Source organism: Melopsittacus undulatus, chromosome 1 (genome assembly GCF_012275295.1).
Source record: "Melopsittacus undulatus isolate bMelUnd1 chromosome 1, bMelUnd1.mat.Z, whole genome shotgun sequence".
NCBI lineage: Eukaryota > Metazoa > Chordata > Aves > Psittaciformes > Psittaculidae > Melopsittacus > Melopsittacus undulatus.
Window position 1 is genome coordinate 99,579,055 of NC_047527.1, and position 144,179 is coordinate 99,723,233.

The 144,179-nt window shown below is 43.5% G+C and overlaps 1 protein-coding gene across 1 annotated transcript; it reads left to right on the top strand.

The window, feature by feature from the left end:
• Positions 1-32,203: 32,203 nt before the first annotated feature.
• On the top strand, positions 32,204-118,987 carry WNT3A (Wnt family member 3A). Its single transcript, XM_005143967.3, has 4 exons — positions 32,204-32,384; positions 82,057-82,298; positions 115,537-115,802; positions 118,374-118,987. The coding sequence occupies exons 1-4, from the start codon at positions 32,314-32,316 to the stop codon at positions 118,851-118,853; spliced, it is 1,059 nt and encodes a 352-aa protein (XP_005144024.1). The 5' UTR covers positions 32,204-32,313; the 3' UTR covers positions 118,854-118,987.
• Positions 118,988-144,179: the final 25,192 nt, after the last annotated feature.

The following is a 144,179-nucleotide window of genomic DNA, read 5'->3' on the forward strand; positions in this document are numbered from 1 at the left end:
GGAGAGAACTTTGACCAGCTCACCAAGGTCTTGCTGCATGAACCAAACCTCTCCAGGGCAGCAGCTCCAGCTCACCGGGGTGATTGAGTCATAGGAGTGTGAGAGGGAAGGAAAATACCTGTGAGGTCATCTTGTTCATCCCACTCGTGCATGGGTTCCCCACCAGATACTTGGCACTGGCTCCCAGATCAGAGGAACTCAAGCAAGGCAGCAAGAGGTGGGGACCTCACCAGGCTGGGTCTGGGCTGGGTATCCAAGGCTGTGCCTGGGATAGCTGAGAAGCCTTCAGCTGCATTTCCTCCCGACAGATTGCCCCTAAGACGAGCCACTCACATTTCCCTTCCTCAGTTTCCTTAATTAGAAGTGGGCCTGGCATTTATCTGCTCTCCGGATACAGTCTGAAATAACAGACAAGACCCGGGAACACCACTTGCCCACAGGACGTCGTTTATTCCACCATCTCAGGGATCATGCTGTACAAGTCCCCCCTGCGCCACCGCCTTAATTTCCAGTTACTCTTTTTTCACCGTCACATGGACTTCCAGGGTGTTTCCTCCCTTTGAGTGATCACACACCGGCTGGAAGCCAGATTCTCACTTCTTTTCCATCAGGCTTGGATGCAGTTAGAGTCAACCTGGGATAGCTCTAAGCTTCCAGGCAACATGGTGGTGTATTGTACCTCCATCCCTTCCCTCCATCCTGCCAGCACCCTGGCAGGGTCAGGATCAATGACTTTGAGGGGTAGAGATGTGGTTAAAATACAGCAGCTGCTTTCAGCTGGGCTGCTGAGAGCTGAGTTGAGAGCAGCCCTGCTTCCTCAGGGCTCTGGATAGTGCACTCACTGCAAATCAGGAGCAGCATGGCTCTCATCCCCACCCCTGCCCTGTGTCTCACACCTTTCCAAATAACATAAAAGCACTGAAGCCAGTCACAGGTCATTACTTCAGCATTATTGAAAGAGAAAAACAAAGAGGAGCCTGCCACGTCATGATGGTCTGCAAGCAGTTCTCCATCATGGAGCCCTCTTTCCAAATCAGGCAGAGATGGATGCAGGGACATGGGGCTACTGTAAAGCTGTGTGTGTCTCCAGCTGCAGAAGGCAGGGGGTGCCTCGCTTTGTTCTCTGAGATCCATCTGATGTGGGGACCATTCTGTAGTCAGAGCCATAGCTCACTGGGCTACCTATGTTGAATTTTTGCTTGTACATCTGTAAGTCCCCAGTGAGGCAATCTGATAACAAAAGCATCAGCCCAGGCCACTAAGTGGCAAAGGGACTCACACCTGGCAGGGTCCCTCACACCAAATCTCAACAAGCCATAGTTTTTCTTCAACTTTGCTTCCATCAGAGACCCCCTCTTAACTGATTACAGGACCCATATTAAAACACTTTGAAAGTATTTCTTGCAAGAAGAGCAAGGGACAAACTTTAAGTGCACTCATCCCTTTCCCCCTGATTAAACAGGCTATTTCTTGCAAGTTAAGCTGAAGGAAGGATCAAGTTCATCACCTATTTGTATCAAGTAAGCTCAAGGTGTCTCCAAGGCATGTATAAGTATTGCACATAGGTGGAGATGCTCATAGCAGCAGTCTTCCCTTGTGCATCCTTTAAAAGGACTCCTACATCCCAAGGCATACCATACAAACATTTACCTGCAGGAGCTGCAGATGCCCTGTTACATTTGCTCTTGGTCTTTGGAGCAATTTATAATAGCAGTGATAACCCAGCACATGCATAGACTTGCAGTAGACCCAGATCAGGGCAGTCCCACCAAAAGAAGCTCAACAGACTGCACCAGCGCACATAAGGTAGAGAGAGGAGAATGACCCAGTGGTACTCCTCCAAACAGCTTTGATGTGTCTGAACCGCAAGAAAGCACCATCGGGGGTCCTCCAAGTCTCAAGGCTTGCTGATATTATATGCATGTGTCTGAAACAAAATGGTTTTGAGCTTTTTACTTTTTAGTTTCACTTCATCCTTAAAAAATTTAAACTGTGAAATATTTCCTACTCACGGAAAGCCCAGGGCATGCTTCTCTTCAGCTTTCTCTCTGGCAGCAAAGGACATCTCTTTTCACTAATATTCCCAAGAGCTGGCAGAATTGTTTAAAACTCACCTAAAAATGAGTTTTTTCCTGAGTTGTGCTCAGGTTTTGCAAAGGTTTTTCTTCTGAAGCAATAGATGAGGACTACCAAAATAGCCCTTCTTTGTAAACCCAAACAGGTTGTTCTTTACATTCTCCTGGCAATTTCATGGAGAATCATGGGCTTTATAATCTAGACCAGAATGATTTCTAATGCAATTAGTCCCAGTACAAAATAAAGTCCTTATTGTCTTTATGACAATCAGGCATGCTAGGAATGAATGTGTTTTTGTCAAACAGAGCTGCAGGAGGTATTTTTTAGGTCTGAACAAATAGTGCCAAGGAAGCAGAGACTCTTTTTCACATTCTGCATAAGCCCATACTGTAAACCACAATGATTTGCCAGTCATTATTTGGGGAATTTAGTTACAATTTGCTTCCTTAGGAAAGTCAGGTAGAGGGGAGAGACATGAATTCACGCACACTGGATGGGGGAAGCTTCTGTGTGAGCTCAGCAGCCTCTGAGGTGACTAATACTGCTAATGTGGTGTCAGGCCTGAAGCAGCCCCTGGCTATACTGCTCGTGGGCTTATTGTGGAGCTGGCAAGGGAGCAACTGGAGGAGGGAAATTGGGAATTGGAGGTTATGCATATGTGGGGATAGGCATTAGGGGGGCTGAAGGTGATGCAAGGATTACTGTGAGGGGGGATGTCAGGATGCTGTCTGCAGATCTATAGGAGACCTCATTAGCTCTGTTCTTGTGGGACCTCTTGTTTACCTCATCCTTAAGGTGACAGTTGACCTGGGGTAACCTAGTCCTCTATCTTTAAGGTCACCCACCTTGCCTCTGTATCTTAGGGACTGATAGCAATGACCAGGGATGCCCAAGTCAAGGGTCTTTGACCTTGAGCATATATTAAGCCAGCTAACCGAAGGACACGCACAGTCCCTGAGAGGGAAAAGGTGAGAGATGATTATCTGTGAAAAAAAGAGAAAGGAGAAAAAAGAAAGAAGAAGAAAGAGAAAATTAAAACAGAGATGAGAGTTGATGCTGTGTTTCTGGAGTCATGTTGGCCATTGTTTCTGTGTCTGTAGCTCCAGCTGCCCCCTTCGAGAGAAGTACACAGAAACCTCTTTAAATCGCTGCAAAATCATTTTTGGTTGATGTTTCATAAGTTTTTGACATTCCAGTTTGCAGATATTGTCATCCGCTGGGGGTTATTTGAGGCTCCCCTAATTAATTACTGCTCTGATAACAATAATACTGTATCTTCTTATTGATTCCTAGTTTCTTGTCACCAATTCATTTTGGGTCTCTCTTTGATGATAAGTAACAGGTCACAGCATCTGCTTTTTCTGGACATCACTTATTCATATGGGTACAGTAACACAGGGCTGAGATGGATTAGTGTTTCTTGCTTTTCAGTGTCTGGGTGGGGGTTGGCGGACAGGGCTGGGGATGCTTCAGTTGATCCAGTTACATCCACTGGCTCCACTAAGAAGGGTCCAGCATTTTGGATCAGATTTTAACATCATAAAGAACAAGAAATCATAATAGTGGATGAACAGCAGTTCTGGATAGTGTCCTTTCTCTTCTTTTTTAATAGTGAATTTTCTAGAAATGGAGATTGAGGACAGAAGATATTTATAAATTCATGTTGAAATTTTGTAGGCTGGAGGAAAGGTAAGAGAAAATTTCTGGGGAAAAAAAATTAAACATTTCACTGCAACATTCTCAAGGCAGGTCCAAAATGCCAAGTGATTTCTTTGGATATTTCAAAATATGACCTTTTTGTTTGAAAATTACATGCTTTCTTAATAAAAAGAAAAAAATTAATCTGTGGGTGCAAAGGAAAGGCAATTAAGGGAGGAGTGAAATGGCCTCAGAAGGAAACAAAACCAGCAACTGAGCTACAATGGACTGTTAAGAGCTGAGCCAAAAGGACATTTGCTGTTCTCCGATTTCATTTTTTGCTGGAAAGCCTGGAAAAAAACCTTAAACAAAACCCAAAACAAACAACTTTGGTCTTTCCAAACTACCTGAACTTCTGTTACCACTTTCTAGTCCCTGTTTTTTTGGGTTCAACCTCCCTTTGGCTGCCCCTCAGGAGATTCACCTCTCTTTCCCCTATTCTGAGGCCATGTGGGTTGGTGGAGAGGAGCCAAGAGCACTGTCCAAAACCACTCACTGCCAGTTCTTGGATGGCAGGCGTCACCCCAGGGACCTGTCCTCCCATACTCCTCCGTCCTGCAAGCAACCATGTGTACTTAAACAAAAGGGGAAAACTGTTTCTCACTCCCACTACTCCGTTTGAAATGTCAAAGCAAGGAGAAGCCATTGGTTGTTTTCTAAGCAGCTCTGGGCAGTTTCTCTGAAAGTGTTGACAGCTGCAGTGGCTCAAAACACGGTGGTATTTCTAAGAGATTTACCAGGGGGGCCATTTTCCAAGTCCAGCAGCACCACCGCCTCTTCAAGCTGTACGAGTAAGGTAGCAAACCCATCTTACTGAATCCTGAAGCAGAAGGGATCTGGCCAAGAGATCTGGCAATCCATCAGCTGCAAAACAGCCAAAAACAAACTGAGCAAAAATATTTTTGTAGTCACAATATCAAGCCCACCCATTGAATGTGTGTCGGGTATTTTCCAGCACTTTGCTTTTATTTTTAGATGAAGGGTGATTTTGGTCAAGTTATTTCACTTTTGGATGTTTCATGGTAATAGAAGAGTTTTATTTCACAGTGTTCAGCCTTCTTTTAAAGTTGGGTTTATGGTTTATTGCTGTAACTGAAATGTCATTGTTTTGAATGCTATCATCTGTCTGATTGATCTTCAGCCAGAGTGTGTAGGAGCTAGGTCTTTTTACCTGTGCTAGTGCGTGAGTAGACTGCCATATTTTGGCTGATGAGCCCCAAGCTGAAAGGAGCTTGTCATGAATGAGTCCCCATTCCTGTGAGCAAAAAAGAGCCTTTTGAAAGAAAACTCAAGCTGAGAAGTTAAGATTGCAGTCACTGGGCTGGTCAGCCATGACACATCTGGTTGTGTATACAGCAATACACAGAAACCCTTGGAGGTATCCAGCCCTTTCCGCTCAGAGATCTCCAGCAAAGGTTTCCTGTGCCTGCTTAGCACCTGAGCCCTCATCCCAGGTTCTGAGAACCCTGAGGTACACAAGGAATATGTTATATAACAAGTGTAGAGTATACAGAACACCTACCCAGTCTACATACATGCACGAACCTGTAAAAAAAAAAACAGAAAAAAGGGTATACTCCCATTCCAGCATCGGGTTTTGTGTCATATCATGATTCCAATAGCATCCAGATAGAAGACATTCCCCCTTCATGTCATCATATGACCAGGTTTCATTTTATTCTGAAATTAGAAAAAACGGGAGGATCAGTTTGCTGAATTTCCAGTAGTGCTCACCAAGGAGAAGGACAGGTAACAAGTACTGGACAGCTGAGCATTCATACAGCAAAAACACAAGAATGATGGTTTGACTGAAAATGTATCTGACAGTCAAGGCAAGGATGGCATGAAGTGCAGGGATTAATTAGCAATGATGAGTGACAAAGGAACGATTAGTTCTTCCTCATGCAAGAACTGATGAGTGTTTGGCCAGTTCCTCCAGATGGTAAATATGCATGCTTTAGTGGATCCTGAATTCAAGCATACCATTTCTCCAATGCATAGACACATAGCATACAAAAACAAAGTTGAAAAATTAGTGGCAGCTATTAAGTCTCCCGCAGTTTGATACAAAGCATGGATTTGGGCAAGATTAGATTCCAAGGTCAACCAGTGCAGATGAGAATGTGGGGAGCACTGGCCTCTGGCACGCAATTGGTTGCGTGAGAGCCCAGACTGAGTCATTACATCGCAATATCTGCACAGGTCTGTCAGCAACAACACTGACAAGATGGACAAATCGGGGTGCTTTCTGTATGAGACCCATTGTTTAGTCAACCAGAGGGCCTTCCTATTTGGTTAATGGGTCAGCAAACTCTGTTGCTTTAATGGTTAATCATCTACTTACATTGTTCAACAAGTAAACCCATGCAGATAATGCTCCTTGCCTACAGTTCATGTGACAGGCTGACTTCCCAGCTGTGAGCAGAGAAAGTTATTGACATGGGGAGAATAAGAGAGAAGAAATGCCAGGGTGTGAGGCTCTGACTTCAGATTGGTGGAAACAACAGGAGCAACAACATATATAAGTGCACAGATGTGTGCATACACACAACTATATGTGCATGCACATGCAAGAATGTCTGTATGAACAGACACACACACAGATCCACATAAAATGAATATTTCAAACCCCAGACCGTTTTTCAACAGTTAAATTATCTGACTAACAGGTATCACAAAAATGGCTGCAAGCTAGCAAGCAAAACTCACTCCAAACTATTATAAGCAGCAAATCAGACTGAAGGCCATCACCATTCAGGATTTCAGAGTCCCAGTAATATCTTTTATTCTGATTGCTTGAACACCATACAACTGTAGCCTTCTGGATACCAGACTTGCACATGTCACCCTGTACTCTGTGCTGAGTAGACCCAGCAGAGATGTTGTGGATCTCGGAGTCACTTGGCCAAATTTTACTCACTGAGGACATTTTGGAGGTGTCTTTTGGAGGTGTCTCTTGTTTGGACATGTTTAATACAGGGAATGCATCACTACTTTTAGTCCTGGAAGCATTTGGAATCATCCAGATGAGAAGTCAGAGTTTTTCAGGGTCAAAGCAGAAATCACTGAGTCAAATTTTCTGGTTTACTGTGTTCAGACTACCAAAATGCATAATTACATATTGACCTAAAAATCCCTGTCTTTATCTGACAGTGACAAATATGCCCTTTAGCTGGTTGAGGGTAATGGTGATTTCACTCCAAGCTTTCCTAATTTGTCAGGAGTTTAATTCTACGTGTAATCTAAACTGATCATCCAACCCCACTCTCTTGAGATGGTCACTTCCAGAATCCAGATCTGTCCCTTCCCAAGACAGGTGTCTATGAGTTGATAGAAGAAAACATCAACCACCAATATGCTGGTGAGATGCCCTTTATAACTACCCTTGACACATTCCAACACCCTGCGTAGAACTTCCATAGAATCATAGAATGGTTAGGGTTGGAAATAAGCTTAAAGATCATCTAATTTGGGCAGCTATGCCTTACACTAGACCACGTCACCCAAAGGCTCTATCCAACCTTGAATTTTGCTTTGTTGAACTTCATAAGGTTGGCATTGGCCACCTCTCAAATGTGTCAAGGTCTCTCTGGATGGCATCTCTTCCCTCCAGCGTGTCAATCGAAATACACAGCTTAGTGTCATCAGCAAACTTGCTGAGGGCACACTCAGTCCCACTGTCCATATTGCTGACAAAGATGTTGAACAGAATCGGTCCCAACACCAACCCCTGGGGGACATCACTTGTTACCGGTTTCTTACTTTCCTATCTGCTAACACACACAGCTAAGCAACCCAACACTAGGAAAGCCACTAGGTGAAAAAAAGACATCTCTCAGACAACAAGGGCTAACAAACCAGACATAGGACTCCCCACAGCACTCTTGAAATGCTTGTGACTCAATACAGTCAATACACTTCAAGTCCACTTAGGAACAATGGCCTTGACTTCATGTCATCATCTAGGGTGGTAAAAGGTAATAGAAGAATGGTCTACAAACACTTGGAGTGTTTGTTCCTCCCTGGCGGATACTTGTCATTTGGGAAGTACTTCCAGCCTTCCAGGGCATGGATGGATAACCTTTGAAGTAAAGGTTCCCTTCCGATCTGGAGAGGCATGCCAACACCGGAGCCTCATTAGATTTTTTTGTTGTTAAGCAGTGAACATTGCACCAGATTATGGGGAGAGGTCATGGCTGCCGCATTAGAGAAGAGGATCAGCAGCAGGAATTAGTCTTTGTCTCTAGGAGCAAAATGTGCTTACTTGCATCCTAAGAAAAGGGGGAATGGGACAGTCCAAAGTTTCCCCACAAAGAAGTAGGCTGATAGATACACAGATGGCCTGAGCTGGCATGGATCTTTTTGTCCTGATTTCAGGCTTAAGTTCCCCACTTACCCTTGTGCCAGTGGTTTCTGCACTCCTGGAGGAGCCTGTGGAGCAGTGCCCACAGCCCAGCTACTCCAGATGATCCCATCACCTTGGCCAAAATAGCTGATCCCACTGTGGCCAAATGCAGCAAAGAGATAGACTTCCTTTTGCTCAGGGACAATGAGTCCTGAATTTTACCTTCATCTTTATCTTCATCTCATACAGTAATCCACATGTTCTTGCTAATAAGGGGACCTGCCTCAGGCTTTCTGCTGCCTCAGGGAAGGATGTATCCCCTCTAGAAAGGGTCACAAAACAGCAACTGAGATGAAAAGAGGTCTCGGAAAAGGACCAGCGAAGGGTAATGGAGGAATAGACCAGTTAGGTGTGGGGAAGACTGAGTGGTATTGGGGTCAGCATAACCACTTGAACTGCTGGGAAAGGGAGGGAATAAACCACTCATCTAGAGGGAAGGCAATGACAGGCTCTGAATGCAGTGACACAGGCTGGAGTTAAACATTAGTGTGACCTGTCTGCAGGCCTGGCTGGCAGCAACATGGACTGGGCTCAAGTGTGAAGGGGTCACTCAGAAAACACCAGCCTGGGCCTCCAACCCCAGGAACATGAGGACATCCAGAAAAATGCACTGGTGCCCAGTGAGCTAAAACTCCCCAGCTCACCAAGGCGAACCATTTAGTACAACAAGCAGTATTTTACCCAAGAGAGAAAAGACAATCAAAAAACAAACACACAAAATACCTCCCTGGCACACACACACAGAAATAACCTATGCGAGATAAAGATGGTTCACACCTGCTTGTTTGTCTCCCCTATTTAGTTCTGCTCTTCTCCATCCATTGCCAACTCCATCCAATACACTCCTGCCTTTGGGATCTTGTCCTCCTGAAGGACACATGGGTGGGTTGCTTTGTCTTTCAAGCCTTGACTCTTAGGCTTATGTTTTTTAACTGGGAATCCAGGAAAGGCCTAGAAACAACCTGCCTGAGGAGGTTCTTAAGGACATATTCCTGCCCCAGTTTGGTCTGGGCAGATGTGGTACTGGCTTGGGGCTGGGTGACAAGGTGGATGAAATGCCCAGGACCTTTTTTCCATCCGGCCTGTCACAGTTTTGTGAGAGCCACCCCTCCCTTTTCCAAGGGTTCTAACTCATGAAATGCAATTCAAGTTCAAATCCCACCTCATTTTCTTCTATGGATGTCTACAAGGTCCAGAAAAAAAATACGCAATTGAGACATATATAATTTCTAGTAGTACCCCTGCATGCAGATCACTGCTGCTTTTTGTAGCCAGTCTCCAGTTCCCCCATATCACTCTTTCAATGCTTTCTTTACCCTTTGCACTGTCTGAAGGAGTAGAAACTGAAATGCACAGCTATGCTGTGGAAGAAAGAGTCTGATAGTCCCCCAAGAAAGGTCCAACACAGATCATGGCAATATAGTACAAGAAACCCATAGGTCTCTCCCCATTCAAGTTTCTGTTTCCAACAGATCCAAGGTGTTTGCCATGCTAATTGACAGCCAAATAAAATGCTTCAGAGTTTAAACTTCCATTCCCTTTCAATGTGATTACTATAAAAATAGCTTGGGAAAAGCTATTGACATTGATTCTCGGTGTTTCCCCTTCTGAGTGTTCCTGTAGCAAATGGTTTTATTTTATCACTTCCTCAGTGCTCTACATGAGCTTTGGGGCTATTAGGTCTATCACCAAAGGCAAGACTGGCAGCAGCCCAGGGCAGCTCACTCACAGCTAGCTAGGAGACTGCTGGTGACAGAGTTCATGCCCAAGAAAACAGAGGATGGAGACCCACCTCCAGGTCCCAGATAGTCACTGGTTTGGCTGTTTTCTCCTCTGCTTTTAAGCTCTACTGACCGTAAGAAAACTTTGGGTTAAGCTCCACCTTGAAAAAGCTGTAGAAGTGGGATTTGACTGCACATTGAAGCACCTAAATCTTGGTGTCTACATCTCGAGGCACATCTCAGTTGCTTAACCACAGCTACCTACTGCTATATAAAGTGCTCTGGGATGCACCATCAGGCTTCAGCTGCCACCCCATCTGAATGCAGTCCTCCAAAAGGTCCAATGTCCTGCAGATCAGTCTCATGTGGATGTCTTAGATACCTCAGAGTGTCTCAAATAGCACTAGATAACTATATTGGTGCAGCTTATTCAGGCTTCGGGGTCTCTATTTGGATGGATGTCTAAGCTCTCATAATCAGTGGAGATATGATCAACAGGGACTGTAGAGGGGTTTAAGCAGCCATGTGCTGATATCTCTGAGTCGCTTGCTCATACCAGCATGGGGGACAGCAGCCTGGAATGATGTCATTGAAAGGGGCTCAGCTGCCACGGCACTTGCCACCAAAACAAAACACGTGGGCAATCACTCAGCTGGTTGTGGCAGACACACAGCAACTGCTTATCTCCTGTCATGTGCCTGGACCCTGTCAGGCCACATGGAATGACCCAAGCATAAGGAAATGCTATCTGAATTTGCTGGATTCAGCAAAGCCTTTTCCTAGGAGGTTTCTGGGGCCCAGAGGTCCATAGGCAGGAGCTTGCACATCCTTGACCTGGAATGGGAAGCAAAATTTGACTTTGGAAGGAGCCACAAAACAGACTGACTGTGGTTCTGTGTTTGCATCCTTCCCTGCCTGCCAGGGAGGTTATGGGAGCCCTGATCACTAATTTCCAGTTTATTTTATGTTACTTTTACTGTCCCTCATCTTCTGGTGTTTCTGAATCAGTGCTGGGTTTCCATGGACGAGATAGTAGGAAAATGTTCTGCTGTGTGCACTGCAGATGCTGGACACTCAGGCCTGTTTCTTTATGTTGCTCCAAAACAGTCCTACCACAACACATGTACTAGTTCCAAGTATCACATGTACCAGTTTCATGCAATAACAAAAAATCTTGGATAAGTGTTCCCAAGCAAACAACCCGTGACATGTGGAGGAAAGAAACAGAGCATTTATGTACGTGTATATGAGTATGTAGGTTTCTGATGGGCACTGTTATCTTCCAGTGGATTTCTAGGGAAAATGTAATTTTCTCAGGATCTGATCTGAAGCAGCCATTCTATTTGGAGGGGAGACATTATGCACGTCTGGATGTGTTTTGTGCCATGCTCCTTGCCTTCAGATTGAGAGTACATGCTCCAGCTTGTTTTATCTAGTGGCACAGATATTGCCACAGGGTCCTGGCTCAAACCTCAGGTTTTTCATAGAATCATAGAATAACAGAACGGTTTGGGTTGGAAGGGACCTTAAACACCATCTTGTTCCAACCCTCTGCCACAGGCAGGGACACCTTCCACTAGAGCTGGTTGCTCCAACCCCATCCAACCTGGCCTTGAACACTGCCAGGGATGGGGCAGCCACAGCTTCTCTGAGCAATCTGTGCCAGGGCCTCACCACCCTCACAGGGAATAACTTCTTCCTCAGATCCCATCTCAATCTCCCCTCTATCAGTTTAAATCCATTCCCCCTTGTCCTGTTCTTGGCTGCCCTTGTCAAAATCCCCTCTCCAGCTTTCTTGTAGTCCCTCTAGGCAGTGGAAGCTGCTCTAAGGCCTCCCTGGAGCCTTCTCTTCTCCAGGCTGAACAACACCAGTGCTCTCAGCCTGTCATCATAGGAGAGGTGCTCCAGCCTTCAGATCATCTTCATAGCCCTTATATAGGCAGCATTGTGGCCAGCCTGGCATACCTGAGCTCAAAACACAGTATGGCATTCTAAGATTGCTGCAGGCATTCACATGTGATGTGCAGGGTTCACCTCAGGTTCCTCTTGCAGCCAGTTCCACATTATCCATCTGCCCATCTCTGTTGTCTTTGTTGCTTAGCCCCAACTCAGAGCAAAAGGGAAGCAATCTGCTCTTCGCCCTCACCTAGCAAAGCTGATGGCCCTGGACCAGAGACACAGAACCTGCCCCATGCCAGGGCAGCCCAAGGGATGGAGGGGATTGCATAGTTGCCAGTGTGCAAGGTCATTTCGGCACCACTGAGAGTGTGTGTGTATGGGCATGCAAACCACTTCTGGCCTGTAAATCATTGTCAGCATTCACACATATTAGGCCATAGTTCAGGGACTAACCAATGAAGCATCCACTCTCAAACAAGCCATCATACTGCTGATTTATGAGCAGTTGAAGCACAGCACTCCCGAGATGGTTCCTCATGCAAGTTCAGAGGGGTATCAGGCTTTGGGGAGTACAAGACATTTTCAGATGGTCCTGTGGGTGAGAGAAGATGCAGCTTTGTCACATTCAGATGCCTCACACATGGAAAATGCTGGTTTCACTAGCAAAGAACTAATAGAGCACACCTACATTATCTGTCTAGAGTAAGCCCACTTGACCAGCCGACCACTTCATGACCATGCTCCCACACTAGTGATTTGTGTGGGTTAGGCATGGTACAACACAGTCCATCAGCGTATGCTAAGGGTCTCCTTCAGGTTATCCCCTGAAAGATTTTGTGCTTCTAAAGTACAATGTTGACTGTTAATGTGAGCTGGAGCCAGGTAAACAGCAGTGTGGAAGGAAAACATAAAGATCATCAGGTCAGCTTATACAAGCCTCTCTTAAACCCCTCCTTAGCCTTTTTGTCAGCCCAGGTCTTCTCTTTCTTCCATTCCCACATTCTTTCTGTATCTCACCTCCAGGCCAAGCAAGTGTTTCACATCTGTCTCCCCACAATGACTGTCCTCCCCTCTCACACAAACAAATACCTCCTGAGATCCCTACCTACCTGAATCATTCTATCTCTCTGCAATTAACATTAATGGCAGTCCTAATCCCATAGCAGTTAGAACAGGGTTGTGACAAGGTTTCCATGCACCATGGTGGTGGCAGGAAGGGGCTGACGCAGGTGTCTCCATAGGTCCATGCGATCCCACATTCAGGGAAGGATGCAGCAGTTAGGTTTCCTGCAGAAAGGAGTCTGTGTGCCCTTTGTTCCCTCCACTGTGGCATGTTAAAAAAACAAAAGGCATGTGCAACTTCCAAGTGCATGTTTCTGCTGGCCTTTGTTGTTGGGCAGATAAAAGTAATTCTCATCTGTATTAACCACTCACTTTAAATCCTTAAAAGTATGTGTGAGTTGGCAGGTTTGTTGGCACTTTTCATGCAGACTGGACCTAGTCCATCCTTTCTTCAGGTCCTGTCTTGAAGCAAAACTATTCTGAAATTTGTAAGGGCTCATGCAATTGCAAGTTGAAGCAAAGCTTGGGTCTGGCAGGCCATGCTGGAAAGCACTGGAATAGTCTACAGCAGCAGATTCTTTTATAATGAATGAAGGTTCAGCTGCTGAAGGTGTCCCTGATGCTGAAAGTAGGTGCCCCTCTAGTCTTGGCCAGAAGTTACAGTAGGACCTTAGAGCATGGGAAGAGGCTTTTAGGTGAGCTATTTGGAGATGATGAAGGACATGGGGACTGATAGAAGAGAAGAACTGGGATAATACGGTTTTTATCATGGTGCAAATTTTAGGTATTTTCCCCCTGACAAGCCTAAAAATTTTCAGAGAGGGAGTGGGAATAGGTTTCTTCTAATTTTTTGGCAGCCAGGAAGATTCTTATGCCCAAAATTGGAAGGGTTTATTTGAAACTTCACCTTTTCCTATTCTGGAGGAGTGAATGTAGGTCATTCCTCTAGGAAGGAAGGGTTTCCCTAGATGGACACTTATGCAAATTTGTGGTGTTCACAGAAACTTATGGCATTGATACACCTGCTCTAATAGGTGCTTACGGTGTGTATGTAAGTGGTGTATGTCCTAGGCCATCTTCTCTTGCTGAAGTTTCTTTTCTGATAGAAGCCAGTGCCCTGCTCCTCTGTCTTGCTGTGGTTTCTGAGAAACAAGAGTGATGCTGTAAGGGGCACAAGGCTGGAAACAAGCATACTACCACAAGTGTAACTGTCAGTAGAGTTGTAAAAATAGACAACTAGCATTCATCTGTGCTGCTGGGTCATGGTCGGGTGACTCAGATATCCCTGGGTTAAAACTGAAGTTTGCTGACCTATTCTTTGATGCTGGGGGGAGATTGTTTTGGGGCCTTTATAACTCTACAGGACATAAGTAATACTTCAAAGGTACAGACAATTAAATCCACACACAGAATGGTAGCTAGCAGGCCAAAGCAAGTCAGAGCACTACTCTCTTCCACTTGGCTGTTGCATCATGCTGAAGGGCAATGAATGAGCAGGAAAAGTCTGCTGTGGGCACATTTATTTCTGCTTTTTGCATGTTGAGGTCTTAATGCACAAGGCAACAAAAAATGACCGCTGAAACTGGAATAAAGAGGATCTCCTATCTTACTCTCTAACTAGTGTTTTTCCTTTTTCCCTCCTTTTCTGGATGTGGGGAAACTGATGTTTTCTACCATTCTGATGGATCTCAGTCTGGGAATCCTGTGCTTCATGGTGAGCATCTGACATCTTCAAAGGGCCATGAGTCATTAAATTATTAATAGCTTTATTTTCTCTAGGCTCACAGAAGTTGCATATCACCACATGTGAAAAGTCTGGGGACAGAGTGGGTGTGGAAAGTACTGGGAAAAGCTCAGTGCTGTTCTCTTCTGGGGTCCCCTGTTTCAGCCACCTGGGAAATGCTCACTTCTCCTCTGAGAAGCCAACACTGCCCATGGTAGTTTCTCCAGCCCTTACTGGGCCAACCAGCAGATTTTTATCATAGGGAAGAAGTGGAGCAACAGGAGACTTGTTCTTGCCTGTCTGCTGGTCTTCGGCAAAAAGGAGAGACAGAGCATTGACCTTCCTCCTGACTGCATTTCCTAACCACATACATCGAAAGCCTTCATCCCATGGACACCTGCCTGTTAGCACGGGAAGAACCTGCTCTGGTGGACCTGAAGATAAGTGTGGAAATGGCCCCCTCTGTTGGCCACTGTGACCTTCAAACCATACTGAAACCGTACACAACTGTTCATCTGTCACTGGATAAGAACACTCTTCCCCACTTCACCCATGATCTCTGTGGGCTTCTCAATGCATGGGCCCATCATCTGCTGGAATGAGCAGATGTACACCTCCAGCAGCTGCCACTTAGCTGCAAGTGTAGAGGTTAATGGCAGCTCACCTAAAATAGCCCTTGCCCTTGCCAGGCTGAATACATTTATTTCAGGTACTTTTTCTCCTTAAAAAAGCAAGGCTTTGGGATGAGAGAGTGAAATGCTACAGGAAGAAAAGGAAGAGGTGGCTTTTCTATGCATTTACAATGATGAATCCACTCTGTATGATCTGCACTAGTTATATAGGAAGAGATGTAAATACCTGGGACCCGGGCTTGGCCAGATGGGGATAAAGGTGTCCTTGTGTTCTTGAAAAGTCAGCAACCTAGAGGATGCTCCGGAAGGAGCTTCCTGGGTGAAAGGATTTAACCCAAACTGAGGAGCATTAAGTAGTTGGGATGGGTAAGGATGCACCTGTTCCCATATGCGATTCCATGGAGGACCAGTGCCATCTACTGGTAAACGAGACCTTTCGCAACCAGCAGGCAGGCAGCACACGTCCTGGGGACAGCGCGCCGGCCAATGCATTAGGTTCTCCTCGGACAGGAAGGTCTCCAGAAGGTGCACCAGCCTTGTTTGTATTACTACCACAGTTAGCCCTTAGCTGCAGCTGCGTTTTGCCAGGCTGTGTGCAGATGTAGAATAAAAGATTGTCTCTGCCTGCAAGAGCTGGAAATTCACATCTTTTCCATGTCCATGCAGTATTATGTGATTGCACAATTATATGCCAGCTCAGTTTTGGGCTTCTCAGTGCAATGCAGACCAATAACACAGACTCACTTCAACTTTCACCAGGAATGATACAGGGACTAATTGAAATTTCAGTCCCATTTTGCTAATCCATAGGAAGTGAGGCTGAATCTGGGGTCTGAGATGAGGCTTGGGACCATCCAGAAGTAAGTAATCTCATGGGAAGCTGTGGATGAATAGATGGAAAACAGATGCCTTCAATCACAGTCCTAACAGTGGGTTCCTCTTACACTTCAGAAGACAAAACTATTAATTAATTCAATCAACTGATTTTTAACATTCTGCTGAGTGAAACTGCTGGAGGCATCTATGTGGCTTAGCTCTAGCTTGAGCCAAAGGGACAACTGTAGTAGCTGAAGAAGCAATAAGTGCATAACCCCCCAAATAACCCTCTCCATGGATGGGATAGCTTTTGCTGAGGCTGTGAGCACCTAGTTGAAGACCCCAGAGACAGTATCTACCAAGACAGTATCCCATCTGCTCAAGAAATGGCCTACCAATTGAGGATTAAATGCCATCTCTAGATGCAACCCCAAATTACCTTCTTGAGTGCCTACACATAGGCTTAAGGTCTTTGTCTGAGGCCAGCTGGACATTTTTCTCACATCCCTTTGCAATTGCTCCTCAGAAAGCCAGTTTCTGGAGATGTGAGCTGTTTCATGGTCACTAGATGGCAGTGGCTGTTTACATTTGGCAGCAATTGACAGCTGGGAGCCAGGTGAGGGTGAAAAGAAATCAAGGTCACTTGGAACACAGATACTTAGCAATGATACTGAGTGGTAGCCCACCAGGATAAAATACCGAATGAAGCAGAGAAGCTCCTTCCTCAGCTGTTAAAAGCAATTTTGGATCATTGTATTGCAGCAGGTCAGAACTGGGGGGTCTGCACTCCTTCCCCACCTCTGGTCATGGGTACCACCAGTAGCAGCAACAGCTACTTAGTATTGTAATGTGGATGGATGCATCAATGCAAGACACAGAGATCCTGCCAGGTATCTAGATAAGTAGCTCCAGGGGCTCTGAAAATGAATGAAATGGAATAGTGTGTGTTTGTTTGGCCTCACTGAAACACAGAAAACACACAGCTCAACCACATCCCTGAACAATTATTTCTTTGGAACGCATGGGTTCACATCCCCTTCCCACAGAGCTAACTTCTTGGCTGGCCTCTCACCAGTGCAGGAATCGCATGCAAAGCCATGGAGTTCAGCTTGGCTAGTGCTACCCAAAATGTATGGGAATCCCCCAAGAGTTGTCTTACACTTACAGCAAGGGATGTAGTAGAGTATTTTCCTGGTGAACCCTATTTTTGCTCTCTATATCCAACATTTGTAGGATATTCAGGAGATGTTTCTGGCTAATAGTTTGGAAACCACTAGGTTTCAATGTTGTTCTGGACACTATATGAGATGATCCCACACCTCTGAAGCCTACCAAAGTAAGAATAAGTTCTGCCATACATTGTTCATCAGTGGAACTCACTGCTGCAAGATATCAAGACAAGACAACTGCCAATAATTTATTTCAATATAAACATTTATCCTTGTTTATCCTCATTACAAAAACATTTGAGATATAACAGTAAATTAAGGGGGTGGTGGGAAAAACTTTTCAACAAACTGAGAAACATTCTCAAACCTGGGCAGAAAGCAAGCCATTACAGCTATATGTGAGTGGTCCCCCACAAGATCATTCCCTAGGAGAGCAATTCATTGGGTAATTTGTGGACAGCTATTAGATGAGGTAGACAACTATCCTGATCAATTACGATTGGCTCAATGGTTACATTCTCACCACATGTATTTATCTCCTGAGGTAGAAAAGCCTCAGGTGATGTAAGGAAACCTTTGAGAATCTGGGCCTCAGGACATGGAGGAGCCTATCTCTCCTTGGTTAACCACTATTCTGACATCTTTGAAGAGCTGGGTCTGAGATGCTGAAGTCACATCCAAACGCAATGCTTTGTTTTTCTGATTGAACACAGGTGGATCTGGGCATGTCCTCTCCTGAGTTTGTCCTCATCTTGGTGTCTAGCACAGGTCTTTTAAGCTCTACAAAAGGTCAAGTTCCTCTGTGACCTCAAGTGGGCATCCCAGTGCCTTTGACAGTGCAAGGGGCTGGGAAAAGAGAAGATGGTGTCCACTGTGTTTCTTAAGCACCCTGGGGAAGGGAAAGGAGGTGAAGAAAGGAAGGTCACTGCCCTCTCCTCTGTAAGAGCAACATAGAAGCACCCATGGTGGTGTCCAATGCCATACAGATAACCTTGAGAAAGGAAAATATTTCCTGAAAAAAGGCTTTTTGTGACAGTTATAGAACATACATCCCATTTTTCATATTATCTTGAAAAACTTGAGATGGAGGCCTCATTGATGGTACATGCTGGATGGACATAGGACAGTGGGTGTTCATCTGGGATGGGGATTTTTTATTTTGGATTTTATTTTGACTTTTTTATTTAATTTATTCATTAATAATCTACAAATTTCCCTTGCACTCAATGAATGCTCATGTGCCAGTGTAGTGAGTGGGGAGAGAAAGAAAATTTCTTGCAATCTCACCTCCAATTACTCTGTATCTGTGATCAAATGCCATCACTTTGTGGACCATAAAACAGGCTCACAAATGCTAGAAACCAGATCCAGTGCAAGCCAAGGCTGAACATCCTCAAGGGACCCCTAGAGAGGCCCAAAGGAGAGACTCTAAGCCACATTGGAGGTGTTATTCCTACACTTTTCCAAAACATAATCTGTAAATATTTGATTTTTCAGAACATAAAATAGTTTTTTCATTTCTTCTGAGATATATTGTATTTATTTGAATCCTGCTAAATGCTTGTACTGTCTTGCAGCAGTGAGCTCGTCAGTTTAATCATTAGCTACGTATATAAAAGCATTTGTTTTTACCGGTTTTAATTTTGTTGCTTCTAATCCCATTGGGCTGGTATCATGAGTCAGAACAAATTATAGCTTCTTGACTTATTTCTATCCTCTTCATTATGTTGTACATCTCTTACTCACTGCCTCTCAGCAATGAAAGCCTCATATTTTTAATCTGCTCCAATTCTCTCTTTCTCTCTCTCTTTTTTCTTTTTTTTTCAATTTTCTTTTCTGTTTTGACAGAGGGCAACTCATTTTTATTTATAATTTTCATATTTAGGCAATCTCATGAAATATTCCCAGCATTATTCCCACTGCTTCCTAAATACATTCTAATTCCCTGTTTTTCCCCCCTTTTTTTTTAGATCATTCCTGGACAGGGAGCTGTCCATCGAGGACAAGAGCTCTTTTTGGAGTGGTGGCAGTGTGTGGAGAAGCCCTGCTTAGTAACCACTAAATTGTGTTCTTCAAAGGCAACATCACCTGCCACCTCTACTGGATGTTAGCTAGTCTCGTCCAATGCTTAGAACACCCCAACTAGCCTAAACCATCACTAGATTTTTAACACTTTGTTGCCATGTTCGTAAGCTACCTTTTAATCAGTATGTTTGATTTGATGGTTTCTTCTTCCTCCACCTCTTTAACTAACATTTTCCCTCTTGTCCACAGGCATTTACTTTTCCTTTTCCCTGTACTTCCCATCTCTTCATCTTTCCATCCTCCTCAGCAGGATTCAACATTTTTTTCTGGGTTTGTTATTTTTTTGTTCTGGATAACTTCTTTTTTTTCCATGAGCCATGCTCCCCTTGGACACGCACAAATCTGTCCCCTATTTCATAGCCCCTGTGGTCTCAGTAACCTTTAGTCTAAAAGAGGTGACAGGCCCTCCCTGTTTTACATCCAAGATGATACATAAAGTTTGAAAATGCTTGAGAAGCCTTTTTTACCCTTTGCTGGATGTTGTCCATTATCCCATGGGGTTGTACCTATTTAGAGATGTCATCAGTGTTTAGCTGCAGCGACTGGATCTGTTTCATCATGATGTCCAAGGTGGACAACAGCATTGAGAAGGGTTACCAGATAAACCCTAAAAGGCTGAGTTTAGAGTAGGATCAAATAATGTGCTGTACTCTTTGATTGTGCAAAGCTCATGAGAGTATATTTCCCCCAACCATCCAAGGCAGCACTACTCTCATTTTCTGCAAATCCTATACTGGAATAGGAGAAAGGTTTTAACCTTCCCTTGTCATATACCTCTCCCTTTAAAAAGCTCCAATGCCCTTTCTTCATCTGTAACCTTAAAATGGGAAATACCCTTGGCAGCTTTAAGCAAGGTCACTGGGGCCTTTGCTTTACGGCATTTTTCAACTGCTTAATTGGGATGACAACTTCCTACTGTGGACTGTCCTAAAACTCACTGTTCCTTTTAACTGAGGGTGCTCCAGAGTTTGCTGTGTTCAAACCTGTGCAGGAAGTTTCAGGCAGACTTTAGATGGGGATGTGTGGCAAAAAGGCAGTTTGGACAACATTGCTTTCTGTCTTCTCCCATCATAAGTTCCTCCACACCTTCCCTTAACTGGCCACACTGAGCTGTTGGGGACTTGCTCCAATTGCCCCTAGTGCCCAGCTGTTCAAAAGAGCTTCAACAGAGGTTGACCTGCTGACTGCAAATACCGGCTGTAAGTAAGGTACGACATGCTGAAACTCCAAGATCAAGAGCAACAACTTCGAGAACCAATAAATCAGCATTGTGACAATTGACTATTAATCCAAAACAACCTATGACCACCAGGTCCAGAACTGCCTTCTTCCAGCTTATGGGGTTGCTGAGGCTGCAGGAGTAGGAGCTGCGGTCCAGCTTCTCTAAAGGACAATGTGAAAGGCATCTGCTTCACAGGGGTTCACCATCAGCATCCGCATCCTCAGCATTGGGACCATCACCCAGAAAGATGCTCTCCCTCTGCACCCACTGCTGCAGCCATCTGGACTTTCATTTGGGGACATGTTCCAATTACCCCTAGTGCCCAGCTCTTCAAAAGAGCTTAAAGCAGAGGTTAGAATTGCAAAGAAATTAATGGAACTGCATGAAAATATAATTTTCTTCAAAAATGAAAACATTTCCAAAAAATTTTATTCCTTATGACCAGTTTTGCCTACCTGTCTGAATATACCTGCCACTTTCTCCATTTCATGCACTACTTCCCCAAATGTCAGTATTGTCAGATTAAGTTACCAAATATCTCAATGTTTGATTGGTATTTTTTTCTTTTCAACACAACTTCTGAGTCACGTTGTTTTGAGCAAACATCCATCAAGTTTCATAGTGTGCAAAACATTTCAAAAAACATCTTCCCCACCTATTTAAAAAGTTCACAAACTAGAAAGTAACTCATGACTCCAAATGTATTTCATTCCTTAAAACCTTACAAGTTTTGAGAGAAGGAAACAGAAGCAGAAAGAGCTGACTCTTGATGTCTGGAGTGCCAATAGTTTATTGCTCGATATCTTCTGAATTTGCAGGTTCAGACTTGTGCAGCTTTAGCTCCGAGGAGTCCACTGAAGGACAGAGAAAGTGAGGAGAGGATGAGGAAGTATCTCAAGAGAGGACTCAGCAGCCATGAACTACCTGCAGGGCTTTCCTAGCAAGTGGCTGAAGTGTCACTCTAGTGCAGGCAATATTGACGTCATGGCCAGGGATGGGAGTAGATGAGGAAACTCAGGGTTGGGAAATGATGCACCACATCCTTCCAGGAGAGCTAGGACTTCTGAGCTGGCCCAAATATCCCTAATGTTATGCATTCCCTATCTCCCTTGAGGCTGGGGCCCTAAGGTACCTCTCCTGTCCAGTTCACTAGTTCATGGGAAGTCCTGCCTGAAGCCAATAAGTCAGCATCATGAGGAACTGACCAGAGCTCAACAAATGCCTAAAAAGATAAACAATCTGTGTAGTAGGTCCCATTCCAGGCTTCAGGGTTTAAGACTTTACCTTGGGAGGCAAAGACATTTTCCAGACACTGAACCAGCTCATTCCTGGTGTGACACCAACAGGGCATTGGCATACATGTGGCCCAGTGCTCTGTGAAGACCTAAGTACTTCTTCTACCTGATAGTTGAAGATGGTTGAAGAGAAAGAGTATAAACCTTTTTTGGGGGGAGGAGGAAAGATATATTAAAACAATACTGCACCACCGCCAATGGGGCCAAGCCCTGCAGATTTTACTCCCTTCTTACTCCACAGAGCCAACGGGATTTCTCAGTAGGATCGAAGCCAAGTAAGGCTGTTAGGAGGCAAGGTTCTTCAAGCCCTGTGATTTCCTTGCCATTCCCATGAAAATAACAGCTCCAGCAGAGTGCAGCTCTGCTCTCTTGCAGAATCCAGCCAAATACAACCCACATTAAGGGAGTTGCTCTGCATTCATATTGAAAAGCGGGTGCTTGCCAACCTTACATGCCTTAAACTTCTTGTTTCAAACTCCTGAGCACTGGCCTGAGGAAAGGATTGTGTTGAGGAATATGTTCATACAGTGCCTGGCACTGGGGGTTTCTGGCTCATGACTGGGATTTGTAAGCAGCTCCTGCAAGACTTGTAAAGCTCTGTAATGCATTTGAAGTCTGGTTTCCTTGGGAAACTTGGTTTAGCTGATTACAGTGTGTGTCTCTATCCACTCGTTTCCTCCCCTCCAACTTCTGAACCCCTCAGCCAATCCCAGCCCAATTTGGCAGAAAGATAAAGGTTTCAGAGAGATTAAGTTGTATGAAAATAAGTGTACAGGTAGGGAAGAAAAACCTTATTACTGCAGTCTCCTCCTTTCCCCCAGGAGAAAAGGGCTGCTATGTGAGCTCAATCTTTATTAAGCACCAGGGAGCCCACATAGGAAGGGGGAAGGTACACCAAGCATCATTAACACCATTTCCCACTGAACTACTTGCTGCTTAAGCCACTTTGCCTCATGCCCAGGGCTTGGATACAACAATTTAAAGCAGTGTGAAGAATGGGAAGATCTGAACTTTATTTTGCTCCTGCAAACACAAGGTTGTGAGCAAACCAAAGTGATGAAACCCTTGCTTTTGCTCCCATGCATTACCATGCTCCAGATCCCCTGGCAGAAATTCCTCCCTTGGGTGTCTTTTGAGTCCATACAGCTGCCAACATACATGAATCAGCTCCTCCGGGAGCACAGCCCTTCCTCAAAGCATCCCGTGGACTTTGCAGGCCCATGAGCCAATCTTCACCATTGCTTACACTGAAGCAAAAGAGACTCACGGGCCTGACTCGTGGTATTTTATCCTATTTTAACACGTAGAATTGGGTGCTGGGCAAGAAACCATCTGCAGGTGTCACTCCTGCACATGAAGTAAAAGCACAAGAAGAAAGTCCAGGACAGGTGGCCACCCAGCAACTACATTAAGACATCATAACTTTGACCAATTTGTAAGCAGGCTGAAAGAACATGCACCCTTCCTGGAAGGGGGAGAAGTGTCTCTTTAAACCCTGGGGATATGACCTCTTGTCCTCCCTGTTTATAAGAGGGAGGGGAAGGAGGAAAAAAAAAGCCAAGAACAAAAAAAGAGAGGAGAAAAGGAGAGAAAGTCAGACTTGTCAAAACCTCCCCCTCACCATCAGCTTTTGTGATGAAAATGAAAATGGTAAGGGACACTCTTCAGTGCCTGGTTTTCTCTCTTTGTCATTCAGGCTTTGCAAGGGACAGCTTCTTTCTGTTTATTTATCAACTTGGATCCCTTGTCAACACCTCATTTGACTGAGGTTTTAGCACCTTAGTGGGATTTGGGATAGGGGGTTTTGGAGGGTAATGCTTTTTTGTTTTTTAACTCTCTCAGCCAAATCTCTATTCTTTTTCCTTCCCCACATTCAGTTTAAGAGTCTCCTATGGCAAAACATCAGACAATTCCCCATCCATCCCTGTCCAGCCCTTGACAGTGAGAATGGTTTTAGGTGCACATGAGAGATATTGTTGCTTATTTCATTATTTTCCACCACACATGTCCCAGTTCATCAGTTTCCCCATGTTTCCCTCTTCCCATATCACAAGGGGCTGATACCCAGTGCAACACATCATAACTTTGCCATTGTGGTATTTCATATTAAGCTGTTTTAAAACAAGTCCAATACCAAATAACCAAGTAATCTAAAAAAAAAAAAAAAAAAAACACATTTTAGAAAGTTTTGGAGACCTTGGCCAGGATACTATTGCAATACTGGACAGGAGCAAGAGTGCCAGTCGAGATGCTTCTATGCTTTCAAATTGTAATCTAGGTTCCTAGTCACTGGTTTTAATGTATCTTAATTAGCTTGCTCTGTGACTGAAGAGAAGACACTCCAGTCTGGGTAATTTTTCAGACTGGTTCTTGTGTGCAGCACAGAGTAATCCCTGTTTAAAATGCATATTGATTTGTAAGCACAAGAATGAAGCCCAACATTCAACTCCAGCGATAGTACCACTGAGGTTTCAAAGAGGAGTATTATGGGCGAATTCACAAAGAGATGAAATTGTGGTTTCAATTTCAATTTTTTCCTTTTGTTTGCACCTGCAGCAGGAGTATGGCTAGCCCTTTGAAAAGGGGTTAATTGAATTATGTGTTAGAATGGGATTAGAAAATGTCAACATCAGTGCATCAATGATTTTATAAATAACTGTTTCTGTTATCGATCTTGCTGTCTCACAAACAGTTGGTTTTCCTCTCTATTTTTTTCCCTTACTTCAATGTATATCCCCCCAAAAAATACTCCCACTTTTATGAAGAGAGATTGGATGAAGCGGAGTAAATAAATTACATTTTTTAAAGCCAGTCCTTATTATGAGTGTGAATTTGGAGGGAATCTTCCCCAAAAGCCTTGTTCTGTTCCTGTGGCTTCCTTCTAAGACCAGCAATATTACATTTGTAGTGCTCTCACTGCAGTACTGTCTATTAATGCTGCAAATCACCTTTCTTGAATTAAGCTTCTTGATTGGGGCATATAGGTGAAGGTAACTGTCTAGGCAGCAATTAGTGAAAGGCAGGCAGAAAACAAGAACACCCAAAGGACATTTCATTCCACTCACCAAAGGCACTTCACTTCCATAAGCTCCCTTTGGATGTATACCATTAACAAATTGTCATCACCCTTTTAGATGCTGAGACTTGACTCAGAAAGGGATACAGGATTTGCCCCCAGGAGCCAAAATACCATACCCTAAAATGTTTCTCTTAAAGAAAGTAGGTGATTTTATTACTTTCTTGGAAAGATTTCATTGTGCTCAGTTACTAGCACCTAAGCCTGCACCATCCTACTTGTGATAACAGGGTTGGACCACTAGCCATTATCAGCTTCCACTGCTGATTAATAGGTTTTTAGCTGATTCTGGCCTAGAGAAATTTCACAAAAGCAAACAGACATGCAAGGCTCAGGTTATCTATACATTTACTGAATTAGAGTCAGTCCTTAGGGGAAAACTAACACTGATTAGATTCTTCAGTTCCTATTTTGGGTTATTTCCTCTATGAATCTGGAATTCTCAATGTGTCAGAAAAGCATAAGTTCCTTAGGTACTCAGGGAGTTACATTTGCCTTCAGATGGTCAGTTTGTCTTCAAAATAAATTGAGTTTCCCCCAAATCCTAACCCATGAGGAAGATCCCAACTTATCCCTCACAGCACTCATTTGTGAGAGGTTGTCTCCACAAAGTGACTTTGCCACAGCCCTGAGTGGCTGTGATAGGCTCCGGAGAAGAGAGCTGAAGGTGACCAACTCAGTGGGTTTAGGAGGAAGGAACAACAAAAGGAAATGTTTATCTGAACATAGACATGGAACTGTCTCCTTGGCTGCTACTGCTGCCTAATAAAACTGAATATGCACTTCTTGTTCCCTTCTTTTGTCTTTCATTAGGGGAGGTTTGGGTGATGACCATGGTATTTCTCATTCCCAACATCACTCTCAGAAGATATTTTGCCTGTCTGTGTACTCATTCTACACCAGGCCAGGAGGCCAGGGCTAGGGATGCTGGTGTCCCCACCTACCCTGTGCTGTACAGTGTGGAGGTGACAAGGAGACAATTGCATGGTGACACCATCCCGGAGCACTGATCTCTCCTGAGCATACATGGAGAAAGCAAGGAAAGAGGTAGCACCCACAATTCATCCTTCTAACTTCTAAGGCAAGACCCAACCATCCTTCTGCCCACCAAGCCTCACTGGTAGCCCTGTGTCTCCACCACAGACACAGAGATAAGTGCCTCCTCCATCTTGAGCTCTGCCAACTGTTGTGTGGTGGTGAAAGGAAACCAGAACTCTGGCACTGCAGATCCCTGTGCACTGGCTGCGGTTTTGGTCTTTATTTCTGCCCAGGTTTGTTCTCCTGCTGTACCACTAGGTGGGCCAAAGCTACACCAATGAGAGTCCTTCTGCAGAAGACTAGCAAGGCAGGTGCCTGCTTGATGCCTGATAGCCAGGGCAGAGCTAGCTGAGGGACAGGAGATGGAGGGAAGGGGCAGGGAAGGGTGTCAAAGAGCCCTCAAGTTTCACCCCTAGTCTTGCTGTCATTCAAACCCTACCAAGAAAGGTGTCCTGTCCTAAGGAAGTAATGGTCTCAGGGAGAGCAATCCAGTTGGGATATGACATATGCTAGTGAAGCTGCTTGCACAAAGTCACATCATGGATTGGTGGCAAAGGCAAGAGCAGAGCCAACACCACCAGTTCAAGGTCTGGCCTTACCACCTACTGCCTTTCTAGGGCAGCTTACTGGCAGCCAGGACATACTCTTCAGACCCTGTGATCAAGAAACACAGTCAGCACCAGTGCCTGCAGCTAATAACTGAAGGCACACAAAATATGAGAGAGGAACCCTCCCCAAAATAACTTTTTTTTTTCACCCAAAATAAGGTGACAAAAAATTCTGTATATGAAAGTCCAAAGGAAAGCATCATCACTCACAACAGATCTGCTCCACTCAAGAGGTCTGGGATATTGTAGTGCCTCCATTTAACGAAAGCCATGCCATGCAATCTTTCCTGTCTTCCTGGTGACATACCAGTACTGGATCTTATGCTTTCAGCCATCGTCCATTTCTCTTATGAGCATTGTGATCAGAAGATAACACCTTTATATAAAAATGTTTTGATGGGAATCCAGAAGCAGCTAAAATCCTAGTCTGTCATTGCCTGGAATAGCATAGGCAGAACACAGCCATAGCCAAAGGCAGTTTAAGCAGTGTCAAATGAATGCTGTTCCCTTGCAGTTGAGGACATCTCTTTGGAGTGTAAAGAGCTGAGAAACCCGCCCTAAATGTGCTCCTGATTAGTTTATTGCTATCAGTGCCCTTTTAGAGCCCAGAGAAGAGACAATGGCCTGTAGGCATCTCACCTAACTTCAACTATCTGCAGATTAGGCACCAAGTCGAAACTAGGTCCCAAAGAGAAACACAACTCCCTAAGCAATTTACCCCACTTTCCATAGACCAGTATCGATAGTGGGATGTGTTGCTCCAGTTTCCACTGCACCACTGACCCCAAAGGCAGATAATTAAGTAAGTAGATTTGGACAGCTGTAGTCAGGCAAAGTGAAATATGCCATTGGTATATTTGTCATATTTAAAAGAAAAACCCCTCCATTTTCAACATTGGACCAACTTCCACTTCTAGGCAGCAGTGATCTTTTTATGGTTAAAAAATTTGGTCACAGAGAGACCTGTCTTGAAGGAGGGACATGGATTTAGCAGCAAACCCCATCTTTTCACCAATTCTGCCACTGAATCACATCATTAGCCATCCACTACACATCTTCTGCTTTGTTTTCTGCATCTAATGAGATCAATATTAACCTACCTGGTTGCTATTTGCTGTGACTCCTGGTCAAGATGTATGGATGACATGGATGACATGGATCTCAGTCTTTAGGGACCTTTAAAAGGCACAGAGGCAAAATGAAAGAGGGAAGCAGAATTACATGCCACAAGTCAGAAGGCCAGTGACAAAACCAGGCCTCCAGCAACCCAGTGCCCAGGTATCCAGAACCCCAGCATGTATATTTTGATACAAATAGAAGAGGTTTAGTGCTTGCAGCATATTTTGATATCTGGGCCTCCAGATATCTGTAGCAATGCCTACATGCTCTTGGGGTTCCTCACCAGGGCTGGCTTTAGGGAGGGTGGGCTACAAAGTTGCCTGGTTGGGATTTACTGCTGCTCCCATTACCACAACATGCCACAGTGGGGGCTTCTCAGAGGAAGGAAGGATTCTTTGAAGGAAAAATAGGCTGTGGCTTTCTCAAGCTGCCATGGTGGCTGTACGCAGCCATGATGACCACTGTGTTCAGAGAGAGATGTGTGGGACAAGCAGTGAGCAACTTGCGAATGGGGAAAATTAACCATCTTCTGGCACAAACTAGTCCCAGTCGCAATTTTCAAAAGCAGATAATGAATCAGATGTCAGTAGTGAGAATTCAAATATTAAAAAGAGAAGTACAGAATGCACTCCTGTCCTTCACCAAAAATAAGCAAAACCTTCCGCAAAACCTTCCGCCCAGCAAGGAGCCTTCCCTGGTTCTGTTTGTTCTCAGTGAGGATGATCTTCCCATCCTTCATCAATAATGAATCTTCTCCATGTAGGGCAGAGGGGGAAGGAGAGCAAGAGAAGTGACATGCAGAGTATTTGGGAAGCATGACTGGCTGCATTGCACTGCTCTGTTTCGCTTCCTGTCAGCCTGGATCCCTCCAGACCCCCTCCCCTTGTCCCTGATCTCTTCACATAGACTTCTCTGGGTTGTAGGGATGCTGGACGTGCCTTTTTTGAACATGGGCAAACACAGCTGTTCCCTGTTGTGAATTAACCACATCTCAAAGCAGTCATGTTTCTAAATCCAACTCTGTTTACACACTCAAGTGGGCCCTGAAGATGCCAGCTGGGCCATCCCCATGAGTAAGCAAGACAAGACCAGGCTGCAATGCCTTCATAAGGCATTCCATGGTACTAAGGCGTGCCCCCTGTCCTCCCACCCCCTTTTCCCCATGCCAACTGGATAACTGAGTTAACACACCTACTTCTGCAGCAGGCTTATGGGAGCTGAGGAATTGGTCTTACAACTGTGAGCATAGTCAATAATTTCACCTCCCTTTTGACAAGTCAGGGTGATGGACCTTCACATCCTGGGGAAGCCACGAGCCAAGTCCTGATGCTTACTTTGCTGGTGTGAGGATGGGCACTGTGGAAAATCTGTGCAGAGCAGGTTGCAGCTCCACTAGAACTGAGACTTGGTGTCTACCACTGAGGATTCACAACTCTGTCACCTGGACTTCCCTCAGAATTTCTCCCTGGGCACCGATAAACAACACCAAAAAGCAAAGAAGCCAAAACATCACCCCACTGAAGACCAGATCCTTCTCATTGCAAAGCATGTGTCTGTGAACGCATGTCCAAACATTTGGAGAAGGACAGAAACCAATGGACCAGCATGGATGAGCTTAGGGAGCTTTTGACATCAGGCCCTAAGACCAGTTGTTGGGAGAGAACCCTGCAGATCTGGGCAGCCAAATGCTAGCAGTTCTACATCCATAAGGCCTGTGGCAGCCTTTTTACTGACTCTAATGGACTGCAAAATCTCGCCCTTTAAGAACTGAGTTCAAAGTTAACATTGATAATAGATAACTAATCTACAGCAGTGTTTCTAGTGATGGGAATGACTGTTATACACACAACTACCTTTTTATCAGTATAATTAAAAGCAGTTGGTTTCAGAGTAAGTAGCAGTGCTGCTGCCGAAGGAATCAATACTATCCTGCTTGTGTGTGTGTGCTTATGACAAAGTGGATTATCTCCATCTTCCCCAAATAGCAGCTGCAAAGTAAAGAGGAAAAGCGAGAGTGGCTGAATTTGTACCTTCAGGTAAAGTTGCCTGGTGCTTCCTGATGGGAGGGGCAGAGGCTTTGGGGATGTTTAAATTTCTCCCCAGGAACAAAAGGAGGGGAGATTAGCTGGACCCCTGGAAGGGATGTGTGTCCTGCCCCTTTCTCCTCCTCCATCCCCAGTTTGCCAAGACCCCCATGGCCAGGCAGGCGCTGGTGTCTCTGAGGGTCCCTGTATGTGTGTGTATATGTGTGTGTGTGTTCCCGTCTGCAGTGTGAGCAATTTCACTTGAAAAGACAGAGAAATCCCCTCCTTTGAAAGTCGCAGTGTTTGGTTCTTTCCAGTAATGCTATAATTGGATGGGATTTTCTCTAATACAGAGGGAAAGTCCTTAAGATGATTTTTCACACACCACCACCCTCCTCCTTCTCCTTGTCCTACCTTGTGCAATAAAACTCTCTTCTCCCTCTCCAGCCTCTTTGGCTCCTCTGGGGTGGGGGGAGCAGCTGAAGGAGGTGGGGAGGATGGATTTAATACACTCAGCATAATTGCAGCACTGACACCATGGGGATTTGTTGGGAGAGCCAGAGAGAGCATCCATTCCTCCTCTGGAAACAAGCGAGAAGTCGCTCAGATCAACTCAAGCTTGGCTACACAGAGTGATTAGATCTCGGAGCACTTGCCAGTGCTCCCATTTGCAATCACTTGTCATCCAAACCTAAAGAAAATAATCAGGGCCCGACCCCTGCCAAATTCCCAATGATTTAAATATCCCCGAATGAACTGCATTTCTAGTATAATTTCACTAGAATGAATATATCTCTCCATCTAGCTAAACACAAACATATCTTTGTATATATGCATATAAAGCAGTGTGTGTGTAAATAGAAATATTCCCTACTAAGGGAAAATATATCTGCAATTCTTAATGAGAAAGAAAATGCATTTTTATTTGAGCTCATACAAGGTTGCAAGACTTCCTCAAAAAAGTCATTAAAAATTGTACCTCTCTTTGTTCTGTGTGAGCCACAGATATTTTCTGATTCACAGATAAAACAAAATAAGGGCAAATAAATAAGTAAAATCTCAACCAGTTCTCTCTCTCCCCTAAAAAAAATGAATTTAAAAGTCAACAAAAACCAGCAAAAAACGCCAACAGGCAGCCGCCACAATAACAACAATATAAAGGGAGCCATCGTTGTTATTCCACGGAGAAAATATCTCACAGCTCAACCGGTGCCTCCATCCCCTCATTTCTGCCTCTCAAGCCCCCTTTCAAATGACCCAGGGTAAGGGGAAAGCCTGTCATCTGGGTGACACTTGCCCACAGATCCATCAAGCTTTAAACAATATGTTCTGGAGGAGCAGCAAATTTAACCAAGTACCCAGTCTCGAGGACCTACATCTTTATAATAATACTGACAATGATTTAATTTTTTTATTATTATTATTACTTTTTATTTCCTCCCCACCGAAAACCTGCAAATTTTTGCAACAGCGCAATCCACCCCAGCTCACCCCCCACCACTGCCACTGAAAAGAGCGAAATTGGTTACAATACGTAGAGAAAGAAATTAAGAAAGAGATCAATTACTAGCGCCCGGTGGGGTGGATCTGCTGGATGAAGTCGTTTGCAGCAGCTTCTTCGCAAAGACCGGGACTGGGGCTCCTGCAAATTGTGATGATCTGGACGAGCCTTATTGAGATTTGCACGGAAGAAGTTGATTTCATACCAGATGCCTTCAGTGGAGCTCTTGGATATGTGGCTGGTTGGACTGGTGGGGAAGGGGGGTGGGTGTCGGGGGGGTGGGTGTCTGTGTGCGCGCGTGCATGGCTGGGTGCAAATCTTCTTTTTTTAACGAAAAAAAGGAGGAAAAAAAGCCAAGAGAGAACCAACAGAAAGTTTCTAGAAAGTTAGTTCAAATGCGTCCTGACCGTCACCGTGAGGAAACAGGGCTATGAGAAGAAGACAGAATGGCAAGGAAGAGCAAACCGAGTAAATAATAACTAGAAAAGAAAAAAAAAAAAAGGAAGGAAAAAAAAAACCTAAAAAAATCACACTTTTTTCCTTTTTTTTTTTTTTTTTTTTTTTTTTTTTGCATTTTAGTAGCTTCGACCCAGGGAGTGAAATCCGGGCAGGTTGTTATAGCTACCCAAATCCACAGGGGTCCCCCCTGTCTATTTAAACCCCCTAAATCTTCCTTCCCCTTTTTAAAACTACGTTTTATCCCTTGGCTTGTGGGCCAACGTGCCCCCTAATGAGTATTAAAACACTATCTCCTTGCAATTAGCTCATTCCTGACTTCACGCTCCTGATTGACAGAACAAGCCAAAGCATCAGAATTCTCCCTTTGGCAATAAGTGCTGATTGGGTCCTTTTTAAGAGAGCTACTTCAAACTTTTTTTTTTTTTTTTTTTTTTTAATATTTGCGTTAATTGTCTTGGCTGAGAGAAGAGTTTTTTACCTCTCTGAGATTTTTTTTTCCTTGAGAGTAGTAGAGGAAGCAAGAGAGGATTTACCTGGTCGGGTTGAGTTCACTTCATTTGACTTTTTTTTTTTTGAATTATTGTTATTATTATTATTATTAAAATAATCATCCTGCCTCAGAAGAAAGGAAGGTTTTTGGCAACTCTGGTTAAAAAAAAAAAAAAAGAAAGACAACTTTTCATCAATGGCCTCTTTTGGATATTTCCTGTTTCTTTGTGGGTTGAGTCAGGCTCTGTCAAGTTACCCAATCTGGTGGTAAGTTTTATTCTTCTTCTTTTTTTTTTTTTTCCTCTCATTTTCATTTATTTTTTTCCCCTCCTCTGTTTTCTCTGCAACCCCTGCGCTTAAGATGACTTGAAATTCTCCTTTCGTTGCCACTCAGCTAAAGAGGTGGGATTGTTCCAGCGCCAGCAAGTTCTTAGAACCTGCATTTCACCTCTTTTATTTATGCATTCACTTTGTTTATTTTGACTGGGTTATACCTGATCTCTCCTTCTCCTACTGTAAAAGAGAGAGAGCGAGCGAGAGCGATCGGAAAGTTATTTTTTTTAAGTGCTTTGATCCTCTCCTGTGAAGAACAAAAGGCGCTGCCTGAATTAAAGAGATAATGATACAAGTTGACATGAGCATTTCAAGGTGATTTCGAGCTAGTCAGGTGGAAGGAAGGGGGAGAAAGGATGAATTATTTTTTTTTCCCCTTCGCTTTAAGGAATATTTAGGCAGAAAGAAAAAAATAAATAAATAAAAGGGAAAAGAGTGGGGGGAAATGAAAGAGAAAGGAGATGAGAGGAGGCTGAACAACCTGGGCTGGCTGTGGAAAGGCAGAGCAGGGAGCAGAGATCAGGCTAGGGGTGGTGTGACCGGCGCTGCCCCGCTCGAGATCGGCGGGGACCTGCGCACCCGGGATAACGCGCTTTCTTGTCCCGGTTTGTTGTTTCTGGTTTGGGGTTTTATTTGCGCTTTGCACCCTACGCCTTTAAGAGCTTTTTCTCTCTCTCCCCCACAAAAAGCAAATGGTGCTGGGCAAGGCATGTAACTGCAAGATCTGCTTTAATTACCCCGCAGAGGTAATTGGGCTCAGGGAAGCCCCAGCGCGGGCCGGCTCTTGCTCCTCCGGCACCGACGCGAAGGAAGCGTGGGGCTGCACGGAGCCGAGAGGGGCTGCGCGGGTGCGGAGCGGCCAGCCCCGCTTTCCGCGGAGGGAAGGACGGGGCGGTGCTGTGAATAACTCAGAAGCATCCAAAAGATTTTGCTAACAATAAGAATTAACTGTTTTAAGTGCATTTAATGTGTGTGTGTCCCCCTCCTTTCATCTGGCGAGGGGCGTTAGCGGGGTTCAGGTGCGATCGGAGGCGAACGGGGGCCGCGGGCGCGGTACCTCTGCGCTGCTCGGCGGTGCAGAGGTGAGGGTGTTGAAGGCAGCCTCTCCAAAGTATTTCAGGTATGTCTGAAAGCAGGGAATTCGTTGGGATGGGAGAAAAGCAATAAAATGCAAATGTGTTCTTGGGAAGACAGGCAGAAAGAGCACCTGGACGGGAGTCATTAAAAAGCAATCTTTTATTCCCAGCTACCATCTAACTTATAATTAGAAACTCTGGTTGCATTCCTGATTGGAGAAGGAAACGCATTCCTCTAATACCAACATAAATATTCCCTTGTCACCCACCGAGGGGAGAGGAGGGCAGAGCGGCCCCGGCCCCTCCGGCTCCCGTTCCCGGTCCCGGTCTCGCTCCCGGAGGTGCGGGAGAGGCGGCTCTCGGTAGGGAAAAGCCGGGAAGGAGGCGATGGAGAGAGGGGCAGGCGGTCTCTTTCCAAGCCGGGGCGTCAGGTGTGTGCAGGGGGGAGCTCAGTGGTGACTCTGGGTTTGCGGGGTTGTTTTTCCCCCCTTTCCAACCCTTCCCCTGTGCCAACCAGCGGTTTTAGACGTTTCTTTCGCAGAGACAGCAACCCCCTTAGGGCATGGAAATGCAAAGGAGGTTTTGATTGGGGTGGGGGAGTCGGAGGAGAGGCCGGGTGTCGTTGCATTGGCTGCCTAAATTCCCCCCACACACCCCTTTCCCTCTTTATTTATCCTCAAGCAAGATATAACCCCTTGGCTACCCCATGGCTGGAGCCGGGTAACAGCTCTGGGAACTGGGGATGTCAGGTAGCACAGGGACCCTCGGATACATCTGTGCACATCCCAAAATGCATTCCAAAAGTCTTCTAGTCAAGGAAAGCCTGCTTCCAAGCTGGCTGATATAGCAGATTGATGGTGTTGCTTCATTTTATTTTAATTTAATTTTGGTCTTTCTGCATGATTATTTTTGCTGTTGGTGGTGGTTTTCTTTAAGGAACTGCAGAGAGGGCCAGAGATTTTTTAGTATGGTTGCACAAGCAACAGGCATCCTACCCATCCATCGCTGTTTAAAGTCTCCCCTGTATTAGCTCATAGCGACTTGACTGCTTACAGCAGAAATTCTGCAATATAACCCCCCCCCCCAAGTGTGTGCCTCCCCCCTCCAAATAATAGTTTGTAATTAAAGCGTAAACTCACCACAAAGCACACAGAGCTGTGGATACTTCCACTGTTTTCAGCTTCAAGACAGTCTGAGCAGAAGCAGGGAATGAGAAATTATATTCTCCAGTAGGTTTGGTTAGTTAATCTGCCAAAGGAAAGAAATTAGGGGAAACATCAAGTGTGGATTTGTCAGGGAGAGCAGTGGGCATGAGTTACCATAATTTCTGTCGACCTCTAAACAGAGTTCCTTATGTGGCTGAGCTGTTGAAATTGCCAGTCCTACCATGACATGGGGGCACCTGTTTAAGATCAGGTCATGCAGTGCCATCGGCCTCCTCATAGACCCGAATGAGCAGTACCTTTGGGAAAAGTTCAGTGGTTTAAGAGGGGAAAGATTCCCCAGAGCAGCAATGCTCTCCTGATCTATGTCCTTTCAGTGGTGATTGCGGGAGTAGCTTCCTAAACCCAGAAAATTCTTAAATAATGTATGTACAAAGAGGAATTAAATAGGCTTTAAAAACAATTATTTAAAAATAACAAAATGAGAGGGCACCATTTCCCATCGGGAATAATGTGGCAAGTTTGTAAGGATGTACTGGCGTGATTTATTGTGGCCCAGTAACCCCATGGGACCTTCTCCAATGCTGTTCAACCTAAAGTAGCTACTGGTAGCAGCAACAGGCTCTTCCACACCCAGGGTGGGCAGATTAAGAACAAAAAGACATTGTTTCTTGTTATTTTGTTTTGTTTGGGCTTTTTTTCCCCCAAATGTTAGTGCTGTTAATTTTTTTGTTTGTTTTTAAAGAAAGGAGAAAGAGCGCAGTGACTGCAGGAAGTCTTAGGAAATGCAGAAGCAGAATTCATGGGTGGGGGAGGATTAGATGCAACCTGTCCCCTATCCCGTGGGGGTCTGGGGACCACGCAGAGTCACAGGAACAGCACAGACAAAGCTAAAACTTTTTCCATCTAATTTGGTTGACCAGCTGACTGCACATGCAATAGGAAAAGCGTTTTGATTTGGTTTAGATTAGCTTTTCATCACTGGCATGTGGCCTGAGCTGGTCTGAGGACAGTCAGAGTGCAGAAGTGATTCAAAAGCAAAAAGGGTTTGGTTCAGGAGGGGAAAAAACCCAGCAATAAACACAGAGCTTCAGCACTGGGAATCTTAACCTCCAGTAGCCCAGAAGGCTGATACTAAGGGAGATGATAGCAGAAAGGATAGCTGGGCTGAATTAGAAGTACAGGCAGACCTCTTCACAACAGAGATGCCAGCTGGCATCTCAGATATCGTTATTCCTGGGATCTGAGGCAGCGTGCTGCACACTGAGGGATTTAGAAGGTTAAAGGATGTGCCTGGAATGGGACTGGAAGAGGATGTGTCACAGGAGGAGACAGGCCCTGGCTAGGACCTGTTGTGGTGGCATCAGTTTAGGTTGGCAATGTCTGTCCCTTCCTCTGTTCCCTTTGGCAGTGGTGGAGCTCCTGTTTCCTCTGCTGATCCCTGTAACACCTGTACCACATCCTAAGTGGGGTGGGAGGAGATTGGCTCCATAACAAACTGGTCAAGGAGGTGAGCCATAACTGCTAGTACCAGAGTGAATGCAGAGTTAATGGACATGCCAAGCTGGTATTTGTGGATGTGAAGGATGTGTGTTAGGAATATTTTCCTGGCTGTTACCTATGTTTCCTCTTGGCTTCTTATTGCTTGTTCCCCCGGGCTGGTCATAGAAGCTCTGCTGGTTTATTCACCCACATGGGACGAAGTTGGCCAAAGCCTGTGATGTTCTGCAGTAGCAATTTTATAGCTCATGTGGGCTGGAGAAAGTGATCCAAGAGATCTTTCTATATCTATTGTTTTGCAGTTCAGTAAACATAAATGCAGGGGAGCATGGTGGGAGGGAGTGCTGCCAACAGAAAGGCAAGTAACCCAGTAGCTTTACTGCAACAATATGCAGGTGCAACACCTGAACATGTTCCTGTCAGAGTCTGATGGCATCACCACAGTAAGAGCTGTGATGGATGAAGTCCTGGCTTGTGTTCTGGTTTAGGTCTCTCCTGGATCTGTCCCCCTCAATGTGGGTGGAACAGCCCCCTGTTTATGCCAGCGTGGGTGAAAGCCAGGCTGGATTCTGGATCCCAAGAGAAAGCGGCTTCTCCATTTGTTGCAAATCCTAGGGAAGCAAGTGTAGAGTCTTGGCAGGCTCCACACCTGCGAAAGCAAAGCTTAGGTTTGGCACAGAGCAACTGTGTTAAGTGAGAGATGATCATCCCTCGTTAGCCAGGAGGGAAGCAAAGCAATGGAAGGTCACCCAAGGGACAGCATGAACCATGTGTGTTGGCACCAGAGCTCCTAAAACAATCTCTAGAGCTCGGAAATATGAATTGCATCTACCCACTTCTCCTCCGCTTGATTAGCTGGAGTCAAGGATTTTGACATTTCCGAGGTGATGGCATTCATCTTCATTTCCTCTATACTACAGCGGGTTGTGGAGCAGTATTAAAGAGTTGTCGTGTTCCTCTGCAGAGGTGGCTGCATTTCAGCTTTACGCAGTGCAATCCCTGTGCATGCAGCCCTCTCCCACCCTTGCCCCAAGGCTTGGGAATTGTCTTTATACACGTGTATCTGTGTTACAACAGCATCTTACATGGCCCTGTTTTGCCAGCTAGTGTCTAATCCTGGAAGGATGTTTTAGCCTATTCACAGAGAGGAACTCACCCACCAGTTTAGATTTTCCTGAGCACAGCATGGGTGATTTGCACCAAAGCAGCAATGGGGATAGAGGGTCACTGGGTCTAGGGGATCTTGCTGTGTAGATGCGAGTGGTGAGAAATAGCTCTTGCCTCATCCATGCATAAGATATAGTGTGCAAAGGGTAGGGGAAATATTTTCCCATCTCCATTTTTTTATGGTGGGACTGGAGGAACAGACTCTAATGGTATTTATGTTGCTCCTGGCATAGGCAAGGCATGGAGATGCTGTGCTGGTGAGATTAAATGACTGGACCAAGATCACACGAGAAGCCTTTCTCATGGCAGGCACTAAAAATTTTGCAAGGTCTTAGCAGGAAGTTCCTGTTTCAAAACACAGGGAGAGCTGGGATTCTTCCAGAGAGCACAGTGTGTGCTAAAGAAGAGCCCTCAGATACTCAGATTTTAGTCTTGTTTTACTAAATTGCATTGTCCTCCTACATATTTATGGATTTATCTTTTTTTTCTTTCAATTTCAAGAGGACTTTATTAGATAACCTGAAAACCAGTATATTGATATCCAAAGCGTTGGATGAATGCATTGCATCAAACAACCAAGCCTTTCCTAAGATAAGGAAAAGCGAATAATTTTCCTCTCCAGCCCTTTTCAGGTAGACCCAGAGGCAAAACATGTCCTTTACAGATATTTGAACACCTCTAAGACTTCTCACCTGAAAACTTTTGAGCACTTACTAACATGGTTTAAGCTCTGGTATGTGCTCAGGAAGGGAGAGGATGTTTTTCTATTTCAATTTTTCAGGTAAGCAGAGGCAGAAGAATTTAAAGGTCCTGCCCCAGGCATTGCAATGAGCCTGCAGCAGGGCTGGATGTAGCATTAAGATCTACTGAGAATAGGCTAGTTTTTCTCTCTCTAAAGACATCTCCGCACTGGCCCCATGTCCTTGAGTGCTATTGCAGTGCACAGCACCAGGGCAGGGTAAACACAGGACTGCAGCAGGAGCAGGAAACATTAATAAAATAGGTGAGTCCTGTTCTCCTCTCTGAGATCATGTGCCAGCATGATGAGACATTTCACTTGTGCACATAGCATTTCTTTTTCCAGATTCAGCTCTACAGCTGGATCCTCTGTAAGTAGTTTGTACAGGGGGATGGCCATAGCCCTGCTTTCCATTAGCTAAAAAAGACTTTGACTGTTCCCTCCAAAGGGTCAAGCTGGAAGAACCTTCACTTTTTCTGTGAGGGTCTCTCCTAGGAAAGAAAAGTCGAGGATTGCTGATTGTACCAGGGGAAACAAGGCTCCATCCCAAATCTATGGGAATTCTTTCCTCCAACTGTAATGAGCCAGCTCATCTCCAGCCCTGCAGCACTACTGCTGCTTTTCCAGACAGACTGCCAGTCTCTGCATCTCTTCTCACATCACCAGTGCTTCACACTGGTGCACAGCAGCAGGTGAAGGTGGCTGTTCTGTGCTAGATTCCACAGGAAACAAGTATTTTTGCTTTGTATGTTTGGGAATGCAAGAAAAGCCCAATGGGACAATTATGGGCTGATGTGCCAGCTTCTCCCTTGCTCAGCATTTGTTCTTGCTCTACTCAAGTGCATGATTCAAACAGCCCAGCCACATTTCAGGTGGCTTTATTGGGCATAATGATAGCACTTAGCGAGCATTGCACACAGCGGGAATCCTCCGGGCTCTGAGTCACAGATGCTGTATGTGAACAGCTGAGCTGCACACAGCATGGTGAACACAGCTGGCTGTGCACTGAGCATGCAGTCTCATCCCCAGGGCATCCTGCAAGCAGAGCTGGACTGGTCCTACTCCCATCAACATCCATGCTGAAATTTCCTTCCCAGAGCAGTACTGAGCTTGTGGTCTTGCTCTGGATCTGAAAAGAAATACTGCAGGGCCAAAGAGTGCAGCTGAGAAGAGAAGAGGTAGAGCATGCAGGAGATCTGAAGACTAGACCAGAAAGGCTTTCTAGGCTCAAAATAGGCACTCACTGTCTTCTGGTAACAGAGTTTGGTGATTTCTGCCCAGTGAGGTAGTGGCAGGTACTGGTGTGATGGCAGTAGTTAAAACCACTGAAATATAGTGGAAAGAAAGAGGAAATAGTGGGAGAAGTACTGGTCAGAGCACATATGTCTTGTCCAGGTAAGGCTGGGTAGGCCACAGACTCAAGGCTGCAGCAAGAACTGTTCCCATCCTGTCTCACTAAACCCATCTCTCCTTTGCTGACACCATCAAGAGCCAAATGAAGGCCCAGGGTCCATAAAAACCAAGGCAGTTTACTGGGGCTTAGTACTGCAAGGAGAGGAATACTCAGGAAAGTCTTTGAGGGCAGGAGCCCTTCCAGGATGGGTTTTGTTGAATCAGGCGCAGGACTGGTCTTGCAGAAAAGTCACTCCTGAAACTCTAAACTAACTGCATTCAGCTAGCCCAGGCCATTCATAATGCTTTTCTCTACCCTTCCGGCCCTTTCAAAGTGGCAAAGTTTGCTTTAAATCCTGTTATCATCTTAACACGGCATATACAAATTCATCAGTTCACTCCAAATTCTGCTGATGCTTACAAAACACAAGGCAAGGGAAGAAGAACCAATACATCCCTTGTTCTGAACTCCTAACATAGGACACTGCTTTTAAAAACAGCCTGTAAACCACGGGAGAGCATTATGCATCACAAACGTGTTGTTTGTCTCTTTTCCTTGTTTGTCACCTGCATATTCACAGTCCCCTTCCTACTTGGGTGTTGCTGACACCCAGAGAAAGCTTTGCATTTGTAGAGCCTGGGCCATCAAAGGAGTTCAAGGTGCCTTTGGTCTTCTCATCACAGTTTCTGCTCTGGTATAATAGTCAGCTATGCTTTAAATTGGTGTAGTGATAATTCTTAGCAGGGATGCTGTTGCTCTTTTCCAATATGAATATTTCTCCACACTCTGTTGGTGTGAAATGCTTCTCTCTTATTGCATCTTTGCTCTAAGGCTCCACCAAGAAGGTCATATCATAGCACGTAGGCTGGTTCCTTTTTCACATCACAGGCCTCACAAGGCAACCCGGGTGTCTGGGATGATTGATCCCTTCAGTAGAGGCGCAAAGTGTCTTGGAGCAGGTTTCCCTGGTTCTTCAAGCTCAGATCACGGTAGATCTTCACATTTCTGACCTGGCCTTATGTATATCACAGGTTTGAAAACTGTCCCAGTTGCCAAGAATCAACCCTAGTGTTTAGCTTAAGTGTGTCTTCCGGGAAAGACATCTAGTCTAAAAATGAAGATGCTTAGGTTCCCACTCAGAGCCTATGCATAGGTTCTGTTTCCAGATAAGATGCTTGATGGGATCCTGATTGTCCTGAGGTCTCAGAGTCAGGGATTGCATACAACCCATTGATGACACACTCCTCTCTCAGCAGCAGATGGAGGCCAGTCAAGAAAACCTTACAGCATCTCGGTAGTACTTGGTGTCTCTCTGCAGGAGAAAGCCTTGGAGTGGAATTCATTTTACCCATTATGTGTCTGCAATTTTGATGTCTCCATCCAAGCCAGGTGCTCTTGGCTCCTTTCATTGATGGGAAGTGGGCACTTTCTTATGGTGCAATTTTGGTATCTCAGTCGTTAGACCGAACTTGACTGGTTAAAACCTCTGCAGCTATGAAAAAGTTGAAGCAACCAGCTCCACCACTGTCATCCAGGTTTAAGTCAGATTATACCCAAAACACGGGTATAACTCTTTGAGAGTTTGTTCATTTACTTATATTCTAGCTGTTAAAATATAAAGTCTAATTCCCATTGCCTGGCATAATTTCACATAGCTAAAATAAAGCCATGGACTTTTTCTTCATCATTCTCCTATGTTTAAATAAGCTCTTTAGTGCACAGTGCTCATTGGTGTATTAGAATGGGTGCAGCCATGGTATGCTATTGAAGGAATGTGCATGCCATCCAGGCTGGTACTAAAAACTTCTAGTCCACCCCTTTCCTCAGCAAATTCACAACATCTTATATTTTGTCATGTCTCAGCATAGCCTAAGCAGCTTAAGTGTTTTGCAGCTTTCTCTGTAACATATTTAATCCTGACTCTAATCCAGCACACTCAAACACATCCACTCTCCCATCATCCTCCAACCACATCCACGAGTCACTGGCACAAGCTTGTAATATAACTTTATCTTAAAAGGAGATACAAAATGGCTTTCTTGCTTCCCTATCGTGACAGTTATCCCAGCAGAGGACATAGCAGCTCTTATTAATGCAAGAGTTGTATCTTCTTTCAGACAATTAATCTCATCTTGTTACAGTTCTCTGAAATCAAGACCTTTTATTTTTTCCTAGTCTGTAGTTCTTAATTTCAGGCTCCAGGTTCCTATTTCCTCTGCATGTCTGTTGGAAGATGCAGTTTTATGGCAGAAGTTATGCACATTCAGGTTTCCAAGGAATTTGCTGTTATTCAGCAGAACTTGAATTGTGGCACAGAGCAGCGAGAAAAGGCAGAGCCCATCTCTGCTATAGCCAAGCCTGAGAAATTAAGCCAAAATAGCCAAGAGTAGAGTAGGAATTTCTTCTGCTTCCAAAAGGGTGCACATTGTCTAATAGAGATATTTACTAAGGGGTGGGAAGGCAGGAATGAAACTCCTTGAACAGTTGCCATTCAGTTTGTCCCTCTGCCCCCAGAAGTACAACAATAAACCCTGTTGCTAGACAGTGTTGTGTGGCACGACAGAAAGCAACTCTAAATCCTTTGCAGGCTGAGGGACACACTTAAGGAAACGTTTAAATTTTTTTATGAGCCTGCGGTAGCTGGGAAGAAATGGGACATTCCAAGCTCTTTCTGGACAGGTAGGACCCCATCCACATCCCAGTGAAGACTGGGGAAATACCAATGGGTGTCAGATAAGATTTGTAGAATTTACTGTGAGACCCACAGTTCCTTTATAGGCATAAAAATCTGGTTAAGGCTGGGTTTGGGGAAATCCAGACTTAAATCCTACCCCTTCCTGGAGGGAGAATGATACTGCAGCTCTAGTAGTCTGTAGCCAAGTTTCCTCTAGAGTTATTAGTGACAAGTAAGATGTAACTCATGTGATGTATGTTAGATGTCTACTTCCAGATGAGATGAATCACATCCCAGCTGTACCAGTTTTCTCACCATAGGATCCTGGATGACTAGGTCAAACAAAGATACCTCTTTTTAGACAGATGAATCCATCTGCTTTTTTTTTTTTCCTGTGAGTACATTCCTAAAGGCTAGGAACATGTAGGCATTCCGTGATCTACCTAGTCATGTAGAATATTGGAAAAGGAGACCCCCACTGGAAGACTCTTTTGAAAATCCTGGTGTGTGTTGCTTTACATCTTTAATGACTAAATTGCCTTTAGACAACCATCATTTGAAGTCCTGGCATTACATTCCACATATATATAACAGAGCTGAGCAAAAATCCCATATTTCAGAAGGGTGTTTGACATGAATTCGATTTTTTTGCACATTATTCCATGGGAAGAACAGTTCAGTTGCATTTGTTATGAAATAAATTGCCTTACTGATCCAGAACAGGAGAACTGGGTACCTCATTTGATCCTGCATACCGCCAGGCTAGCCCATTCACCAGCTCACTGATTTTTTTCAAGGCCTGGATACGCTTTCATTTACAAATAGCATAAATGTACAGAGAAAGAAAGTGGCAGCCTGATCTCCAGGGCCTAAAAGCTGTTTTCCTGCAACATTAGCAGAGGTGTGGTTTGGTCACCATCTGGAAAGGCATGATAGTGGAAGTGCTCAGACAAAGCAACAGGAGACTAAGTGGGAAAAGACATAAAAATGAAGTGTAAGACTGTTTAGAAACATAATTCTTGCTAATTCTTGCTTTATGCCTTAGACTTATTGACTGCATTGCCATAATCTGACCAATTAACTAATTTTACTGAGCTGCCCCTTGTCAGTGGATTGCAGTGAGTAACCCATGAATACTCTTAGCTGATTCTGAATGTGAGGAAAAGTGGATTAGCACTGTTGCTTTTATTGAAGTGCTTATTTCTCCTCACATGCCATAGAGAGAACAGAAGTTAAACAGCACAGATTTAGCTACCTAACTGTTAGACACCCTAGGTTACTTGAGATGCATCCCACCATGGGTTTGCAATTATAGGTATAACAGCTTCTAATATAATTAAACCATTCAATCCAGAAATCATCTCATCCATCCTCATACGACCCAGGCTGGATTAAACAGACCTAAATAAGAATTGTGAAAAAGTAATGGATGAAAGAGGTAGTGAGCACTGAGTCATTACTAACAAGAATATCATCTGCGTAAGGAAGTAACTTACTGGATCACAACTTTTTTTTAACAGGACAGGTCATGGATATTAATGGATTGATTACAAAACCTAAAAGTCACTTAATGCAGAAGACTAAGGGCATAGTGGGAGCTAGCTGCCTGAAAAAGTACATGGTTCAGACAGATGGGGCCAGCGACTGAGTTGAAAGAAAATAGATAAGACACATTAGCAGAAGATTGGGAATCAGACAGGGAAATGCTGATTCAGTGGCCACTGAAATCCTTGGTGCAACTTGCCCACAGGCATACGGGAAGTCTGTGATAGAAACCAGCATTGAGTCCGTGAGTCCTGCTGACACAATGTGTAGTCTCAGAGAATGGTGAATGAAGGGTTCAAGCTTAGTCATAATACAGGGCAGTGTGCTGTCAGTACAGCTTTCTAACAGCTCAATTAAAATTAATTACATATAAACTGTCATGTTTACCAGAAGACTCTTCAAACTGTAGTACAGAAACTAATTCAAGGGTTATATAGTCTATCATATGTTTGCAACCACAGATACAGTGGTGGTGTCTGCCACCAACAGTGATGCTGGTGGTAGCCCCTGTTGCCTCTGATAATGGTACTCAGACAAAATAAACTGAGAAATTCTTTCCTGCACACAGGTTCCAGGAACTGGGCAATAAAGGCTTTTGTTTGGATTCTTGCATGCAAAAACCTAATTTATCCATCTCTAGTACAAGCAGGGTAGGGCAACATGCAAGATCTTGGCTATCTAATGAATTACTGTGATAAACTAGGGGGGAAAGGCAACTCAGGGGCTAAAGCATATCATTAGGATATGGGACTTTTAGTCATATCCCTTCTTTGCCTTTCACAAGCCTAAACAAACAGATTGGTGGTCTGGACAGAGAAAAATCAGAAAACTGGTAAACAAGACTGTTTCCTACAGTCTCTGGCAAAAGCAGGCTGCACACATCCCATTTCAATATACAGTGTGGAGTCACTGAGCAGAGCCTGAAGTACAGGAGCAAGAGCTGTGCTGGAGTTACTTTTGACTCATTGCTGCAAAAAAAAATACTCACTAAGGTGAGGGTAACATCCAGGGCAGCTGGACACACATGAGTCAGTATGACAGAGACCATGAGTGAAGTGTTTAAGTTTATTCAGTCTGATGCAGAGATTTACATAGTGCTTACGCACTGCAGCCATGCTGAGCAGGATTTGTCGTCATACTCTGTCTCAGAGCTGGACATCTCATCTGAGGCAGTCATCTAAGCTCCCCTTCTAGTCAATGAATGGAGGCTGACACTTCCTCACTGTGATTCATCAGACCTATCTTTGATGTCAATCTTTGGATGCAATGACTCTCTCTGTAGCAGCCAATCTCTCTGTGCTGGTAATCAAGAGAACAAAGATGACTAGTTGGGTGCCTGACTTCTGGATAAACAAGGTTAGGTCAAATGCTCTAACTCCACCATACCCAAATCCTTACATTCATCCTGTCCACAGCTGTGGGACCCCATGGACAAGGAATTTCTATTTTTGCAATAAACTTATCTGGTTTTACTATGGTGCTAGCCTTCAGTTCTAAGGCTGATTCAAGTGCTCTTGCATAAGCATAATTCGTCAAAGAAACGGTCAATTGGACTGATTTTTGTAACTGGTGATGAGCTGCCAAATGGAGGCAGTGGCAGAGACCACCCTCAAGGCCTGTCATGATTCTGAAATCACTGCTGCAAGAGTCCCCAACTCATCTTCTCCTGAGGTTGAGATTTTTGTGGTTCTGCTGACCTTGCTGATAAGATCTGTACAAATTTATTCACACACTCGTGCTGTCTGGTCCTCAAATTCCCAGACTGTTTCTGTTAACGTGAATAAGGAAGAGTTTTGCTTGTCTTGTATTTCCTTGATCTTAAAGATGTCAGGAAAGATGACTAGGATTTTCTTTGATGCCAGAAGAATATTCCAGCATCAGTATAATGGAAGAGTGAAAGAACTGATGTGAATATCCCCCTACACTGCCTAAATTTCAGGTCTCTACATAGGTTTTGCTATTAAAACTGTTTGGGTGCTAAGTTAGGCTTGAACTTAGCCTTGGGCACTGCAAAGTAAGTTAGACTTTATTATTAATATAAGGAAAGGATAGATGAAGACACCTCAAGTATAATTTGTGTGATTTTCAGGCAGTGTTAGCCCTCTTCTATGGGAAATTCAGGTCCTTCCTAAGAGTGCTTAAAATGCAGACCTGTAATTGTAAGTAGAGAGATTGTGCAAAAGGACCAGTGTCCTTCAGGGCATGTGTTTCATGCTACCTGGTTGGCAGGCTAGCAGCAGGGCAGGGACAGACTCATGGAACGGCTCTTGGACACATTGCTCCTCTACTCCATCTCTTACAACTGGTTTCTGCACAAGCCAAGGCTTAAGTAATCCTGCTGCCTGTCAGATTGTCCCCATGATGACGTTTGAACCTATTGGCCTAATGACTTTCATTTGGCAAAGGTTTTCAAAGACTTTGGTACCCACAAGTCTCACAAAAACTGGCAGTTAAGTAGCAGGAAGATATGACCCTCCGAGAGGGAGAGGCCACAATGTGTGTGTATCTGTGTGCAGTCCATGTGTGTGTGTAAGCATGCACATGTGTGCCTGCATATGTGTGTGTGTGTTGACTGTTCCCTGGACATCATAAATCCAGACAGAAAGAAAGAGAAGTCAGTGCTCACAAGTTTCAGTGCCCACAGAATAATTCCTTGTTCTACCTTTTCTATTTCTTCTTTTTTTTTTTTTAATCCATTCATCTGTTTCTTCCCCCTTCTTTCTCTTTCTGGCTATGTCATTTGTGGGAGGAAGGAGAAGATGAAGGGAGTGAGCCATGCCATGAATCTCTTGATAGACATATTGCATCATATGACTGAAGAAAAGATGAAGCAAATGAACTTTCTCATTAGGTTCAAGAAGGATGAGGGCTCCTTTGCAGCCCCAACTGGTCTCTCCATACCAGGATATATACCATTGTGTTCCTCCTCTGGTATGCATCTGACAGCACAGCTGTGCATTGCAGGCATTTTGGTAGAAGGTCACAATATAGAGTGAATAAGAGTGACGAAGGCTTTGTGAGAACAGCCAACTTGTGTTTCGGGAGCAGGGAAGCATAACACCTGCAGAAATTCCGTGGTGGATTGGTGTTGGCACCTCCCAGTGACAACACCTAGAAAAGGCCAGTTAAAAACTACTGTGAGGATTCTCTGGAAAGAAGGAATACACATTATGAAGGATGATAGTTATATGCATACATAATGCATATGCCTAGGTACATGTACATATGTATATGCATAGCCAGGCACATGCACATATCCCTTTCCTTTGCTTTAGCTTCTATTCCAAAGACAAGTCAAACTCGAGGGAAATCTTCCCTTGACTTTAACAGACTTTGGAGCAATCTCTGTCTCATGTCTTAGACCCTGAGCTCCTTTAGGGCTTGATTCTGCAAGTTGCTTCATACTTTGATTCTGGGCCAGGAAAGTGCTCCTTAGCCTTGTGTTTATCCTTAAATATCTGGGCAGTTCTGTTCATTTTCTATGCACAAGCACCAAGCTGGGTCACACAGGTTGAGATCAAGCCTGAGAGCAGGGAGTCTTTCCTGTGTTGAGCTGATACACAGCACATTATTATACATGCCATCAGGGACATAGTGTAATAATGTATGTAAATTACAGGCATATCTCAGTGCCATCTCCAATCCCATTGCAGGAGAGAGAAGGAGCCCAGTTAAGGCTTGTATATATCTGACAACATGGAGCAAAACTTGGCTAGGAGCTAGCTGGGGTTTTGGGGCATGCAAAGACAGAACTGCAGAACTTTCGTATGTATCCTAATGGGCTTCATCACTTTCAAAATCCGTCCATATACTACCTATCCTGATCTGCACCCAGGTTATGGGTGCGATGGGTGTCGAGAGTTTCTGCTCTGAGCTCCAGAGGATTCTGGCTAATCTCCAGTGTTGGCCAAGACTCAATCAATGTGAATAATCGATTGAATAGTTCTGTGGAACAGAATAATGTTGACTATGTTGTGCTACTGAGATTTGAGAAACTTGGGTTCAAAACCCTGCTTCAAATCAAGCAGAGGAAACTTATGAAGCTCATTTTCCCATACCATGGGTAAGTGCCCTAACCAGTAGGTTGCTGACTATGAGTACAAAGGGGACATTGCGTCCTCTAACTTCACTTTGGGAATGACACCTTAGGGGATGGGCACATGAGCAAATTACCACAAGGTAAGTTAGGGTGTGAACTAATAAGATGCCAGATTTCTGTGGTAACTGCCCGTGTGAATGCTCTTACCTGCAATAAATACAAGATGGTTCATATCTACCAGAGGGTAAGAACGTTCACATGGGTGTTACATGTCTCACACCCTGGTTTGACTCCTAATAACTTGGGTCTGTGCCTCTAGCCTTAGTACCCTTGAGAATGCATCTTGAATAAAAACATTAAGCTCTTCCTTTTTACAAAAATCCTAAGCCTGCCATTTCTATATTTACAATTATAATTATTTTAGTGCATTTTCGGTTTGCCAGGAATTATTTGCTGAGCTTGACTCCGCTGAACTCTTTTGGCAGAGCACAGTTGAACTTGAGATTCATGTGGCCAGCCTTAGCCAACATGCTCAGATAGTCTACTGATGCTTCACAAGCTTTGTAGTCAGACACCTTATGGGCACTGACATAATGTTAATATTCCCATTTCTCACAGCCAGACTCTGAGTCCTGAAGAGGTTTAAACATATGGAGGTATGAAAGTTAGTGGCATTAAACACTATTTAGCCACTCAAGAAGAAGAGGTGGTGTGGCTGGGAGATGAGCAGTGCTTGCAGGTTGCTTTGAGGTCACTGGGCGCTCATCGCTTTTCCAATGCACTTCCCTTAGGCCTCGGAAATGGCCACAAAGGGAGGCAGCAGCTCTGGAGAGAAGACCTTGATTTCATTTCTTGGCACACTGATCTGGGAGCCTTCCAGGGTTGCAGAGATAGGCAACTTTGCCTAAAAGCAGGTTGAGCATAACTGCATGAGCCCAAGTGACTGAACAAGGGAAAATGTCTTTAAAATGTTCCAGGAAATGGACTCAATGTTCCAGTCAAAAAAAAAAAAAATCAAACCAAACCCCAAGCTAAATCAAACCAAAAAACAACCACTTGCTTAAGGGGTGAAACCTTGTCTCGTGATGATCCCAAAAACTGGCTGACTCAAGTTATCTTGAGGCATCTCCATTCAAGTTAGATTGAGAAGTTTCAATTCATCCTTAAGGAAGCATTCCACCAACCTGGGACAACTCTGTTCTGAACACAAGGCTTTCTCAGAAAGTTTAAGGATGCACCCTCTTCCTAAGCCTATAAAGATGTATTTGTACTCTATTGGGTGACAGCACACTCCCCTAACAGATCTCTGTATGGAATTCACTCACTTGATTTTAGCCATGTAATGCTTAACTATCTGAGCCAATCATCTTACCTCCCCATAGAAAGATGGGCATCTTCTGAAGGCGATTCATCCTTCCTGAGATAGGTATCTTTTTAGTGGATGTGATGAGTCACTGTCTGGAGTTGCCTATCTTTCTCTATCCACTCTAGAAACAGCCTAAACACCTACCTTTTAGACAGCTAAAGTTGGGAGGTATGACTGAGTGCCTAAACACCCAACAAATGTCATTGATGTGATGCCAGTTGGTGTCTGGAAGGCTTTTATCTCTAATTTAAGAGTAGCTGATGAGAAGCCTTCAGTGTTTGTCAAGTCCTTGACCTTCCTTGGTGATTTTGCCTGGAGATACGAGGTAAAAGACCCAAATCCTCTCTGATGCAAACAGCTCAACTCTTCCAATTGAGGCACATAAACAAACTGAAGTAGATACTGCTCTGCAGACTTCAGGAGAAAAAAAAGGCTTGCCATTAAAATGCATTTTAAAATGAAAACTGAATGGGAAGGCAGGTCAACTCCAAATAGTAAAAAAGCCTCAGAAAGAAGTTAAAATTACCACCCTTCCCATGGAAAGTAAGTGTTAAGTTCTGTCCTCAGGTCGAAGCAGAGCCTGCCAGTTTTTGGGATGTTAATCAGGCCAAAAAACTTGATAGGGTTCAAGAGGATTTTTCGATAGAGTATTTTTAGGCAGTATTTACAGAGATATTACAGATATGTAGAATTGTCATAGTGACATCAAGTATTGTGGGGCTTTTACTTCTGGGCTTAAGGTGATACTTGGATATTGAAGACCAGAATTGGATTCATGAAAGGAAACCATGTTCCACAAATGTCCTGTGCAAGATACTTACATTTTCTTCCGAAGCAGCTGGTCCTGGCCACTCTAGGAAGGGGTTACTGGCCTCAGGTCAGTTAATTCACATTTTCTTGTAGAACTGGAGCATTGTACAAGCCTGGTGTGCAAAGTGTTAATCCATTTATAGCTGCAGTGGGGACACTATGATCTTTATAGAGAAAATGGAAGCAATTTTTCATCACTGCATCCTTCAAAGGGCGGCTGATGGATTGTGACTGGTCAATGGCTCAGCATAACTTTGACAATGTTTAGGAGAAATATTAGGCTGAGTTGCCAGCCCTGCATGCTAACCATACTGAAAGGTGATTTAAAAACTTCTTCCTCTGAACTTGCTGTTTAATTATTTGTGCAAGTATATGGCTCATGAGAAGGACAGGATTCATCTTAGCATGCTTCTGCCATCAGGAAATTTAACATCTAGTTTATAGCTTACATGTAAACTACTTTTGTAGGCTCTAACTCCCCCAGAAGGCAAATCATCCCACTGAGACACCTATCTTAGGACAGAGCAACTCAATCTTCTGAGGCCCTGATCTCTCTGTTAGGAGGACAAAGGGGGATGAAGTGATATCATTAACCAGATTCCTAACTTTTAGGTTGCTACAGAGAGGTGAGATGAACTCTGTTCCAGATAACCGGCTTTGGCATGAGCACTGGTTTCTGCCATGAGCACATGTGAGATTTCTGTCCTGATGAATCAAGAGAGGTGTTTGCAAATCTTTTGAAGCCCTTCAGCCTTGAGAACCTGTTTAAAGCTGAAATGCTGTGAACTGGCACAGGACTATAGCCTAGAAGATGGGGACTGCAGCTGACAAATATCACACCAACAGTATTACAGTGTAGAGATGAAATATGAGGTCACTGTGGAAGCTATGGAAGCTGCTTGCACAGTGTTATGGCTTGAGAAGTTTACTAGTACCTACACATCTTTTTAAAGCCTAATTGTGCTAACACTATAGCAACCCTGACTCCAGGAAAGTTTTTAACCAAGCTACGAATCTCTGGAAGCTTCCTTCTAGCTTTGTTTCAGACCTCTACAGTGAGAAAATCTCTGTCTCCAGACTGATTTCATAAGCACAAACCTCATAGTTTCGTTAGGCTTTTGTGGAAGTGTGCTCAGATGAGACAACTTGGAAATGGGGAGATTACCTCAGAGCAACCTGAGCAAGTGAGAGATGTCACTGCAAATAGTGTGGCTTTGCAGAGTATAAGTTTGGTATCCACTGACCTTCAAAATTCCATGGCAATTTTTTAAATTATTAATTATTATTTATTAATTATTCCACTCTTAATGTTATAGCAAAAGTGATAATAATTTAATTTCTAGGTAAATCCAAGTTTCAGCTTTGCAGAAAGTTAAACAAATTTGTCTGTATTTTTCTCTAATTGAAAAATTCATTTAGTTTCCTTTAACTCCACAATGTCTGAACTTTTCTGCTCTTTGCCTCATGTTTCACCTAGGTTTTAAGATACTCTTTAATTTGATGCAGTATTTGGAAAGTCAGAGGGAATGGTGGGAGTAGCAAGCTCAGCTCTTTGGCATAACTCTGATCCATGTTTCCTGGGCTTTCTTTTAAATACTGAGAGCTTGGTCCCAGAGGTGACTGGGGATGTCAGCAGTAATTGATTGATATGGTTTAATTGCAAAATACTCTGCATGTGTTGGATTCAGTAAAGCCAGAATTAGTCCTACTGGACTTATTTGTATGCAGACATCTACGTGTGCATGTCTCAGTTTGTGAACTGAGTTCTGTCCTGAGAAACTTCAGCATTAGATGACTGATAATTTGATCCATTTCAAAGTGGGTCTGGAATGTAAAGCTCTATGGGTTCATTTCTTAAGATGACAATGAGGATTTCACCACATTTTTTCCATTTCGTTCAGACAACTTGTATTGAACTGAAATGCATTTTTGGGAAGAGCGTTCAGTCGTGATCTTGAAGGGGAAGGAGAGTCCATCCTTTCTCTTGATGGACTTGGCCAGCTGGGGATTCATTAACTTCACTGTACTTCAGATCTACCCCTCAAATGAATTTGGCTAGTGTCAGTGAACCCTCACTGGTTCCCGTTTCAATGCTAGAAAAAAGCCCTCATATAATCCATGTATCTGGCTGGGATTTTGTCCCCTGCTGGGTATGTAATTTCAAGAGAGCTCTGTGGACCACTGAAGGTCTGGGAAACAAGTATTTCTATATTCTGTCCTGGGCTTCGTGATGTGAGCAGGGCTCCTCTCATGTTGAGATCACTGCTGATCATGTCTATTTTCTACCTGGGCAGCAGAAAACATAGATGTGATGGGGGAAAAAAATCAACTGTCTGTGTCTTTTGTAATGTATCTGTTCTAACAGAAATGAGGTGTGTTTCTTGACTTAGGGTTAGCTGTACTGTCACAGTACCTATTCTAAGGACCTCTGGTGAACTTTATTTGCTGTTTTATGGTTCGGAAGCAAGAGGGCTATTAACTTATTTATAACTTAATTTATTTATAAGAGATAAATTAATTTTATTGTTTTCTATAAGCTCAACTCTCTTACAAGAGATTCTGGCTGCCTTTATTGTAACAGTTTTGTTGCTACTTCATGCAAGCCTTTCTTAATGTTTTAAGCTGAAAAAGATTCTGGAATTTAGAGTATTTTGAAATTGTTACTGCTGTTAGATAATTCATTTGTGCAAAATGGAAGTTTTTGGAGGAACACGGGCTGATGCCCATCTTGTAATGGCATCTCTCAGCAGAGAGGAGTATCAGCGTGACTGCTGCCTCTCTTTAATACAACTTTTAGTCAATTTTGTACTGCTTGAGGCTTTAGAAGGAATTAGGTCCACATCTAAGGGTTTGCCCGTGTGTGTAAGTTATAGCAAATTAAACTCATGATCAAGTTTCTGCAGTGCAACAAGTTACCACACATCAGCTGACCCTTGGTAACTGTCTGTGTGCTCAATGCTAGCCTGCAGCAAGTGAGGTAATTAGACTTTGCTTACCCACAATAAAAAAGGGTTAATTTAAATCACATTCGCCAGCATTTGCTGTAGGCTAGGAATCCACATATGTAGAATTGCTATGGGTCAACTAGCAAGTAGTAATTTGAACTCCACTTGGTTGACCATGAGATTGAGCCTTAAGTGGAGATCTCAATTTATCATGTCTGTGTAGTGATTCCTTCAGTATATACTCTAAGACATCCATGCTCAGATATCTGCAAAAGAGACATCTTCTTCTGTCTCCTTTACAGTTGATAAAGAGGAGAAATGGATGAGGGGCCTTCACATGCCTCTTCAGAGGAGCTCGCGTCTCCCAGAGTTCTTGTATCTGCCAATCCCACAAGCATATCTCAGAAACTATGCCTGAATGTGACTTATCCCCTTTCAAAAAAGGGTTCCTTTTTGAGATACTTCACTGCAGGTTATTCAGATGCATACACTATTGACTACTTGCATTTCAGAGCTTGTGAGGAATAAATTGCACTTAATCTATCTGCAATCCAAGTTGCTGTGAGATTATGTCCCATGTAGGTAAATCATTAGTGATTTATATGCATGTTCTATAGGTATACATGATGACTCAGAGAACAGGAGATTCTCTGCAGCATGCAATTCCCGCCTCCATGTAAGCTAAAATAGCAGAATTGGTCAAGTTCCAAGCCTGAGCCCGTAGGATATTAATGGAGAGTCTGAAAGTTGTAGAAATGACCCAAACAAGCAATTTTTTTAAATTATTTATTTTTAAATCAGCATCTTTCAAGAGCCAGTTTCCTTTCCCTAACACAGATGGCCCTTTCTGTAATCTCACTTCAGTGATTCTTTATCCTGAGCAAAGAAAAGGAGAACTTCAGTCCTATGCTGCACGTAGTGAATTTGCAAACTGAATAGTAATAGACCTACTGAGAGTTTGATACACTTGGCTAAACATAGGTCTTTAAAGTAATTTGAGATTTCAATGGAGTCCATGTACTGCTCCAGGAGGGTACAGGTCTCCCATAGGTCCCATGTCATACTTGCAAACCTTGTGTAAGTATCTTGCATAGGATCTTTCATGTGGCAATATTTAGGCAATTAAATTGATTCCTGAACTTCATATTCAGATATTTTAATTTGTTTTCCTACAATTTAGACATCAATGCCTAACTAGTTACCTGAGTCCTGCTACGGTCCATGGAGATTTAAGGTTTATTATAGTTATGTATCTTCTATATAGTTATGTTATCTGAGGCATAAGCATACTTTAGAAAGACAGAAGGGAGCCAGGTGGATTCTGTAAAGCACCTCAAATACTATTTAACACACCTGTGCTTAAGCAATTGAATTCTACCCTGAGAATACAATATACGATAAGCTAAGGGAAAAAAAGAATCAAGATAATTTCGAGCAGGCATGTACAATTTCTCCCTAAATCAGCTGTTAGCAGGCTTGCTTCTGAATGTCTGTTTCCTGACTAGAAATGATATTATGTAAAATAACATTATCTAAAGTAGCCACAGCAAGGAACATTTATCTTGGTAGTGGGAATGATGGTTGAGAGGTCTATGGCCTGGCCAAGAAGCTCTTGATTGTAACAGGACATATTGGCACTCATCAATCATGAAGTCAGTGAGATGAAATATGAAAGAATTAATCATCCTCCTGTGTTTTGGTTCAGTTAATTTGGACCAGGTTTAGCCTATGTTCAGGGATGTGGAAGCTCACTTTGCCGGTGGGTGGGTGGAGGTTAAGGAAGACCACAGTTTCCAGAACTAGTAGTCTAGCACCAGTTGCCAATTTTAAATTGACTTAAAATACTTGTAACTTCCAAGAGTAATCCAGTATTACTGATTTAGAACTGTGTCGATTTCCTGCTGAAGAAGAAAATTAAGATGTCAGTCTTACCTGGAAAAGTAAGTTGTGGTGTTGCATAGGATAATCTTAAATTTACTGGCACAGCAGCTGAAGTAAAGCTAAAGACAGGTGGGTTACCAGAGTTTAACTTCCTTTGTGATAAAATAATGCACCATCTTCAGATGACTCATTGCAATGTAGTTTCTGTGGCTTGACGTGTTACCAGCCATCAACAGCACTGCAACACCTGTATATGACCTCAACTTAATCTAACGTCAAAGCAAAAGGAAGAGACTTAAGCCTGTATGTCTCCCAGTTAGTGCAAGCTAAGAGCACTTGTGTGGACAGTTGCAGCAGCTCTGCTGGCAGGCAGGAACTTGTCAATTACTTTATCTCATTCATTGTGTGCCAATACCTTGCTTCTCATCACCTTGGTGAGTAAACAGAGGGAGGTAAAGCCCCTACCTCTACATTTATGAAAAGTGTTGCCATGTCAACAAGCACAACTTCACACAGACACACGTGAGCTATGCACGGGCATGCATCCTTCAGTTTAAATGCAAGGTGACGGGAAAGAAGAACCCACATGATCCATTGCACTGAGCCCTTCAATTGAGTTGATATGATGATACAGCTCCAGAGTGAGTGCACCTGGACTACTGTATTCCATCCCATGCTCATGCCAGGAAGTTATTGACAATCTGGAGGGTATTCAAAGAGCTAGAGGGCTGAAAGGACTGATGCTTATGAGAAAAGATTAACAAGTACTAACCTGGGCCAAGTAATGATATGATAATAGCTCTCAAACTTTCATCAGGTGTATATAGTAAAGGAAAGCAAGGAGGAATCATTCCACAGGATACCAGTGGGCATGACTAGGATAACAAAAGAAAGCGGGATACATTAGATAGCAGGGAAAGTAACTCGTCTGATACCCTAGAATGTCAGAGTGTAGAGGAGTGTTTTACAATAATGAAAATATCATCATTTAAGTTATTTGGCATGATCCCAGGCAAACCATAGGAAATTTGTGATGAGGTTTCTATTCTATGGCTGGATGGAACCAAGGTAAATCAGTAATTTTTTGATGAAATTCATTGAGGGCTGATCTTCAGCTGCTATGAATCACCATAGCTCCCTCAACTTTGGTGAAGCTGTTAGATATCCAAAGAGAATAGGCAACTGAAGAGCTGGAATTCAGCTCTTCATTTATGTATGGACTCCCTAGGCATTAATCTGTGTACTCAGCCTGAGGACTTGGACATTCACTTATTCAGATATAAAACTGTGAAATTACTGATTTGTGATTTTGTGTACCAGATATAACAAAGTGTACAAACCCGTAATTTTGTATTAACTTCGATAATTTTCTGTGGCCACGTTTGTGTGCCTTCACAGTGTTAATTATGAAACATATTTTCTATCCCAGTAAGTAACTGTGTTTGGCTCCCCAAAACAGTTTTCTCTCTAAATTGGAGAGATACAGATTTGATGGGTGGACTGCTCAGTGAACAAGGAATTCTTTGGTTGGTCACATCCAGAGAGTAGTGGGCAATGGCTCAATATTCAGATGGAGATCAATGACAAGTGATGTCCCTCAGGGGTCCATACTGGGACAAGAGCTGTTTAATGTCTTTAACAATGACACAGACAGTGGGATTAAGTGCACCTTGAGCAAATTTACCAATGACACCAAGCTGAATAGTGCAGTTGACACATCCAAGGTACAAGATGCCACCCAGAGGGACCTGGACAAGCCCAAGGAGTGACACCATGTGAACTTCATGAGGTTCAACAGGGCCAGGTGCAAGGTTCTGCACTAGGTCGGAGCAACCACTGGTATCAATACAGGCTGGAGATTAGGGGGGTTGAGAGCAGCCCTGTGAAGTACCTGTGGGTAATCATGGAAGAAAAGCTGAACATGACCTGTCAGTGTGCACTTGCAACCCAGAAACCAACCATGTACTGGACTGCATCACCAGCAGCATGACCAGTAGGGCAAGGGAGGGGATTCTCCCCCTCTGCTCCTTTCCTGTGAGACCCCAGCTGGAGTCCTGCATCCAGCTCTGGAGTCCCCAGCACAGTAAAGGCATGGACCTGCTGGAGAGGATCTAGGAGAGGAACATGAAAATGATCCGAGGTATGAAACACCTCTCTTATGAGAAAAGGTTGAGGGATCTGGGATTGTTCAGCCTGGAGTAGAGAAGGCTCTAGGGAGACCATAATGCAGCCTTTCAGGAGGTCTATAAGAAAGATGGGGACAGACTTTTTAGCAGGACCTTTTGCAATAGGACAAGGAGTAATGGTTTTAAACTAAAATAGGGTTGATTTAGACTAAATAGAAGGAAGACATTTTTTTCATTGTGGGTGGTGAAACATTAGAACAGGTTTCAGAGAGATGGTAGATGACCCCATGTCTGGAAACATTCAAGGCCAGGTTGGATGGGCCTCTCAGCAACCTTGTCTAGTTGAATATGTCCCTGCTCATTGCAAGGAGGTTGAACTATATGATCTTTGATAGTCTTTCCAACCCAAACTATTCTATGATCCCACAAATGGGATTTTTCTCCCTTAGGTTATCATAACTCAGATGTGGTAGGTTGAACTGTCCCCTGAAGCTGCCTTTCCTTCTGTTAAATCTAGTAGGAACTGGATGAGTAGATGAGACTGGAAACCTATATTTATATGGCTTATGTTAGGTGAGGTGGGTCCTACCTGAATTGCAAATAAGCTCTGGAGAACGGTTAATAAATTGTCAAGGACCCTAAGCTAAGGTCAATGCTTTACTTTAGATTTCCATAAGTGAAAATGAAGCGGGGTGATGTCCTGCCACTTATTAGAGTAGAACCTGGATATTTCCCTCTTTTGGACATACACTCAGCATGAGATGATCTTTTTCTCAAATTCCCAGACTTACAGAGTGTGAAAGAGCTGTACTTATAGCATCTGTAAAAAGATTTTCAGGATCAACACTATATAAGCACTGTGGTACTCTTAGCACCCTGCTGAAAAGTTGAGCAATCAGCATGCCCATGCAATCAGAGAGTTGGTGTTAAAGAGGAGGCTCTTCACAGGACATGTAAAATAGCCAAAATAATGCTTATATATGGGGCAAAGAGTCAGAGTTTATTGATTGACTTGCAAAGATACAGATAAAAGAAGGGAATATGTAATTTACAAACTCATCTTTGGGGTTCTCAAGACTGTTCTGTTGAGTATGTGGAGTTGCCATCAGTGCTTAGATCACTGTGTAAATGCACAGGTATGCAGCTGATAGGAAGGAAGAATGGTTTTGTCACCACAGTCAAAGTGGTGTAAGTATCTTTAGAGACAGACTGGCTGCTAAATGCCTTTAAGGACCTGTGTCCTGATTTTCTGAGCCCAAGAGTGCTGCTGTTTGACACAACCTGCAGGCTGGGGATCTGTCTTCCCTCAGCCGATAGAGATCACTGGATTTCAGCAGTGTTGTCATGTTACATTATGTACTGCTCCAAAATGCCTTGGGATGAGATTTATACAGAAAGCTGCAGAGGACAGAGTCTGGGTGAATTATGTCTGTGGTGAGTTCCTTCCAGCTGAGACAAGCTCGGGAGCAGAATCTCACACTTCCTATCCAGCTGGAGGCCAAATACATGAGCAGATCCTCCCCACCCCTTCTCTCAGCATTGGCTGGACTTCATGGCTCATGTGCTCACAGCACAGAGGGTCTCAGGCAGTAACCCTATTAGGTGAGTCAAAAATGGAGCCTCCACCCCTTTGGCCAAGCTGTGCTGAACTTGTCTCAGCTGGAAGTCACTGTTTGCATATTTTACCATAGTTACTGAAATATGATTGATTCCAGGCTGAGGCGTGACATGCAGGTTCCTAGCTCATATAACCAAATTTGCCTAGTGAATTTGGATTGCCTCCCAGCTGCTGAATTATCTAAGAGAGATATATTTTTTTTCCTTTACCTCTGTGATGCTGTGTTTCAGGATCTGGGGTGCACTAGGAGCCAAGATCTCAGACATCCAAAATTTGGGCCTGAAGTAATCCTTTTGCTCAGTATTGCCGTATCAATCCAATCTAACTGACCTAATGCCTCCTCTCACAGCCGGAGGTAGAGAGATTGTGTTAGGCACATGGCAGGCATTCTGCCATGAAAACAGCATTCCCCAGATTCCTGGGTCATTAAACAGCTCCAAGAAGCTCCAAGGTTATTATCAATTATGCTAGTATCTAGATTAGTCCCTGCTCTGTCACCTTATCAGTAACAGAGTCATAAAGTTGGCCTTTGTGATTCTTATCTCATCACTTTGATCAAATCCCCGAATCTCAATTGTGTGCTAAATTGATCTGGTCTGAACTGTGTGGGTACCCCCAAGAGCAGTTAGCTGGTAGAAGTTATGATTGGGTTTTAGGTGTAAAAAGGATCTTGCTTTATTTTATCCAAAGCCCTGGTTAGCTCTGAAGGCAGCTCTTGCCAAGCAGTTCTTCTTTCACTCAAAGCAGACTGAAGTGATGCATATACAATGAAGGGAACATGCAAAATGCCTTTTGATTTCCATTTCTCCAGAGCTCCTGTGTTAGATGAGAACAGCCTGTTCTGGACTTTTTTCTGCTGGGACAGTGTATGTGACAGTTGTGGCCACCTGAAGCTAGGCTTTCTCCCATGGGAGAGCCTGACCACATGATTCTTTACCTGTCTCTGTGAAAAAGAAAATAAAGAGCAGAAAAGACAACCTGAAGGATGACATTCTGAAAAATAAGGGTGCTTGATTTGACTGTCCCAGTGATTTCTTTTCATGTATGAAGACAGGCTGAGAAAGTTGGGGCTATTCAGCCTGGAGAAGAGAAGGCTGCATGGAGACCTCATAGCAGCCTTCCAGTATCTGAAGGGGGCTTACAGGGATGCTGGTGAGGGACTATTCATTAGGGACTGTAGTGGTAGGACAAGGGGTAATGGGTTGAAACTTAAACAGGGTAAGTTTAGATTGGATATAAGGAAGAAATTCTTTTATTGTTAGGGTGGTGAGGCACTGGAATGGGTTGCCCAGGGAGGTAGTGAATGCTCCATCCCTGGCAGTGTTCAAGACCAGGTTGGATGAAGCCTTGGGTGATATGGTTTAGTGTGAGGTGACCCTGCCCATGGCAGGGGGGTTGGAAGTAGGTGATCTTGAGGTCCTTTCCAATCCTAAGTATTCTATGATTCTATCCTTTAAAATAAATTCAAAGAGAAGCTCCCAACTGGTTTTAAAGGGAAGATGATACAAGAAGACACTAAAAGCATATAGACTAAATGCGACAGTGTGTGAAGAGAGGTGAAGTGAATATGAGAGCTCAGGACTCTTATCTGAGTCATATTTGTGTGATTGTCTTGAAGGTCCATGTCTGCTCAGGACTTCTGCCTTCAGCTCTATGAGTATCAGATCTTAGACAACCACGGTCTGTTGCCTTTCTGGGTTCATCTGAGCTTTCTGTCTACTTGTGCTTTGCAAACTGAATTTAGTCTGTGGGGCATCATTTAGGAACATGCTGCAATAGAAAGAATAGGTGAAATAGGTTAAAATACACATTCTGCAAAGACACAAGCATGGCACTTTGGTACTGTCACTTCCTGAATTATCAGGATATTGTATTCTGCTTCTGATTGGGCTCCCCTTCAAGGCAGCTTCCTTCAGCTGCAGAGGCAGAGGATTCCTAGAGGTCTTTTTATTGGAAATTTCTACTCAGGAGTAATCTTTGGACTACATGGATCAGGCCATGGATCAAGCCTTCCACCTAAGGTGTAAGTGCATTATGTGCTCACTTTAGTCTTAAGACTGCTAAAGAATCCCTAAAGGTATTTGACAATTTAGTAACTGGTATGAAGAAATAGTACCTTCAGTAAACAAATTTTGAATGAAATCTCTATAGGTAGATCATTACAGTTGGTAAAGTAGAGCTGACCACAGATTTATTGGAAGTTTTACCTGAAAGAGGTTTTGCTATTTGTTTGTTTGTTTGGGGTTTTGTTGTTGTTTTTTAACCCTTGGAGATTTTAATGGTTTTAAATTATGGAAGTCTTAAAATATTTAAAATGGAAAAAGAATTTCTTCAGAGTAGGATCCAATGTAAAACCATCTAACACAGGAAAACCTGGGTCATGCGTGGGATTACTCACTTTCATTGAATTAAATCTAAACCTAATGAAAACTTTAGTTCAGCCAAACTCTTAACCACATGTTTAGGCACCTAGGACATCCTGCCCTTAAATATTTTCTTATGTCTCATTAATCCATAGCTTACTGGGCACTGGGTAAATTGGGAACAAATGTAATCTAAGAGCAAGAAAAAGAAATTTCCAGCTTCCCACCATCTGCCCTATCTAGTACAGTGGGTTGAAGGGTTGAAAACAAAAATCCACCAGTTATCAGGCAAAGCTTTATTAGAACCACAGAAAGCAACTGCATTTGGTATTACTCCAAAGACTGCAAGGAGAAAATGTTACGGATGAGGTGGAGGATGATATTTGCAGCCCTTCTGGAAGAAAATACATTCAGTGATCCATCAGCTACCTTTTGTTCTTGTGTTTCTGTGGTTGGCATGAGCCTCTGTTTACCACTGTAATTATGTCTCATTCATTAATAATCCATCCTCTAACTGTTAATGGCCTTTGTCTTTAATTCCTTAAATAAATAGTTATTTTAATGAATGTGTATGGTAATATTATTCCCATTTCACAGATGGGAAGTTGAGACAAACCAAAATGCCTGATTTGCCTTCAAGTCCACAGGGGATCTTTTGTACACTGAGGTATTGAACACACAGTCCTATACTCATGCCTTACTAACTACGCCATGTTCTCTCCTACTTAAAGTTAGTCACTGATATAATTGATCCATGTGCACTCTGGAAGGATTATTATCTCAAATCTAATGTCAGCTCCATTAAGAACAGTTTCATAAATAACCTAATCTTTAGAAGTTGAAGGTTCTCTATCTCAAAAAAGAGGGCTGTGAGACTTCAATATTCAGTGCTTGTGAAGCTCCTAACTATGCTTAATCCAGATTTGTGTGTCTGAAATTATCATTCTTATGGTTAAAAAAAAAAAAAAATTGGGAAAAATCTGCTGCAGTTCTGATTGGCAGTGTTTGATGATTAAAAACATGATTCATCCAAAAACAGCCCACGCCTTTCAGTCTGTTCCCAGAGCACTGGCGCCAGCCAGATTCTGGGTACCGAAGAGACATTTCTGTCCTGTCACAGCAAGCAGCATAGGAATTGCAGCAAGGCAATTCCTTTTCTTCTGGTAGCATAGGGTGTCTTTCACAATGATGACCCAAACTGAGTTGAGTATCACTTATAGGAAGAGTCTGTGGTGCAAAAGCCTTTCTTGAGCAGGATGCTGCAGGACAATGGAATTAAAGGCCACAAGTGAGATGTTTCCAAACAGTTTTTAGTTTAAGACTTTTGCTGATAAGTGATTAGATGCTCTAAACAAAAAGGTGGTGCTAAAAGGATCAGCAAGGAAAGTCAGTGCTGAGTGGGAGTAATTTGCTGGTGACAATCAACATCCTTATTCCTGTAAGGCTAAAGAAGGCTGGTAATTTCAAGGCATAAATCTCTTTGAGGCTTGCCACATCCTGGTTTCAGCCAATGTTGGGATGGGTTAAAAGCAGGAGGGGTAGCATTGTAAAGCCAAGATCTTATCAAACTCTCATCCAACTTGCAATTTATATGGTTGTAGATATATTACATCCCATTGTCCAAGGCAGATCTTGGTACTCAGCCCTTTGAGGGCTTGTAGTGAATGTTCCTCTGATCAGAGAATTTTATAGTACTTGGTGGTAGGGGACTTTATGGCCTGAAGACATGGACCATCTTGGGCCTGATTGTGTCAGATTCCTTACCTAAAACAATAAGGAGTCTGAGTCACTATTTGGGTGGGATGACTTCAAGGAAATCTTAGTATGATTCTGTCTTTTCAGGACCATTATAACCATGATCTCTGAGAGCTACTCCTGGTTACTCCTTTGTGGGTCTAGTAACTTGTGTTTTAGCTAAAACATCTAGAAAGCTGTTCAAGGTGACATTACCTAAAATTCCTCTAGTTCTCATTTGAACTGCTCTAATGTTCTTAGACCTTAGAGGATCTTATCAGTGCATAGAAAGTAATGAATAACTAGGGTCTAAACTCTAGCTCTCTCTCAGTCACCAGAAAGAAGCTTTGGTAATATTAGAACATCTCCGATATGTGACTGCCTTCAATATTGTGTCTGATTTCATTGTTATCTGTAAAAGGAGGAATGATGTAGCAGCTATGCACTGCCAATGGTATAAAACAGCCTTTCCTCTCAAACTTAGATGTCTTCCTGCTTCTCTGGGCCTTCTCCAGCTTTTCAGTCCATTTGGGCACAGTATTTTGGTAGTGTCCTTGCCATTGCTGTGTGCAGAAGTTATGCTCTCCCCCTCTGTCTCTACCCTCCTAGCCAGCCCTTCTGTGCTCAGCATTCTCATCATGGATGTCAGTCCTCAAATCCCTGCATCCTTTTGGAGCCTTGACATGACTTACATCAATCCTACCAGCCTGACACGGCATCTGGTGCATGAAGGTGGCTTTAGGTGGAAACATCCTGATCCCTCACTTTGCGCTGGTGCCCTGTCCATATCCTTCACTCTCACTCCTCTGGAGCTTTGATATACTACAGACTTTTTCAATAATGATGTTATGGAGGTCATTTTGACTGTTGGTAAGAAAGTTAGCTAGTACTGAGATGATGTTGGAGAGTTTCAGTTAGAAACAGCTCCATCTGATGATGACTGCTTAGCAGAATGATACTGGAGAGCTGACAGCTGTACATCTATTTACTGTGTACTGTATTGATCCTACATATTACCACTTTGAATTCTTTATTCACTTTTTCCTTTATATTCTGACAAGAATGCTATATCAACAGAATTAATTTTATCACCTTGTTAAAATAACAATCTAATTTTAAAATTGCATAAAACTGATTTTCCATATAACTGTGGTTACTAGCACTATTTATATTACAGCTCTTTCATTCTCTATGGGTTCAGCCTTGTGTCATCCATTTCCCTTTTGGGCCAGATAACAGATTTACAGTTATCCATTTGCTCTTTAACAATACAGTAGATTCCTAACCTATTTGGCACCTTCTTGTTTTCCATCATCACTTTGAGATTTATTACAAATGTTAACAGCAGTTATCCAGAAACATCCTAGATTCCCTTCATTCTTTACTTCCTTGTTTATTATGGTTAATATATTAGGGACTATAGATGTATGTTTGTGTACGAATGTGTGTGAATATCTCTGTATATCCTCCAAAACCACATTAAACAATTATTTATTGTTCATTCTCATGTTCTTAGCATTCATAGAATCATAGAATGGTTTGGATTGGAAGGGACCTTAAAGACTGCCTCATTCCAGCTATATGTTCCAACTAGTAATGGACTATTCACTGATGTTTTGAACTTCCCTTATCATTATCTGCCTTATTTAGTCCCATTTTATATTCACTATGTCCACAATTTCCCACTCTTTTCCATTGTTTCTGAGTAGAAATGGAGCGAGTCTGAGATTTGTAGGCAGTGCTTTGAGCGGATGGATTATTTTAAAACTATCCCACAGGATTTTACCTAGGTTGCCAGTTTTTTGTAAGAGCAAACATTCACTTTATCTAAACTTTTCATGTCACTACCTGGATAGTCATTTCTTTTACCCTTTCTTGCCTAGACTGTAGTTCGGTGCTCATGTGTCAGAGTCCAAGTAGAGGCATTAATCTATTCCTATATACAGCCAGGAAATGTGTGCATTTTTATACCATTTGTCAAAACCAAAAGCTTTAAAAAAAATTTTAGAACCATCCCAGCTCCTTTCAGTCTGTTATAATTTCACATCCCACCTTTCAAGATCTTTCCAGTTATTTATTAATTGCAATATATTAGCAGTTGTCAGTTGCAAGGAAGTCGAAAGGCTCCTTGTTCTAAGCACTATATGCGCACATAGCAAGAGACAGTCCCTGCCCTAAAGCACTTCAAACCTAATCTAAAGAGACAGAAAAGAAGGTAGGTGAAATGAAGAATTAGTATGGCACAATCTTAGCATTTACCCCAGATCTCTGGCAGCTTTCCAGCTCCCAAGAGGGACATGACTGCAGAGATCTCTTCTTAAGGTAAGAGTAATGTAGGGGTTTTGTGGTGGAAAGCTCTCCACCCTGATTTTGGCAGAGGAAGGTTTTTTTTTCTAGGCATTAGATATAGTTTGATCAGAGCTCTATCAGTGAAGAGTAAATGGGAGCCATCTGATTCATGTGCGGCTGCTAAAGGCTGTCCCACTCAAAAAAAATTCCACATTTCTGCAACTGGGAAATTCAAAGGAGCATTCCCCTTTTCCCTGCAGAGACTTGACATGTGTGGACACAGACAAGGAGCGGGGTTTGCTTAGGCAAGGCACCAGTGCTGACTCCTGCTATTCTGCTAACTGCTCTTCATTTTCTACTTATTGCTGCTTCTCATCCTACCTCATTCCTGGCCCCTTTTCTCTGTCTCATTCACCTCTTCATGCTTCATGTCCTGCCTGAATGTAGACAATGAGCTTTCTACAGCAGGAATTGTCTCCTTGACATTTCTCCATGAAGCTCTTAACACAATGGGAGCCCTAATCTTAGACTCAAGTTCAAGGTATAATAGTAATAATTATTGTTATTATCATTATAATAACAATGATAGAAAGATTTAGAGAAAGCTGAAAAGAAAAAAAAAAGTTGCTAACAGCAAGGGAAGATTATCCTGATCCTGGAAAGAGGTGTGTATCAGCAAGTTTTAATCACTTGATAGTCTTCCTCTTCCAGTGTGGGATGATACTAGACTCTGGGAGCTCTGATTGTGCTCTGTGATAGAGCAAGTTCTAGGAGCTGTATGAATGGGTCAGTGAAGTTACAAAAAGCTGCAAGAAGCTGTTTTCCTAAATGCAGGTTCACAAAAAGATGGGGAATGGACTGTAGGCATCCATCCAGGTTCATCAGCAGACAGTGGCCAAGACCTCATGCAGAGAGAGGTCAACATTTGGCTACTTATGGGGTATTTACTATGGGGTTAACAGCCAACATGGGCATGTAGGGCTTTCTCCCTCTCTTATTTCTTCGGAGCGCACCAGATAAATAGCTCGAGGTGAAGGCCTGCACATTCTTTATGAAGCAAAACGTGCTGTTGGTGTAAGGAGGCGAATCTGTGGCCCGGGGCACCATGTGCAATGTAATGTGTCTCGAGTCCCTTGCACGGGCTTGTTTGAAATATGCGTCAATAACACCAGCAGCAGCAGCAGCTTGCTGCTCAGAAAGTAAAAGGAGGTTAGCGTGGTGGGGAGCTGAGGGGAAAGCAGCATGAAGTGGAGGGGAGGTAGGTCCCTATCCTCCCTCATAAGCCTCCTTAAACACTGCAAGCCCTCCCCTCCTCCCCACCACCACCTCCCTCTGGTGAGGAAGCTGGTGGTGAGATCACCCTCATTAAAGTGAATACCCAGCAGAAGCACTTGCAGAAGAGGTCAAACTTATTTGCTTACAAACTCATCTTGCAGCAAAAGGAGTACATTATCTCTTGCAGGGAGTGGGTAAAGCCTCTAATTATTTCTTTAGATTAAAAAATTATGGAGGACTGACTGTCTTCCTCTTCTTGCTTCCTATTCTAGACAGGATTCAGGTCTCACTGATCTCAGTGTAGCCAAAATTAGCACCTGCAATGTCCTCATCTGGAAAGTCATATTGCTTTTGCACAAGTCTCTGCACTGGGGGCTGTCATTGCCACTTCAAGTGGCTGGTTTCAGGGCTAGCAGTTTTTATCAGGATAAGTGGTCAGCACATCCCCAGGGGAACTGGTAGATTCCTCATGTCTGGTTATCTTTGGATCAAGACTGGGTAACGTTCTGAAGGAGCTGATGCAGCAATGGCCAGTGGTATAGAGGAGATGAGCTAATGGGTAGCCTAGCTCAGAAAGTGTATGTATTGATGAATCAATAAGATTACAGTGATCTTGAAGAGAAGCTATCAGAATTCCTAGACTTTTGTGATTACCTCTCACCAGGTCTCCTGCCCCAGTTGAGGAAAGCTATCTCACAAGGAGGCAAGTGAAGGGAATAGTGCTGGACCTTCAGTTCAGAATTTTGTGTCCCAGTGAGAGTCCCCATGTTCTGGCTTGGGCTATAGTGGAAATTGATGGATTTCGGTCTCTGTTCCTGTATTCATTATACTTCCCATGGAGGGGGTTCCTACCCCACCACAACTTTCTTTCTCCTCTCAGCAAGTCTCCTGGAGTGCCTTCAGAATGGTGTCTCTGATTGGCTGAAAGATTTGGTACAGGTGAATACAAACCTGTTTCTCACCTGACCACATGATTCTCAGTTCGAGGTGGGATTCACCTCCCTAAACACCCAGAGTGTCAGTAGTGCAGAACTCAGGTATGACTCTAATAACCAGTGGAGTCCAGCACATGACGTAACTTTATCTTAACGCTCATCCAGTTCCACCCCCCTGCCACAGGCAGGGACACCTTCCACCAGACCAGGTTGCTCCAAGCCCCGTCCAACCTGGCCTTGAACACTGATGGGGATGGGGCAGCCACAGCTTCTGCGGGCAACCTGTGCCAGGGCCTCACCACCCTCACAGGGAAGAACTTCTTCCTCAGATCCCATCTCAATCTCCCCTCTGTCAGTTTAAAGCCATTCCCCCTTGTCCTGTCCCTACCTGTGCTTGTCAAAAGCCCCTCTCCAGCTTTTTTGTTGTTTCCTTTAGGCAATGGAAGCTGCTTTAAGGTGTCCCCAGAGCCTTCTCTTCTCCAGGCTGAAAAACTCCAGCTCTCTCAACCAGTCTTCGTAGGAGATATGCTCCATCCCTAGGTCCCTTCCAAATAACTCTTTTATGATTCCATGATTCATGTTGAAACAGACACCTACACTAGACTAAATTACTTGTGTCTTAATTGAGCCCTTCTCTTTCCATTGGGCACATGGGAAATGTAGCTCAGGTCTATTCTGTAACCTTCTGCAGTGAACTGAATCCTACCCAGCTGACCGGGCCACATCAAGGCACTCAGTTCTGACACAGATTCCCAGTGGTACTCAAGACACTCATATGGGGCTGGCAGGTACTACACAGGTCCTATTCACCTAGAAGACCTGTGCCTTTGTGGTGTGGCAGCTGGGAGCTAGGTAGGATTTCCAAGTGTGGCTAGGAGGCTGTGAGATGCCCATGTTCAGTCAACCAAACTGACCCTCCGATGTCTTGAAATACCTCCCCAGGTTCTGGAAATTTGACCCACGTAGTTCTGAGCTTCTGACTTCCAAATATTTTTAGTCAGTATTAGTAGGATAAAAAAGACATAAGAAAGAGTTCTTTGAGGGCACTTGATGTTTCTGCTTGATGCTTGGGTGCACTGGACTGCAGAAATTTTAAATCATGCCTCCACTGACAGGCATGTGTCTATAGGTGTGTCTGCTTGGGCACACGCAGGAAGGGAAGACAACAGAAGGCAGAAAACATCTGGCGGTGGCATCTAGGGTAAATATATTGTTGTGTTTGTGGGTTTGCTTTGCCATTTTCATCTTTGCAGTAAAGGGATAGACAGCTCCTTCAAAGGAAAGCTTCCTCTTTGTCCTCCTAGTGGGCTATAAACAGGCTAATGTCCTGTAGATGAAGTGCTTAGAAATCCTAAAAACCTTAGCATCTTTGTGCTGTCAAATCTAGAGGTGTCCCTGCTTTGTGTAAAATAGCTGATCCCTTCTTATACATCTGTGTACCACTTAATACGTCATTTCTGTAGAAATCCTTGAAAATTGAACTTTCTCTTTTCCAAGCAATATGGTTGGAAATGTCTTCATTTCTTACTCAAAAGAAGTTGCTAGGATGTTGAGTGATTTGTTCAGATAAATATTTCTGGCAAAGTGAAAGTATCACTTTTAGTTTTATACTTTTCAATGTTCTAATGCATGCAGGACTAGAGTGAAAAATTATAATGCTAGAAGTTGTTTCAATGTGGAAAATAAGCTATTTGTGCTGCAACAAAACTTGTTTTGTTACAATAAAAATGAAACCTTAGCTGGTTAAATCCAACAATGGTGCAGGTTTAATGTTCTGTATACAACCTGTGCACCATGGAAGAAAATAGCAAAAACACACAAAGAGCTTTAGGGAGGCTTAGGCTTTTGAGGATTTCTGCATAATCATATCCAAAGCTTAAGGTTTTGATTAGAAAATAAATGGAGGGGAATATTCCTGCAGCTTTGTAGATTTCCGTCTCTGACCCTGCTATGACAGGCACCACTAGGTATTTAGGATCTACAAGCATAGGAAAGCTGAAAACTAGAGCGAGCAGTCTGGTTGATTGCTCCTGCAGCTTTTTGGTGAGACAGAGATGCTTCTGTCACATGAATGAAAGCAGCTTGCTGCAGAGGGCTGTGTGGCCCCTGTGGCTACTCAGGCCTCTTAGACCCAAGCAAAGTCAGAACCTAGAATGGTTCAGGTTGGAAAGGACCTTAAAGCTCATCCAGTTCCAACCCCCTGCCATGGGCAGGGACACCTTCCACTAGACCAGGTTGCTCCAAGCCCCATCCAGCCTGGCCTTGAACACTGCCAGGGATGAGGCAGCAACAGTTTCTCTGGAAAAGCTGTTCCTCATCCTGCCTCATCACTACACAACCTTGTAAAAAGACCCTCTCCAGCTTTCTTGTTGGCCCCTTTAGGTACTGGAAGGCATCTCTAATGCATCCCCTGTATTTTACATGAGATCCATGTGTCAATTTGGTCTTCTCCCATGAAGCTTCCTTCCCACAGCTTCTCATTGTCATTGCTCAGATCTCCTGTGAAACCCAATTATTAATATTGCATAATCCCCCAGATACGTAACAAAGAGAAATCCAAGCTGGAAGGAATCCATCTGCTAAACTGAGTGACCCTGCAGCTTTATTATTATTATTATGAAGAGGAGGGCTCATCTTTGGTTTCTAAAGTAAACACAGGCGGTATCTTGGCAGAGGAACGTGCAGCAGAAAGCTGGGATTGCTTTCCCAAATTCTTGGCCACTTCCCTTGCTGCATGTCAAAGCTGGTATCTTTGCCTAACAGTGATCACCCCTCCACGAGCTGATCACTATCTGGCAGCCCGTCTGCATTTCCCCAGCCGCTTTCAGAAAGAAATCATTAAGGCTCTGATGCTGCGCAGAGAGGACTGCAGATGTGGATCCCGACCGCTGCCACCTTCTGAGAGTCCTTCTGCAGGAGGCTCCTTGTCCCCAGCTCTGAAGGGTAGTTTACCCTCACCAACCAGGGAAAATGAGCCCATTGCTATGGTTATTTGCCCTTCACCAGCCATATTATTTCATCCTCCAAGTCACAGATTTGTGTTAGTTTCCCCTGCTGCATGGACAACTCCCTCTCCACCTTCTTTCCTCTAAATCCCACCCTCCTATACGCTTCCTCTTTCATCCAGGTTTCTTCCCCATTTACCAGCCTGACCACTGCCAGACTTTTTTCAACCAGGCACTGAGTCACCAATTGCATGGAGAAGTGACTAGGTTGGAAAACAGTTATGTTTTTCTGAGGGAACGTCAAGTCATCATATCTCCTGAATCACTGCAAGACCTTCAAGCCGCAGCTCCTGGTGTGTGAACACCAAACTCCAGCAAGTTTAGAGAGAGGAGCCTGGAGAAGAAAGCCTGGTCCTTTTCTGTGTTGTCTGGTGATGCACACATGATGCCATAATTCTCCAGCTGTGTTGCAGGATATCAGACCAGGTCTGCCACTTTACCACTCAGAAGACTGGAAGAGCTTTTCACCCAGATCATCTTTTTTTGACCAAGAGGTGTGGAGATCCTTGGAGTGGGTGGCCTGTTACTTAGAAGTCCACCAAAGATGGCTAGTGAAAATACAGTGGTTGTGAATAGATTCACATTACATATATATAGGGCTTCCTACCTCAAAACAAGATTATAAGACCTTGACTTGATGTTATGTCATTGCCATAGATGTAGGAAGTTGAGGGATTTTGCTTAGCAGTCCAAGAAAATTAAGCTGCCTTATGGCTGAAACATCCCTGCCTGTTCTATTCACACCAGGATAAATTTTGGACTGAAAGACACACAGTACATTCATTCCAGTAGACAGAATGTATTCACAAACAACAGTAAAAGTCAGTGCTGTAAAACCAACTAAATCTTTCTCTTTTTTCTCTGTAGTAGGTTTTATTACTGTTATTTTTGTTGTGAGAGATGATCTTTGAGAGAGAATTTTCCCCTCTCTCAAACTGTATACATAATGCCAGGACATACACTGGCATTTTTCCTGTACCTTTGAGCGACTCATCAGTCTGTACCTCCTTAATTTTACTGAGATCTAGCTGAAACATGTCAAGGAGCCATGAGGATTTTTTCCCATGCAAAGTAGTTTCTTTGCAAAAGAAAAAAAATTCAGTTGTTCTGTTGCAGCAGAAATTGCTGCTTCATTTTAAAAAATAGTTCTGTAGATTTTCCACAGCAGCAAAAAAAAAGCCGAACTTTCGTCTCATGGCAGTATTGCAAGGCTTCAGCTCTAAATAAGAGTCAACTTCCCTTAGAGTTAGGGCATTCCTGAGAGCCTTCCATCATGTGGATCATCTGTTGTCTAATAAAGAGTCATCTTTTGTTGCAGCTTTTCCAAAACAGAGGGAAGGAGAAATTCAGCAGCCTTCTGCTGCTTTCCTTTTATTTTTTTCCTAAAAATTAAGATGTAGACCTGAAAAGTTTCAGTGTATTTTTGGAGGAAAGTTTTTCTTCTCTGGCCAGCTCTTATGCTCCTTTTCCATACATGTTTGGACTATGATCCACAAAAATATTCTCTTTAGTCCTAACACCATCTTGTGTCCAGAAATGGTCCTAAAATAGGGTGTAAGGGGCATTCATGTCTGTGTATAATTTTGGAACTGATGATTCAGTCCTTTAGCCTTTCAGAGGGATTGAATGAGATGAGTCTAGTGACATTTTAGACCAAAGGAGCAGATTCTGTGATAAATGGGTAATATGCAATGAAGCACAACCATAATTTATTGCAAAGTACTTAACTGGTATTTTGATTGATAATGTAACTAGATGAAAAGCTCTTTCAGGTTTGGGATCTTTTTTTTTCCAGTTCAGTAGTTCAAAATGGAAATATCTTTTTCATGTCTGGAAAATCAAGCAGAGATTTTTTTTTCACATAAATCAAAATATTTCACTCAAGTTTTGAGGTTCTAAGTATTTTAAGATAAACAGATCCTTACACAAAGTAAAACTGTATGCAAAACCACTCTCCACAAAACTGTATTTTTACAATGGTCAGAAGAATTAACTTATTCCGAGTGCTTGGCAATGTTGCAAAGTACATAGATATGTGAAAAAAACCCAGAAGATTTCAGGCTGTGGTTTGTATATATATATATATATGTATATATATATATAAAATTTTTAATGGGAAATAGATTCTTGTAAAAAAAGAATATGCCCAGTCCTAGTGGGCAGTTTCAGTTGAGTAGATAAAGTAGTGTAGGAGTTTGATCTTCCTCAGATGATCAGGGTTTGTACACAGTGACTGAGAAATGGGAAAATTCCTGATGCAACTGGAGTTGTGCTCTTGGTCTGAAAAGGAAGCAGTCCCTGAGACTGCTCAATTAAACCTTCTAACTTGGTATCAATACCTACAAAATCACACACAAGTGTAACAGAGAGTTCCTCACTGACTGCTTGGTTCAATAAAAGTCCTTAAATGCATGCTCAGTTTTAGTATGTGCTTAGGTTCTATTGATTACAGTGTTAACTTGAAGTACAGACTGATGTACTTTCCTAAGTTGAGGCTACCTGCATTTTCCTTAACAGTACCTTATGACCAGAACACAAAGTAGCTGTAGGATTCATTAGAAGGAGAAGGAAAAAGAAAAAAAAAGAAAGAGAGCAAGCAGAAGGAAGGAAAAACAAAGAGGAGGAAACTTTATGGCTCCGTAAACAGCTGTAAGCAATGTCTCTGGTCGGGTCAGACCGGTCTGAGTTGACAAGGCAGTGTCTCCAATTATATAGCATGCTGTAGCCTGTAAAAATGAAATCAATTTGTTATTTTTCTGGGAGAACATTATAGCGTGAGTTCACACATTTGGTGAGCCTGATGACTCAGTGAAAGCCAAAGAAGGAACTCACAGACGTGTGTGTGTGTGTGTGTGTGTGAGCACAACTGAGAGAGGGTACGTATGTGCATTTAGCATGACCAAATGCATGCATTCAAAATACATTCTTGGAGGACAGGGCAACACATGTAAGTAACTTGCTGTATTAAAATAGTGGTCAGTGGAAATCATGGTCTTACAGCACTTCCTAAACACCACAATGACGGAGCTTTCCATCCAGGGTTCTCATTTCAGAACTGTCTTCATCACTAAGGAGTTTCAGGACAAAATTCCCCCAAGCACTTAAGCACTTAAGCAATTTAAAAGTCCAACTCCAATCTTTGCAAGGATCTGAGGTCTTTGAGCCCAGTCCTCCAAGGTATTTAGCACTGACATAGCCCAGGACAGACCTCAATTCAGGGGGATGAGCATTAATGAGAGGTTTGAAACCACATTATGTAATTTATATTGCTGATCATTTAAAAAAGGTTCAAGTTGGAATGCTTCAGGAGAGAGGGTGAACTAGGAGGGTTAAGACTAGCCACACTTCTAATTATTATTGAAATTCATAGTAGGAGTCTAAATATCTTTAAATACTGTATTCTTCATTACCTAATATGCCACCTTCTCTCTTCCCTCAATTCCCCTAATTTAGCACACCTGACCTGGAAACTCTGATCCATTTTAATCTGAAACTTGATTTCAATGCCCAAGGTACATAGGGATTACACTGGGTAGAAAGAGGCAGGTTCTCTCACAGGCCTGCCAGTCATTGTGTCGTGAGCGCACATACATGCATATTTTCCATTTGTCATGAAATCCTGATAGGGGTTAGGCTGGGAGAAGTCAGAAGCAAGACAGCAAAGGTGTTTACATGAAACTTTAAATTACTCTTCTTTCATTTGCAAGTAACTGTTGTTCCTCATCCCAGGTAAATTTATCCATCAGCAATATCATTAGATGAGTTCATTATAACCACGAGATTTACAGCTCTCATAAACTGCAGTGTAGGTGGCAGATTAAAATGTTAAGGCTTATACATCTCTAATACCCTGCACTGCAATCCTGGAAAATCTTGTAAGATATATGGAGCTGGATGGAGGCAGACTTCAGCAGAGGGACCTCCAGGAAGAAGCTCCAGATGTAGGATGTGGTATAGAAACAATATCAGAGGTCACTGTGTCCTGGATCCAGGCTTGAAAACATGGTTTGAGGGGCAATTATTCTGCTGGATGTGTTGTTTTTCAGATGAGTTGTATAACAGAGGAGTTAATTGCCTAGGTAATTAAAGAGTTCCTGAGACTTTTTGCAAGGCACTGGGTTGTTAATACTCATATTCTCTCCTCATCTGTTCGGTAGATCCTAAGGGAAGACAAAGCCAAAGAAACATCTCTTGCACTGAGTGGAAGGTGCTGAGTGTTGTGGTGTGCCTTAGTTCCTGTGGGAATTCACTGTCCTGGCCAAACCTCAACTCAGATAATTATATTTTGCTTTCTTAGCATCCACTTGAAGATGCCATTGAGTATATTGTTTTCCAAATCCAGACCCAAATTGGTATTGAGTGTTATAAATAAGCTGCATGGTCCATATTAGCGATATCTGCTATCTCTCAGTGAAGACTACTTGGTGTCCTCTTACACCCAGGGATTTCTGAAATTCAACAAAAAAGGGTGTGATTCCTACTCCCTACCTTTGGCTTGCTAAAAACAAGGTGTCTAGTTTATGCTCATCACTTTTCCACAGCCAGTGCTGCCTCCTAGGCATCTCCAGTGATTCAGCCCACCTATCTGAGGCACCTATCTTAGGATGGGCTGAATTGCCCTCTGGAGATGCTGATCTTGCTCCATGGACTATAGCAGACAGCTAACTTGGCTGAAATGCCTAATTTTCAAATGGTCAAAGTCAGGTGAGATGAGTCCCACGCTTAGAGATCCTCTGATGAAAGGTGCTAGAGAAATACAAAGCTGCATCATCATCACCATCATTATTATTAATGCAGGGTAAGGGTGGAATTACTCATGGGAGAAAAGTTACCTCCATGCCTGCATGTTTGTAGGATAGGACCCAGCCACAAAATCATATACATATTCTCTGGGGTAAAAGAAAAAAAAATAATTAAATATAGCTTTTGTGCTCTACTTCAGGGTGAAAGAAGAGATATCTAACAAGAGAAGCGGAAACAACAGTTAATCCAGTAGGTTTCTGTCTTCTTTTTTTCCATACTGGAAGAAAAAAAATCTAGAAGGACAAACACCTGCCCAATGAATTTGATCTAACAAGTTTAGATTTCTTAGTTCTCAGTTAGTGAACAACTTAGGAATAGGCTGTCAATAGCCACATGATCAGACACCAGAAGTTGAAGACCTCACTGCAATCAATGTTACAGACACTCATCATTTCTAAATTAATGTGTCATTTCTGTATTGTTACATTGCTTAGGCAGTTTATTACTGAGCAATATACAACCAACAATACTCTCTCAAGCTGAAAACATATTTTTCAAGATAATCAGTTACTTGATTCATGTCTTCTAGAGCTAAATTTATCACTTCGCTGATCTATGTTGAGGCGGTTTTCAAACTTTCAACAAGAATATTTATTAAAAATTTAGTTATTGTCCACATTTTGTAATTTCGTAGGTTTGGGATAGTTTTAATGTCATAGAAGAAAATAAATCCCATCCGGAGGGACATTAGTTAGCATAATTATTTCCTTTTCCATTTAAAATTATGGGGTTTAGCAAATACAATTACTTTTCTTTCCATTCTAAACTTTCTCCAGGTTTCATTTTCATTTTCTTAGGAAAACAGAAAAATAATCACAATGCATGCTAGAATACTGATGTTTTCCTGTGAAAAAGAATATCATTAAATGAAAGCGGATTTATTATTTTTTCTGCCTGTCTACCCATCTGTCCTCCAGACTGGTGGTTCAAGCCTCTACAGAAGAGTTTTGCAGAGATTGGGAACTGGTGTATGCTGTCAGACTGTAAAAGGCTTAGCTACATCTTTTGTGTCTGGTCTCTTAGCCCTTCCCAACTTCCAGTTGTCCATGTTACGTGGGCATCATAGTTCTTCTCTCACGTATACCATCCCTGTGTGGTGAGGGTTTGTGGGAACTGAATCAAGGCTGACTTACAGATCCTATCCCATGAGACTCTTGAACATTCAGGTGCTATTGGCTGTTCATCGCAACCTCCAGTGTTTTGAAATTTCAACAACCTCCTAGTTACTCATTTATCTCCAAATAGGTTTTTAGGCAGCCTCAGAGACGTGAAGTTCATGATGGTTGACCTTAGCAATGCATGGGGATTATGGTTAAGGCACCTTATAGGGCTTAACTGGTATTCTGTAGGATGGAGCAAGGGCAAGGGCTGCTAGCAGCTTCCCTGTGAGCCTTTCTGGACTGATACCAAGAGATATGGGACAACCCTTGATGGGTTTTCCTTATAGCTTGACAGAACTTAAGAAGACTTCTCCAGCCACCTTCTTCGTTTCAAAATTGTAGTGTCATAATACCAAGGACATCTTGTGAGCAGGCATCTTTTTAGATAGACCACTCTGCATATCTTGCCCCTCCATATGGTGTGTCTGAGATTCATCTTCAAAGTTAGATGTGGCACCACAGAGAGGCAGCCAAAATGAATGTGAAAGGAAACAAGTGAGGTGAACCTCTGGAAATCTGAGCGGGTTAAAAGAAAAGATTTGGAAGAAGTATGACATCTTGTTAGGGGACTCCATTCAAAAGAAGTGTGGAAGAAGAGCACCTGCAAATGAACAAAAATCCCCTCTGTTATAAGCAGACATCCTTTGACTTAACTTCTTCAGCAGGACTGGCTGCCATCTTGCAGGAGCTGATTCACTGCTATTCCTGAGTTTTCCATGTTCACTGGGGACTTAAGTGCTCTCTGGGTCTTATCCTGGGTCATTAGACAAGTTAAACTCTTGCTGTACAACATTAGTAAATGCAGTTATTTTACTTGTGTTGGGAACCCCAAGAGGACCTCCACTGAGGAACCTCTCAGCAGCACCTGGAGCCAGCTAAAGCCCTCTCCAAAATGAATAGCAAATTAGAGCTCCTGCAGAGTTCAAGAATAACAGAATTCAGGAAGAAGCAAGTAGGCATATGTGTCTCTACATGCTGCTACTGATGTGTCAAGGACTTTTGACAGCCATAATGAGAAGGTAGTGACCTTGAAAAGTCAGTAGAGTGCTATAGGGTCATCCAGAACTAAAGCCTTCTCTGTTTCTGAAAAAGCTATGAGCATACATTTTCTTCATTTTTCTTCCTCATAAACTGGCTGGGTTGTCCATTCCAAGAGGGAGGGTACATGTAATTTATTAAGAAGGTGGCCAGGTACTTATTTACAATAGCTCTGCTGAAGGAGCAGATAGATTGAGATAAGTGAAATGAAGAGCTCTCTAGGTGTGTTGGCAAAGAAAAATGCTCACTGAAGGCTGAATTAAACACTTCAGGGCATGCAAGGCTTAAAGATAAGCCAAGAACTTTGGCTGTGGACATACAGAATGTTTTCATGGCTCCTGAGCTAATGGGAAGAAAAGGCTAATTGGCTTAAGAAGAGCAATTCTTTGACCTTTTCCCTTGGATCAAACTTGAGCAGTACCTGTTCCGGGGAGAAGAGCAATTCTTTGACCTTTTCCCTTGGATCAGACTCGAGCAGTACCTGTTCTGGGGGTGTGTTTGTAAACTTGAGTGTTTCATGAATTCTCCAGTAGAAAAGAAGAGGTTGGTGTAATGCATCCAGGAAATATTGGTGCTTAAAAAATTTGAAGATGATGTCTGGTCGGACCACAATATGTGATGCTTCGGCCATTTCTCAACACCACATTTTCAATATTGCCCCCATACAAAAGAAAGTTTAGAAGCAGATCGCAGGAGAGTGGAAAAATGCAAAAGACTGATTTAACTATTTGGAATCAGTGAAAAAAAATGCATGATGGGAGCTACTAGGGAGCTGAGTAACACTGAAATGAGATTCTGATCTTTATAGATTTTTCACAATCTTTCCTAAAGGTTTTGTTTGTTGAGTTGTTGCCTTTTTGAGGGGAGGTATAGTTGGAAGGTTCATAAAGCTCATATTGCATGATCAATAAAAATGGCAGGAAGCTGAAAGAACTTGGCTCTCCTAAAGACAAATTTGCTTTAGAGAAGGGGAGAAAGTGTTTATACTTGGAAGCTGGAAGCAAAGTAGAGACCAAAAGAGGGTGCTCTGATAGATATTATCACACTTCAGGGTCTTCAAGTGAGCTAGGAAAAGGACTGTGCTTAGCTATGTTTAACAGCAGAGGCACTGTTCATAGAGAGATGTTTTGAGATTCCACCCGGTATTGTCAGCTGAAAGTCAAGTGACTACACACTCCTCCATGAAATGCCAAATTTGCATTACACTAACTCAGTGCCTGATGACACCTTGAGAACAGACTCTTGCAGGAGATTGTCTTTTGCAGATTAAAAACTTTCCAGACTGTAACATAGATCAAAGCAAGGTGTGACTGTTTCCCTACTGTATTGAGAACAGTGTGAAATGCAATTAAAAGTATTTCTACATGTTTTTATTTTTTTTATCTTCGATGATCTTCCCAGCAACGGAAACGAATGGTTGAGGGCACCAACCTATAAATTCTTCTTCCTATGACTGGTATTTTCACTCTACCACTGCAGTAACCACCAAAAAATATAGAGACAGGCATGACTTTGGCTGATTACATAATTAAGTTTATGAGACAGGAATCCTAAAACTTCATCCAGGTCCTATTGAAATCGATTAAGAAAGTCCTCCTGCCTTCACAGCATGGTGGATGGAGCCTACAGTGGGTTGTTTCTATCTCAGTGGATACTTTATCTTTGACGGGAACTGGATAGGGCATTTTGAAAGTTTTGGAAAGAATGCTGGTGATTCTAGTTGATGTGGGAACAAACTATATAGATATTTCCAACAAAGTTAGCTTTAGAGACTGGGAAGTGTCCACATCCTGGACTCCCTGATAGTGGCTGAACTACTCTCTGAAGGATGAGTCAGAGCAACTAACTTAGTGCTTTTCTCTGGAGGCTTCAATGAAGGCATATACCTCTCTTCATTGTTTAAAGAGATAGAGTCATCTACCTCCTGAGCCTAAAGTTGGCATTTGTGAATACCTACTAATTCCGAGTGCTCAAAGGTTTGAATGGGTTGAGATTTGGAGACGTGGCACCCTGAGACTCTACATTCCCAACAGGGCCACAGAGGCAACACTCTCAACAAACTCTCTGAAGCCTGAAGCAGTGTTCTAGAAGGTGTCTTTAGTCCAGAAACTGCGATCTAGTGTTCTCTGTGTAACAGCAATGAAACAAAAACGCACACAGTGCAGTCAAAATGAAAACACCCTTTGGCTTGGCATGGGCTTCATTTCACAGGTGCTTTTCTGCCACTAGTTGCTCCCTAAATTAATCTAAAGCTCAAGAAAAACCCACATCAAGCTATTTAGGTAGATAGGAAAAATAATTTAACTGGGTCCTTCCCTTGGTCTTCTACTGTGGGTTCCTGCAGGTTCCTGCAGGAACTTGCCTCCTTCTTCCAGCTGAGCTATTTGCATGGGCTTCCACACAGCACTTAGCTTTCCTGAGTGGGACTTTTCCAAGGAACTTAGCCATCCCAATTGCTAGGTATCATGGCATGATTCATCTGGAGACTTTTACAATGCAGACATATCCCACTCATCCAGGCATCCAAGCTGTCATGATAGTCTAGCCAATACAGTCAATGGAGGCAAGGTCATGATTCACTTCATTCCAAAACAGACATCTAAAATGGGTAGATGAATCGTGCCCTGCAAGTGCCTGTTTCTCTCCACTGACTGATTGCAAAAGCAGACTGGGGTGAGTAGATCAGCTGGAGATGTCCATGTTGCAGACATCAGAAGACAACTGGCATGAACACAGTTGCCAGTCAGTGTGAGCTGCCTTCCTCCCTGTTTTAATGGAGTTGAAGGAGAGGTACTTCTAGAGGCTGAGGTGGTTATTTGTCCCATCTTCCCTCCCTGGGGTAAGATAAATTGCCCTCTCGTGTTAACTGAAGTTATTCATCTCCCATGAAGAACAGAAAGGTGAAAAGAGGTGTCCAAGTTTCAGAAATCAACTGAATATCCTTTGCTTTCCCAGGCACCTCCTATCTTGTCCACCTAAAGTAAATTTACTGGAGGGCACATTCTTGGCTGAGCTGATTATATTGTTTCTAGACTTCTGCCTAGATTTATTTGGGATACAGAAATGGATGCCCATGTGTCTTACTCACCTGGAAAGGCCTCACATGTAAAACCTATTCTATGCACAGTTAGCAAAACTGCTGAGATGTGGTACCAGACCATCTGAATGTTCATTTCCTTTTCACTTCTGTAGCCTCTTGACCACGTACCCATCAGGAAGGGAGCTAACTGGTTGCAAGGACCCTTCTCCCATAAAGAGTACAGACATCTTAAACCATTTTTTATCATAGCCTACAGAAGTGCTAAAGTCAAGCTAATTTCTTCTTAACTCCAGCAATAATAGAACTTTTATACTTCTTTTTGGTTAGAGAAAAAGAGAATGGAGCATATTCCTTGACTGCCCTGTTGATAATTCAAACACACCAGGCTGGTCCCAGATGAAAACCACACAGCAAAAATTAATATAAACAGAAATACACACTGCCCAGGCAGGTTTCTCTTTGTCATTAGCTCTGAGTAGAAAAGTCAATAAAGAGATTTAATTTGAAGAAAAGGAAATTATACTTTAAAAATCTCTTTAGTTTTAGTAATCAAGATTATTATTAGAAGCACCAGTAAAAACACTTTAAAAAAAATCTATCTAATTAGCCACATATCTTCTGATCTCTGCAGAGCTGACTTGTTTGTCTCTAAGGCTTCAACCAACGTAATAGTTCATGGACACTTCTTTCAGCAAACTTCCATTTGTCTGAGCACAGAATTTGCACTCAAGTTTTGTTAGGGTTTTTTTTTGGTGTTTGTTTGTATTATATTTTGGGGTTTTGTTTGTTTGTTTGTTTTTATTTAACTTTTCTTATTTTAACCAAAGCAATTCACAGATTGATGGTGAAAGCAGGATCTCCATGTCCTTTTGATAGTGCAGCAAAGTTGGCATTATTTTGTGAAAATAAAGCCCTACAGTTCAACCTGATTAGAAAGCCCCAGTATTAAGCTTTGCAAAGCACATGCTTGGATTAAGCAGGTGTGGAAATGCTTTTCTAAACAGCAGAAAACCTTTTCTAGACTATACTTTCAGGATGTTACCAAAATGCCCGGCATGGCTCCCAACTTGCGTGCATTTATACTTGAATGTTTCTAGTAACATGAGTACCATTCCTTACACATGAGAATAGCACTGATATTGGGTCCATAGGAGAAGTTTTCCCCAAATAGTTTCTATTCTATCAGGGCTACATTTCCATCCTCTTTCTTCTATAGCACAGGAAATTTTACTGCTTATGGTAGTGAGTTTACGTGGCACTCCTACAGCATCTAGCTCAGAGTTGGGATTTTTAAATTCTCAAGGTCCAAATTGCTTGAGTCTTTAGGGCCATTTTCTGTGTATGTAAGTTACCTGGTAAGGTTCAAATATATAAAGCACACTGCTGAATTGTATGATGGTTGGTCGATTTGTGGTGTTCCCCTTTCAAAGACTTGAAGCATGGTGTCTTCTACTGTTAAGTGTTACCACTTTGTGTAGCTCTGAAAGCACTTTTGACTGTCTAATCCCCAGGCTTCCTCAGCTGCCAAATTTTCCGTAAAGCCTACCTGTTCTTGCAAAGGTGTGCTTGGCTCAAAAAAAGAAATATGGATTTGACCCTCTGGTTGCAAAGGAATGAGCTGAGCTGTATGAACTGAGCATTTTTGGGCAGAAGAAGCACGATGATGAATTAAGGTATTAAGAGGATGAAGAAAAGGGAAGGAAGATATTAAAGGTAGAGTTTCTCACTTTGTTGGGCCTGTAGGGAACTTTAGGAGAGAGATGAGGTATTTTTGGGGAGGGATGATAGTGGAATGGATGTTTTCTGGAGCAGAGAATGCAGAGAAACTGAAGATGCTGATTTTCTGTACCCATTCTTGTGAACCAAGTACAAAGGTGAAAGCCAGCCTGACAGCATCTCTTCTTCCTTGGTTTTTCTTTCAGGTCCTTGGCAATTGGTCACCAGTATTCCTCCCTAGGGACTCAGCCCATTCTCTGCGGGAGCATCCCAGGACTCGTACCCAAGCAGCTGCGCTTCTGTCGGAACTATGTGGAGATCATGCCCAGTGTAGCAGAAGGGGTAAAGATTGGAATCCAGGAATGCCAACATCAATTTCGAGGGAGGAGGTGGAACTGCACAACTGTCAATGACAGCTTAGCCATCTTTGGTCCTGTGCTAGATAAAGGTGAGTGTAGTGCTACTGGTTTGGTGTTAGCAACATCCATGATGGACTAGCATCAGAGATCTTGAGAAACCTACTGTGAACACAATTGCTTCTCTTAGTGTCATGTAAAATGGGCTGCAGGAGACAGGACTTTCTAACTTTCCAACAGGGACAGAAAGTACATGTGTGCCTCCCAAATGCAACAAGGGTGTTACCCACCAAATCCATTGTACAGGAAATATCCAGTCACAAGTAACCACTATTTCTACCTCAGTCCCTACTGGTATTGTATAGTTAACACAGAACTGGGAAGTGCCCATTTGGCACTGCACAGAGAGTGGCGTCATCTCTGACCCTGTTTGGAGCAGGAAGTTGGACTAGAGACCTCCCAGGGTCCCTTTCAACATGAATTATGCTATGATCTTATGCCCCTTGGAAGGAACACAAAGGTTTATTGTGTTTTCAGTGGTCAAGCTAGATGTCTGGTTCCTTTTCTGACCCCATGGCATTTCATGCTGCATTTTCAGCTCTCTCGATGATTACAGAGGGGAAATGATCAGCTGTTGGTGATGGTTCCTAGAAGCTGGACTTATCAGATAACATCAGTTTTGATACCATAATGGGATACAGTGAAGATCAAAGGCCTGAGGAAATCACCATCAATTAATGGTTCTTCTTTCATTAGTTATGAACATGGCAAATTAAGACAGAGTGCTGATTCAGACAAATAATTCTGACATAGCACCCATTGATATACCCTGGCTAAGTCTGAGTATCTTGTCTTTCCCTCTGTAAGTTGGCAGGAACCTATTTTAGCCCATAAAAACTGTTTTATTTTTCTTTGCCCTTGTAGTATGCCTTTTGAAGTCCAGCCTGTCTGCCTGCCTTTCTCTCTCTCTTTCTTTCTCTTCCTTTTCCTTTCTGTCTCTCTATCTGAAGGTTCCTCCTAGATGATCTTCAAGGTCACTTCCAACCCAAACCATTTTATGATTCTATTACATGATTCCACGATCTGGGATAGCTTTAGGGAATCTCCTGAGTTGGTGTATGTAGCTGATCTCATCTACCTTAGGGCATGTTCTTCCAGTACTTGCCATCTGGAGATAAGGGTTTTCTTTGTTGTTCCCCTGCTGCATTACTCAGAAGAGATTTGGGCACTTTGTCTTGCTTGAATTTTGAAAACCAGGGCAACCAAGAGAGAGCAGAGCCTTGATTTGTATCATGGCAGGGCTTCCACCAACAATAAGAGATGTTTCACATGCACACAGCAGGAGAAGAGGTGGTTTCGGCTCATTTTCAGCCCTGTTAGAGCTGTGGAGCTGAGGCACTATATAAATGCTGGTGTCACTATTCAGGTTTAGTGGTGAGAGGTCATCCCAAAATAATTACACCTGTAAGATCTTCTATTGTGGTGCACTTATGCCCATCTCAAAGTATCATACCACAGTGTTTTGCATACAATTAAAACACCCATTCTGGGTGCATCACTACTGGGGGACTAGAGCAGCTGAATTAGCCAGCAAAGACAAACTGGTATTTTTCCCAAACACATAAGCCCAGCATGATTTGCACAAGATCACTGACTGGGCACAGGCAGTAAGTGTAACAGATAACTCAATGTCTTTGCCTTGTCACAAGCCTGGATGTCCTCAAGGACACCTTATGCTTCCAGATGGTCTTGGTTTACACACTTGACATCTTCTGTGCATGAGGAAAGCAATCCTCACCTCCTTGCCCACTGAAGGAACCCCAGTCCCACAAGCTGCCCAATGCTCTTATCTCACAATGGTGTTGACATGAAGGGTCTATCCATGCTTGAGACTGCAGTTTTTGGTAGCCAGGCTCAGGGAGGGAAAGAAGGCTGGGACGATTTCATAACTGAAGAATGTTGTTCCTTGAGGGAGAATCAAACCACCCTTCAGTTTTGCTTCACCTACAGCAGGAGGGGGGTGAAAAAAAAACAGTTCAGTCACATTCTTGTGCAGCAGATCCCCCAGGGTAGGAGCATATTTGAGCTCCTACCCAGAACAACAGAAGGAGAAAAGGAAGGAAAGGAAGCAAGAAAGTAAAACTCTGTTTTGCAGCTTCGTTTTTAACTCACCCAAGTGCCTTAACTGCAGCTTCTCATGTGAGTCAATAGGGACTCACATGAGTAGGTAGTAGGTACATATCTTCCCCCAGCATAAACCAGTGTAGTCACTAAAGCAACTCCCCTGTGCTTTACACAACTATCTGCAAATCTTTCATTGAAAAGGACTGATTTTAATGCCTTCAGGAAATACTTTCTAGGCCCAAATCTCACTGAGGCTGCCTCACTGTCTGGGCTACCCTTGCTGCCTTGGTATCTCATTGTTAATTCAGGGCTAGGCTTGAGCTGTGATTCAGCAGTGCCAAACTGTCACCAGACTCTGGTCCTGTTAAGAGCCATGTTCTGAAATCTTGTTTTAAAATTGGACTCTTTTTTCCCATCAGCCTATTCATGCAGAGAAATCCCACATGGTTTTCCTACAAGTGTTTTTATATATGTATTTTTTTGCATTTCCATAGCCAGACCTAATTAATCATATTAACAGTAATGATATTCATGAGCTTGACAACAAGGGAATGGTGATCCAGTTCTGCTGCTACTTGGAGGCAATACTTGACAGGCTTGGCCCTATGTCCCTCTAGTTCTTCATATATCACTGAGGACATAGGAAGAAGAAAAATCCCCCATCCCATCCAGCTATTTGATCACCCTGTTTTGCAGGTCCTTGGCTGAGGAATAAACATTCCCCATTCAAAGGGAACATAGCCACTTTCTTTACTATGACGGGGAATGATTCAGGCATTAGCAGGAGGTGAAATTGCTACGGGGCTGTTGGAAAAGGGGGTTTCTCCTCCTCTGTGGTCTCAGGGACCATGTGAGCAGCTGTGCAGCTCCATGGAGAAACATTCAGATAGGTGACACTGTTGGGTCTTTCTTGCAAAGCACTGGGAAATAGGTGTCTCAGTACTTTAGACTGTTGGGAAAGCAAAGAAGAGTGCCTATACGGAAAAGAAGTGAGCCTGCTCTCTTTCCCTCTGCCTAAACCCACCTATCTGGTTATCAGTCATATACTGATATACGTAGAATCATAGAATAGTTAGGGTTGGAAAGGACCTTAAGATCATCTACTTCCAACCCCCCTGCCATGGGCAGGGGCACCTCACACTAAACCATGTCACTCAAGGCTCTGTCCAACCTGGCCTTGAACACTGCCAGGGATGGAGCATTCACAACTTCCTTGGGCAACCCGTTCTAGTACCTCACCACCCTCACAGTAAAGAATTTCTTCCTTATATCCAATCTAAACTTCCCCTGGTTAAGTTTTAACCTCTTACCTCTTTTCCTATCACTACAGTCCCTGATGAGGAGTCCCTCCCCAGCAACTTTATAGGCCGCCTTCAGATACTGGAAGGCTGCTATGAGGTTTGCAGACAGCCTTCTTTTCTCCAGAGAAGAGGCTACAGTTCATACAATTTCTAGTGTCCCAGAAGTTGAAATCTCAACTACCGGACAGCTGAAAGGACCAATCACTTGAACTTTTCAGAGTCATTTCTAGAGGAAAAAGAAATGTTCTCATTTGTTTCTTCACCTGTCTTGTGTGAAGCAGTGGATCATAGTGGTGTGAAGTAGTGGATCATAGTGGTGTGAAGCAGTGCCATAGACACAGAACATCAAGTGTTCATCACAGCCCATGCCTACCCACTTACGTGAGAGGTTTGGCAGTTTTTAAGGCAGTTGTTATATCTTTCAGTTTCCCAAGAACAAGGGATAATTCTTAGTTGCCTTTAAAAATACAGAAAACAAAACCATGGAGGATACAGCAAGAGGGATATGCCACCACTGACAACAGGAAATCAATGGTGCAACCCAACAGGTGTTTGCCATCCCAAACTTTAGTTAAATATATTGGGAATTGTGTCTTTTGCCCTGCTTTCAGCTATAGTGGATGAAGACGCTGTTCATATTTAAGTTGTGGTGCATCTTATAATCTCTCAATGCTGTGAGAGTTCTCTTTGAAACTCCTCTGGGCAGAAATATGAACCAATCTCAAGAGAAGTAATACAATAAAAGCTGATCATGGCCCTGTCTCTTTAAAGGACCTCAGCACATAATTAAGTCAAAATAAAAGTTTCCTCCCTCTCCTCCCCCCATTCAATAAAAGTAAATTACCTCCAACTATTTAAGCCCCCAGTTCCTTTAAATTTAAAAAGGGAGCCCTTGTCTATCTATTTCTTTCACTCACTCCCACCTCCTTCTGCTAAAGACTGGCTGGGGCTTTAAACCTGCCAGCTGGACTGAGAAATGGTTAATAGTTATTGTGGAGGAGCAGCTTTTAATGAACTATTGAAGAATGATACATTGATGGAGTAATGGGAGTTTAAGTCGCTCTGTAATGAAACAGGTTCTCAGCACAGACCCATTGTGGTGTAAATACAGCACGTCTCTCCCACTGTTTGGTCAGGACTAAATAGCAGAGGCCAGAGGGGGGTCAGCTTATGGGGTCTCCGCTTTAGTTAATCAATCTGATTGGATTAGGGTCACTGCGATCCCTAATAATGTCAAAGGTTACGCCAAACTGGATTAAATGCTTTGTTGGGGAGGGCTCAGATTCTTTCAGCTTTCTCTGACGCGGCTTGTTTATTAGAGTTTAACACTCGTGCAACCTTGGGAAGCCACACCGTCCCTCTTTGTACATTGGGGTGTTTGCTGGCATGTGAGGGGTTTGAACCAGCCCGGGTGGGTGAGCGCGCATCCTGTGGCTTTGTCAAGTGTCTGCACCCATCGGATGTGCCCTCTGAGGACATATATCAAACTCCCCACTGGACAAATGAGAGCCTAATGGGTGATGCAGAGGCTTGGAGGCATAAATTCATTCCAGAAATAATTACTGGCCGTCGACCCTGTTAGAAAGCAAATGATGAGAGCCACAAAAGTAGTGTAGTGTCGTGCTCCCCTGGATTAACCCTGTTCCTATCCAGCAAAGAGATGTCCTTTTTGATACAGCTTCTGTTTGTGAAGTTAACAGGATGAGCATGGAAGAAATACGGAGTATTCAAGACCACTTGATTTCTTCATTATTCAATTTGGTAGATGTCTTATCTTCCAGGGGGTATCTCCCTGTTATCCCCTCCAGGGAGACCATGAAATGTAAGGAATTGCTATTGTCTTCACTCATGATGTTTCTACAGATGACACTGTCTTACAGACACAGCAGAAAGCCCTTCAGAAAATGATAATAATCTTCTTGAAGGTCACTCGACAATGGAAAGAGGCAGCAATAATAGTGCTATACTGGTAGAGATATGAGATCTCTGGGTTTCAAATGCCTGTTTCCTTCCCACAGTAGAGCATACACTGAATGTTTACAGCCTGCCAGGACTGTCAGATTATCCAAGCAGACTTCTTGCATGATGCAGCCTGGAGAATTTCCCCTCAGGACTTCTGGAATGAAACCAAAATCTGGATTTGACTATGATATCTCTTCCCAAAGGACATCTTGCCTTGACATACCACCAAGAGATAGACAATATACCTATCCTCCCTTTTACAAGCCTCTTCATATCTAATGCAACACTACTCCAGTGTTGACGATCAGCCACTATATTTTCCTTTGCTAGATTCAGAATAGCTCTTCCAGAACTGAGCTTTTTCTTTGCTACTTACAGTTTTTAAAAAGTAAAAATTGAGGCCTGCAGAAAAGTAGCAAAAGTTTGGGTCCTTTATATCAGACAGCAAGACAGTTCAAGGGAGTTCCATTTGATGCTGGGGTCCTCTGGGGCATGATTCATCTGATGCGTTCTAGACAGGATTACATTATTCATACCCTGAAGTTTCTGCATCTCCCCATCAATCACTGAGGGAATCCAGGGAGACCGGCTCTTGATGTGAAGACTCCTGCTCCCAGGGACTACATGAAGGGCAGAGGAGGCATTTGTCTGGCTCATGACAGATGTGGGATTCAGGTCACATCCAGTTTCATCTGGGATACTGGGCACTGTTATATTTGCAGCTAGGCTTATTTTGCATTCTAGATCTTTTGTGGATAAGTTCCATGTCTTATCTCTCTCAAGAAAGCCCAAATGTTACTGTGTTCATGGGTTGACTCTTTTTCCCCTGTTACTACTGTGGGTAAGAAAGCTCATCTTGTGCCTAGCTAAATCCATGTAGTTTTTCTCCAGGTTTAGCAAGAACAGAACAAGACCCTTATATTAATTTATAATATCTCGGAGATGCAAGTCTCTACCATATATTTTCCTGCTTTGTCATAACAATATTGCTCCACAGGCTCTCTGATAGGCCTGATCTCATCTACCAAAGTTAGATGTTAAAGTGTGAGCTAGTCACCCCAGGCTCCCTTTGCAGTCAGTGGAGAACAATCGGCATCTCCAGAGAGCAATTCACCTGACCTATCTTAGACACCTATCTCAGGATAGCATGAATCATAACAAGATGTTTATTTCTCTCCATTGACTATGGAGAGCCTAGGGCTACAGGCTCAGACTTCCATGTGTACTTCTTAGAGGCCCATTTTGAGGACAAATAGTTCCCACTTCCCATCTTTCTCCTGTTAGAAAGCAGTCCTTACATCTGGCCTCTGTTAGAGAGGCCATTTTACTAATGCAAGAACATGGCTCTGGAAAGGATCTCCCGGACCACTGAACACAGGCGGTCCTTTGCTGTTTCAGGCATAATACCATCCCGTACTGTTTTGCATGATTTAAAATTAATAAGTTTAGCACACCTCATCATATTTTCCTGATGGCATTCTGGCATCTCAGTTGTCTCTGTGCCAAATGCTTCCCCCTTTTTCCCTGCTCTAGATCAGACTTCTCCACTTCTGCAATAAAGTAAGGCATGAGCAGAAAGCCACAAGATACCGATCCATCCAGGAGGTTAGTTACATGTAGGAGGTACTCTCTGCTCTCTCATGAAACTCTTCCCAAGAGGATCTGATTTCCAACCACACCCCGTCTACCTCTCCGCTAATGGCAATTTGGGCAGCTGCCCTGGTATCAACAACGGAGATCTACAAACTCTACCCTGTAACTATGGGGAAGGAAACTGGAAGGATCAGGATTGAAAATGTGACTATGCAAGCTCCACTCAGCCATCAAGATGCATAAATACTGTAGGCCAGAGATTTGCCAGTGGTGCTGAGAAATAGACTGGCAGGTCCTGGCTCAAGACAGAAACCTCAGTTGTGTTCTATATCAGTATAAACCGAGTTCGGAGCTGGGGATTCCTGCAGGGGATAGGACAGTTGTAAGTGCCTATCACTGCACTGCATAAGTCCAAGTTCCAGGCCACAGCTACAGAACATATTGACAGTTGCAGCATTTCTGAACTGGCTTTTATGTAGCTAATTCTAGAGGCAGCAGCATTGGAGGAGTGGGGGCAAATGCAGTTTGAGGATGTGTAGATGAACTGTAGCCACATCTCTGGTTTGTCGCCCACATCAGTACCGGGCGATTAGCAGCTACCCCTGAGCCTTGGCAGGAGGTATAAATTGCAGCGGCAGCAAACAGAGATGCTGAGGAAACTTGCCAACATGTTTGCCCCTCAGCCTTTGGGAGCAGGATGCCAATGAGGTGGTGCAGGAGCACCTCTTACTGTTGGAGCTGCTGGTGGGCCAGGTCACCATCAGAAGGGGTCTCTTCATCCTCTTGTGGCTTTAGAGGTGCTTAAGGACAAGAGCTAGGCAGCCCTCTGATACATTAGAATAGCACCCAGAAGATTACAAGTAACATCATATTTTCCCCTTCATCCCCATTGAAGCTGGAGGCTGCACATGGCCTGGGTTTGGTGGGCTCAAGCATTTTCTGGGTTTCTTATTCAAAGGCCCTGACCTCATCACCTCTCCACCTGCAAAGTGATTGCAGGATAAAGATCTGGTTCTTGTGCATCTGTACAGTTCTCTGCAGATGAGACAGCCCGTGTAAACAGCTGTAAACAGCCAACACCCAGGCGCGGGCTGCAAACCTGGGTGAGCAGTGATGGTGAAAAGGAAATGGTAGCAATGCCAGGAGCTGATCCTGTTTGCTTTCTGTGCTCCCTCTACCTCCCACTGCACAAACCCTCATCTGTCAACCCTGACATGGAGATTTTTTCTGGCGACTAAAACATTAGACGAGGGATCAGGGAGGGGAGAAGGAACAAGACAGCCCGTGGCTACAAAACCGGTGGCGTCTCTCCTGGCGGTGGGAGGCACTGGAAACTTCTGCCTCAGGCAGAGTGCACAATGTGACGGGCTGGCTGGGAGCGGGATGTGCGGAGTTACAGATTTATTTCCTTCCCCCTCCCCGTTCTCCCCCTTCCCTGCTGGGTACATTGCATTCCCCAGCTGGGTCCAGGTTGGTTGCAACAGGGAGCTCCCTCTGCCGCATCCCGGAGTGCCAAGTCCAAGCGTGGGAGCTAGTCCTAGACAAAAGGGAACAGTAGAGGGAGCTGATTAGCATCCCTTTGTCCCGAGAGAATCCCAACCCTAAATGGGCCCTTGGCGCACAAACACACACACGCATGGACGGAAGCCAGGGAGGGAAACGGAGACGGCACAGGCTTGGTCGCCTCATCCGGGCGCTGGGGGAGAAAGGGGACACGGTGGGTTTCACCGCTAAGCACCACTATGGGGTGGGTTGGTCCCAAGCCAAGGCGCCCTGTCCTCAAGTCCACAAAGGTGGGTTTTGCTAGCTGAGGAGCTGGACATATGTCTGCTCACACTCCCATGTACCAAAGAGCCAAAACAAGCAAAGTCTTCTGACAAAGAGGGATCCAAGCCTGTGAATGTGGCTTTTCTTTCCTGTGAGATGTGTTGTGAGCTGCCAATGCTGAATAGATGTGGGAATTTTAAGGCCAGAAGGGGCTGTGGGGTCATCTGGTTGGATTCCTGTATAACAAGCAGAGAATTTCCTCCCTGAGCAGATATAACAGAGCAGCAAGAATAAAAACAGAGCATATAAAGATGCCCTGCATGCTTCTTTCTGCACTATGGGCTTGCACAGCAGGGGATCAGGGCTGTCTCCTGCCAAGCAGGCAGAGCAGACAGTCAAGGCACTTTTTGACAGGAGACAGGTTATCATGCTCTCTAAGGTCTGCTGCAGGACAAAGTGTGTGCCTTGATGGGCCACCTTCACCCGTTCTTTGCTTCCTCATCCCCATCTTTCAGGGAGAACCTCCTTTAAAGGAAGGACTCGTCATCCAGGAAGAGCCATAGGATTAACAAACAGGCAGGGATCAGCCTGCAGGAGACGGAATGGTTCAAAAGGATTGTTATGACTGTGTGAGTCTCTCTGTTGTGCATGTGAATGATGTGCTCATAGGAATGATGAGGACACATCTGACTTAAGACTGAGCAGTGAGGGTAAAGCCGGAATAGGAGGAAAGTAGGATTTTGGGAACTGAGAAGTCTCAGGAGATGCAAAGTCACAGAATCAGAGAGCTTCATGTCAATCAGCACCCAGCTGAAGTGGGTAGGGACTTCCACCACTCCAGGGTAGGTAAAGGTGCTGCACAGAAGGGGCATGTTATGGAAAAGCAGCATGAGATATGCAGAGCTGAGGAATCTGAGGACTGTGTGAAGTAGATCCCAAGACATTAAGCAGGAGAGTGCATGGTGAGCTGTCTCCTGTTCACCTTCAATGTGCTTCCATGGGGCACTGAAATGCTTCTGGAGAGTACAGCAGATCACTGTAAAATGGGCCCATAAAAGAAGGCAATAGATACGTCACAGTATGGATATGCACTGAAGGAAACTGTTGTCATTTTCACTTGGTTTGGGTGGGCTTTTTTAGGAAATATAAGCATGGTGATCCTCAGGGAGGCTTAGGGAGCTTTGGCTTTAGGTGACCCTAAAATCTAATGGCAAAGCACAGACAGAAGGGCAAAGAGCCCACCAGATCCTGGGAAGCACACAACCATCCACATTGCTGGAGGTGGAACTCAAGAGTGGGTAGAGCTTGTGGGTGAAGAAATAAAGAGTGGCTTTCACTTTTTATTTCATCTTGACTCATCTCACCACTCCAGCAGGGGGAAACAGTTTACAAAGCATACATGTTATTTGTCTGGCTTTTCTTCCTGGACCAGTGATGGGGACCAAGGCTTAAAAGAGAGGTTTTCTTTCTGGCTCTGCTTTTGGCTGTCATGCAGACAGTGGAGTAGGTCCTCCTTCTTCTGCATCTCTGTTTCCCACAGAATTCACCACAGAAACAGCTGGATATTTCAAAGAGAGTGATACCAAAGTAGGTCATATGTAGGGCCCTGCAGCTCTTGCAACATAATTTAGGTAGTTTTATTGGCCTACTTATGACTGTTGCTCTCAAGTTTGATAGACAGGGCACTAATGCTTCATGGAACACTTCCTGGTAGGCTGCAGTTTGTTGACTAAGCATCTGGCACAATTTCCTCTCCATTATTTCCAGGTGCTAAATCACATTAAATGATAGCTAATAATTATGGTTTATCCTTTCCTAATCATGCTACTTTCCCAGGGAAGCTGTTGCCACAGGGAGGTTGTGGGAGTGTGAATGGGTGGGGAGGGCATAAAGAGATACTTCTGTTCACCCGGAGCCATAAAAAAGTTGGAGACCCCTTAGGCTAGGCACACAAAATCCAGCCTGGGAGATATTATACCTTGTCAAAAATGTATTTATTTATTTTCTAGGCCAGTTTTCCACCAGAAAAGGCAGCTGAAGCAGCTGTATCAAAAATTAGATATATTGCAGGCAAAATTACAAGACAAAAATGCACAGCTATGGATTTCTGGTTGTGTTTTGCAAATTTCCAGTAGTTTAATTTGAGTAATTGAAGCCATTTTACTTCTTTTTATTTTGAATATGGTCTTATTTCAAGGTAGAAAATCATTAAAGTATCAAAAAAGCACACTGCTGTACCTTTAATATTTTATAAAATATCTATATTATTGAAGAATATTTTCTATTATTGAAGCTGAATGGTTTTATCTTGTCAAACAAAACATTCTGATATTAGTAAGATAGCATACTTCAACAGTCAAAAGTATCTTTTTTTTTCTCAGTCTTTTATCACATGGAAAAATTCAGACTTTCATGTTTTCCATCTGATTTTCAATTCCTAAAAAGAAAACAAAAAGGAACTTTCCATAATATGGTAATTCAATTTTTTTGGCCCTCATTACTGGCCTTAGGCATGACATGATCTCCAAACTCCTTTTGCTGACAGGCTACCTAAATCCAGATTAACTGAGAGGAGAGTGTCAGCAGTGGTCTCCTACGGACCCCTCTAAATTCACAAAGCAGCCCTATAACTCTATAAAACGGGAGTTGTAACACAGGCCCCAAATCTGTGACTTATTCTCCCCCATTATAAACACATCATGAAGATGCTCCAACAGGAAATTGCACAGGTTCTTCTCAGAGAAGAAACAAAATGTGGGAAAGTGTTTTAGTGCTGTTGCATTTTCTGTTCATAAAACATTTTCAGTCTGCTTTCCTAACTGAATTTCAGATAGATTCCTTGACAGACAAATTAGAAAACATACACGTGTCTTGAGAAAAGTAGATGGAGCTCTGTGGGGCTCAACCAGTCTGTGTTAGATGTTCAGTCTGTGACCAGCTCAGCAGTACTCTGGTGAGATTTATAATTGAGTTATCATTTGTGCCCAGCATCTGAAATGAAGGATATTCTCTGTATTTAGGTCCCCTTAGCACAGTGTCTTCTCAATCAAAAGTTAATGTTGCACTTGAACACAAGGCATGACTTCGTGATTCTGAAGGCAAAACCCTGGCAAATAATAGGTTTTGTAAAATTCTGTTTATGGCGTTATAAATTATAACTCTGGTCCAAACACATCCCTATATGATGTCATTGATCCCTATGGACTAGAAAAGACTTGAAGATGTAAATGCTTTACCATAAAATACTCTATACTTCCACTGAGAAAAACAATGGAGTCTTGCCTTCTTGTATTGGTTCTCAAGAGGACAGATGGATGCTGAAGCTTTTGAACTTCTCAGCCAGCAGAAAAGCATCATTTCAGTTTTCAGTTCAATGTCTCCATTGTTTGTCCCAAGCCTTCAGTAACTATATCAAACAATCAATGATCAATATGTAAGAATAATCAAACATAAGAGTTAAAACCTCTAAAACCTCTTCACTTCAACCAAAGACAACCACTAACCTCCAGAATATTCCTGTCCCATCAGTATTATTCATATTCATAGCCTTATTCATGTTAAGGCTACTGTGACTTTCCTGAAATCTTTAAATCAACCTGACTTAAAGCCAGCGTTTTTTCAAAAAGAACAGACAAGGGAAAATGAAAAAAGTGTTTGCTTTGTGGGTCTGGTTGTTGGTTTAGGGTTTTTTTTTAAGGATTCCAAGTATATCTCCATGTTTAACCTGACTTTTCATATAGATACTTTAGAAATGGACAATAGTCCTCTCTAACAGCCATATTCACGATTACAATTCTGGCACAAGCATCATACAGCAGTGCTACAAATAATAGTTATTCAAAGTCTGCAGAGTAGGATAGGTGCAATTAAAAAAAATATGTATCAGCATTACAGTTTTACTGGAAAAGAGGCTGTAATCACCAGTGTTGCAACTCAGTGAGGTCACTGCGTCAAGCACTCTGAACTATTAACTACACGTATTTGCCTATTTTATGGGGTTGACCACTAATGTGGTTGACCAAAAGCTGGAAGTATATTGGGCTTTTCTTGCTAGGGCTGGCTCTGACATTTCAGAGGCTTGAGGTTAACTGCTAGTTTGGTAATACAAGGCTGCACCTTCTTTTGTGAGGTTTGTGTCTCCTGATGGTTTAGACTTTTCTTTGGTTCCATCAACCCTGCCAGAAGAAGAGTGGGGTTCTTATTTTAGACTGTGCAACCGAGCACTTAGCCTGGCTTAAAAGAACTGAAGACATAAGCTGGATACTGATTGGGATCAGACAGGTTGGGATGAACATCAGTGTGGTGGATCTTCTTCACTTAATAAGCCACATGTTGACGTACAGCAGAAAGTGTGGGGTAGCGGTGTACCAGAATGACCTCAGATGATGATGGTGGCTCCTTTGGAGCTGGCCCGGGCAAGCAAGCCACATCCCAGAGTAATTCAAGCCAGTGATATTGGGATTATAGTCCCCACACAGCATAGCCCTACTGCTAACCAACCACAAGCCAAAGAACCATATGCAAAACACTGGAGAGCCACATGTGATTCAGGGGCTGCTAGGGAGCCACTCAGATACTCACCCAAGTTAATATCCAAACCTACCTTGAACTTAAGCTACCCACCTGAACTAATACACAGACTAACCTGCCTTAAAAACTGTTCTATCTCAACTTGGCCAACTGAGGTTAACCAGGCTAGGTAAAGTACTCATCTCTGTGTGGGGCTTATCAGCTGGGAGCTCTTCATTTTTGTGCTTGATCTCTAAGCAGCTCTGTGAGACTGTGGGAATCTGCAGATCATGGGCATTTTGCTTCTTAAGTCAAATGTATTTACTCAACAGGACTTTGAGCTTCGGAGACTGTTGCATTTAGCATTAAAATAAGGGTAAACGCAGGCCCTGAAATTTGAAGAATTCCTTCAGTTCCTCACCAAAATCTCTCTTCTAAATGAGATGACATCTCCACTGTGAAGTGAAAACCCATTCTTAGCTTTGCTTTGTTCATCTGTGCTCTCAGGTAGTTCCTGAACTATCGGTAGGCTTCCACCACTCCCTAAAATTAGCACCAAAGTTGATGGTGATGCCCACAGTGCTCATGTTTATCCAGAATGAAGACCAAACACAAAGATTAGAACAAAAGCACACCAAAATCTTCAACATAGCCAAGAAACATAGCAGAAAAATTGCACGTATTCAAGAAAGCCCAGGGGATGGTGGGACCTGGGAGTGATATATGGGCAGGATATAACATTTCTTCCCAGTACTGGCATTGCTCCACTTTGGGAGTAGGATTGGGCAGTGTATGGGTGAGCCAACTTCAGCAGCTCCAGGTGGCTGACTGCCTTCCACAGCAGGAGGTCCAACAATGTCCACAATACCTGAACCCTGCCATTGGTCACCAGTGACTTACCCAGCATGGGAGCCACAGATGAATTTCTGAAGAGTAATGCTCAGCTCAAGAGCAACAGTGTGGTCTCCAGGAATAAGCCAGGAACCAAACCTGATTTCCTGTAGCCCACTGACAGTTTTACACCCTCCCCAGCTTATATCCATTGTCAACACAAGCAAAGGCTCCATATCTCATTGCCAGTTGCTTAATCCATTCCTTCCCACCCCACTGTCAATACAATAATACCCCACTGAGGAGACCCACCCACCAGGAAATCCCCCTTTAACACCCTGCAAAGGAGCAGCCAGATTTATCTCTGCTGCTGTGCTGCAAAACAAAATGAGGACTCATCTGCTCTAATCCCCTCTTAAGATTTCAAGATGAGGCCTGTGTTCACATATTAGCATATCTAACAGCTCCTGTGTGTGCAGTGCAAGGCTACTGCTCCATGGAGGTAAATCATGCACTAACACACATTTCAGGTACCTACTATCTCCCTCTGAAGACATAGATGGCTGAGCCTTTGCAAAGAACTCATTAAAATGCCTGAAATTAAGGCTTAGGTTAAATGGGCTTTAAGATCTTCCTGAAGAATGAATCTCATGACTCGTACACAGCCTTCTGCTAGAGAGTTTGGGGGTGACTCCTTACATGTGACGCACAGAATTTCCATTGGACTCAGTTTTGGCATGGCAGCTGTGACTTCCATGCTGTAGGTAGGTTATCGGCACTCTAGTCTGAGGAAAAATCTGGGATTTCTGCAGCTCCTTTGCACTGGCATGACAGTAAGGCCTTTCAAGGCTCTCACAAGTCTTGAAAAGCCTTGGAAAGGTCTCAAAAACCTGTAGGCAGATGTCATTCACGGAATGGCTTTAGTTTTGGGGTGAAGGTGTCCACTTGGGATGTGGGTGACAGAACATTTTTATCATTGCTGCTCTTGAGGCTTTGGTGTTTCATGCTGAAAGTCTCAAGCTTGATAGGAAGCACCGGGATTGTTAGGGAGCACAAGTTTTCATGGCTTGTGGTGGATGCCAGGAGGCTGGGAGGAGTAAGGAGGCCAAGGGCCACCATCAGCACTGACTGGTGTGACACCATGTTCTCAGTCATGCAAGACTTTTGTGTCCTCACTGTTATACCACCCACTGTGCACTGCATGTAACACATCCAGCCTTGTTGTAGGGAGTTGTCCTAGGTAGACTTTTGTACTGAACAACTATTACAGGTACCTGAAATTGCTGGAGACCAGACTTTTTGACCACGGTTGTGAATCAGGTCTGGACAATGGTGAACTGAAGACTGGGTGATTTAATCCCAGCCTTTTCCCAAGACCTAACCAAGTTGGTCCTCTTAGGATAAACAAACTCCGATGGTTGTTGTGGTTTTTTGGGCTATGATTTCCATCTAACTCCTTAATTTTGTTAGTCCCTGACTATCTGGAAGCAGGAAATACTAATATATCTGCTAAACTCCTGAATGACGTTGTCCACTGGAGACTTGTTGGGCCATGTAATATGCAAGCCCAAGAGTTTTTACTCCTCCCAGCTAACCTGAAAGAAGCATCTATTTGGAGAGATGCATTTTCAGGCCTGTAACCATCAGAACTTTGTTGTGCCAGCACAAATCCCAGTTCCTCTTGCCATACTCCATCCTGCAAGCCTTTTGCTGGCAAGTCTGGAACTGCACTGAAGGCGTGAGCTGTTTGCATGATTAAAGGTTGCAGGACTGAGCTGATTAGAAAGATTCAGCAAATTCTCCAATCACAGCATTAGCACAGATCCACTAGGTAAGGAGCTGGCTCTGGGTACATAGTTTGGCTGAGAGTAACTTCCACTGGTTTCCACCAAGAGCTGGTGGTTCTCAGCTTCTCTCAGGATTGATCCTGCACCTGCAGAGAGAATTCCTGTAAATATTGTTGTGGTTTTGGTGGCTTTCTCTTTACAATATGAAAACCTGCTGCTTTGATTAGAGATGGGGGAGGAGAGGGAATCTGACAATATTTTCTGTCATTTAGCACCTAATTGAAATCTTCCCTTAGGGTATTTAAAAGTACAAAATTGGCACAGATATTTTTTTATGAATAATCCTTTAATTAAATTTTTGCATATTAAATGTACATCAGTCGAAATCGTTATAGACATATAGTATGAGTGTTAGTCACGTATAAGCAAAGGGATGAATCAGTCAAAGACTGTGTATGTTACAACAGCCTCGCTCTCTGAGGGTACATGTGAGATGCTGAAAGGCAAGGGAAATTAAAACAAGAGGTGGAAGTGAGTGAGAAGAGAGAGCATATTAAAAAAGGCCAGGAGAAAGTTAAGGTATCCTGTGGGATTAAGGTGAGAACTCCCTTGCTTACGCAGATGGAGTTAAGGGACGAGAGCTCTATTCCCAGCTCTGCAACTTCACAGCATTACCTTGCTTTCTTCTCTTCCTTGCACATCCTCCTTTGGTTTGCCCAGGTTAATTTGTCAAGTTCTCCTCCACGTCCACTTCAATCACAGCTGGGGAGCTGGGGCTAGACTTTAGGAAGAGCAGTCTAACGGTAAGGGTAGTGAAGCATGAGGATAGATTGCCTGCGGAAGGGGTGGGAGCCCCGACCTGGGAGGTTTTCAAGAACAGGTTAGACAAACATCTGTCAGGGATAGTTTAGGCAGAGTGGATCCTGCCTGTGGGCAGAAGGGTGTGAGGTCCAAGTCTGGTATCTATGATTTTAAGGTTTTCTGGAGCAGGGGCTGAGCCTGTCAGTTCATCTAAATACCAGTTTCATGAAAAATAACAAAAAGGAAGGTGTCTCATTAGAAAAACTAAGCTTTTTGTAACAAAAAAAATACTCCTAGACCAAGATGCACCTCTAATTACGCAGGGTTCACTTTTATGCCACTTCCATTGAATTAGATAACAGTTACTCCGATTTACACCAAACAAAGAGGAGAATCAAGTCCCTTGCTTTTCAGCAGATAGCCAAGTTATATTTCTTAGTTCGCCCAATTTATTCAGTAACTGATTTTCAAAGACATTTCCTAAGGGTTCTTGTTTGTTCTCTTTTTTTTTCTGCACTTCACATATCATCTGTCCCCACTCATCACACAGGGCAGCAGCAGTTTTGCCACCAAGGGAGCTTACATTTAACAGAAAGAGAGGAATCTTCAGCAGCTCCCATCTCAAGAGACTGCAGGATATGTAGCTTTGATTTTGTTGCTGTAAGATAGTCAGGGATGAAAGCAATGTGCGCTGTCAGTAAACCCTTCAGGTACTGGGTTCCTCCAGCAGTTTGGCAAACGCTTTCCACTTCTACGAAAGTCACCAACGACAGTGTAGGCAGAACAGGTCATCACCTTTGCTTCTCTCCAAGTTAATATGCTGGATAAGGAGCCATGAGTTGTTCCCACCAACTCTAGAGTGCATACACACATAGCCATGAGGTGTGGATGCTCTTTAAGAACCTGTAGCAGAGCAACAGATGCAAAATCAGGAATAACATCATGTCCAGTTGCCAAATACAAAGGCAGGACTGACATAAGAGCAAACAGGCATTTGGTGAATTAAACGCAGCAAAATTGAGAAGTATAAAATGGAATTACAAGTTTTCTTGCAATCAGATTGGTCAAGCTCTGGAAAAGCTTCATAATGTAAAAGAGAAGAAGCAAAAATACCCTAATGACATATAGTCTGAGGAAGGGAATGCTTCATCAAAGGGAATGTTATAATCTGACTTAAAATGGGTGAACCCAGAGAGAAAGACTGAAGCCAGTTCAAAACACACAGTACCTGCCTCTTCTTCCCACTCACTCACAGACCCGTCTCTCCTCAGAAAGAATCCAATTCCTGCCTGAAGGTTATTCACATTCTGGGTGCCCCCTGTTTTCCTTGCTTGGGAGGGCAAAACCCATGTGCAGTTCAGACTGGAAGAGATCATCTCCATAGAGAGTGCATCTCTGCACACCTCCAGCTCTGCTCGCCATGAGGGCTGATGAGTTTATGGCATGGGGTTGGGAGAGAACTCCATCATTGTAATTAGGTAGGTGGGCATTATTCAAGCTTAATAAACCTGAGCAAAATAAGGTAAGCATAAGATTAATGAAATTGGCTTAGGAGTACAAACGTTGAATACTTGAAAAAGTTGTCTGGAGGTATTTGGTACCCTTTCCTTCTGCAGGAGGATTTATTCTTTTTCAGGTCAAGTAGCTATCTCATGCTGTAACAACTGTGCTGCTGTTGCGATTACAGGAGGGACCAAATAGCAGCAGGACAACCGAGTCTTGCCAATATCTATCCACAATTTTGAAGTTGTTTTGGGGTCACTGGTTCAAAAATCTCTGGGACTTAGTGAGGAGCAGAAATTATCATGTCTGGGAGCTTCCTGATGGGCACTGGAAACCCCAGACCATTCTCCTAACACAGGTTGGATGTTCCAGTTGAAGACAGCTCATTCCTTGGGCTGGCTTCTGGTCCTTGCAGTAAGAGCATGTGGCACTTGGCCACAGCACAGGATGAGACCTGCTTATCACTCGCTTCACCAGCGTGGGCACAGGCACATGCGTGGACAGTTGTCCATGACAAGTAGCCCATTGACTTTGGTGGGAGCAGGGTAGACACTGTGTGTGTGAGAGTTTCACTGTTTTAAATCACAAGTAGACTAAAATTATGTTGATTTCATTGCTGATACTATTTTTTAATTCTTGTCTATCATTTGACAGTGAAGCTGATGGACAACTACCATTTATCTCATTTCTGCAGTCTTATCAATAGCTCAAGCTCTTTGTCTTATTCCAGGTATGACAGATTGTCAGGTGTCTAGCCAAATATTCACATTCCATGTTTTTGTCCAGCTTTCCAAATCAAATTGATGACATTTTCAGTCCAGCAGGATGACAGGCTAGCTCTTGGTGGTAGCTAAATGAGCCGTTATTAGGACACACATGAAGTAGAAGATGAGATCTACTTTGAAAGAACTGTGGTGCAGATCAATTTCTCCAGCTTTTAAGTACTAGGACTAATTTCTTCATGTCTGGGACCAATATCAGGCTGATAACCAGTTCACAGCCTTGTCTTAGCCATACTGTCAGTGTGCAATTGTGTATGGAGGGATATCTTTATTTTTTTCACTTTTTCTGCTGTGATCAGCCTGATTGTGTCTTTCTAGGACTGAAAGACTGAATGGAAGGCCTCTTGAAACATGACTGTTGGTCTTAAGAACTGCTGGAAATGCTTGGCCAAGAAAGGTCTAGTCATGACAAAGTTTGGGGTCTGAATCCACTTGGGCAGCAGACGTGTTGATAGAGGGTACAGCTATTTCCTCTGAAAAGAGTGGTGTAGTTCAGTCCTTGAGGTCACTATTTTGGTTGGATGAGCCAGTAAATTTATTAGTTTGCCCAACCTTAGGAGGTGTGCTCATTGCTGTAGTGTCCTCACATGCACTCTGTCCTTTTCGGACAAGTACAGAACTGAACATGACTTTAGACAAGTGTTCAATACATATAGCTCCCTTTTCCACTTGCGAATTATACAAGAGCTTCAACTATGCTCAGAATATCTGTCATCCAGAGCTTATCTGCTGACTTATAATTGCTTGTAAATCATTCAGTCTGTGTCCAGGGCTCTGCAGTTTTCTTATTCTTCTCTGTCTAAATAGACCTGCAATCCCCAATGCTTTCACAGATAGCTGCGTCCTTAAGTGCTTGGGATTAGGGTTAGAAAGCAAGACGATAATGATTGCTATCCTTTTCACAGGTGGGCAACTGGGGCAGAGGTAGGGCAGATGAGCTGCTAGAAAGTCATGCTGTTTAGGTCTGAGCCCCTTCTCCCTCAGAAACCACATATCCAGACTTTAAACCATGCTTCCTCTTATGAGCTATTTATAAAAAGTGGCCTTAATGCTTTGGGAATGGCATAAAACTTTTCTGCCTCCTCAACTGGTGAAACTGAAACCCACAGGAAAGAAAAAAGATTGCCAAAACCTGCTGCAGGAGGATGAGCAGTTCCCTGCAGCTCCCCCAGCACCCAAAACCCTCTCCCTTCTCCAAATCAAGCCTGTAAAGCAAAAACTTCTGCAAGCCAAAAAATTGCTTAATTGTCTCAAATTGATTCCATGGTTTTATTAAGATATTTTCCCAGCTCTATTATGGTTAATTATTTGTATTACAGTAGACTCTGAGGCCCCAAGCAGAGATCAGGGCCCCATTGTGCTAAATACTGTACAAGCACATAATAACAAAATCACTCCTTGCCCCAGATGGCTTACAATTACATGGAGAGCTGCAGTGGAAACATACCACAGCTCATACAAACACCTTTTAAGGGAGGCTAACATTGATTTCAAAAGCTCAAAGGGTCCCGAGCGAGACCCCTTGGCTGCTTTCATTATGCATGCCCTCTGCAGCCCTGCTGTTCTTGTTGGATTCTGTTCGGAAAAACTTTAGGGAGAATATTGACATACAACCAACAGAGGAAGACCCAGATTGCCCAAGGGTTCAGAATGGGAAAGGTCTGGGGGAATAAAGAAGAGGGAAGAAAAGTGGGGAAATGAAAACAGGTTCCTGTGCTGCTTTCCCCTTCACCTTTCCTTTGTCCTTGGAAGCTTGGCTGCAGAAGGTTCATGAGGGAGCTTTTTTCCTGGGGATTTCCAGCCTCATTTTTCAGACGTAAAGTATTCCTCTGGGTAAACGTTAAGAGGAGCACCCAGCTTTCAGATAGTCTTTCAGGAGCTCCAGACCCACTGCTGTCTTCCTTTACTTCCCAGCCTGTGTGAGGAAGAGGAGCAAAAATGCAAAAGAGAAGCCCTGCACTTCTGCTTCCTTCCACCCCTTTCCACAGCTGAATCTCTGTGTCTGCATCTCGCTCATGCATGGGGAATCTTGTTTGTCAAGGGGTCAGCACTGGGAGAGCTTTTCCATACCTGCAAGTGAGTGGGGAGAGTTTTGAGACCTCAAAGCCTCGCTGGAGGTGATGCTTGGGGCGGGGATCATGGATGAACAGCCAGCTGCTAATGCAACTAAGTGTATTGCTTCTACCCCAGTGCTGCTGAGCTCTGGGTGACACTCCGGGGATGCACAGGAGGTACCTTGCAGAGACTCTGCACATCTCTGCATTGCCCACCTGTCTTATTCATTTCCCTGAGTCACAACCCAGGGCTGAGAGGATGAAAAAGGCAGAAAACTGTAGCCCAAAACCAGGGGAAAATCCAGTTGTTTCCAAACACTAAACTCAGGACTCAAGCAGAGCAAGAACCTCTGGAGGTAATGCAGTGTCTGTGTCTGTGTGTGTGTGTCTGTGTAAAACGGTCTTGCAGAATCCCCCAGCTTTAGCAGGGCTTTGAAAAAGATCTGGGTGGTGATTCAAAATCCAGGTTATGACCTGTGACCTTTGGATGAGAAATTGTTGCCATTTAGGATGTGTTAGGAGGTCCATCCTTTTCATCAAATGCGTGTTTCTTCTTGCTGCGGGAGGCAATCACACCGGTATATCATTAACTCGCAGAAAAGGAGGCTGTAAAAGAAGTTGATGGGGGACCTTAGCCCACACCCTGCTGGGGTCTGCTCAGAGCACAATATCCCAGCGACCATGAGATTAAGCTAAAGAGAAAAGTGAAAATGCTTTTCAGGATTCACACGCCCTTTAGATTGTTTTATTAAACCATTTGAATAGGGATTTCCCTTTCGGCCGACAACAGGGCCCGGCCAATGCATAGTTCTAGGTTGCTATGACTTAGTTGGTGCTGGCTAATCACAAGTGAGGGCAAATTTCATATAAAATATCTTGGGCCATTGTCAACCTAATGCAGCGTGACAGTGCCAGCACAAAGGGGGATTCATTCACCCCAGCAGGTAATAAGGACGATTTGCCATACCAACCAGGCAGTCTCGAGGGGGGCTGTCAAATACGATCAGAGCAGCGAAATGGAGCCTCACATTCCATTCTCAGGTGGGCGAAGGCGATCCTTTTGTTCGACCATGTTGCTTCTGATAACAGAATACAATTATATTCTTTTTCCCCCCCTTCCCTGTATGCTATTGACCAGCGGGGCTATTTTGCATAGCAGTCTTTGGGGTTTGCCTTTTTTTTTCCCTTGCCTTTTTTTTTTCAAGGCTAGAAGGGACTCCAATGATCATTTAACCTGGAACGCGCCCCGGAGAATTTCATCCCAGGCCTTCCCCCTCCTTTTCTACCTTCCCCTTTCATTAAGGACTTGGTCCTGCCACAATGAACATGCTGTATCTCTGATAATAACCCCCAATTGGCACACAGTTTCCTTTTGTCTAGAGCCTTCCAGGGACATCAGGCCATCGGGGAGAAGAGATGTTGGGGGCAATCTGTAGCAATTCGAAGAACTGAGAGGACCATACTGTTTCAGGATTCAAGATGGCTATGAAATATTCAAAAGAAGGCATCTACAGGATGGTGGAAGGGGGAATCCAATGCCCGGTGTTTCACACATGACCAAGCCAACAGAAAGACTGATAAAACGTGCTTGCATTAAGCAGGGTAGGTAGGGAGACATACACTGTAATGATTAGATCGACAGAGAGATAGTGTGATAGAGAGAGAGATAGAGGGATGTTTTCTTTGCAGGTATCAGACTTGGGTTACTGATACCAGACCTTCCTGCTGATTTGCCTATCTTGGGGGTCTGGTTACCTGCGATCACCTGGGGTTATTTTGACAGTAGATAATTAGCAAGAACATTCCAGCCCTTGACCCACCCTCAGCTCACAAGAGGGCTCTGAGGGCAGCAGGGAGCACAGGCCCCACTCCCAGCACCATGCACAAGGCTCCCAGGCTGCTCCAGTGTCTGACAATCTGGCTCTACCTGTTTCAAGTAGAGCCTGAAAGGTTTGGAATTGCGAGTACCACTCTGGAGGCTGCAACTCTGTTGTGCTGGGTGCAACAATAACCATAAGCAACCAGCAGAAAAAAAGTGAGGGAAAAAAAAAAACAAACCCACAAAAATCATTCAGATGTTTTAGGGAAACTTGGCCTTCAGGATTTTGCAAACTGTGTTAAACCAGCCTCCTTCAATCCAACATTTCCTCTTATCTGTATCACCTTCGTGTTCCCTGGCAGGAATTGCCCATTTAATAATTTCCCTCCAATGATCTGAATCACAGCTAATCTGATCAAATGTCTTTTTAGGGCCTTTCATCTTCCCAGGGATGTGTTGACACTAGCACGCTAGTTCAGAGGAAACAAGAACTCAATCAGAACTTCGTTCAAAACACAGATGGGACCCAAACCTAACCTTTCCTTTAAGATATGCAAAAGTGTGGTTAGCTTCTTGTTATTATGCTTTACATTTGCATAAGTCTTTGCATTTAGGGGCTTGATTTTGAAAAGGATAAAAATGTCAAACAAACCCCAGAGCTGGATTTTGGTGAGAAACAGTCAGAATCAGCTGGGCATGGAGTTGGTATGGCTTTCTGTGAAGAAGGGCACAGATTGAGGCATCACACAGACCCCAGTGTGGATCCACTGGGCAGCTGCTGGCTAGCATCAGTTGCAGCAGTGTAGGTGCTGCGAAGCTTGCTCTTGGAGCCACCCCTAGTCCATTTCAGGGTTAGACCTGAAAGCCTTGATTACCTGCAGTCCCAAGGACTGCTTTTTTGCAAAGCAGGCTTCCCCAGACATAGAAATTAACTCACTTGGGAAATGCTGCTAAAAACCAGGGGACCTGAGACAAGCCTACACACCAAACAATGGCAGCAGGCCTTTGGGTTTCATGGTTATATTGGCTCCAAATAATTCAGAGCAGTGTGTAAATCTACACTGAGACTTGTGGTCTTACAGATGGATCTTTGGAGAATGGACTTAGTGCCACAACTTGCACCTCTCCACCTTTCCTAATGGATAGAAGGCACATTACTGAATAACAAATGTGGTATAATGATCCCCCTGTAAGGGGTAAGGGAGTAATTAAGGAATCTTTGATGCCAGGCCAGGAGATGCTGCAGGTGACCAACATGTTGAGGTTGGTGAGGATGGGTCAGGGGAAATACCAACAATGGAAATAGGGCTTCTCCTTAGAGGAGCTGAAGGAAGCCTGAGGCTGAGCTAGAGAGCTTTTGTAAAAACCTTTCAGTTGGTTTACTGATATGGGAACCTCTGTTGCTACAGTTGAGAGGAATGTGGTGAAACTGAAGTTAGTCTGCCTCCAAGGCTGCCAGAGCCAATATTTGGTTTCCAACGTTCCCAGTGTTTTCCCCACAAGCAATGTCATCCTTACAGCAACCATGACACCTTTGTGATCCTCCTCTTCCTCTACGATGGGAACGACACTTGTTCCTCTCCAGCACTTGGGCAATGTCTCTGCAGCATGATGGATCTGTCAGCTGGTATGTGCCAAAGGGTTCCCTGTTCTCCGCCTTCACTTGGTGCCATGCCAATATTTAATAGCTCTGATTGGCAAATGATTTTCTTCTTTGTGATCACAAAACAAAACCAAAAAAAAAGCCTTTTTAATGTTTTTCTCCACCTTCCCTGGGGGAAATATGTCCCATGCTCTGAGATGTGATCTGCCATTTCACAGAACCATAGAATGGTTTGGATTGGAAGCAACTTTTAAAGGTTCCAACTCCTCTGCAATGAGCAGGGACATCTTCCACTAGACCAGGTTGCTCAGAGCCCTGTCCAACCAGGCCTTGACCCCTGTCAGGGATGGAGCATCTACCACCTCTCTGGGCAACCTGTGCTAGTGCCTCACCACACCCACAGTAAAAAATTTCTGTCTTACATTCTAATCTAAATCTATCTTTTTTTAGTTTAAATCATTACTCCTTGTCCTGTCACTACAGGTACCACTAGAAGGTCTGTCCACATCTTTCTATTAAGTCCCCATTAGTGCAAATTGCATCATAAAATGGAGGACATCATCCCCATGTCCTGATCCCTTGTTTTTTGGCTTCAAGGGATCTGCTGTTTGGCAAGTTTAGTGCAGAGGCCACCTGGGCTGATGAACTGGAGTATCTTCTGCTGGTATGTGGGATAAACAAGGTTGTGTTGCTTCAGGTGGTCCTTACTTATCCTACACAGAGATTTCAGGGCCAGCAGGCAATGCGTTCATGTTAGTATTATCCAATAGTTATGTCTGCATATGTTTTTACAGCTCCTGTCTCATCAGTCCCATTGGATTTCACTTCTGCTATTCAGAAAGTAGCTGTGCCTGCAAGGCTGCCAGTGTGAGCCTAAAAAAGCCCGCTTCTCCTGGGAGTCACCATCTTCTTAAGAACTGTTGAGGCTTTGGCCCAAGGTAGCTCTGAAAGTTACACTTCAGAACTGAGACCTTCCTCCAGCCTTGGCTTCAGTGCAGTTGTAAATAAGGACAGGCACTGACTTACACAATCACTGACTTTCCTACCATCAGTGCTTCAGCTCCTGCACCCATGATGGGGAGCTTTTGACATTAGTTTAATATGGCATCCTTCTTTTTCATTCAAACTTGTACAACATGGTGTTTCATTCAAGCCCTTCTGGTTTGGCTTTCACCATGGAGGTATTTACGGGTGACCCCCTCCACAAAAACCAGTATGGCTCTCCTCCCACTTCTTGGTAAAGTGTCTCTCCTGATGGAGTCAAGGAGGAAATCACAGTGAGCTGGTAGCAGCTGAATAGTCCTCTTTATACTGCAGTTGAAAACAAAATTCAGCCTCACCTGAGACAAAGACTGGCCTTCCACATCTCTCAAAGCTCATTTCACTAATTCCTAATCACCTTCCTTCATTGAACAATGTCTTCTTCCTCTGCAACCCCAGTGATGTCTAACCTATAAATAGAAGTCCAACCACAGTAATCAAAAGTGAAATGAGACACTAAGACGGCCTTGCAGTGTAAGAGGCAGAGCTGTGTGGGCTGCAGATACCAGTAACACTACTGTGCCCTCAGTTTTATTTCCAGTTTCTTGGTTCTTGGGGTTTCTTTAGGTTTTGGGGGGTTTTAGTGCAGTGTCAATGTAGTGTCAACTGTTGTACAAATTCTAACATGACAGCTATGGGTTTGTATCCCCTCAAGCCAAGCAGGGAATTGAAACCCTTCTTCACACTCCCTGAGTACATGCCCTAGCAGATGAATGTTGGAAAGACTTTACACCTTCCACCTCTCAAAGATGGATGTCTGGGTTTCTGAAGTAGCTGACACAACAGGTAGCTTTCTTTTCTCTTCCAGCTTTGCAAAATGAAACTCAAAGTAAACAACATGTCTTCTTCCTACAGTCCTGCCAAGCAGATATATTTTCTTTATTTTGCCTTACTTGCCAAGTGACTCTTCCAAGAGCCCTCAAGAAGTCTGTGGTGCCGGAAATCCAAGGTTTACAGCCACACTATTGCTGTGCCTTTTCTAGTGCGAAACAGGGAGTAGGATGCTCTACTCAAGAGTAGACATGCTAATGATGGCTGGGAGGAGTGACTAAGACGTGGGAACTCCTTCCTTCACTGTCATACATCTCCAGTGTTTCACTCCAAGGATTATGTTTCAAAAAGAATGGTGACAAGGTCCTGGGCAGTAGAGGGTTGTTGGCAAGGGAGATTTGTCTCCACAGAACAAAGTCAGTAGATGTCCTGGAGACATTAAGGTTCCCTTTGCAAAAGAGTTTCTACACCTTCAGAAGGACTGTCTAGGAAAGTGGCATGTTGAGTGGAAACCCTTTAGAGCTTTCTTTTAAAGAGCAGTCAGTGGCAACATTGGTGCTCCCTTTCTAAAATACCACCTAGCTCTTCAAGCTGTAGTCCAGCACACAGGACTTGCAGCTTCAGCTCCCAGCACACCTGAAGGTGAGTTGTGTTGCCCTATCCCAGGAGCCTGCTGTTACCACCAGGCCACTGTGCAGGGAGGAAGGGAAGATTTAGGATGTCAAGAACAGGGACAACAGGGTTCAGTACTAGGTACAAAGGTGATAAAAAGGGACTGTAGCATGTTAAGACCAATATAAGCCATTCCGTTCATCCTTTTACATCACCGTAGTCCTTCCTCCTACATACCTGGGACATCTACCTGACCTGGAGTTAATAATTTAGTCATTCAGAGAAAGATTCATTTATCCATTCAGAGAAAGATTCAGGGAAAATATGTCACTGTCTGGGCAGAAAAACAAATTAGAGAAGGTTTCATATTCTAGACAGTTGAGATATTTGTGTGATTATTCATTTGTCTTTTTCTTCCCACACCTTGATGAGCCTCTGTTCAACTTTGGCACTTTCTGCCCACAATTCTGAAGACATCACTGAATTGCAGATTCAATATTGCAGGCTCCTGAGGAGATAAGCAGGATTGCCCTCAGGTGTATGGATAAGGAAGCAGAAGAACAGACAGACAAAAGGATTTGTCCAAAGTCATATAAAGAATCCCTGCAAAAGCAAGAACTCAACTCTTAGGTCACCTCATCCTCAGGTTTTTGAATTCCCATATGATTACTGCTCGTCCATGTGCTTTTGCTTCCCAAGATTTTTCTGATGTTGAGGCAGGGTGGTCAGAGGTGTTCTGCACAAGACATACCTGGAGAAATTCAAGGCCAGGCTGGATGTTGTCCTAGGTGACCTGATCTCATTGAAGAAGTCCCTTCACATGGCATGGGCGTTGGACAGATGACCTTGGAAGATCCCTTTCAAACAAAACTATTTTATGATTCTATGATTCTATGATTCAGGCTCTCAGCTTCACACACCAGGCTCCTTAAGAAACAGTTTCCAGAAGTGACCAGGGACTTGAAGACCTCTGCATTAGGAGGTGGCTACAAAGCATTCTTAGAGGCCCTTTGTATGTCTCAGTACCTTTTCTGCTAATAGCCAGCCCTCTCGAAATGGTCCAGAAAAGGCTACCTCAAAGCACCAGCCATGCAAGTCTCTAAGCCCTGGAGGGAAACTCAGGACTAGGCAGAAATTAAACAAGCTGAAGCCAGAGCTTTTGTGACCTTGTGCTGCACTGAAAACAAAGTGGTTAATATGCTCTTAAGTCAACATCCCCATGAGGTATTAGTCCCTATTAACCTTCTCTTGCCAGATGACTTTCCAGAAGCTCTCTTCAAGTTGTAACGAGCTGCTTGTCTCCTGCTACCAGAACCACCCAGAGAGGAATGAAGTGACCTGACAAATATACTGCACTTTCTTGTTATCTTTGCTAAGTCTCTTGCATTTTTATATGGCACCTTAATAACCCCTCATTTCCATTACAAGTGCATGCTTTACTTCTGCTTATCTGTATCTCTATACACTCCTCCATTCCTGCAGCCACACCGCCTCTGGCTACAACCTGGGGAGCTCTTCGGAGCTCAGCAGGGTCAGGTCTGCTTAGTAATCGGAGGACAGTCCTATAACTTAGGAGGTGGCAGGACGTGATTCACGCGATGGCGCTCTTCCATCTGCGTCAATATTGAACTCGGTGCCTTAAATTAGGGGTAGGAGATGTAAACCTAGTGCCCTAATTTCGTGGAGTCATTAAGAGATAGGCTGCAACTTTCTCAAGAGACAAACTCCTAACCTCAGTGCCCGAGGCCAGATCTCAGTTTCTTTGCTCTGCCTGCCTACATTCCCCAGGTAGTTACGATCAGATACAATGCTATTTGCTTCCTGTTGTGTGCTGTTAAGTGGTGGCTGCACTCCACCCCAGCGGTGGCTGCATTTCAAAAGCAGGGGAGTGATTACAGCGTATACAGGCTGTAAAAGGCATTGGGCTCTTTCTGGGAAGAGAGCTGAGTATAATAGGTGCTTCTTAAGGCAAATCCTATCAATAGCCACCTGGAGCTGTAGGCTTTCATGAAGGACTAGCAATCATCAGAGTTTAGGTAACAGACTCGGGATTAAGGTTTCAGTGTCCTCCTGGAACTGCTTTCTCAGCTTCCAAATCCTGGAAAATGCAGAAATTCTGCAGTTGTTGTCTGAAGCTACATGGGCTTTGGTGAGCTCTGCACCTGAATGCAGAGAACGATCTCTCTTCTAAGCTAATGGCTTTTGCTGAAGCCCAGATGGAATCCATGACCTGTGGACTTCTAAGCCAAGGCTACCCATCTCAAACCCGTCTAGAAGGTTTTCTGTGCAAACACTGTGCATGTAGGTGCTTTCTTTTCAGTCGTAGCATGGCAAGGCACATGGGCTCTCCATGGCACTTGCAAACATCTATTCAGCACCTACAGCACCTTCCCAAAGAGACAAAGACCTAGATCAGGTCTCTTCCTGAGCAGAGAAAGGGATGATTCCCAAGAGATGAGAGCTAACCTACCCAGGCAATGTGCTTTAGCCATTCTACATCTGTCAGATAGAAGGGAGAAAAATAATTGTAGAGTAACAGAATCACAGAATTGTAGAATCATTGAATGGTTTGGGTTGGGAAGGATCTTCAGATCATCCAGTTCCTAGCCCCCTGCCATGGGCAGGGACCTTTCCCACTAGACCAGGTTGCTCAAGGCCCCATTCAACCTGGCCTTGAATGCTTCAGGGATGGAGAAATCACAATTTCCTTGGGTGACCTGTTCCATGACCTCACCATTCTCACCATAAGAAGAATCAACTTCCTCTCCTGTCCATGGTATAGCAGTGCATCAAAAATCAGCTTCAGTAACTCATTTAATCAGGACCCAAATTAAATACCTCTATGCAAACAAACGTAGCATGTGGAATAAACAAGAGGAGACAGAATTGTGCCCACACCTGTAGAGTTATGATTTTATTGGTACCACACAAAAGTGGTGGGATGGCTGCTGTTACCGGACTGTTAGAATGGAAGGATACAAGCTCTTCAGGAAAGACAGGCAGGGGAGACAAGGGGGTGTCTACCTCAATGTCAGTGACCAGCTGGAGTTCATGGAGCTTTACCTGGGGATGGATGAGGAGCCAGCAGACACTGGATGTCCTGCACTGATGAACAAGAGCTCCTGGAGAAACGTCAGAAAAAAAAAAAAAGAAGCTTCCATAGTGTGGAAGCAAGGACAGGTAGCCTGAGAGGAATACAGAAAAATTGTAAGAGCAGCCAGGAAACAGGGTAGAAAAGCTGAAGACAGGATAGAATTAAATCTGTCCAGGGAGATCAAGAGCAATGGGAAAAGATCCTATAAAAAGAAGAAACATAAAAAACCCTGAAGTCATCTACGTGGACTTGTGCATCACATTTGACAATGTCCTACAAGACATCCTTTCTGTAAATTAGAGGGACATGAATTTGACAGACCCCTTGGTGGATAGGAACTGGATAGATGGTCTCAAAGAGTTGCTGTCAGCGGCTCAATGTTCAAGTAGAGATCAGTGACAAGAGGCGTTCCTCAGGGGTTGGTGTTGGGACTGACGATGTTCAACATCTTTGTGAATGACATGGACAGTGGAATTGAGCACCCTCAGCAAGTTTCCAATGACACCAAACTTTGTGGTGCAGTTGACACACTGGAGGGAAGGGATGTCACCCAGAGAGACATGGACACACTGGAGAGGGGTAACAGTGCCAGCATCATGAAGTTCAACAAGGCCAAAGTCAATGTCCTACACCTGAGTTGGGGCAATCCTAAGCACAAACACCGGCTGGGGAGACTGGACTGAGAGCAGCCCTGAGGAGAAGGACTTGGGGGTGTTGGTCAATGTGGAGCTGTTGGAGCAAATCCAGAGGAGGCCACAAAGATGCTCCAAGGGCTGGAGCACCTCTGCAATGGAGACAGGCTGAGAGAGCTGTGCTTGTTCAGCCTGGAGAAGAGAAGGCTCTAGGGGGACCTTAGAGCAGCTTCCAGTGCCTAAAGCGGCAGACAAGAAAGCTGGAGAGAGGCTTTTGACAAGGGCAGGTAGGGACAGAACAAGGGGAAATGGCTTTAAACTGATATAAGGGAGACTGAGAGGGGATCTGAGGAAGAAGTTCTTCCCTGTGAGGGTGGTGAGACCCTGGCACAGGTTGCTCAGAGAAGCTGTGGCTTCCCCATCCCTGGCAGTGTTCAAGGCCAGGTTGGATGTGGCTTGGGGCAACCTGGTCTAGTGCAAGGTGTCCCTGCCTGTGGAAGGGTTTGGAACTGGGAGATCATTAAGGTCTCTTCCAACCCAAACCATTTTATGATTGTACTAAAAGGTTCAAGATTACTTAAACCACAATGAGGGGAGATGGAAAGCATTGTCAGCTATTATCTCATCAGTCACTATACACTCTATCTACCTACTAGAGGGAAATGGCATTCATCACACTAGCTTATCTGACTGGCTTCTACAAGCCTTCACAGACTGCAGGGGTGGTCATTAGTGTCCTTGGAGACATCATGCAAAACTCCCCACCTCAGGATTTGATTTCTGGATCCCAGCTGTGCTTAGGTAAGTGCAAGATGTCAAGTCCCCAGTCCTGTTAAAACTGGACTCATCTATTTATGCTCAAAAATGGAGCTTTCACACAGCTCATGAATGGCATCACCATTTGCAGGAAGCTGGGATCCTCCAGGCTGGATGGATGCTGAACAAGGGCTTTTCAAAATCACATTTTGGAATTGAGGGTTCCTGAATTTTCCTTTTTTGGTTCTAGCCCTCAGTGTCTTACTAACCTCATGATGTGCATTGACAACATGTTCCAGGACATTGCTCATACTTTTGGCTTGTATGTTCATGCACATTATTTGATTTGCATATTGTTGTATTTGGTACTCTTCCCAAAGCTAAGTGGTGCTGCACAAGTTCTTGCTTAAGCCTTCAATCCAGCTGGGGCTGCTCTGCAAGCACGCAGTTTTGATTTCTCCCCAAGAACATGTTGGCTTTTAGGCTTGGCGTGTTAAATTGCCTTCACGTTAGTAAAGCCTGGAAGCATCTAGATGGTAAAGATTAAGACAAAATGTCCAGAGAAAGCTCAGATCAGCAAAATACGAAGCAGACAAGGTTTGAGCGGTTTTGAGTAGGCACCTCGTCAGCTGATGAGAAGCTCAGTAGAAGCTGGTGAAGATACATCAGCTGCAAACCTGATATTTTCCCTGTATGGATTCATTCAATATTTCAGCAGTGTCATAGATCAATCATCTGAAAGGTATCATTGACAACATGCTTTCTTGGTTTATAGGCACAAGGTGAACTTGTGTGGGAGATGGTATAGGAGGTTAAGGGAGGCCTTTTATGAGAATCTTAGTGTCTTCTTAGAATTGCCTCAAGGGTTTGAGAATATCCCTGTTTGTTTTAAAAGTGTAATTTTGTTGAATCCAAGAAGCATTCAGTGGTGTTTTCTGAGGCGTTGTGTGGAACTGTCATTTCTATTGAGTGAAGAAACATACTGAGACCAAAACTGGAGGGGAATAAAACTTATATTTTGGTATATTCCCCATTCGCAAAGCAGTTCAAAATGTTTGGTTTTAATTTTGGCACAGTGCAAAAAAAACACTGGCATCCACAAAAGCCAGACTAAAGCTGAGCTGTCCTTCCTGACCCAGCTCCAGGGAGGATGAAAGGCTGCGAAGGAAAGTCTCCACAGAGACTAAGGCTCCTCAGTCCCTCTCACGACATCTTTTGACTGATTCCACACACGATCCTGAGGCAACAGGCAGAAAGGGAAAGCTCATTTCTAGTCCCCTTGGTAGGGGCCTTAATTAGGCAAGTGAGCAAAATTTTCAATAGATGCAAGATGCCACATATTAAACACTGCCTGTAAGTGAGCTTAGGAAAAAGAAGGTGGTCTCAGGATGGAGCGTGGGGGCAATGTTTAGTTTACATAGTAAAGTTTGGGAAATATCTGGCCATCCTGGTATTTTCCTACCTTCAAGCCATTAGAAGCTATCCTAGCTGAGGAGAAGGAGGTTCTTTACCTGGTTCAGGTCCCACCGCTAACGGTGGATGCTGTAAATAAGTGCAGACATGTATTTTTCATGTTATGGGAACATGGCTCAAATTCTGTGCATCTAAAGCCAAGACTGCAGCTCAGGATATGGCTACATGATACATAACCTGCAAAGTACCCTATAGCATATTATACACACCGCCTGAAACTCAGGTTTGCACTGCTTTTTCTTTTGCCATGGCCCTATCCTAAGACCTCAGGACGACCTCAGTCAAAACTTCTTGGCTGACCTCAGTGGCCTTGAATCAAGCCTGGTCCTGTCTACACAGGAGTTTATTTCCTAGTATACAAAAATGTCTTTGGAGTAGGTCCAAGCAGGACCACAGGAAAGAGGAGAGTTTTTTGGCCTTCTGCCATGCCCTCAAGGGAAGGTGTTCACAGGGCTGATCAAAGCCATGTGTAGTCCCTTCACTGGCCGCTATTCATTGATTTCTCTCTTTCACAGCTACCAGGGAATCAGCCTTTGTCCATGCCATCGCCTCTGCTGGAGTGGCTTTTGCAGTGACCAGATCTTGCGCCGAGGGCTCGGCCACCATCTGCGGCTGTGACACCCGCCACAAGGGCTCTCCAGGGGAAGGCTGGAAATGGGGGGGCTGCAGCGAGGACGTGGAGTTTGGGAGCATGGTGTCTCGGGAGTTTGCGGATGCCCGAGAGAACAGACCAGATGCTCGGTCAGCCATGAACAGGCACAACAATGAAGCTGGAAGGACCGTAAGGATATTTAGTTTCACCTTTCTCAGTCTCCCATTAATCTTTTCTTACCTGCCATACACTGGGAGGGAATTGAGGGGAATGACCAAACATAAATCTGAGCAATTTTACACCAGGAAATGATGTAGTGATAGAAGAAGGGGACATGACTTTAAACTAGAAGATGGTAGGTTTAGGTTAAATATTAGGAAGAAGTTCTTCCCTGTGAGGCTGGTGAGGCCCTGGCACAGGTTGCCCAGAGAAGCTGTGGCTGCCCCATCCCTGGCAATGTTCAAGGCCAGATTGGACAGGGCTTGCAACAACCTGATCTGGTGGTTGTTGCAACAACCTGATCTGGAAGGTGTCCGTGCCCATGGCAGGGGTTTGGAACTGAATGAGCTTTAATGTCCATTCTAACCCAAACCATTCTGTTATTCTATCATACCTGTACCATGATAGTTCTTGTCAGAGAGGTGATTGATGTACCTGATCTATGAAAGCTTTAAGTAAATTCACCCCCCCTAGATGTAAATGTCTATCTTGGAGTCAGTTGTCCAGACCTATTTTACAGAAAATGGATGAAGATAGAAAGGTATAGGATGTGATTTCATCTCAGCTTGAAGAAGAAATTTGAAATAGCTCAGTTAATGGTGCCTGAACTGTGCCTGTTCTACTCCACTGGAAGGTGGGTTGTACAGCCAAAGATGTCTGTTCTGTAGACATTTGAAGTTAAACGTGATAGACCAAGGTTTATGGGGGCGTTTCAGTTGCTGAAAAAAAATAATTTTAGTATAAACTGAGATATCCTGAAGCCTTTCCTTGGGCTGCTACTGGGAAAGACTGTGTGTCCTGCAGGACCTCTGCCATCTCATGACAGATAGATACCTTAAACACACCTGGAGCTCACAAATGGCACTAGATGTATGTGAACAGCTGTCCTCATGCAGACTAGGACTTTGGTGTGAGGTCCCTCAGGTGGATACTGTCAAACCCTGATGGAGTTACCCCACCTCACACCACAGGAGAAAAGGTCTGAAATAAGGAATTCAATCTCTCAAAATTAAATACCACTAGAAACAAAAATTGTCTGCAGTGTAGGTGACTACAAGCAATGATGTGTTTTCCTCCAGCACTGGCCCAAATTCTCACAGGTACCCCAAGGTATCGTGCATTGCTGGGGTAGATGAGACCAGTAGGACTGTGAAGAAGGTGGGTACAGTGGAAAGGAGGAATTTGCCTTCAAGTGAGAGCCCTTGGAAAATCTGAGCTTTGAGCAAACATCCCTGTGATCATGAGCCTGCAGAGATCTTTTTACTGTAAGTTTTGTTACTTGACACTGAGATAATTTGGGACATTTTACAGGTGTCAAAGATTAGAGAGATGTCACACCATTATCTGAAATCCTCCTGTTTTATAAAGCAACAGTGTTTTCCACTCTCACAGTGGAAGTACTCACGGGGTAGCTCTTCCAGGCCTCCATACTCAAGCAGTTCCAGCTAAACCTGAGCCATAGGCAATGTTTCATATTAGTTCCCATATAAACTCAAACCCTACCACTATGCCAGAAGCTTTGATTAAGTTCAGCATGATTATATGAACCAAACATTTTGTGGTTCTCTCTCATCACTAATTACAACCTCCTTTGCGGCGGGTTATACTCCGTAAATAACACAGGAAAGCACCTGGTGAACACCAAGGTGCTGATTCATGGCAAATCTTTTGGACTCAGGCTGGCACTAGTCTGTTCATGTACCTGGAAATTTGCTGATCAGTCTGAAAATGCAGATTATCAAGTAAGTTGCATAAAGCTGTCTCCCACCTCAGGATACTGGAGGGCAACACCTCTAGAAACCTTCAGACTAATTTCAAAAGAGGTGAAAGTAAACTTCAGGGATCAATAATCACCTTCTCATTAATTCCAGGACAATGTTTTATGTTGAAGTCTGAGTCCTTCAAAATCAAAAGTTGGGCTCCTATTTTTTTATAAAAATCATAATCATGGCTTAAAAATAAAAATGCATTACTTTTCAGGTTTCTGAACATAGCTGCAGCAAGGCAAAAATCTTGTTTGCTTAAGAAAACATCAAACACATAAAGGATAGAATTCTGTGCTAGATGGTTAGGACATTCCATATTTCTTTAGCTTCCAGTGGAATAGCTGTATATTTGATTTATGAAGATGTTGTTTTAGTAGATTTGTGTGTTCTTCGCTTCTCTGGTAGATGTGTCTGAACTGTGTTCTTGGGTTACCATGCTGTAATACTCACACATGAACATTGATAAGATAGAAGTTAGTATGCAGAGAAATCTCTCTGGCCCTTAGTGAAAGCACTAACACTTAAATTTGGGATGGGAATCAGAAATAGTCATAGAGAACAATAAAGTTGCAGAGGTTTTACCTGCCTTTGACCCAGCATCTGTGAAGGACATTTTCAGGAGGATACGGTGATTTCTGTTCACAAGAGTGTACATATCTCTATGAAAACACTGCAGTTCTTTGGGAAATCCTGGCTAAATAATAGAATGTAATATATGTTTTGATTACAAGCTAATGTTTTCCTTCTTCTTTGCCTTTCCTCTCCTCTTTTTCAGTCTATTATTGAACTTATGCATCTTAAGTGCAAATGTCATGGCCTCTCAGGCAGCTGTGAAGTGAAGACCTGCTGGTGGTCTCAGCCAGACTTCAGGGTCATTGGTGACTACCTCAAGGACAAGTATGACAGCGCTTCTGAAATGGTGGTGGAAAAACATCGAGAATCCCGTGGCTGGGTCGAGACCCTCAGACCTAAATACAACTTCTTCAAGGCTCCAACTGAGAAGGACCTGGTTTACTACGAGAACTCACCAAACTTTTGTGAGCCCAACCCTGAGACAGGTTCCTTTGGGACCCGTGACAGGATCTGTAATGTCACTTCCCATGGGATTGATGGTTGTGACCTTTTGTGCTGCGGCCGTGGGCATAATACAAGGACTGAGAAACGGAAAGAGAAGTGCCACTGTATCTTCCACTGGTGCTGCTACGTCCGCTGCCAGGAGTGCATACGGGTCTATGATGTCCACACGTGCAAATAAAGCATGCAAAACACTTTGCTGGGCTCCAAGTGGAGAAACGGATTTGAGCCTACTTCCTCTGACATTGCAGACATGAGAGAAGGCTACTTTTTTGATATTAAAAGAATAAAAACTTTAAAAAAGGCTAAAACTGGTTGGATAGAATAGGTCTAATGACTTCTGGGCTATCCTGAGGTACATCTGGCAGTCACACAAGTTACGCCCCAACAATGCCTCCTGTAGGAGACAGCGGTTTTTCAACCAGCCGACAACACAGAGCTGGAAAGAAGAGCATTAGCAAAGGCATGGATTTGCTCTGCTCTCACCCACTTGAAGTGACTCGTGTGATTAAGTGTCCTTTGAAAGACTTGCATTTTCCTAAGTATCTCCTTTCCCCTCAGCCAGATAGAGGCTGTGTTGGACAGCAGCTCTAGGCTTTCTGAGATCTATCTACACAGCCAAATGGCCAGATTCTGTGTATAATACGAGCAGCAACAGCAGCAAAAGAAATAAAAGTAGATAAATTAATAATAAAAAATAATGCAAATACTCCTTTGCCCTGGAACCAGAGAAGTCTACAAATATATTATGGAGCTGTAGAGTGGGCAGCCTTTTCACATGAACTTTTTAGCATAGTAGCTTCTGTCAGATTTGACATAGAATTCAGTGACACCCGTAGAGAGCAGGAGAGGGAGAAGGAGAAGAAAGAAAAAACTGCCGATGGTTTCCTGCAAATGCCCTGCTGGCAGTTAGATGATGTGCACGCTATAGTTCACTGCCTGACTTGTGAAGTGAAAAGGACTCACTATGTGTATTGAGAAGGAGATCGCTCCACAGAGACATTGCTCCAGCTGTTGCCTGGTACATGGCTCAGCCAACAAGTCTTCCTTGGAAATATGCAGTGCAGAGCGAGATTCCTGCAGCTGGACACTCACTGCTGGGCATAGGATATCCACCTCCTCAGCATCCCAGATTGCTCCTGGAGAGGAGGAAAGGGTAAGTGTTCACCCCTTCCACCTCATTAGAAAATGCTGCCACCAAGAGTGGAAAGTGCACTTAGTCCATCCTCTCTCTGCACCTCATGAAGGCTTCCCCCTGGGCACTTAACAAAAGCCTTAGACCACAAATCTGCTGGGAACAAGACTCTGAAGGACTGCTTGTCATCTGCTAATTTACATGATGGTGAGCCAACCCACCACCACCTCACTTCACCAGCTGGAACGGTTTCAGACTTGAGCCAGATTTTGTTCCAAACCTAATTTCTACAGCTATTCACGTCTCTAAAAGTGGCACAGACTAAACCGCACAAACCCCAGACTCTGAAGCAGCCCAGAGTCCGGGCAAGTTTGGACACAGAGACAAATCCCAGCTTTGCAGGTCTGGCTCATCTCTGCTGTTCACGTTGGACTGCCTGCCTTTGAATGCTGCTCTACTTCTGATTTCAGATCAGGATTGCCAGTTTACAGAAACAGCTCTCGCCTCCTCCATGGTCATCAGGGTTTCCTTCAGCCACGTGGGTGTCAGGCATGAATCTCATCCCACCACCTTGGCATTTATAGCACTGTAACTCTCTTTGAGTTATTCCTGGTCAATGCTGGCATATAGAATTGTTATGAACCAAGCAAAAAGTAGTAGCCTGTTTAGCCTCAGGTGCACTTGTCCTGCATTCTCTTTGCCTTACCCATACCTTTGGGTTCCTACCTTGGAAAAGGACAATGTATTGGTATTTTTTCTTCCTCTTCAGTACCAGAAAGGAAATAGGGCATGATATAACACCCAGTGACCCATAAGAGTCTTTTCATCATGATATTGTAATGACTATTGGCTAGTTCACACCTGCACGTCTATGCAGAGAAATCAGAGAGCTCTTCTCTTCCTGCGTGCCAGATTATTCCAGAGAATCAAAGCAGGGAGTATGCAGAAGAGGCAGGAAACAAACAGAGCTTAATCCCATCAGAGAGAAAACAGGAAGAAATTATGCCTCCAAGGGCTGACTGTGAGTCATGGCGTCTCCTGAGACTACTCCTAGGCTGGTGTAGTTTATGCATCACCCGTTTGTCTCAGGGCTGTGCCCAAGGGCACAAGCAAGCTTTGCTTATTGATGGAGGCACTTCTATCAGTGCTCTGAAAAAAAAGATGGAATGTAATGAGAGCAGGGATACAGAAAGGAGGGAAGGAGAATGAAAGAGTTCAAGAGAGGAAAAAAAAAAGGGGAAAAACCAATCATATTTGTATATGTAAACGTTGCACCCAGTGGATGGCCACACACCAACTGGCAGAAAGTAATAAAACACTAAAACCTGAAAGAAAGATGGAACAACTAATGGATGTATGACTGACTTTTGTAATACAGACTGTGAGAAAACAAAAACAGAGATTAAATCCACTGGAGCAGGAAATTGCCACAATAACAAGTATTCAAACACAAGCTGTCAAGAAAGGCAATATGGAAGAAAACCATATATACAATAGAAGACATGATGAACTGGAAAATATGGGACAAGGAAAGATTCATCTCATTTACTTAATGTGCTGCAGTGTTAGCAGTCACAACGAGAGATGTTAGATATGTCCCCAGGTACTTCTGTCAGTAAATGTTGCCCCAACAGTGAAGATGAAAATCATTGCAGGTCACAGTCCCTGACAATCGATTGACTTCAGAAGGGTCACACCTACAACTAATTTACCCTAATGTTTTTGAGCAAGATGGTTTCAAACTCTTTTTTACCATAACAGTGAAGAAAAGGGTTGAAGGACTTGGCTCCAAACATGAGAGCTGGACTCTGACCACAGCCCATCCACAGCATGCTAACATCCACAGTTTCTGCTTTTGCACCAGAACCAAGCCCAGCATCACTAGCAGGTGAAGCTCTTTGGGAAGCATGGGGGGAAGAAAAACCAACAAAAACAGACTAAGCGTTTGCTGAGTAATTGCCTCTTAAGTTAAACAGATTTTGGCTGCAGCACTGGAATTTATATCATCTGGCTGTGTCATCTAGTCGAAGCTATTTATCTAGTTTTCTGCTGGGAAAAATGGCAAGACACAAACAAGTCCAGAAGTTGACTCATTATAGCCTAGGATGGTATCTAAGCTATGTGTGGTAAACTGCCCATTGGGTGTACCTCTGTCTTTCCTCTGACTTTAGCTGATGAGCTCATACTAGATGATGAGCTCTTAGATGGGTACAGTCTGATGATGTGAAGTCCACCATGAGTTGAGGTGAAGCTACAATCTGACCATCAGCTGAGATGGGCTGGAAGTTGTACTCCTTCATTCAAAGCTGGGGTCAGGCTGTCAGGCTTGAAACAGCAAAATGGTTGGGGACTGCCACCCCATTCAAGGGATTTTTAATGAAGCCTATGCATACTTGTTAAGTTTTATTATGTAATTAGTCATCCACTGTGATGATATAATGTAAGGGGTTGAGCAGCTGCTACTAAAGTCAATGAAAAATACCTGTGTGAATTTTGTTTATCATCTCAAGTGCACCTGAGAGTCCTAGTCCTTGATCTGGCTCTGCCTACTTGGAAGAGAGAGAGCCTGCTAGGGGTCTGGGAGCATGCTGAGTGCACATGCTAGGCTTGTGTCTGACTCCGTGGCTTTGGGGAAAGGACTTGGGCCATCACTCCTTAGTACACGTGAATTCAGAAAGTGTTATTGGATAATTAAGATCCCAGTCCACTGCCTACACTAGATGTCTCAAGTCAGGATTGCCACTGTATTGGTATGAAAGATTGAGTCAGTGATGAGTCAGGTGCCATTCCTCCCTACACCTCATCATGCCTGCATTGGGTCTCATTTAGGAGATGGTCTAAATTGAACCCAGAGCCACCTTCTGCCTCAGGTTCTTCCATTCTGTGAAAATGATAGGAACTTCCTTATGTAGGGGACTTAGGGTTTCATTCAATAATATCAGCACCTGGGGACATTTTAGGTGCCCAACAATATTCTATTGGGATCCAGCATTTGCTCTAATGGCATAGGACTCCCACAAGTCTTAAACTTGGGCAGATATGTCAAAGACTGTAGGGTGTGCAAAATGATATGAGATGCCTCAGTGTAGACAGTTGAATTGTGCACTTGTCTGGAAATGGTGTTCAGTCAAAACTTCCCCTCCACTTCAGTTGATCTGGGTAATGCACCAGTCTATAGTCAAAAGGAAAAGAACATTAATATCCAGCAAATGAGAGCTGACCAACTCAACCTCAATGATCCATGGTGCCCTTCTCTTCAGTCTTCACTTCTTGTGAGGTTTGTCTTCAGGCAGATGGTTTGTATCAGGAATGTGTCTTGCAGTACCAGGGAAAAGGGAGAAGATACCATCCAGCCAAGTAACACAGATGAAAAAATACAAATAAAAAAAGTATCTAACTCCATCCTCCTACATGCTGCTATCCATCTTTTCCTTTAGCTGAACAGATGGGTTTGATAGGGCCCATCAGTTCCACATCCAACCTTACAAAAGACAGTGGAGTTACCTGCAAGGGGTGAATTTGGCTTCATCTCTTTTCTTTCTATGAAAGAAATGGAAAGTTTAGGGTTTTTTTTTTCTTGCTTTTGTTTAGTTTTAGAATTAGGGAGCTTCTCTTTCTCAGAGAAAAGAAAAACATGGGGAGGGAAATGCATGATATTTTCTATTACTTGACCCCCGATGTATCTCTTTTGACTAAGTGTCATACTCTTCACTGACAGTTTCCTCCAAAGCATTTTGAAGTCTCCAGAATTTTTCCACTGCTTACAGGGGGTTTTGTGTACAGAACTAAAGCATACGGGATCTAATCTTGAGAGGGGACTGCATAAACAACTACACCTCAAAATGCAACATGGTGCAGAAATCTCTCTGTCAGCACCAGCCACATCAGCCCTGCAGACAGAAGTGCTATAGTCTCGGCTGAGCACTGCAGGATTTCTGTATTAGCAAACCTGAGAGGGCAATTTCTTCTGCCCTTCCATCTAAAACGTTTTTAGGGTTTTCAGTGCATTCATATCTATTGTCTCAGAGATGTCCAAGGGTTATAGTACATTTGTCATGTGTGTTCACATGTTTGTCATGTAGGTGACAAGGTGCATGGTTTGCAGTAAATCCAACCTTGCACGCAGGTGGACCAGCGCATGGGTAGCTCAAGATTACTCAGGAGATGACATTCCTGGTCGGACACTCCCTGATTGCACCCTTTTCAAACCAGACTTGCATACCCCACTCGCCCTTGGTCATCGTGCTTGAAGTAAGCGTGGTTAAAGCCCTTCCAAAATCTTCTCTCGCGAAGCCAAGCCATCATGCCTCTATTCTTAAATTCAAATATAGGAGTAACATTATGAGCTTTAGAGAAACCCTGAGCTTTAGATCACATTTTTAGCATCAAATAGAGGTTTCAGTGCTGAGAATCTGGGGCTAGGTGTTCTTGGTGATATTCAAGGTTACAGCATGAGCACTCTGCAGGAGCTAGGAGTTGTGAATCCAGTCTTAGGTTCTGCACTATGAAATTCCTCCAGGGTTCCATTGATGCCTTAGTGATATTGCTTTGGAAAGATAAGACAGAGCCATGAAAAGGCACCAAATCAAACTGTCCTGCAGACACCTTGCACATGGTTAAATAGGCTACCCATAAGAAAATTACTCCTGGCTCTTCCAGAGACCTGCTCCAGAGCTGAGGTTACTGTGAAAACAACACTCTGCTGTCTGTGGCATGGCGAGTGAATGGAATATTTGCTCAGATCTGTCAGTCATGTGCCCAAGCAGCTGCTTGGATGAGAAGTAGAGAGAGTGTTAAATAATGGGAGAGAAGGTGGATCAGACAGGAGATCTCATCTCTTCTTCGTAGCTATGTATCCTATTTTCTACCTGCATCCTGGCTGGGCAGCAGCAGTGGGACCTGGTTTCTTTTTTCTGAATTCTTTTCATGGCTTAGCTCCCCCCATTCATGTTTCCTGCCCTCTCGTGTGCTCCAACAGAAGCAACTGATCTGCAGTTCACCACTATGCAGCAAGGGAACAGGACCCTCCTGCCTCAACAGTTAATGGCTGCAAATTGCAGATACTTCCATTTGGTAGGAAACGGAGGCTCCTGTGGCCTTCATTTTGAGAGAGAGGTGTTTAGTCCTCATTCCTGACACTTCAAGTGTCTTTATGGATTTAAGAAGACATTCTGTTCCCACTTTGGTGTTACCTTGGAGGAGGAGATTTTCTCAAGTGCAAATGAGAAGCCAGGAGTCAACTCCCAGGCAGTAGTACCTAGGGTGGGATTCAGAATACAAAGTGAGATGTCTAAATGCAGTTATCTACATGCAAGCTAGATGCTTAAACTCCCATACAATCACAATTATGGGTTCCATTTGCCTAAACATAGCATCTAGGGCTGAACTGAATTATTGAAAATTGGTGTCATTTGGGATGCCTCAGGGTACCCCACTGGCTTCTAGAAACTACTGTGGAAAGGTGTGGGCTTCCGTTAAGTCCCACAGCATATCTGCTGGCTCCATGCATATGCTTCAGAAACCCCAGGGCATCTCAGATGGCAATAGATGCCTGTGCATGAGCAACTCAGCCAAACTCCTAGTCAATCCCACTCTAGATTCCTAATTCTCATATCTTTAGAGCCTTTAAGATGTAAAACTGTCTAGGAGCTCAATTCTGCTCTCACTTGAACTGGTATAAATCAGGAGGCAGCTTTTCCATAACACCAGACTTGTAAGATTATCAAAGAAAGTAGAAGGTGGACCTATTATGTAAGAATAGTTATTTGAATCCAGTTTACTCACTGGCATCTAATGGGCTGGAGCATCTCTCCTCTTCCTGTTGGTGAGCAGATAATGAAAATGGACAAGTCCTACCAAGTCAGCTACAGGCAAAAATCCTACTGTTATATGAATACCATACAAATATAGAAAGCTCCTGAAGCACAACAGTCACAAGAGTCTTTCCCACATAACTCGGTCTCCTTCTTTGTCTCTGTAGACTTTTCTTTTCTTACACATGTTCTGTGGACCAATGGGAGCTCTTGGATAGCCCTGCAGGGAAGTGGAGAGTGGGAAAGGTGTGAGATGCGTTCCTCATTTTTCTTTCTTTTCCAAGTTTCTTCTTATTATTTATTAGTATTTATTTATTTCTCACCATGCATTCCACTCCACCAAAAATCCTGAAGGCATGCCTGCTACAGACATAGGCTGGCAAGCAGACAAGTATCACCTGTGTTTTTAGGGAAGGCATCATCTTGTCAGAGCTCCTTCCCAACATGTACTTGCCACACGCTGCTACCACTTGGAAAGCACAAGAGGCCTGAGTCTTTCCAAGGCAGGCCCCCAAAACCTCAAAAATCCTCCTGTGTGTGATGAAATCCTCCCCCCTGAAACCCAGGTTCCTGCAGGTGTACATTCCTCCAGACCTGGTTACCCCACTGCCCGCCTGTCCCTGACTGCAACTCAGCCTTGTGCTTCTTAATCTCGGTGCAGACCCACTCCATCTATCTCCTTTGGCATCACTTTCTGTCAATTCCAGGACAAAACCTGCCTGAACAAGGCCTGTCATAGTTTTGGATTATTTGGTGAGCCCACCAGCAGTGTGGAAGACGTAGAACACAGACCTGTAGCATCCCGGGGATTCCCCATGGTACAAAATATGTCCAGCAGTCAAGGACAAGTACCTTCTTCTGGGTGGGTTTTTTCACTGTTGCTTTCCCTTCCCACAGACTGTCTGCCTGATTACATCACCTTCTTCAAAGCTACATCACTGTCTGTAACCCTTCCCCAGCCTGCCCCTGCCCTGACCCGACCTGAGCACCCCTTTGTACAGATTGCATGTATGATACAACCTGAAATTCCAAAGCTATTGTACAAAGTAGGATTGTCGCCTTTTTTTCCCTCAGTATTTTGTTAAGTCTGATGATTTTTTATGATTATTTATTTTATGAATAAATGTATATATTAGTAAGAGTATATATTTGCAAAAATAACTCATCGGGACAGTGTTGTTGCTCTGCTGTTGTGCTTGTGACCTCATTGGCTTTTACCCTATTTTCTACTGACAGCACACTAGCAATGTCTTGTAACTGTTGTTTGTTACCAGTTAAGTTTGATAGATGTGTTAACTTTATAATGAAAATTAAAAAAAAAAAAAGAAAAAAGCATTAATTTTAACCTGTGTTTGGGTGTTTATTCCTACCATCCCACAGTTTAATAAGAGAGTATTTCATATCATGGGCTGAAATACAGCCGGGGAGACGGAAGGAAAAACTGTGTCTTCCTCCTGTAGGACAGATGTTATGTGCTTTGGAAGAAGAGATGCCAACTAAGTTGGCACCATTTAACCTATGCCCAGCTAGTAGGTGACACCTAATTATGAGTAAAACATATACACTTAAATTGACACAAGCCCATTTCTCAGCTGAGCATGACCAGGACAGGGACCCAATTTTCCTCCAAGAGCCCAGTGAAGAAAGGTGGTGAAAAGACATGCATCTTGCTTCAATCATGGGGAGGGCAAAGACCAATCACACAGCTATTCATGACCTAGAGCTGGTACATGGTAAGCCGCTACCACCGTGGCCTGTGACTGTGATACTTTCTCTGAAGCAAGAAAAGCCTGTCACAGGCAAGTGACACATCACTTTGCACAATATCGCTAGAGGGATCTAAGAAATTTTGTGTTGGTTTTGCCATTTCCTGACATTTTCTTCCTCTATTAGTACATTAGGTTGGGAGCCTGCTGCACATCATAGTCATGCAACCACCAAGGCTGTGATCAGGCTGCAAAAATGAATAGATTGCAAGACATAATTAGTGGGAGACACTGCTGATAGGTGAGATGGGGAGTCCATGTTGGAACCTATTTGGAACCGTGTCCAGCTTTCTATTGCACCTACCATAGCTAGCATGGATTGCATACAAAGAGATCTGCTCCCAGAAGAAATCCTGTAACAGCTTTTCCCATTCCTCTGTCCTTAGTGAGGAAAAGCATCCTCATGAAATGGGCTCATTTGGTTCAGAAAGCAGCACAGCTTCTCTGCAGCACTTTCAGTTTGACTGGATTTGCTGCAGAGGGAATGGGTTGGTTGCGGAGGTGATGGGTTTGCTGCAGAAGGAGACAGCTGTGGATGGTCAGGGCAGCATTTCCAGGGACTCTGCCTATTCACCTCCAACCCCATTCTTACAAACAGAAATAGATCAGATCCCACAGGTCTTGTGGCCTTCACCACTCATTTCAGAGAGATTCAAGCCACCCAGTGTTACCCTTCACAGATCAGGTATCTCCTTTAAACTCATCTTTGATGACTCCTTTATCCAGTGGAGGGATTTTAGCAGCCCAGAGATTTATTCTACTTACTGAAAACATAGACCTCAATTGGCATAAATACTCTTCAGAGACATCTGTTTTCCTACACAGACTGTAAATGAACAGATTGATAAACAAAAAAAAAAGTACCTTTCCTATGAGAAAGGACTGGGAAGGAAGCTGCATACTGTAACACCCCAGAAAAAAATATCCCCTAACCCCTGCAAACACACAATCATGCCTTGATTGGAATGACACAGGTCAAACACCACAGAGAGCTTTCAGCATACCGGACCCAGCATATTTTCCAGAAAAAAAAAATTATAAACATTCTTATTAGAGAGCACTTGAGATAAATTTATTTGTTAAGCTGTGTTGCCTGCTTCACCAGATTTGAGCAAGAGACTTTATTTTCTCACTTAAATGGGAAAACCTAAGAAATGAGTGGACATCTCAGTCACTTTTACCCTATACATGCCATTAACCCCTACAGATCCTTTCATGAAATAAAGAAAATCTGGTGTTGATAACTCATTGCTGTTGTGTAAGTCCTCTCTTTTGTAGAACATTTCTTTCCCCCTCTGTGGGTGAGCAGCACAGCCTAACTGTGGTCACATTTATACATGACAACCTAGGTCAGTCGTCTAAAACTGTTCCACTATCAAGCAGCAGGTATTTGACACAGAGAGTCAAGGATCTAACCTAAATCCCAAGCATAATTTAAGGATTGATGTGCACCCACATCCTGATGTAGAGAGATAATTAGGCACCTAACTTCCTTGTAATCAGTAGAGTTGAGAACTCCATGTTTCTTTGAGAGAGAATGCACTGAGCTTTGCCAAAGGTTTTGTTCCCAGCAAAAAGTCAGTACTGACTGCATTATTCCTAAGCAAAATCATGGCCAAGTTCATTTTGCCACATTGCTGGTATTACTACATCATCTCTCCTAACTGTTTTTCATGCACAGGTTTCCCAGACATATACGAACAATAACTCAAACCAGTCTGGGATGTGCCAGATTCATAGTAGATGTGCAGATTGGTGAGCCCAAGGCTTCTGAGAGCCCCCAGAGTCCTTGTGCACCAGTCTGGTGGAAACAAACCACCCATAGTCAGACAAATCTGCATGTGAACAAGGCATCCAAAGCCTCCACAAACTTGCAGACTTGCCACGCAGGCTTCACTGATTACAAAGAGTGGGATTCAACTCATACATTGAAACGCACAAACACAGGTGCCCACAGAACCACAAATAGGCATATCGGTGTCCTCAAGGCATTTCGATCTGGAGTATTCTGCCTGTCCCCAGGTGCTGTTCCAGAACCACCATGGGTCTCCTGCAGGTCTGCGTCATGTCTGGCAGCTTCAAAAAGATGTCTCAGATACCCAAAGACATGTCAAAAGGCAGTAGATGCTTTAGTCAAATGAATTGAGTCCAATTTGCCTGAATTTGAGGTCTGACTTTCAAGTTCCTGCTATTGTTAGTGAAGTCTAAAGAGGGATTCATTTCACCATACAGTCTGAGTGCTGCCTTATATCACATAAGGCATCTGCAATATTGTATGGGCTTGGCACATGTAATGCTACAGATCCTTTAGAAGACTCATGTTCATCTGGATTAGCAGGGCAATACCCTGAGGAATTACGCTAATATATTGTAGATGGTACCAGACTTCTGTGTTTAGGCAAGCACATTGAAAACTTCATCTCCACTGGCTGTAGCGGAATCTTGGACTCTCAGATCACATGTAGGAGCACACTGCATATTGCTGCCTAAATTTAGATATATTAATCTGCAAGTTGAATCCAGCTTGAGCAATCAGTGCAATACACCACCCTTTGAAGCTTCGAAAACCAGCTGAAAGCAATTCCTGACAAGCAGCTAACCCAGCCATAAAGAAATAAGCTGTGACCCAATATACTTTGAGAGCTTTGCCATCTCATTGCTACCTAGCCTGGCTTCGGAATTTGCTTAATGATCTCTTTTATTTGCAGGTGTGGAATTTTTTTTCCCCATCACACAGTCATTTGGAGGCACATAGCCAGATTTGCATTCCACAGGGCTACGATCCGGTCTGGGATTTGCCTGCAAGTGTCAACAGGTGAAGTGTTAACTAATGAACTTGGTGGTAGTGTTAAGGTGAGGTCAGCTCAGTTTCTCTACAAGTTGGTTTCATGCAAGGACAGCAGGGTTAAACAGACTTCAACAGTGGTCTAAAACAGATTTGTGCGCTGGACCAGACCCTTTGAAACCTTGTTCCATTCTCCCTGGATTGTGCACATCCCAGTACCCTAAATTTTATCTGCTCATTTGTCAAAGAGAAGGTACAGCTGTGCTGTGTATGTCTCACCAAGCACTTGTGCTCTGAGAAATAAATAGGCTCCATGGTACATTTTCCTGGGATATGGGAGGCCATGGTCATTCCCAATTCTGCAGCATTGGTGTGTGTGGGAAACAGCAGTGGGGTGCCAACTTGTTATAGTGAGAACATTTTTCATGCAGGCATCCAAGGAGAGTCTTGAACCTGTTTTTTCTGTCCTAATCAATGCAGCTGGTTTATGCAGGCAATGTCTTTCATCCCGGAAATATCAAGGTCTTTATGCAAAACAGGATAGCTTCAGTGAGAAAAGTATCCCAGAACAGCCACACAGCAAGGACAACTGGAAGCATATGGAAATCCAAGTGCAAGCCTCCCCTTCCTATCAGACAGAGACCTGAACCTACAGCCAATACCTTGTCTGAGTCACCAGCCCTTTCTGAATGACTGATAGCTCCAGCCTAGTCTTGAGCAACCTCACTGCAATTCTGGTTTCAACAAACTGCTGCTTTCCAGAGGTCAAAATGCTTCCTCTGGAATTACTGCTCCCTCTCTGTTCCTCATACTGCTCCCAAGGAATACACCCAAATTCCAAGTGCTCTCAAATATAAAGAAGTAACTTGGGTCCCACCCACTCTTTAAATCCATGTTCACAGTAGAGACTGCACAGTAACATTTGTTTAGTCAATGTGAATGAAGATGAATGAGGTATTTTGACAAAGACTTCCCCCTTTTCATGTAGACTGTGGGGAGACACAGCCCCTCCAAACACCTAACAGCTGGTTTTATCATAGAAAAACAGAATCATAGAATGGTTTGGGTTGGAAGGGACCTTAAAGATCATCCAGTTCCCACCCCCCTGCCACAGGCAGGGACACTTTCCAGTAGACCAGGTTGCTCAGAGCCTTCTCCAACCTGGCTTTGAAGACTTATCTTTCACATTACTAACCCAGGCCAGAACAGCAGATCGGACTTTGCAGGAGATTTCTCCCAGGCAAGCTTTCCACAGTGTCAGTTGGGACAGTAGAGTGTCTCAATGAAGTGGAGAGGGCAGGAAAAGTAAATAGTCCTGAAGTGGGTAAGGGAAGGACTTAGCTGACATTAACAGCTAAATCAATAAGCACACTTGTTACTGGTTTAACCGTGGTGTGGGAACACCATCCCCCAAGTACAGCAGTCACACAGGAGTTTGGCACATGGAGGGCAGGCAAGGAGCTATCCTTTAGACTTGTTAATGAATGATTGTTGAGTGGTCCTCAAGAGCTCTGAATAAGTTCCCCGTCTGCCCAGCTGCTGTTACAGGCTGGCAGGGACCGCTCGACACACCTCGCCTTAGCAGCAGATGTTGTTCCTGCAGGGGAGAGAAAGGTTACACATTAAAAGGCAGCAGACACTCCAAATTCTTATGGAATATAATGCAACCAAAAGGCTGGCTGCACAACTTGATTGATTTTTTTTCTTTGAAACTGGGATACTTCAGTGTCTGAAGACAACAATAGGATCCAGTTGCGATTGTTATTATGATAGTCTCAATCATACTCTCTGTCTCATGACGGTGACTCTGGGCTCATCACAGCTGAAGACCATCTCTAATGCTAGTGACACAAATACAGAACAACGTAGTGGATCCTGTCCTAAAGAAATTCCAGTCCAAATTATCTAGTTTTACCTAACTGTTTACATCCATCAGTGATGCTGATAAATAGAAATAGCTCATAACCATTGTTGTACAGCCAGTTTGACTGTAGACAATAACCATACCCAAAGAGGCCACAAAGTTGTATATATCAAGCAGATGTCTTGCAAGCCACCTGAACACAAAAAATAGCATCAAGTTAGTAAGAACGTGCAGCTTAACTAGCAAAAAGTGAGGTCCACCTTTTAGCATCATTTATCAAACATGTCATGCCAAGGAAATTACTTTTTTCACTTGTGGCTTGCAATTAGTACAAGCCTATTAAAAAGTTACAGTTCTGCTAGCTCACCAAGCATGTGGTTATACCTTGCTGGCATAAAGAAGGTGGGAACTGCTCTGTAAGCAGAGGCCGTAGCGTGCAAGCTGGCATGATCTGCAAAAGAAAACCTTGGAGCTGCCAGGCCTGAGGGAGACAAGAATATAGGTGAACATAGAACAAATATCCACCATTTCCACACTATTGAACTTAGGATACATTCACTGTAATTAGCAGGTTGGAAACAGCAGAAAGTGTGTTTTTGAATGAGACATGGTTCTATAGTAAAAATCTCTGCCACAATATTTAAATTTACCCAAATTTGAAAAGCAACTAGACCATGTTCACTGAAGAAAAATGCACAAGGAGTCTTTACACTCAAGGATTCAACTCCTCAATCCAAAATCCCAGACAGGGGTGTCTGGGAGTTGGGCATATGCCAGTGGAAGTATCATCCTGTGTTTGTCCTGTTCTTCTGCTCTTTCCCAGGCACCTACTTTTGGACTCTGACAGAGATAGGAGACAGGGCCAGCACAACCTGCTGTCTGATCCAGCACAGCTGATCGTATATTCATCAACATGTAAATGTCCATGGGAGAGACTAATATTCTTTCTATACTTCAAGGGGAATCACTTTCAGGAAAAGGTGATTTATTCTTTCAGTTTGGCAAAAAAAGCCCTGAAGACAGCCATCATTTCACCTAACTTAAAAAAGATTAAAAGTCTGACATCTTTACAGCCAAGACAGAGAATGGGACATGTCCAGCAAGTGATTTGCATGACCAGCCTTGGGTGTCTGTTTTAAGAGATGAATCTCCCCCTAGGGATGACTCTCCTCTCCCTTGACTACAAAGCAAGCCTGGGCTGACTAACTTGGACCTGGGCATCTAACCATTAGAGGTGTAAATTAGGGCTGATGAAACCCTCCCAGAATTGCAAGCCTCACCCCAAATTTGCAGGAATCACAACTGTGAGATAAAACTACTACTAAAAAAAATAAAAATAAATGGTATTAAGCACTAAAGAAAATGCACATATATTTGAAACTTGTTTTGCATGGGCTAACTAAATTTTGCCACTAAACTCTCCCTTGAGCCCCTCAAGATTACATGTCCACTCCTGGCCTGAAAAATAGTTCATATAACCATAGTCACAGGCTGGTTTGGATTGGAAGGGACCTTAAAGTTCATCCAGTTCCAAACCCCTGCCTCAGTCAGGGACACGTTCCACTAGACCAGGTTGCTCCAAGCCCCGTCCAACATTGCCTTGAACACTTCCAGGGATGAGTCTGCAATGGTTTTCATAAGAAGAAAAAGCTCACGATAATCACAGGACCTGAAGAATGAAGGCTGCTTCTAACTAGGGAGAAACTTGTAGCTGAAGACACCAAAACAAATTTAATTTCTGACCAAAAAATGGCCTTAATGCTTGTACAGGCCATGAAACAATATATCCTTAATGGGATTAATCTGAACAGACTCTACCTGGCTGCTGAAGAAGCAAAAGGGTTGAGTTGAGTCAGCTGGATTTTGACTCTGTGGTTGTAATGAATCGAGGTAGTTCAAACCTAGCTCTCATCTTGCTAAGCCTTCCTTAGCAAGAAGTCTTTCAGGGTATACCAGCAGTGGTGAATGGACTCCTTTTTCAGATATAAGGTCATAAGAGCTGCTGTCTTGTCATTTCAACAAGAGAAAGTCTTCCCGTCACATTTGGGAGCTGGTTGTAAATCCAAATCGGGGGTGTCTTTGAAGGGCAAATTTAAAGGGCAGTAACTCTACAAGTGCCACAGAATCAATACTACATTTTTTAAAGAAAAATCTGAACGTGCTCTGGGAAAAGAGAGAAAATGTTTTGGGATATTTAATTTCTAAACAGCTGTAGACTGACTTGAAAGGAGAATAACATGATCTATCCCATTGGGAACCAAGGACAGTCACAATTTGTGAAGACAGAGGAAGGTACACTTAAAATATTCCAGGTCTATGATCTCTTGGTGTCAGAAATGTGCAAAAGTTGCTTCAGACTTCAGATTGCATGAGTGTAGAAAATCTGAAAGATTAAAAGCTTGAGAATCAGAAGTGTGGAGAAACAATGCATGTTGGAAATGAGTCCTCTATAGACTTGTTCTAAAGGCTCTAAAACAGAATGTTTGAATGTTCTTCTTTGGCTAATTCACTCTATCCACTCCACTTCCACTCTCCACTTTGAAACCCTTTCATTAAAGGTCATCTCTTCCACAAAGTTCTTCTGACTTCCTAAGTGTCCTTCATATTACTAATCTGTCAACAGTGCTGTCATCTATAGCCATCGGCACACAAAATCCTTTGATTTACAAAGCTCCAGAGAATATTTATTCCAACCTATTCCACCCAAGGAGATGCTTCAAAAGCCATCCCTGAAGCAAAGTATCTCTTGAGATAGTGTAAAGCCAACTCCAGGTAGAAGTTTAATAAAGACAAGAGTTATAAACTGTAAATAAGCATTTTTCCATTTGACTTTTGTTCCAGAATTGTCTTCCTTGTTCACCAGCGGAGCATGGAGAGACATCTGGTGGCTAAAACAATTCCCTGCAAGCAAACACATCCTCTCGGGACGTGCCTTTGCTAGAGGGGTGTCTCAAGAAGAATTTGTTATCTTCAGGGACACCATGCTGCTCCATTCACTCAAAGCACCACCACATCTCCCACTTCAATAACAAATCTTCCTTCTGTTCACTGGGGCAAAAAATAAGCCAAAAATGTGTCTGCTGAGACAACAGATCTTGATGCCTCAAACATTGAATTTCATGGATGCTGCTGACAAAACTGAAGCGAAGTGGTTGTAGTTCTTATAGTTCTCACCTCTTACTCAACTGAGACACTGGTAGTGATTTGAACGGGACAAGTCTAGGTCTCTAACATTTGTATAAGCAGCCTCTTGTAACCATCATATGTAATTCCTTTTGCCTTAAAATTTCTATTGCCTACACTTTTATCTCAACAGACAATACCCTGTGGAATGTACATGAGCAGTTACATGATCATTGTCCTCGTAGAGGACAATGGCCAGCAGGTGCATATTGTCTCCTGCACTGCAATGCCACAGTCACTGTGTTCAGCTATTATGTCCAAAGACTGCCTGAAGGCCACAATTATATTGTCTCCATTGGGCTAGGGGCCATACAAACACAAAAAGGCTCAAACCTCAGAGCTATGTTGCACAGCCTTAGTGCAGCAAAGGTGTTCAATGTAGTGCTAAGAAATCTTTCTGCCAGAATTGCTCTCAAGAATTTTTTTATTTCTATTACGGCACAACCAAAGGTTGGATACTGTGCGTGTAGATCATGAGGGGCATTCTGTGCCTCACAGATATTAAAAATATAAGATAAATGTGAAACCTACTTACAGAAAAATAAAAATATCTCAGAGGGGGGTTGCAAAGAAACAGGGAATCCAAACAAAATCTTATTAATTCCACTCCTGGCTTCAATCCCTCACTTATCTGTCATCCCAGCCCTCTCTCATTTCACCTAGAATGCATCCAAAGGCTGGTGATCAATTAGGTCTTGATTCCTCCTTTTCTCCAACAAAACAATTGGCAGAATGACATTTTTCTCCCACCAGGCTCATAAGAAGCTTTTATTGATTTGGCAGCAGAGGTTCAGGTTGTGCAGAGGGCTTGTTAATCCCTGCAGTCCTCCAAAGCAAAATCTGACTAGACCGAACAGTTATAGCACTTAAACCAGCAGCTGGAAAGTAATCTTATAGAGGCACTGTCAATAATTCCTCCTAATCCTCAACTGCATGACTAGTGTAGGAACCTTCTCAAGATCTTTAGACATTAGACCCAAGGCACTGATGGAGAGGACACACCTTCACTGGTTGTTAATCCCTCCAGACTAAACCTGAAGAGTCACCAGTATAGGACTTTATTCTGGAATTTTCTACTCATGGGATGAAAAAAAAGACAAGCTAAAAATGACCAAAATGACACACCAGAAGTCTGTGTTGCCATTCAGCGAGACCTGGAAAGGCTGGAGAGTTGGGCAGGGAGAAAATTGATGAAATTGAACAAGGGCAAGTGTAGAGTCTTGCATCTGTGGAAGAACAACCCCATGTACCAGTACAGGTTGGGGATTGAGCTGCTGGAAAGTAGTGAAGGGGAAAGGGACCTGGGGGTCCTGGTGGATAGGAGGATGACCATGAGCCAGCAATGTGCCCTTGTGGCCAAGAAGGCAAATGGCATCCTAGAATGCATTAGAAAGGATGTGGTTAGTAGGGCAAGAGAGGTTCTCCTCCCCCTCTACTCTGCCTTGGTGAGGCCGCATCTGGAATATTGCATCCAGCTCTGTGCCCCTCAGTTCCAGAAGGACAGGGAACTGCTTGAAAGAGTCCAGCGCAGAGCCACAAAGATGATGAAGGGAGTGGAACACCTCCCTTATGAGGAGAGGCTGAGGGAGCTGGGTCTCTTTAGCTTGGAGAAGAGGAGACTGAGGGGTGACCTCATCAGTGTTTACAAATATGTAAAGGGTGGGTGTCAAGATGATGGAGCTAGGCTTTTTTCAGCGATATCCAGTGACAGGACAAGGGGCAATGGGTGTAAACTGGAGCATAGGAGGTTCCACGTTAACATCAGGAAGAACTTCTTTACTGTAAGAGTGACAGAGCACTGGAACAGGTTGCCCAGGGAGGTTGTGGAGTCTCCTACATTGGAGATATTCAAGGCCCGCCTGGACAAGTTCCTGTGTGAAGTACTCTAGGTTACCCTGCTCTTGCAGGTGGGTTGGACTAGATGATCTTTCGAGGTCCCTTCCAACCCTTGAGATTCTGTGATTCTGTGAATAAAGCATATGGATATATGGATATAATGAATAGTTTTCTCATGGCTCTTGGCATCCTAAGAACTGAAGTACAGTACAAAGCTGGTTGACTTTCAGTATCCCTATTTAACCATCGGATTCGATAAGATACATGGAGCTGTCATAGCTGTTGTAGGCTGTAAAGTACCCATCACAAAAAGTATTCCTATAGGGATATATTCTCTTTGCTCGTCTGTATTGCGCAAGGTTTTTAGATAAGCACTTCAATCAGGTTCAGGAGGCCAAAAGTGACAACATGATGATGGACCAGCCTGCTCATGAGGTTACACTAGACATCAACAATAAAACCATGACAACAGCTTTCCATGGTTTTCCACGGTTTTCCACCACTATTTCTTTTGATAGTGAATCAACACCTACAAAAATTCCCTGAGTCAATTTTGCTTTAGGCGAGTTGGAGCACTTCCTCATGCCAGGACCAGGCTGTTTCTTCTCTAAATGTAGTCCAAACTCATGAGTATAACTGAATTCTCCTGCCAGTGATGCCTCCCAGTGGTGACATTTGACTTCAGTTACAGCACACACAGAAACACAGATGAAGTTTTCTGTATAGGTTGCCTTTCCTGAACTGCATGCCTTCACCCACTGTCCATCAAAGCAGAAGATAGCAGATATCAGGATAATTGGCCTACACCCCCACATACAGCTTTGTGACCGCAGCATACAAACACCTCATGGTCTTTAATGTACTTCTATCCACATCTTCTCTAAGATGAAGTAGAGTGCACTTATCTTTATTTCGCAAATGAGGAGCAGAAGCACACAGAAACCAAAAGACGAGTCATTTCACCTGACTTTGGTCTTCTCAAATTTAGGTATCAAGTCTCCTGCTGCCCTCAGGAGAGACAGATGGGCATGTCTCACTCTGCAAAGCCTGTTGAAATAAGGCTTTGATTTGCCACACCTCGAGCTTACAGTCTTGCTCTGCCCCTGACATGGATGGGATAAATCACTTTCTATACAACCAGATCTCTTTAATGAACTGTAGAAGATGAAAGTCTTGCTTGTATTAGACATTAATTTTTGATAGATCATGTGATCGGGTCTCACACCAAACAACTTCCCTGGTGTTGCTCTTGCATCACAGAGGTTGAATCCCTTCATCCCAAGGGCCAGTCTTTCAACCTAACCCTTGTAAGATGCCTTTTAGCAACAAGGAAAAGTATTTGATTCATAGATTGAGTAGGGAATCAGTCTTGCAACACACTGCCCTTGCAGCCTATGCTCTCCAGAGCTGTCCACTGACATCCTTAGGAGCTGTCTGTCACATAAGGTCAACCTTTACAACCTTGTAGCTGGAAAAGGCCCTTGAGGTTAATTCTGAGCATAGCTTGATGAGATAAGACTCAGCCTACGTCACAGCTAAGATGCTGAAAACCCTTTACCACCACAGGGCACAATCTAATCTACCTACATAATTTGTCTGATCTTTCCTAATTTTAACAAATATAGATGAAAAGAAGATCTCGTGTACCTGGAAGCATTTATCTCTACTCCAGCTGTATCAGATGGCCTTATGAGTGATATTCCCCCTCCCCACAAACACTGAGTGGCCTATATCCATTTTAGCATTGATTTTCCTCATCATTGATAGAGCATCTGTCACCACAAAATTGAGGGCCTGACTGATTTCACCAGCAAAACTTGACAAGAGGAGAACATCCTGATATTATTATTTACTCCAAAAGCTGCTAAGATTACTCATTTTTTATCAAAGTGGCAGAAATCATGCAGGCATCTCCCCTAGGGTAGCTAGCTTGGAGGCCCTGTGACTCAGAGATGCTTTCTGATGCTGCCTGCACATGACGTGGTTTCTTATTTTATCATTCCCCATGGTCATATATAGTTAACAAAAAAGAAACATCACCATGGCCAGCAGGGATGCCTCTTCAGGCAGGTCACTACCTGATAGCAGAAGTCAATTTCACAGCTGGAGTCAAGGCCCAATCTATCCACTAAAACACATATTAAATACAGCACAGAATACGCAGGTGGTGGGAGCTGAGCCACACGAAAGACATGGCTCAGTAAGAAATAATGGTGTGGGGAAATTCATGAGAAGGTGGTAACTTCTAAGAAGCCCAGATGTACAACTGAACTCAGATGCAAGTTTTTTGCTACAGTTGACCCACTGGCATCTTAAACCTTTAACATGGAGACAGAAACACCTTTTCAGGTGTTCAGCCCTTAAAAAAACAAATGTGTACTCTGATCTAAACTGGTAGGATGAGTCCCACCTCCTGAGAACAGAAATCACCTGAAGAAGGGTTTGTTTCATCACTGCTCCTGCAAATCTAGATCAAACTCTGAATTTTGGCTTCCTTTCTAATCAGCATATGTTTACACAAAGCAGTTTGTCCAGCCAAACATACTAAGACAGCTGAGATCAAGAGGCTTCCAGAGGATCCTCTCACCCCATTAACTGTAAGCAGAGACAAGGTGGCCAGCTCACACTGGAAACATATTTTAGGCAACTACATTTTAATGAGGAATACCCTGTTTTTGCTGGGTGGACGTAACTACACAATGCTGCAGATAAGAGCATGATCTGAGCATGGCATTAATGTGGCCACATTGCTTCTGACTCTCCATATATCAGGTATCTATGTACATTACCATGTGCTGGTCTACACACATGCATTTTAGTTGCAAAATAACAAGTGCTTCCCTAAACAGGGTAATTCATCTGCAATGAAATCTCTTTCCTCTAGAATAGTGGTACCATAGAAAGCTAATTCTAAAATAGGTATTCTGGTCACATTTGCCATGAAGACAAGTCCTAAGGAGATGTAAAACTGGCACCACAGACCTTAGCTTCATATCCCCTGTAGTGAATTTCTCAAAGAATGTCTATTGTCTTGCTTGCCTCTGACTGAGAGATGATAAAACTAAAGGAGCTGAGGGGAGTGCAGAAAGGAAAAGCTCTTCTCTGTAGAGTAGTGCACATTGCATGGGAAATCTGGGCTCTTTTCTAGCAAATGTATTTGAATTACCTCCTTTTGTTTACAGGACCATTTCATGTAGCATACCACAGCACTGCCCTTGCCAAGCAGCCCAACCTCTACAGTCATTTCCTGATAAAATTATGAGATCTGCTTAAAAGTCATGTCATATTAGAAAAATTTCATGCTGGATTTCTGTCATATATTTTCTGATTCCTGAGTCTGTTGGGGGATTTTTCTCAAACTTTGTTCTGAGTACTAAAAATCCAGGGAAGAGGTTTTGTTTCTTTTCAACTAATTTATCACGTGACTGAGCATGAAAACACCAGGAAAAGACCAGATATAAAAGGTCTGAAATGTAATCATAAATTACCATAAGAAAAAAAAAAAAAAAAAAACAAAAAAAATCCAAAAATAATTCAACACTATATATAGAAAAAATATAGAAACAGCAAAGATACATAGAAAAGGTGGCAAAAGTGACTTTTTCATAATAACCATTGTTCATCCTGATGCTGATGCAGGTAGAGAAGGCACCTTTTGTAATTTGTGTCCCGTGAACACTGCAAACTGATATATGCAAAAGTCTTTGAATTAAACTGTCAAATTTTTCCTAAGGTTATACAGAGCCTTTTTCTTTTCACATTGCAAAGAATAATCTATAAGCAAAATATGCATCATAACAGCGCCAGTGGAAGCTCCTCAAACTCTCACTTTAATGATTACCCATTATAATGCCATTATGATTTGTGCAAAAGAACCAAACCCTCTGTCAAATTCTCTTCTGCAAATTGCCATACTTAACCGGTGCGTACTTCAGGGAGAGCAGTCAGAGGATCTGCACAAAGGGCACATGCTGAAGTGTAATTTATTGCAGCAAAATTCAGAAGCCAACCAAAATGAAAAACACATTTGCATGGCCAAGCAGCTGAGTAATTTCTGGCTGGGAATTGCTTGCAGACTGTTCACAAGTGGAAAACAAAGAGCTAGATTTGTTGGATTATTTTCTGCTGCACTGAGTCTGCCAAGCGTGTCTTACTGTCCTTGCAACTTTCACATCATCTTTGCCATTATATTCTGTTTATCCAGGACGGTCCTAGTGTATGCCAGTACCTATGTCAATTTTAGCAAGAATCTAGCATGAGTAAGGTTCTTACTGTAAGGATTACTTGTAGTAAGACAGCCAGAAAAAGGTATGATCCTCCAGCTATCTCTGGGCAGAGACCTTTCATTTTTAAATTGTTAATAAAGGGACGTGCACACCACCAGCAACCACCACCCACCTATTTAACAAACTTAACTGTGAAATTGGATCCTTCCCATTTAGCCTGGATTTGCCTTTGATGCAGTTCCAGAGCTTCAGTTGCCTTATTTGCCTTCAATTTCTAATCCAGGCATATAGCCAAGATTAGGACACATTGTCTCCTGTATTACAATATCTTCAGCACCAACTCTAGCAGTTATAGGAGCATCCTACAGATAGAGAACAGCTCTGATGGATCTGACCAAAAAGTCCCCTGAGCCCCAGAACTTGTCTCCAAGACCAGACAAAAGAGGACAGTTAGAAATGACCACAAGAAACAGGAAACTTTGAGAAGGATCCCCTCTCCTGCTGACCCTCCTCATCTGATCTCTAAGCTTGTGAAAAGGATGAGTCATGTCCTTGAGAAGGTTATGATCCAGCAAACACAGGTCAGTCACTCTTGCTTAGCCCCATCCAGGTATTTCTCCTTCATTCTGATCTCACCTGTCCCAAAAGGGGATTTGGTGGGTGGCTGTGGAGTCTGGAGGAGGGATCACAGTGGAGAAAGTCACAGGGTGCCTGATGGACAGGGCAGGGTGCTCTCTTCCACATATTCACAGGAGGTGGCTGCTCAGCAAGGTATAAGTGACATCTCTGTATGATGCCTTAAAATGGGCAGAGAAGGATCCAAGACACCAGACACTCATTCATAGTAATGGACGTGAGGTTTGGCTAACTAGGAAAATGGGTGTAAGGTCATGAGCTAATATCTATGGGATCTCTAGGACAGGGTAATGTTGTTCCTTAGAAGGGACAACATTAGATAAGAACAACATTCTTATCATCGGCCTTGAAAGATTCAAGGATGTTTTTACACCTGAAAAGAGCCAGGAGCAACATTACACAAAGGTGGTGCAAGTGTTTTCCTGGGACATTGCACCATGATCTCAGATGGAAAGCATGATGATGCTCTGTCCTTCCCCAGAGCAGACAGCTGAAGAGAAAACAACCTAAGGTGGGATGGGGAATAAACATCTTCTCCAAAGGAAGATGATCAACAGCTTTTCTGTGTCTAGCTCATCACAAGACATTTTACTGTCTTGAGTTATAGTGTAATATCCACCTACACTGCCAGTGACTCACCTACAAGATCCCTCATCACTAACAACCACAGTGCTCATCATCTGCCGTTCTTCTCCCACCATTGTAGGTGATTCAAGCAAGCAGGGGTAGACTTGTCCTCTTGAGGAGTGCCAGGAGAACAAAAAAAGTCCTTACGCACTTCCCTCTCTAGCCAGCATTATGCCAGGGACAGACAACTCTATCCTTGGGAGTGCACAAAAAAGACCCAACTCAGGAAAATACAGAAATAATGCAACACCTCCCTCCTCCTTGCTGGCAAGGGAACCCTGGATACCCGCACCTTCCCCCCAGTTTAAAACATCTCAGGCTTCCTGACTGAACTTGGCTGAGATCTAAAAACATGAATAAGCTTCCCCTGTCTGAAAGCCAACTGGCAAGGATGGCTTGGATGGGACACTCCATTTGTTACGGGAAAAATGGCTGGTCCAGTTCTCCTTGTTAAGCGGCGCGCTGCTGGTCGGGAAATAAAGACAGAAGGTCTGTTTGTAACACTGAACACACAATCCCTTCCAGCCTCAAAGACACTGAGGCGGCAGAAAATCTACCCTATTCACCAAGATGACCTAGTTCTGTTGTCAATAGGTTAGAGCGGAGCAAAGTTGAGGGAGAATATCCTGATTAGAGGGATCTCCCACAATGGGACAGTAAGCAGCCTTTTGTCCCTTAATTTTCACCCCCACACCCTAATACCAGGCTTGCTATCAACATTATAACTTGGCAAGTTACAGGCTCATCATGTTTACCTCTGCCTAATTCTGCTGGCATCAAGTTTACACCAGGAGATCTGGCATCACACTTTGTCACCCTGTCCCTGGCACTGGTCAGTTGGTGTGGAGGGGGGATTATTATGGCATATTTTTTATACTTTTATTTTATCCTTCTTTTTCTGCTCCATTCCTGAGAAATCCCCAAAAAGGTGGCAGCAGCTTTTCCTTCCCCACACAAAGGAGCCATTGCCATGAACTTCCAGCTCCCCTGAAATGATGGGGTGCAGCCAAGCTTCCCATACCTAGTTGCTCTGTAACCTGGAAAGACCTGCTGCCCAGCTGGGCTCGACGTTCATACTGTGACTAGGGGCCTTTTCTTCCCACCACCAAGACAGTGCTGCTCCTCAACGCATTTAGGATTGGTGTGTGCACCAGAGAAAGAGCTGAGAAAAGGCATAGCTCATAAATGGAAAGATGCTTAGTCCCTAAATAAAAGAGGAGGAAAGTGATTGTCTGTATCTACCCTGATGCATTGAGGATGGACAGACAGACAGACAAGCAGACATTTCTTTTTTGTTCTTTAATGACATTACAATGCCCCAATTAAATACTTTATTAAATTTAAAATTGCAGACATTTAAAGACATGATAAATTATATAGCCAGCCCATTGAACAACATACTAATGATTTATTAACTGCTAATAAAATTTATAATGTTAATATAATGTTATATGTTAATAAAAGAGAATCTTGAAAGAAAACATTTCTCTTTCTTCTTCCCTTTTCTGGTGGTGATTGTTGATAAAAGATTTAATCACCCATTTTACATCCTGCTTAAAAAAGAAGGGGCTTTCCTGATAACAGATGCCCCTCTGGCCAACTGGCAAGGAAAAAGGGAATGTATGAGGTATATAAA

Excerpts from the sequence above, each read along its gene's own strand:
- WNT3A (XM_005143967.3), top strand. The coding sequence starts at position 32,314 with ATGGCCTCTTTTGGATATTTCCTGTTTCTTTGTGGGTTGAGTCAGGCT. Across the intron at positions 82,299-115,536 it reads TGGTCCTGTGCTAGATAAAG|CTACCAGGGAATCAGCCTTT; the intron begins GTGAGTGTAGTG and ends TCTCTTTCACAG. Across the intron at positions 115,803-118,373 it reads ACAATGAAGCTGGAAGGACC|TCTATTATTGAACTTATGCA; the intron begins GTAAGGATATTT and ends CCTCTTTTTCAG.